A 144,179-nucleotide genomic window follows, 5' to 3' on the forward strand; every position below is an offset into this window, starting at 1 on the left:
TATGTTTAGGACATAATGATCTTGGTATGTGTTTAGATTTATCTACCACAGAGCCCCCCTTACTAAGGTTCCTGGTCTAAACAAAGCTGGGTACCAAGTTGAATACTAGGCTTCTCTTGGAGTTCTTGAAGTATCTGCAGAGCTGTGTCAGGGGAAGTCACCATTATCTTTGATGTTCTTATATTGATTAATTTTTCAGAAGTAGATTCTCCTGGAAGTTATATGGCCTCCTATAAAAGGAGACCATGATTACAAACAGAAGAATCATCTTACCTATAGTTTTCTATCATTTCAATTAAGAAAGCATTTATAAACTAATATGATGTTTTTTATAACTATTGCATTTGATCCTATAATTAGTACAGTTTAGCTTTAACATTTAAAAACAAAGAGATGATTTTATGTGTACAGAAGAATTACAAAAATTATGCAAAGAACTCATATATATATTTAAATATGCTTTTCACATAGCGCATAGCTTACCCTGAGGCCAACATTTCACTTAGGAAATGGTGAAACCCAGAAAATTTCATTTAGGAAGAAATGGTGAAACCCAGAAAATTAATGGTTTGATGATATTAATGAAACTACAGAATTTATCTAGATCCTTCCATTTCTTGAAACAGAGTCTTGCTAGGTTGCTAAGTTATCCAGGATAGATTCCAATTTGTTGCCCTAGTGCTTCAGCCTCCAGGAACGCTGGGATTACAGACATGTGCCACCATAGCTAGCTCTCTATTTGATTTATATTTTTGTTTCCAGGATTCAGTCTGAGGCCGTACACTGCACAGAGCTGTACTGTCTCCTTAGTATCTTACAATTCGAGCTGATTCCTCAGTTTTTCTTTGGTTTTTATGATCTCTACACTACTGAAGAGTAAATTGTTTTGTAGAATTTTCCTTCATTTGAATTTGTTATTTTTTTCCTTGATCATATTAAATTTATCCACTACTACAATCCAATATTATTACTACTTATTTACTTTTTCAAATTGTCCTTATTTTGACTGATTTTGTTCAGATTGTGTCTTGTGAAGTTTCAACACATCCTGACCTTTGATTTTTTTTTTAATCACTTATTTCCTAACATCACAACCTATCCTGGATCATTTTATATTTTGCTTCAACCAGCCTTGGAAGAAACCAGCTTTATTAAGAATTGTAGTTTTTATTACTAAAAAATAATATTTAGAAATGAAACATTACTGCTGGTGATACTGCTAGGTGATTTTAGTAGGTAGAACTGAGAAACATTATGTATCCTAACTCATGCCTACAAACATCTATGTTTGTTTCTTTCTATATTTTTAGGTATTAAAACTCATGAGTACTTTATAGTATATTCCATTTCTAATTTAGTACCACATGGGTTATTTTTGCCCCACCTTTCCCTTATTTGTAATTTCTTTTGACAGAGAGAAACCCAGATGTCCTTATCTGCCATATATTTACTTCTTAACTCCAATTTAATATGAAAATAAAGAAGTTTCAGAGTTGCTACCTCCCGATTTATATACGGATGTCTCTCTAAAGCCTTAGGTGCTTACAGGTGGCGCTCTGGGAATGTGAGTGGATAATGGAGTCTACGTCCCTGACTTGCTGTTAGGAGATGGGAGGTGGTGGAAATAGATGAGTCTTTGAGGGTGTGATGCTGAGGGTTGTATCTCCATCCAGCTCCCCCACTGACTGACTGCTTCCCAGCTGGGGTGGCCTGAGATGATATACAGTTTACCACTGTGTGGAGTTAGAATAATGAACATTAAGTAGTTACAAGTTGACTATATGGTGACTTCTACCAAAGTGACAAATCAGTTTTAATTTTTAAGTGGAAGACATTCAATGGTAACATTCAGGATGCAAGCACAGAAAAAAGGGTTTCCATGTCATTTTTCCTGAATGATTTTCTCTATGTGTGTAAAGAAGTATTGTTTAAAAATCAAACAGTGAAAGAATTCCATCATACCTTTTTTAGGTAACATATAGTGACTATCAATTTTATGTGTCAATTTTGTTAGGCGTAGGTGTGCCCAAAAAGCTAGAAAAACATTTCTTAGTGTATCTTTTTGGAGATTAACATCTGAATCAGTATATGCATAAAGCAGATCTACCCTCACTACTATGGGCATCATGCAATCTGTTAAGGACCTAAACAGAAAAAAATTTTAAAAGGCAGAGGAAGGGAAAAGTCTTTTTTTCCCATTAGTTATCCAACTGCTCTGGTTCTCAGACATTGGAAATCTAGAACATTCAAACTCTAGGATTTAACCTCTGTGTCCTCTCTACTAACCCTTATGGTTTTAGGCCTTTGGCCTTGTGACTAGAAGTTCTATCTTTTGGCTCCTTTAGTTTTCAACCCTTTGGATTCTGAATTAAATCACATCTTTCTTGTGTCTCTGGCTTACAGGCAGCATATTGTCAGTCTCCATAATGGCACTAACCAATTTGCATATAATAAGGTTCCTCTTAGTATATCCACATATATGTATTCCTATTGGCTCTACTTCTCAAATGATAAGAAGTGGAAGTAACTACATAATTCCACATCTTCAGGAATGAACCACTTTTAACTTGTTGGGTAATTTTTCAGGGATTCCTTAAATTAAAGATGACAAAGTTATACATATAGATACAATCACATCCTAATACTTCCTTATTGACTATTTTTAAAATATTGTAATACATCATCTATGTTTTTTAAAGTAATATTTAGGGTTCTCCTAATTTTCTTGATAGTGTAACATTCTATTACGTAATTACACTGTTATGCATATAATTAATTTATTTTTGATATTAGTGTAGGTAAGGGCTCAATGATACTGTTAAAAGTAAAAAAACACTGTTCTATGTACAATTACTCATTCTTCAGTATTTTCCTAGTATAAGTTTCTAGATGCAGAACTACAAAATTAAAAGATGGCATTTCTTTTTAATTTGTAGTATTACCTATATCAATTTTTTGTTTTTTATTGGTTATACAGATTCATAGATTTCATATTGGCAGAGTTGTACATGTTCACAAGTAATAATTTTGTGTTTTGAAAGTAAGTTTTTTTACCAATATTATCAGACATTTAAAAATATTTTTTATAAAAATTATTTTTTTATAAATTGAATTTTATCAAATACTAAAGTGCTATTAGTTTTTGTTGTATGAGTTTGGTCCCAAAATTCCAACTAATAAAAATTGCTTTAGAGTGATTTCTTATATTTAGTGGGTATGTTGAATGTGATTAATTTGTATAACTCACATATTGATTCCACAGTGCTATTAGTGCTTAACATCAATACACAAAAGAAATGAAAAAACCCAACTTTGTAAGATGTGCATATAATCTTCCTTCCCTATGATTAATTTATGTTAATATTATGAATAATGCATTTCCATATCTGAACTCTGACTACTTGGTTTTTCTTACTTGGATTAAATACATGTTTGTTTATTTGTTTGCTAAATCAAGAAAAATGTAAGTTTTTCCTTCTGTTTACTGTTTTCTGATATCCAACTATACTTCTATACCTAATATTACTCTTGGTATGTTTCAATTTTATGCATGACCCCAACAGTCTCCTAACTGTTTTGTGACTATAGTTTTACACTAACCTAAATGGTCACCTGATTACAACTAGAGAAACCTTCTAAATAAAAGAGTTCTTGGTATTTTGTTTTGCTATGGCAACAGAAACATGAAAATGACACATAGTATTTGATTTGGAGGCAGACTTATTTTTGACAACAGGCACTGATTGTGATCATTCCCAAAATATCAAGTCCTGATCACCAGGAGTCTAGGGATTATATGGGATAAGGAAGCAGGAAGTACAGAGACAGAATGGCTTGTTCATTGGTTTACACTTGTGTATCACAGTGACCATCTATGCATCACAGTGGTCAGCTGTATCTAAGAGACAAAAGTAAAGGAACTGAAACTATTACCTTGGCAACTGAAAAATGGGCAGATGGGGGCATCTCCCACTATAGTTTAAAATGCATTAGTATCTTCCCTTTTCCTTAAAGCTCAGAACTCTGTAATAAGACATTTGAAACTCTAGATTCTAGTCACTGTTTCTCTCTCAGCTTTATACAGAACTTTTCTGTTCCCATACTGAACATTCTAAACATTCCAAAATATTAGTAGGACTCTATATACTGCACTTCTTTGTTTCTTGTATATGTGGTGTAAGGTCTGAAATTATGCCTCTATTAATGGTTTCTTGACATCTAGTAAAATCAAGAGGATTTTATTTGAATACCCTAAACCCAAAAGAGTTGGCTCAGAGTTTCAAAGTTTCAAGTCCACAATTGTTGTCTTTCTCAGCTCTAGTAAACATGTTGTGTCCTTAGCAAGCAACAGTCCTGTCTTGGGGACTTGATACCATGCCTGCTTATTGCTAAGTTCCCTGGCTCCAGGTCTGCGGCAGCCTGCAAAATCTCACTTTGAGAGAGTCACCTTGTTAAGTAGGAAGCAGTGGTCATCCTGTCTACTTACTCCTTATACAGCCTGACCCATCCAGCCCCTAGTTGCTGTTTATTCCCAAGCACCACCTTCCCACGTGGCCTTACACAATGCATGATGTTGCCTCCCATCAGCTGTGAGTATACGTGACTAACAAATATTATCTTTCTGGTACAGAGTATCATGTTTTCAGCTATCCCAGAATAGGAATACCTTCCTTACCAACAGGATAGAGAAAAAAGAGGTGAATAAAGCATGAATTTACTATAATTTATGTTTTGGAAGGTAATTATTTATCTCACTAAAATTTCTAATTCACAAATGTGATTTAGTACAGTGAGTGAAATGCCTTGCCTCTTTTAATAACTCAACCTTTGCACCTTAGTTAAATTTTAGGTTTTTTTGTGCCTTGACTGTCATACTGCTTCCACCTGGGAAGACTTTATCAGAGGAGGGGAGTGTGGCCATCCCCTCACTTCAGCCCAGTTGATCTTTCTTGACATCACTCTGTCGTGAGCCTGCTGTGTAAACTAGGTGATTTGGTGATGGGTAGGAGGCATGCAAAATATTTAACCCGACAGAAGCAAATGTAACTTGGTGTTTGGGGTTCCCTGAGTATTCATTATTTTTTCTGGAATTTTTTTGTAGTTTCCTCTGTTGGGAGCCGCGGCCGAGCCCGGTCGCCTTACTTGGCGGACGTGAGGCCTGTAGGAAAGAGCAAAGCCTGAGCTAGATTACCCCTCCCATCAAGTGTGCTAAGATGGCGCTTATCTCCTGCTTCCTGCTTGGTAAACAACCCGCCCTGTAAGATCTCCTGCTTCACAACCCGCCCTGTAAGATAGTCTGCCTAGTAACAACTGATGTTAGCCAATCAGCCCGCATCGCGCGCTTTGAACTGATTGGCCACTGTAACCCTATAAAAGTGAGTGCCTCTCCCGCCACGAAAAAAGAAGCAGAAGAAGCACGCAAGGAGCCGCGGAGAGCGGACCGGTAGAGGCTTCGGGACAGACTGTAGGGAGAAGCACGCAAGGAGCCGCGGAGAGCGGACCGGTAGAGGCTTCGGGACAGACTGTAGAGAAAGAAGCACGCAAGGAGCCGCGGGGAGCGGACCAACAGAGGCTTCGGCCGGGAGGATTCCCGGGGCAGGCTGTACGGAGAAGGAAAATAAAAGAAAAGGTTGTCCACTGCCAGACTTTGTTGTGTGTCCTTCCTGCCGGCCGGGAGTGACACCAACATTCCTCCAATACGTCATTCCTGCTAAGCAAATATCTGAGGTAATCAACTTACAAAAAGAAAAGGGTTATTTTAGCCCAGAGTTTCAAAATTTCAAGTTCATGATTGTTTGTCTCTGCTTTGGGCATGTAGCAGGGTAACCTTGTGCAGGCAGTATGTGGGGAAGTAAAACTGCTTACCTTACGGCCAGAGGGTGAAAGAGAGGAAGACAGGAAGGAAGGAAGGAAGTTTCCCATCATGCCCTTCAGGGGCAAAGTCCCAAAGTTCCGAGGACACCACAAGGTTCTGCCTCTTACAGGTTCTAACATTTCCTAATATTCCACCCCACAGATTTAGTCTTTAATGCAGGAGCTATCAACGGACATCTAAGACCCAAACTATAGCATTTCTTTTTTAAAAAATGAAAATTATACATATTTCTCTATTTACCTACATTTCTCGCTGTCTCTAAACAACTTGTTTATGAGAGGCTTTCAGTTCTTTTTGCTAAAAGCTCCTTGACCCTAACTGCAAAACCTCTTGAAAAGTAGCATTCCCCTGAAATTACCCATCATGTTCCCTCCTCCAAATCCCACATCACAGCATCAGAATCATATTAGAAACATATATCAGTGATTTATCACTGATAGAATATATAGTTCTCTTGTCATTCTGCAAATCTGGCTTTAGATGTCCACTTTTGAATTTCTCAGGCATGAGCAAATTTCTGATATTATTTATGTTTTATAAACTTAAATAGCCAAACATCAAATTCTTTGAGCAAAACCTTGGACAATTCTTCACAAGCCATGAACTTAAAAAGCATCTTGTGACTTACCCAAAGCATAGGATAGGTAAAATGCCAAGGTGTTTGGCTAACTTATCCTTAAGAAATTCTCTCTCTTTCTAGGTTTCTTCAACTGCTGTGTCTTTAAATTAAGTAAGAAATTAATGAATGAAAAGTTTTCTTCACTAGTTATTTTGTAGTCCTATATAGAGGATTTAGCAAGATACTTTGAAATGGAAGGCAGATGGCACATATGGCTCTGTTTTCTTTTAGTGCCTGACATAAAACAGACACAGATGAAGTTCTATTTGAACAGCCTGTTATGTTTTCATCTAAATTTTATTTTATACAACATTATGTTTTCTACAGTTTTTAGTAAAGGAAATTAATTGCTAATTGGCTTGATACATAAACCAAAGATTTTGCAAAATTCTCTAATAATTGGTTTAAAAATATGTTGAATGTATGTTTGCTAAGCCCGTTAATACTCTTACTGGAAATAGTAAGGTTTTATATTGGATTATGTGTCCCACAATCATTTTAAAATAAATTACTATTTTAATAATATTTTTGATGGGTCTTTAAAATGTTTGGTTCTTGTTAGCCATTTTACTTTCTACACTTTAGGGACAATAACAAAGAAAACTTTCTCTCCTTTATCATAAAATGACACTGTCACTTGAATGTAAGACTTTCACATATGATTTCTCTGTGATTTTCAAAATAGCTCATGAAAGTCACTAGGAGTTCTGAAAACATCTCTCAAGCCTTGGGGTTGTAAGCAAAAACTATGTATAAATTTAAAAATTGTTATAGTGCAGCTTCATCGTAGAAAGATGGTCATAAAAATGAGATAATTAACCTGTGCTCACCTTGTGAGCCAAAAGTGCACACAGTGATTTTCATCTCATGGGGAAGCCTTGGCATGGCACTTGGAGATGGGTAGGGCACCATCCAGTGTCCCCCATCACTGGAGGCCCACAGGAAGTTCCCTCCAGGCCTATTTGGGCCCTGCCAAGTGACTCTGAGTGGCTGCAAGCCACCTGTTGAGGCCTGTCTAACAACCTCTACTCAACTGGGGAAACTCCCTGCAGTAGGGATAGATATTCTGAACCCAAGAAACACCCCCCAGCCCATCACAAAAAGCCTAGGAGAAATGGACATAAAAGAAAATGTAAGCCATACACCTGAAATTCCTGAAATGATAGTGACTGAACTAAAGAAAAAACTCTAAGAAGCTTAAAAGAACTCAGATCAGAAATAATCTCCCAGATAAAAGAAGAAACCATAACATGTAATAAAAGAAACGCATCTAAAGAATACATAGTTAAAAAGTTAGAACAATGCAAAAATACAGAAACCTTGAATGAACAATATAAGAAACAAAGAGAATGCATGAAACAGATTCAAAGAGACATACAGGAAATCAAAAATTTCATCAAAAGTTGGCAAAGTCACCTCAATGAAACTGAAGATAGGCTTTCAGAACTCAAAGACAACATTCCAGCTAGTGAACAGAAAAGAACTTTTAAAAATAACGAGGAATCAGGAAATAACAAGAGCTGCAAGAGCATAAGATTGGTAAGTGAAACAAAGAAGGTGACAACGAAATGATATCAAAAGGCTGTTTACAAAAGTAATAGCTGAAAATTTCCCAAATATGAAAATGAAAACTGAGATACAGATAAGTGAAGCATATAGAACTCCAAATAGCCATAACCAAAATAAAACTACACCCATGTATGGGAAATTTTCAGCTATTACTTTTGTAAATAGTCTTTTTATATCATTTGTGTTGTCATCTTTTTCATTTACACCTATCAGTCTTACATTGTTTTTCTTTGTATCATCTTGCAACTGTTGAATGGTTGTTTCCTGGTTCCTTCTTATTTTTTACAGATCTTTCCTTTCTTGTTCACTAGCTGCAATCCTGTCTTTGAGGTCTCAGAGTCTATGTTAACATTTATTCAGATGGTTTTGCCAACTTTTGCTGGAATTTTTGATTTTTGGATATCTCTGAATCTTTCATGTATTCTATTTCTTTCTTATATTGTTCATTCAAGGTTCCTATCTTTTTGCAGTGCTCCTCAATTTTTAACTATGTCTTCTTCTGATGTATTCAGAATTTCTTTTATCACATTTATCATTTCTTCTTTTATCCAGCAGATTATTTCTTATCCGAGTTCCTTTACAGCTGCATGGAATTGCTTCTTTACTTCAGTTGTTATCATTTCAGAAATTTCAGATGTATGGCTTACACTTCGTTCTATGTCCATCTCTCCTAGGCTTTTTTGGGATGGGCTTCAAGTTTGAGATTACATTTTGCTCTTTCATTTTGTCATTTCCTGTATTCCCCTTGGGAAGCTGAATATGAGTTCTCAGTTGCTTTCTGGGTTGGGATGTCTGTCTGTACAGCAGGGAGTTTCCCAAGTTGAAGGGGTGTCATTAGGCAGGGTTTTTCAGGTTCCTAGTGGCACTCAGAGGCTCCTCAAATAGGGGAGTATGCTTGGCAGACCTTCAGCACACCCCATATGGTACTCCAGAGCTACCTGGCTGCTTGAGGTTGCTGGACAGGATTACTAGGTTCTGAGTGGTGTACCAAGGCTAAACTGCTAGATGGAGTATGTTATGCAGCCTTCAACTCATGCCACACAGCATGCCAAAGCTCCTCAGCTGTGTGGGGTCACTGGGTGGGGCCCTAACTTGTTCCGAGTGAGGTGGTGAGGTTGCACGGCTAGGTGGATTTTGCTGCTTAGGACTTTTGCTTGTGCTTCTTGGCACAGGAGCCATGTGTATATTTTAATATTAAAACATAATTTAAAAATTTTAAAACATTCAAAGTTGGATTATATGTTTATATTTTGCATGTAAATAAGTACAATGAACAGAAAAACTCAAAGAACAATAGTGACAATATGTACCCTTGTGACTTTGCACAGTTATTAATGATGAACCTCAATTTTAGACTCAAGGTCCTTCCCTAGTGAATAAAGCAAATAAAGATACAAAAGCAACATCTAAATATGTTTTATATACAACATAAAACAGGGCCTTTTCAGTATTTTTAGCCTAAGGAAAAAATTTCAAGTATCTTTGCAAAAATAAAAAAGGTTCTGAGATATTTCTCATTGCCTGATACAATCTATGTAAGCATGAGGTTCATGAAGTTGATATTTATTGCCACATCCTAATGAAAACAAAATGATTCTATATGAGTTCAAAACAATACAGTCCATCTATATGTTCTCTGAGTATTTGGTTTGATATAGCATGTGCTTTATGCCAGAAATCACAGATCCATAAGAATTGGGATATGAGAGTATACCTTCCAAATAGGACTCCATGAATATCATTTATTCATTCTTTAACTTAAGCTTTCATTGATTTACTCATTTGACAAACAAATTAAGATTCATAGCATGGTTGGCACTATGTTGAAGGTTACCATACATGGACATTTAGAAAGGGCCCTCCTCTATCAGGACTTTATAAACAGTGGGGAGAACAAACATAAATTTTTGTTAATAATGAATAATGAGTGCTGCATTGTAGGATGACATTGTAGGAAACCACTGAGGTCAGTATGGCTGATGGAAGAAGAATGGATGTTGGGCACTGGCAGAGACAAAGCCCTAGATTATAAAAATGTTCCTTAGGCTTACGAAAGTGAAGTAGTATGGTATGATACATGATGTGTGTGTGTGTGTGTGTGTGTGTGTGTGTGTGTGTGTGTATTTCCAATGGATGCAGAACAGGTAGGTATTAGTGCTTCATTAAGTGCACGGTCTCTATCAAAGATTGCATATTGAAGACAACATGTGTCTTATCAGAATTTTATTTATTTATTTATTTATTAAATATATATGTTTAAATACTTCTGTTCATTAAGTACTTTTTATTTTAAAAAGCAAAACAAAATAAAGGATAGAAATGTTACAGAAATGTTCAAAAAAAGAAAATGGAATTAGCACTTGTTAATATATTGCACATTGTTATCTCAAAATATATATAAATTTATGTGTATGTACGCTAGATAACTATACTACTAATGTCTCTTAATTCATGAAAAAGAACAGTTTGTGTTGTCATTGTTTGACTGATCATTTTTGTATTTGGATTTTATTGTCTTTTAATAAAATAGTTTCAAACATTTCAGAAAAGCCACAAAACCACTGTATCTTTAATTGTAAGTGCAAAGCACTTATAATTAAAAATGCAAGACTAATAAAATTATATTTTAAAAATACAATTTTCAGCCCAGAAAATGAATAGAAATTTTTAGAAAATTGTTTTTGTAGAATCATAATTTTTAAAGTTTTTTTTAAAAGTCTCACAGGACACTTATGTTAATTTATAGAGCAAAATAAATGGAAACAGAAGCAGTGTTACCTGAAATATGAATCAGGACTTCTGATTATGGAACCAAAATTCTAAGAAACATCTAAAAGAATATTTTCTTGGTACCACTGCCTTAAACTATTTCTTCTGCCTTTTAGGCCCATCTCTGACTTGAAACACTTCACCGTTTAGTGCAAAAGGCAGGTGGGGTCCTATCTGTAAAGCCTTGGGTTTACCATTGTCTTGAAATGATCATATGTTAGTGAGACATTACATTGAAAATTTAATGATTATTTCACAAATTTCAAGTTTAGTTTATGCTACATGCTTTATAACTGTAATCAACTAACTTCATGTATATACATATACATACATATACACATATCTATACATATACATGTATACAAATATATGCATACACACATATGTATAATTTTGTTGTTATTGGCCTCTATTGCACTTTTTTATCTTGAAGAAAAATCTGTCATGAACATTATGTATTATTTAATAGAATTTATTCAATTTCTTTGGCACTATTTCCTTAGCCTCATTTAGGAGCATTTCCTTAATAATGAACTATAAAGAAGAGTTAATGAAATATACCAGCAACCCCTAATTTGCTAATTCCAAGTAGCTTTAAAAAGGTTTCAAAGTCCTTATCTTAGATCCAGCTACTTGGGAGACCATAGCAGGTGGATCACTTGAGCTCATAAATTCAAGCTCAGTCTGGGGAATATATGGAGACACGTCTCAAGAAAATAAAAAAGGAGCAAAGCACTTATAATTAAAAATGCAAGACTAATAAAATTATATTTTAAAAATACAATTTTCAGCCCAGAAAATGAATAGAAATTTTTAGAAAATTGTTTTTGTAGAATCATAATTTTTAAAGTTTTTTTTAAAAAGAAATTAGTAGTCTTTAAGGAATACCACGTAAAAAAATTCAAATTGTCCTGACTGGACAAGAAATTACACGGTCACTCCTAAATGGTCTCACTTAGGTCAGCAAGCTCCACCAGTAGATGGCAGTACGGAGACACTGAGAATACTAGCGGTGGGGAGACCCACTCAGGGCAGGGTTTCCTACTGGAGGAGTAGGAAGAATAGCGGTTTAGGACCGTTTATCTGCCTCCCGCAGACTTGTATACAGTCAAAATTAGGCTAAATGATTTATGCAAACTTCCAATAAATTCGAAATGTAAGATATCTTTATAATTTGTTCTGTCAGCTAAACTTGTCCTGTATTCCTTGAAGTGAAACTACAAACTAAAAACAATTAATGATTTAATTTTATTTATACACTGAGACTAGTAGTGCAAAAGGATAATTATAAATGATAAAAAAATAGCATCATTGAGTTAAACTCAAAATTTGCTGAGTAGGGTTGAAACTTTGAAGTGAATACAGTAGAAAAATGTTTAGTTATTGCTAGATTTAGTGTGAATATTAAACTGTACATAATTCAGTTCTAGGAAGAATCATAAAGAGTGCGATATTTATGATTTGCAATTGAGTTACCAAGCGAATTTGACTAGCTATGAATATTTTTGTACTCAAATATTAAGAATTCCAAATGTTATGAATTTTATTGGTGAGTACAGACAGAAGTATTTCAGACTTTATGGAAACATGAGCTGAGGTTTACTGGGAAGATGAATGAGTGGCCAGTGTCAGTGCCTCCGGCATCTGCCTGTTTCTGTGCTGTCGGGGAGAAGATACCCATGCTCCCAGCACGGTCCTTTACTTATTAGAAGTGGGAGGGAGAGTAAAGGATAGAGTACAATAAAATGTATTTGAGGAGAGATATCTAAAATATCTTAAGATTGATTGTGAGCTTGAAAAATAGTTTCCTAGGGCAAAATGGTAATTGTCTATCATTTGTAATGTTTCAGAAAGTTGGAGGAAATAAAGATCTTCTTCAGAACCGAAAGAATGAAATGATACAGAATGAAAGACAGACAGGAAATATTGTCCCAAAAGCCTGAATCCAGGTGGAAATCAAAAGCATAGTAAGATAAAGGAGGGACCCAATTCAGAACAGTAGCTCTAAGGTGAAGCTAATAGCAAGTTCACTGGAGATGCAGCTAGGAAAGTACTTCCTTTTTATGATGTAGGAGTCAGAAATAAACAACTAAACTAAACTCCCCAACTCCGAAGTGTCCGATTGGGAGCTCTTTTCAGGACGAGTATGCCTGTTTCTTAGTCTGAGCTTTCATAGCTAACTGTATCCAAAGAACAGACTCCTGGCTTCACTCTGTTCCCGCAGCTTTCCAGTCCTTCTCTCTACGGTAACCTGACTCTTGAATGCCCTCTCACCCAGACGTCCTGTATTTCCTCTTTAAAAATGAACACACACTTCTTTTTATTTTTTTCTTTTGAGACAGGGTCTCACTCTGTCATTCAGACTGGTCTTGAACTCACTGTGTAGCTCAGGCCCCCAGGTGCTGGGATTACAGACATGAGTTTCCATGCCCACCTTAAAGCATTGTATTTTGATTAGAACTTTTAACAGATCATTTCTTTAAGTGTTAAACCCTTAGAAGTATTTTATTATCCAAAGGGCAAGACAATTTTGCTGATAAGTGTTCACAGATTAATTACTGTATAATTATGATTGCAAAATTATTAAATTAAATACATAATTATTAATCCAGGTCATATAGAATAACTAATTAATTTATGGGAATTATTACTTCACATAAGTACTCAGTCTTAAAGTCATTAATCTAAAAAGGACAACAGAAGGAGACAACAATGGGGGAGAAATTTCTTGATGATTTCAACCTTTTCACATAGCATCCTGTTAGACTCCAGTTTGGTTTTCTTCAGCTATATCTGATTTTTTTTAAGCTAATGTAAACTGAAATGTTTGCAATGAATAGACTGAAAGATGGAAGGTTTTTTTGCTCTGTTTGTATAAGAACTAGGAAAACCACAATGGATGGGAGAAGGATCATTTCACTTTGAACCAGGGCTGGGTGAGACTAGGCTGCCTTTGGAACTCAGGATTCTTATCTTTTGAGCTTTTCTTTGGGAGCAGGATCATTTCATTATATGTGACATTGACAAAAGGATCTAATATAATGTCTACATAAAATAAATACTGAATAAAACTTATTTATCTTGCTATTGAATTACAAATGCCTTTAAAAGAATTTCCTAGTTATAGATATAAACTTTTTTTATAGATATAAACTTTGAAGTGAAATTTAACATATTTTATAAGCCATTAACTATGGGATAGAGTCCAAGGATTCAGGGGAGCATAAATAAGATGTATATAAATAATGTTTATTTCTTGGTTTATCTCAAATACCTGTACCTATGTTTTACAGCAGAATAGAAAGTCAGCTTATTGGAAGCTTTGATGTCCGTTAAAATTGAAGTTCCGTTGTAAACATTAATAATATAGCACCATTTTCAGAAATGATTAAATATAAAAAGTGTGCTTAAATAACCACTTTGATTTTTTTGTAATATTTGACAAGAATTTCAGCAAGTTATAAAATTTAAATATCCCTTTTAAACTAGTTAGTAGAAAATTGTTAGGATTTGCCAGTCTGGGCTATTATTTTATGATGCAATATATATGATACTTAAGTATCTACTTTTTTAAAAATAGATATTTCTTATATTAAAATGAAGTATCAAAATGCTTATAGCCTTGTAAATACAAAAATAAAATGCTCTCCAGCACTCAACTATTCTTCTTAATGATTTCACTGCATTTTCCCCCTTTGTGCAGTAGATGTCACCAAAAAGCCTAAAATGGCTAAATAACAGGTGATCTTAAACAAATAGATGTGTTTACATATGTATTATTTGAATCCAGTTGTAGAAAAAGGCCAGAGAAGAAAAATAGGCTTTTGTGTGTGTGTTGCATGAAATTATCTATTGAATACAACATTTCCTCTTTCACTTTCTAAGATTCTGAAAAGAAAATATATTGCACTTGTTTTAATTGATTTTTTTTCACACTTTGAAATTCTCTCTGTGGACTTGATATATAGTCTGCAGGCTCTAAAATTTAGTTATATCATCCAATAATGGTAACCAGCTAATTCCTAGAAACTTCTGAGATTCTCAGGTAGAAGGAATTATTCACAACGCACACCTGATTACAATGTGTTCTGAATTATTGTTTTTTTTTTTTCCTTTTGATTAGGATCAACAGACTCCCCCTGGACTATCAGTAATACCAGCAACATTGTGCTCAGATAATTATGTCTAATGGTCAGTTAGGATTTCTGTGAGAAGCACAGAGAGAGGACTAATTCTCCCAGTGCTTTGCTTTCTCATCTTTAAAAAAAAAAAACCTTAGAGTCCAAACTTGCACTGATGATTTGACCACAAGACTAGAGCTGTAACATACATCATCTCTCCTTGGGCAAAAGAAGAAAGTACAGGAGCAATCTCTCAATCCTGGAAAACCAGTCAGGGAAGAGAACAAACTCACTCTCCACCACTTGAACCTTGGAAAACCTAGGATAAATGGAGCTATCAATCAATTAAGAGGCCCTTGTGGAGGTGTGATGGGCCTATTCACAAAACTTTAGATCATAGTCATTTCCCCACTGGTTTGGGATTTAAAACTTTGTGTCTGTTACTGGAACCATTAGTTCAAATGCCTCTGGAATTCAGGTAAGTCATATAAATGTATGGATCAGTCTAGAGTTGTATCCCACACAAACTTCTATAAGCACTTTGCTTACAGCACTCTGCAGATTTAGAACTGAGTCCTTGGTTTTTGACCTTACAATAATTGACTTTAGTTTTTAAAAAAGAAAAGGTCAGTCTGATCTTATATCTAATGAAATTCTCGGCAGCAATTTCTACACATAATCATTTGGGTAACATCACAAAGCAGAGAGGGAAGTATTGTGGTATTGGTTTTACTTTCTCATCACTGAGAACTACAAGATGGTTTTAATTAGAACATTTCTGGTTCTGGGTTTAGTGCCTGGATCTGTTCCAGACCTTAGTTTCATTGTTCTAGAATTCTAAAACATTATCAACTGGTTTAATTAAACATTCTCTCAAATTTGAACTGTATAAGATAATAGCCCTGACCAAATACTTTACTGAACATTATTTCACAGCACATTTATAATCTAAGAACATGTTAAAAATAATTAAAGTTCAGCCCAAAAAAACTGACATTCAAATATCATGAATTATTACTAAAATCTAGGAGAGACCTGAACAATGCTTGCCCCTACCATTTTTGCTTCAAATAAGGTACAAAATGTAACTAAAAATTATACATATGCAGATTACAATAAAAATTAGATATAGTATTCACAGTATTTCCACTCAGAAGTTATTTCTTTTTCATACTTATCTTCTATTTTTGAAGCTATGCAATTTGACAGTAAGTTTTCCCTTAATGTGTAGTATACATTGTTACAGAATCCTCACAATGATGAGTTAATTACAGCCAATAGTACTACTTAAGTCAACAGGCCAAGATTTAATTAATCACTTCTTGTTGCTAAATAGATGAAAATTTTTGCTGCATTACCCAGTTCTGCAATAAATATGGGTAGATAGATAAATAGATAGATAGATAGTTAATTGACTGTGTCCACTTGAGTAAGAAACAGCCAACTACATTGGCTCAGCATAGTTCTGAGCATGGATGCCTCCTCTAGGGCAGGATTGCCGCCTGAATAGAGTGAAAGGAAAATGAAATGAAGAAGGAAGGTTCGATTGTGTTTCTTTAGAGGAGCTCCAGTTGTCACCTTCAACTTGAATATTGTATCCTGGGCCGATCCAGGGTCTGCTTCATGGGCAGACCTGTGATCCTTTAGCGTAGACCCTTCAGCCTTTTATCACAGACCTTTTGGGTCTCCCGATATGGACTCACATAGGAAACTACGGTGGACTCTAGGCCTTGCAGAGGATCCTTCAGATCTCAAGCACAGATAGACCTTTGTACCCTTCCACACCTGACACTGTGGGCAGCCATTGTAAGCCAGTCTTATAAATTCTTATATATTTGTGTAATGAACATTAAATCTGTTACTCTAGTAAGCACTGACTGCTCTTATATTTATATTTATAATTTTTTCATTCTTCCAGGTGATTTTTTAAAGAAAAAATCCCTGGAGTGATTGTAGTATTAAAGAATTAATTATAGGGCAGGGGATATAGCTCAGTGACATAAGCACCTACCTCCATTGCCGGTGGGAATAAGATGATCTCTTCTGTTTCCAAATGAATTTTAGAAATGTTTTTTTCTGTGAGATATGCTAATGGTAGTTTGATGGGGATTGCATTAAAAACTTCAGGAGTATGGTCATTTTCACTATGTTGGGTCTTCCTAACCATGATCAATGATATCTTTTCATTTTCTTATATCCTCTTGAACGTCCTTTTTGAGTACTGTAATTTTTAATGTATAGATGATTTACTTTCATTGTCAGATTGATTCATAAGTATTTCATTGTTTTGGATGCTATTATAAAGGATGTGGTTTCCCTAATTTCTCTCTCAGTGAATTTTCTCTAATTTCTCTCAGTGAATTGTTTGTCGTGTACAGGGATGCTATTGATTTTTGAATGCTGACTCTGTATCCAGTTACACTACTGAATTTGTTTATTAAATCTACACATCTTTTGGTGGAGGCTTTAGGATCTTTTATATTAAACTATCATGTGATCTTAAAATAATGATAATTTTTAACTTCTTCTTTTCCTATCCTCATTCCTCCTATTTTTTCTCTTGTAAAATTACTCTGGCTAATGTTTCCAGAAGTGTATCAAATGATAGTTATAGTGCCTTATTCCTGACTTTAGAGTGAAATCTTTCAGTTTTTGTTCATTTACAATGGTGTTCACTCTTGGTTTGTCATAGATGACTTATCAGATAGAGATAAAGACCATCTATTCCAATTTTCTGTAGGTTTTTTTTAATGGTGAATGGGTGTCAGACTCTGTCAAATGCTTTTTCTGCCTCTATTTAGATGGTTATGTGATTTTTGTCTTTGGCTCTGTTAATACAGTATATTACATTTTTTGATTTGCTTATATTGAACCATTCCTACATTCCAGGTATGAATTCTACTTGGTACTGGAGTATAATCTTCTTAATGATTTGCTGCATTCTGTTTGCCAGAATCTTATTGAGGGTATTTGCGTCTATGTACATTAGGGAGACTGGTCTCTAGCTTTCTTTTGGGGTTGAGTTCTTCTCTGATTTTGGCATCAGGATAATACTTGCGTCCAGGCATGATTTGGGAACTGTTGCTTCCCTTTAAACTTCCTTAATGAGTTTTGACATTTTTGGCATTAGTTCTTCTGTAAATTGCTTGTAGAATTAACAGTGAATCCATCAAGACCTGGGCTTTTTTTTTTTTTTGTCAGTAAGATTTAATTACTCTTTTAATTTCTTTGACTGATATTGAGTTATTTAGAATTTTTATGTCTTCTTGATTCAGCTTTGGTAATCCGTATGTGTCTAGAAATCTGTATATTTCTTCTGTATTTTCTGTCTTATTATATACAGATTCTTGAAGTAAGTATTGATGATCTTTGGATTTCCTCAGGATCTGTTGTTATTTCTCTCTTTTCTTTCCTAATTGCTTGAAATTTAGTCTTTTCTTTCCTTTTTTTTTTGATGAACGCAGCTAATAGTTCATTAATTTTTTAAATCTAAGAACACATTCTTCAATTCATTGATTCTTTGTATTGTTTTCTTAATCTCCATTGCATTAATTTCTGCTCTGATCTTTATAATTTCTTCCTCCTTCACATGAGCATTAGGTTTATTTTGGTCTTCTTTTTGTAGAAGTATGTTTCAACATTAGGGTGTTTATTTGAATGTATTCCACCTTCCCAATTCATAGCTATAAATTTGTATCATAGCACAACTTTCACTGTCTTATAAGTTCCTATATGTTGTATTGGCATTATCATTTAATTGTAAATGCTGTTTAATTTCTTCTTTAATTTTCTCCATGACCCATTGGCTGTACAAGTAGATGCTGTTTCATTTTCATCTGTCTATGTAGCTTTTTTCCCACTGACTTCCAATTTCATTGCACTATGATCAAATATGCATTCTAGTCAAATATGCATGGAATGATTTAAATTCTTCTGCATTTTCTTAAGCATATTTTATGTGCTACTGTGTGTTTTATTTTGGAGAATGTGCTGTGAGGGGGTGAGTAGAATGTATATTCTGATGTGGGCTGGAACATTCTGTAGACATCTACTAAAGCTATTTGTTCACATATTTGGTTTAATTTTGATATTTTGGTATTGATTTTGTGTCTAGTTGGTCTGTCTCACTGTGAGAATGGGGTGCTAAGGTCCCCCATTTCAATTATGTTATTGTGTATTTGAGTTTTCAGATGTGTTAATATTTCTTTTATGTAGTTGTGTTCACCAGTATTTGGTACATGTATTTATGATTATTATTTTTTCTTCTTAAAGTTTTCCCTCAACAAGTATGTAGTATGTTTCTTTGTCTCTTTTGATCACTTTTTACTTGAAGTTCACATTGTTTGCAATGAAATATCTAACATTTGCTTTTTCCTGGGTTCCTGTGGCATAGAGTATTGTTTTCCATTCTTTGATTTTCAGTCTATGAATTTCTTTTTGAGTTAAATGTGTTTCTTGAATGCAGCATGTTGTGGATTTTGTTTCTTGATCCGTGTTGCCAGTCTGTTTCTTCTAGCTAGTGAGTTGAAACCATTTACATTAATGGTTATAACTGACATGTATTGCTTATCTTTTTCATGTTATTTTCCTGTTGTTGGTTCCCTATCTTTTCCTTTGTTGAGTTGCTCTGCTTGATAGCTCTTTTCTATCGGTGTTCTTGTGTTCTTTCTCTGTTTAATATATTCTTCAGAGCATTCTGAAGAACTGAGTTAATGGTCGTGAATTTCTTAAGCTCCTCTTTATCATGGAAGTATCTGATTTCTCCATTGATTTTGAAAGATAGTTTTGTGGGGTACATCAGTCTGGGTTGTAGGTTGTTTTGTTTTAGGGCTTGAAACACCTCACTTCAACTTCTCCTTGATTTCAGGGTTCATGTCAAGAAGACTTCTGTGATTCTGATGGGCTTTCCTTTACAGATAACTTGTTTATTTCCTCGTGTCAATTTTAATATTCAGTTCTTTTGTTGAGTATATGGAATGTTGATTATTATATGCCTTGATGAATACTTATTTTGATAATGGCTATTTGCAGTTCTATATGCTTCATTTATTTGTGTGTTAAATTTTTATCCATGCTTGAGAAATTTTTTGCCATTATTTCTGTGAAGTTTTTAAAATGGTATTTATGCTGTCTCCAAGTTTCTCACTGACTCCAGTCAGTCTTCTGTTGGTGTTCTTTGCTGCATCTTGTAGCTGTTGGATTGATTTTTCATGGTCTTGTACTATTTTTAGTTAACTTTCCTTTTATGGTCCCTAGCCATAATCCTGTCTTCTACACCTGATATTTTATCCTCATCTTCATTTAAGGTGTTGCATATACTTTCAATGGGGTTTTTAATCTCTTAGATTTCTGTTTGGATCTGTTTTTATGGATTTCATTTATTTCCTATGTTGTAAATTCATGTTTTCCATCATTTTCCTGAACTCATTTATTTTTTAATATCTGTGTCTGCTTTAATAGCTTTCATTTAATCTTAATTTCTTTTGAAACTTAGAGATTATTATTTTTTTTCCTGTAGCCTCTTTTATTTGCTTTTTAACTCCTGTTACTATCACTTCAGAAAGTTCCAGTATTTGGCTTCCAGTATCCTCTATCTCATTTTACTCTGGACTTGTCTTGGCTGGGCTGTGTGTCTGCGGTTACACTTTGCTCCTGTACCTTGTTGTTTCCTATTTTTTTATTGTATTTTGTCTGCTGTGTTGGTGCTTGTAGATTTCTGTGGTAGACAGTTTATCCTTAGTATAATGGTTTCGCTAAGAAATATCTGTTCTTTAGGAATGTCTTCTAGTTGTACATAGTTCTTGGACTTTGTATCTGTTACAAGAACCCACCTTCTTGATGTATTGAGGATGAGAAGTTGCTATTTGTTTGGCTTAGCACCCATTCCTTTATAGGGATATGGTGATGGTTATGACCCCACACAATCACAGTGTATTCACAAAAAGGAGAAAAACTGATTATAACAGTTATGACTCCCTGGATATATTAATACAGTTAGTAATTACAAGAGTCTCAAGCACAGCCAGGCTATTGACACACTGTGGTAGCTTGTGATAACTATTAACTTGATACTTTAACCACAAAATCAAGTCTTACAGTTATATTATAAAATCCAGCATATACTAAAGACTCATATGCAATTATTTTTCCTTATTGCAGTGATTTTACACTGATATGTGTGGAGGTTTAAGAGGGATAGGAGACAAGATAGAGAGATGAATGAGGTCAAATATAGCAGGAGCAAGGCTGGAGGTCAAAGGGTATCACTCAAGTTTGGGAAACTGAGGACACAGGCACTAAAGCATAGAAGAGAAATCAAAGGAATGGTAAAGTGAACCAGAAAGAGAAGAAACAATTTGCAACCTTAGAGTACCATAAAATCAAGTGAGATAGTTGAAGAGAGGAAGAATATAAATGTAAGAAAATAAAACGGAAGGTAAAAAAAAACTCTAAATCATGAAAGAGAAAAAAGAGAGAAAAAACAAAATACAAAAGTAACTATAAAAACCAAAACAAGACAGAAAAACAAAAAAAGATAAGTTAAAAAAATAAAAAGTGTTAAAATTCCTCTGGTGGCTACAGTTTTGTGTCAGGTCCAAGTCAGACACCAGAAATGTGTTGTGTGCTGCAGCCAAGTTTGCCCTGGGCTTTGTGCTGGGTATGGGGCTGATATTGGCCTCTGGAGGTGAAGGTTGGGACTGGTCTTCTGTTGTTCTCTGACCCTTTGATAAAAATGGCAGCCCTACCTGCCCACTTCTATCCCATTTGCCCCTGTGTGGAAGCACAATGCTGGTTCACCTAACTAGTCAGCTGCTGGCTTGCATTCTCACTGCTGCTTCAGACTTTTCCACTAAGCTGGCCCCACTTATCCACTGTGCGTTCTCCTGCAGGGACCTTGCTGGGTTGTTGGGTCCCACCTGGACTGGCCAAGTGCCTCTTTTCATTTTTAAATAAATGTTAAATGTTGAAGTTCTTCATTGTCTCATCCAATTCTTTGATCAGGACAAGAGCCTGGAACAACTGGACACTGTGGCATCTGACAACACTTTGGTATAACATGCTTTAAAGATTTATTTTCAAATTTCTTTAATTTTTCAGTCTTTATACTTACAATCAGGTTTTCTCAACACTACATGTACTCACATTTTTTCATTTGACTTTTATCTTTCTTGAAAACATTTTGTTAGCTTTCCCCATTTTATTTTAGGTGTGAGATTTTTATTATAAAAAAAGAATAGCTTAATGCATAGAGAGATCTGTTCATCTTTTCTTTTGTGGTGTCGCTTCTCTTCAAGATTGTAAATGAGTCCAGATACCTCCAATGTATTCTGCTTATTTGTTTATATAGTTCTTCCTGACATTCAAGCTGTGGGTAACTTTCCTAATAGCTATTAATCTATTATTTTTATAGGGAAAGCATGTGATAAAATTTAAATTTAAAAGTTCTCATTACTTTTAATAATTGCACTAAATCTACTGGAAGTTAAGGTAGGTAGAAGTCTTGGAGACACTGGGGTAGGCAGAGAATTCATGAACAAAATGCAAACTGCATGGGAAACACTTCAAAGAATCAACAAATGGGATCTCATATTATTGAAAAGTTTCTGCAGTTCAAAAAAAAGACCAACAGAGTGAAAAGAAAACCCACAGAATGGGAAAGAATTATAGCCAGAAACCCCTCAGACAAAGGACTTATATCCATACGTATAAAGAACTAGAAAACATCAAGCTCCCCAAATTTAAAGACCCTCTCCAAAAATGGGCATCTGTGATGAACACACGGTTCTCAGAGGAAGATATACAAATGGCAAATAAATACATGAAGAAATGTTCACCATCACTGGTCATTTGAGAAATGCAAATTAAAACAGCATTTAGATTTCACTTCACTCAGGAAAGAATAGCTGCCATCAAGAAATCAACTGATAACAAATGTTGGTGAGGCTGCTGGGTGGGGGGGGAGGATGAAACATTGCTCCATTTTTGGTGGGAGTGTAGACTGGTGCCGCCACTATGGAAATTACTAAGGAGATTTCTCAGAAGACTAGGATTGGAAGTTTCATTCAACTCAGCTATTCCCTTCCTGTGTATTTTCCCAGAAAACCTGAAAAGGTCATGTCACAGTGATATGAGTGTACCTGTGTTCATAACAGCTAAATCTTGGAAACAACCAAAATGCCCATCAACCATAGAGTGAGTGAAAAAGTTGTAGTATTTTTATACATTGGAATATTACTCAGCTATAAAAAGGATGATTTTGAGGCCTTCATATTGAAATGGAGGCAACTTGAGACTATCTTTATAAGTGAAATAAGTAAGAATCATATTTATAAATATCACATTGTGTCTTTAGTGTAAAAAGTTAAAAGAACTGTAGGAGTAATAAAACTCAACATGTGTAATTGCTGTTGTAAAAATAGACGAAAAGAAAGTGCTCTAAAGGATATAACTGCATGTATATTTAAATGTGTAAGATACGTGACCATATTACTAGTTTTTTGGATCATTGAGCAGAACTGCTTGCAATCTCACTGTTTGAATGTCCACTTTGTATGCTTTAATTTTGTACTTGAACAACTATTTCTAAGATGACAGCATATAATTTATCAGCTAGTGATTTCTTAGTGTTTATTTATTTATTCATTTGAATTCTGTATTGTTGCTACCCTTTTTGTGTTTTCCTTTTTTTCTCTTTAAATAAAATTGTAAAATTTTAACAGTTCCAACAATTATACTGTTATTACTCTCTTAACTGATTTCATTGGTAGTAGCTAAAAATGAAATATCTCTTAATAATTGGAGATAGAGTAAAACTTATTAAAGAGGAGAGAGAGAAAAAAACAAGAAAGAAAAAAATATTGAGAAAAAGAGAAAAAATATTGCAATTCAGCATGGACAATGTATCTAAAAGTATACTTTGACTTAGTACAATTGTCTTACATGTTTTAGATGTTCTTTGGTCTGGCTTTCCATCTGTATATATGATAGTTAATTTTATAAGGCTTACAAATGAATCTGACGCTGGAAAAAATAAAAGGTGTGGAATAAAGACAAAAACAATTGAAATGTGTTATGTACATGTATGTACCAATTCCCTACAGTGAATTCAATCATTAGGTACTGCAAATATGTATTAATAAAAGTTTAAAAATGTATCTAAGTGCTTCTAAGTTATATGAGTTTTAGACTATAACTTTTTCCCTCTTGCAGCTTTATATACCAAGAAACCAATTCTAATTTTTTCCCCTAAGGTAACAAAACTAAACATTGTTTTACAAAGAGCAGTCTGTCTTAACCAGACAATTGGTTGCAGTGCTTGGAGTATTATCTAATTGGTTGTTAAAACATTAACATTTGATTTCAAGTTAATTTGCTCTTTTTTTCAACAAGTCTACTGAAGCTACATGATTTGTGAATTTGTGTAAACACAGGTAATTTTAGAATCTTTTTTGATTAAGAAAGAATGATATTCTTTTTTGATGAAAAAATGATATTCTTTCTTCATGTAAGAATTTGATAAGAGGAGATCCTACCAATTTCATAAATATGAAATGTTTCTACTATTTCATGCAGAATTCAGTTTAAGAAACATTTTGTGCAGATCTTCTTTACATGTCAGATACAATTTTTTTCTTTTTGTCTCTCTTGTAACATTTAATGATCTCCACATCAAGAGGTAAAAGAACACCAGCATGGAATACATATACTTCTCATTAGCCCCTCTATCCACACTATTAGCACCACTGCCTATTTCACGTTAGACCATCTGTGATATAGTCTAAGCCTGAGACTGCATGAGAGAGTACTTACTGTCATGGTCAATATAAGCCATTATTGCTCATATCTAGATTGCAAATAAATCCCTTACCCATTAATTCCTAACAAAGCACCAGAGAAAGATAATTTTCAAAAAATATCCACATTTAGTTTTTCCCACTGAGTTTGGGTGTGAACAGAAAAAAAAAAAAAACAGAAAAAACTGAAACTTATAGTATTAGCAATAATCACATCACAAACATTTTACACTCAGTGATGACCTAATTTCTGTGTTAAAAGGTATTCTAAGGGCTCTCCTCTCAAGGTATACCAGGTAGAAACTGTTGTGAGAAAGAAAAAAACCAGAGCTATCAAAGGAAACTACGTAAAGGTGTGTGGAAGGGGCTGGAAACAGGGAAACATGATGACATAAATGATGTGTAATTGAACAGGAAGCCTCTGGGAACAGAACATGGATTCCCAGGCTGTAACCTCTGATGCATTAACTACTAAGGGTGGAGATAGCTCTTTTTTTCTCTGTCCTCCTTTGGCAACCCCATCCTATTCTCTACTCCTACTGCACGGACCAAGTTGCACAATGACAGCAGGAAGGCAGTAGTATGTCTCCAAGAGTGAGAATGGTCAATAATGCAGTTAGAAATCCCTTAACAGGAGGCCATGTTCACAACTCAATGGAAGAGCACCAAACCCTTGCCAACCTGAGAAAGGCCAGGAAAATCAGTCTCTTTCTTTTGTTTACAGTCCAGTTTGATTAGCACAGCTGTGACTCCTTTAGTTTTTCCAGCTAAATCCTTTTCATATTTCCTCTTTTCAAAAATTTTTAAGTAAACTTTAATTTTTATTGGTGCATATTTGCAATATATGATGATTATATATTCCTGTGAGACACTGGGAACTATATAACACATCTGAATTCTTAGCAGTGCCTAATAAATATGCCTGTGCCTTTCACAGATACTAAAATCTTTTTTCCTTATGGTGGAAGTTGATGAATCTAGGATGAGGGTCTCCATGCTCTTTTGGGGGAGCCTCCTTGGGCCCCCATCTTGTCACATGTCAATTTTATATTTTCCATATTAATTGAGCAAAAAACTCCTTGGCTGCTTGATAACAAGTGGAGAAACTTCAAGTGTCTGGAGACCAATTTTAATATAGTTTATGTAGGAAATCTTAGTAAAAAGACATTATTTTATAAAGATTCTTCAAAATTTATTTCCTTGAATTTATAAGTGAAATTGTTACTGATGTGAAAGTACTACAAAACAGGTGACTCACAGCTTAGTGGAATTGTTGAACCTTTTAAAATGTCATGCAGAAAAAATGTTCAGGGTTAAGGGTGAAGTGACAGATGTTTTATGCTGGCAGCTTTGTTTGATTATCATTTTGTTTTGTTTTGTGAGTAAAACGTGCATTTACCAAACTTCTGATTCTTAAAAATGTCATAATTCCAGTATTTTCCTTCAAAAGCTGAAATCATTTTTATTCTTATTTCCACTCTTGAAGAAATCCTGCTAAAATACAAAATTCACTTTAAAACAGCAGTTGGTAATGTCTGCAAAATTCTTTGTGAAAAATTCTGCATATTTTCATTTAGTTTATCTCATTGAAAATAAAGTTTGTGTTACTTTCTTCTTTATTGGGAGTATTTTTTGATTATGTCTAATTTGAAGATACACAGTCAAATAACTATTGTTATTTTCTGGTTATAAATTTTTAGTTTTTTTCATAAACTATTAAAATTCTGAATACAGAGGAATAAAGATCATTTTCTTCTAGGTTTTATTAGACAACAAATTCAAGGAGAAGCCAAGTGCTTTTTTTTTTCTTTAACAGTTACACATTTAGCATCTCAAAACACTAACTAATAAGTGTATTTTTAATTTAGAGAATCTTTTCCAAGGAACATTGTTTAGGACATAGGTAGAATAAATAATTCTTTTTTAGTTGTTGTTTTTTTCCATTACAGTGTTTTAGTTTTAGCACTAATCTTTGCTTATAGCCCAACTCCATATTCCTTCAAGCAATTAAGCAAGATAACATACAAGCAGACTTTCCGTGCTTAAAAAGAATCATGTTTTGCTTTGCTTAACTGCATATGCATGAAAATTTCTTCATTTCCCCTGTTTTCATTGGCCTTCTAGGTTATTATCCAGCTCCTACATATAGCTGGAAAAAAATCTTCTGTACTGCTAGTTATAATCTGAATCTCTTCTACAGTTTTTTCCTTGGATCATTATACTGCCCCAAATTCATCTTCGTGTAACCACTTTATATCTCCTTTGTCGATTTCTCTCTTTGCAATAGTTAATTTTATGCCAGCTTCATTGGGCCACGGTGTGTCCATTATTTTTATGTGCCTCTGTATGAGTGTTTCTGGCAGAGACTAGAGCCTAAATTGGTGGATTGAGTAAATCTAATTGTCCAGCCAGTGGTAGACATCATTCGATCTATATAAAGCCTGAATTGAACAGAAAGGTTAGGGAAGGGTGAATTAATTCTTTGCCTTGGAACAGACCTACCACCCCAGAGCTCCACTGGCTCTCTGCTTTTCCTTGCAACCACACAGATAGCCAATTTTTGGACTCTAGACTATGGAATATCTTTGCCCCCATGACTGTGTGACCCAATACATGGTTTTATATTTTGGGCTTTGTTCTGTTTCTCCAGAGGACCCCAATTAGTAGTATTCTATTCTTGTCAAAGAATAACAATTTTCTTTTATTCCTACCATGGGACCAATTTCTGTTGATTTTGAAGGGCCTAGATTCTTTACAAGCTCTACTGAGTGATCTTCAGCCATCCCATTTTGAGAGACTAAATTATTTTCAACAATGTAAGCTCCATTTTGAGAGTGTATTCTCAATACTTTGAGCACATGCTTTGTATGAAATATTAGACTAGGCTGAGACAAAAGACTTTATGGAGATGTCATGTATACTGAGCATTTAAAATGAATAGAAATTGAAGATTTGGGAAAGGAAGTTCCTTGGGCAAAGTAACAAGGTAAAGTCATGCCATGGGAAGGGCTGCTGGCTGGTATGTTAGGGGAATAGCCAATAAACTAGACGAACTGAAGTACACAAATTATGAAGGAGAATTATGAGTAAAAATAGTGAATGTTAGTTTAGGGAAGGTTGTGGTGTACGTGTGTATGTTTTACAGAAATCTCAAACTTACCAATTTTCAAAAAATTGCAGGTTTAGTTTAAAGATCTTCTATTTTTCCATCATTTGAGAACAACTTGCTAACTTTGTATCCCTTTACTCCAAGTACTTTAGCATTTTTCTTTTACAAAAGGACGTATTCCTGTGCAACTAACTAAACATGAAGCAAATATACAAATATAGAAATGAGTGCTGCCGACTAATCCTTACACCTTATTCAGTTTTTTCAAGTTATTGCAGCACTATGCTACATAATGAAAGGATGCTGCTTTTAGAACCACTTGCTTTGGGGGTACTTCTGTGTACTTCAGATATATGTTCCGCATCCTTCAAACTACCCAGAGTAATTGTCTCTTTCATCTGTGAGAAGTAGTGCTCACAAGTTATGTAGACAGAAGTCTTGGTAATAAGTTGTATGCAGTGTACTAGGAATGAAATATTGACTCAGCCCTGAGAGGATTCTTTGGTCTCAAGTCATTTTAGCATTGCACTCCTAGTAACTTACAAAGATTCTCCATGCAATCAGTTTCTTTTTTCATATAAGAATTTTTACCTGATGAATTTTATAGGAAACCACAAGGTCTTGACTAGATATCAAAGTGAGGACGAATATGAGTGCTATCAGCCTCTCTTTTTTAAAGGGAGGTGATGAAACTTCTGTCAGGAGCCTGTGAAGGTGAACTCGGTGATGTCTCCACATGAACGAACGTGTCAAAATCTCATAGTGACGAAGCAAGGCCTCTTTCCCCCAACTTGTTTTCATTAAAACCTTTTAGATTTATCTGAGGCAAAGATATATAATTTTAAGCCACTTGGGTTGTAACTTCTATTTGAACAGATGTATGCAGTGGAAATACAACTATGGAATTATTTGGGAGGAAAGAGTGGAATGCTCTTTGTTACATTTAAGCTCCCTCGTCCAGTTGCCACAAATGCACGCACGGCTCACTGTTCATTTTGACTGTGATTGATCCATGCTTCATCCTCAAATAGGCGAGGCAGTGCAGAAAGTAATGACTTCCTTCCCACCATAGAACCTGCATTCACAGTGCAATCTCACAAGCACTTTTGTCAGGACCGGTCATACTATGAAGTGTGGTGAGACTTGAGATCATTCAAAGCTTTTGTTTTCATTGGGCAAATGTTGCATCCAGTAAGTTGGAAAGTGATGAATCCTTAGGAAAGAAACAGATTTTCCACATGACATGTTAGAAAATTAAAATAATTCCCAACATAACTGAAAATCATAACTCTTTACATTTGAATTTTGTTTGAGTGGAGTTCAATAACTTTCAAGGTTATATGTGACTCCATGTGTGGTTATAGCTAGTTATGTTATTATTATAGAATTTTTCTTAACCATATACATTTCTGTTCTTTCATCTGATTCTACTGGAAAAGGTACCCAGAGGCCTCAAAAGTTTCACATTATAGTATAATTTTATCAGATTGTGTGACTGTCTCCTCTCAAGGCTTCATTAGTAAGAAAGTGGCTAATTTGAAGTTGCTACAAAACATCCTACTGATTTCATTCCCTACTGGTATGGTTATATCTTGTTAAGATAAGAAGAAAAAAAAATGGAAAATTATCCATGACCCAAAGCCCTGTGACATTAGTGAAAAAGAAATGCTCCCAAAGGGACTTTCATGATTAAATTCCAAGGTTTGCACATATGTGCTAAAATAACACTGAATTAATTTACTATTCAAAGCATAACTACTTTTGAAATACAAGTATATGTGAAATATCATCTTCTGCAGACATTTGTGAAACGTGTAAAGATTAATGCAGGAAAGAATAATGAGAATATTCCCTCTTTCTCTAAATTGTAAGTGGAATTGTTGTATAATTGGGATTTGTAAAAGGAAGGTTGAAGAGCAGGATTTCCTGTGTGTTTGCAGGTCTCTTCTGTACGAATGATGTTGTTCCATCCTTCTAAACAAGTGTACACTGTTCCCAACCTTTGACACATTTTAGTGGAATATTAGGTCATAACCCCAGCAATGGAATGCAATGTTTGTTGTTTCATTTGGCTTAAAGGAAATTTGTCACTTATTGTCCTCTTTCTGGATGAAACTTACAGCATAATGTGCAATTTCTGGTAAAAGTGCTAACAAGGTATTTTCCTGGACATTTAGCAACAATTTGATTTTGTAGTGCATACTACATTTTGGTACTAAATTCTTTCATCTTAGTTACTTTTCTCTCATTGATAAGACAAAATGCCAGACATACAAAGTTAAAGGAGGAAAGGTGTATATGTTCACAGTTCGTAGAGGCTTCTGTCTATAGTTGGATGTCCCCTAGGCTGTGTGGCCTGGCAGACAGGCTCCACAGCTCATGGTGGGCCAGAAGGCAGTAAAGCAAGCACGGGGAGACCACAGCTCTCTCTCTCCCTGACATTTTACCCAGGGTACCTGGGGCAGGTGGCACTCACACCCTTAATCCTGGTGTCCCTAGTACTAGCACTGCACCATGAATCATTGATTTTATTTGAATTTCATTTAAGCCATTGAATACTCTTCCCCACATTATGAAAAATAGCAAAAGAAACAGATGCCTTAAATCTCATCTTATGTAGCTTACATCGTACATTTTGTGTGCATTCTGCTCCACCAAAAGAACATTACATAGTTTACAAATGGTATCTCTGACCAATGAAGACATATTTCTTCCATGAATTATTGAATATTCTCAGCCTAAGGTTTAGTCAGAACAAATCAAATCTTCTCTACATCAGATTTACATTTGCTGGGAAGTGAAGATAATAGCTGTTAAATCTTCTTCAGAAACTTACATTGTTGTTCAGATGAGAAAATATTATAAAAACTAATGTTTAAGTGGTGAAGCAATATATAAATTGCTATGGTTTTTATTATTACTAATGTTCATATTTATAATTGAATAATATCCTTTTATAAAAAATGGAATCTATGCAAAATGATTCAGCGTCTGACATTATATTGTCACAAATGCAATGCTGCCCCATACTCGTATCCCTGTCATGATCTGTGACAGGGACGGTCATTCGGTCATTGCTTAGGATGAGATGCAGCGAGTGGCAAAATAAGGGGCCTCCTAGTACTGAAAAGACAGCTGACGAGTGCCTAGTTCTTCAGGTAACATTCCTTTGTCAACAAGTAGTAGCATTAGGTGCATCTTTCACGTCTTAAGGAAATATGGTCTTTAGGTCTTTAGAAAGTATAGGACGCCAAATTTTCTTTTGGAAAAGCCATTATTATTCCAGAGAAAGCCCAGGAACCTTATGTTATTCCATTTTTCTTTACTTTCTCCCGCTCAGAGGAAAATTTGTTAAATGAATTCTAAGCAAGCTAAATAGACTTTTAACTTTTCTTTTACATTTTGATAGTTCTATTAACAACCAACTTTGAAAGGGTTGAGACTTTTTTGGTTTTAAAGCTATTTAATGAAAATGATACCTAAAAATCAACTTTGCAACATTTGAACATATATTTACATTGGCAGAAGCAGATAATCCAGGACTATAAAGTACTTATTCATCTTTAGTAAATTAAATCTTCTATATAATTTGCTTATAATTTTAGAACATTTATTTATTATATATCCCCAGGATGTATATTGAAGAAAATACAGGGAATTATAAGATAAATATATACCGTGCTCTGGATCTTGAGGGAATTATATTTAATTTTAGTATTTTTTAGAGTTGATAATTGGCAGTGGTAAATAGAGGGAGGATCATGCAAAGTAATCTGTGGTGAACTGTTTAATTATTGTTAAAGGAAACAAGAGCTAGATAGTAATTAAAATAGTAAAAATATTTTATTTAGGGACTACTGCAATACATAAAGGAGACCTTAATATCGAACTGGGCTAATTTCAGATTCAACATGGACAAGTGGAATTTATAGCTAAGAGCAGAATATCATACAGTGGATAGAAAATTACTAAGAGAAATAGGGCAAATGAGGACTTTGGTTAAATTGACTTGAAAGGACTGGAGATTGTTGGGGGAGAAAGAGTCACATCGGCTGTTGAGGGGGATCACATAGAGGATTTGTGAAAAACTGGTTCAGCAGGACTATTGCTGAAACTGAACCATGAGAAAACAATAGACATCAGTTGAGTAGAGTTCAGAGGTAAGTGAACGTTGGCCAAGAAAGGTATCTGGATTTATATTTTATTTGTGACTAATACTAGAATAACCACCTATGCAGAGTCTATTTTGATCTAAGTATAGCTGAAACTTGAGTTTGGTGAGCTTCCTTACTCTTAGTAATTGGCTTTTCTGTTCTATCTCTGTTTCTGATTTTCATTTGAGTCTTTAAATGACCAGAATGGATCTTGATAAAATATCAAATCAATAGTATTGTAGTAATACTTTGTTCTCTTTCTTTCTTCCTTTTCATCTTCTTGCTCTTCTTTTTTATCAGAGATCTTTCAAAAGTGTTATACTCCCAAAACTGGAAAGTAGGACATTGAAATCTTTCATAGAATGAAGTTAAGACTTAGAATTTAATAAAAAGATAGTTCTAGCTATTTTCAAAATCACACAGGAAAGTACAAAATGTTATGCTGAGATTTTGTTTTCTACAAACCTTCCTGAAAATTGCTTATATTATGTTATCAAATACAAATTGTGCCACTGCATAATAAATACAAAGTAACATTGACAGAATTTTCCTCTTTCCTACTATAAAGTGACAAGTTTTATACTTGTGCCTTTTGGTAGGATAACTTAGACACTGTTCGCTCCAATGGGACAGTGTACGTATTTGTGCTTTTAATATTCGATTTATTGCTTGTTTACATGCTTATGGGAAATGAGATTTTGTCACTTTTAATCCTCTTTATATTATAGTTTCCTTGCAACGAGAAAAGATTTCTTATGGATTTGGTAATGGTGAATGGTAAGACTGAGTTGAAGTAAAAGTTGGAAGAAATCAGTTCCTAGGACATTCTTGAATTTATTGTTTAGGTAGAAAAATAACTAAGCTTTAAATTTTATATGTGTGTATGTACATACAATGTTATTATGACAATGAAGACTTTTTCCTGGGACTTTTATGAAATATTCAAAATTAATCTTACTTTACACAGTACAAATTTCTAAACAGGAACAAGGGACATTAAGTTTTTCACATATTTAAAGAAAAGTAAATAATAATATTATATTATAATACTATAATATTACTTGCTTGGGAAAAAACAGGGTCTTAGCCTTTTGTGGTCAGGAAATCTACTCTGACATGCTTTAAAAAGATGTATCTACTAATAAAAGGCACATTAAACCATGTTGAAATTGTTACTTCAGAACTGAAAATACATATTAAAGAAATAAATCATTTACTTTAGAGATCATTATTTTAGTGCCTATCAAATGGAGACTCTGATTTATATCACAGAAATGGTATTTTGTTCAGCACTTTTCTGTTTCTTCGTTATATAATTCAATTGACTAAATTATATACTAAATGCCACCATAAACTTATAAAACTCATATTACCTTGAACATGAATTATTACTTACGTAATACATGCCTTATATTTCTACCAGGTTTAAAATTTTCTAATTTTTTTGTTGTGTTACTGAAATAGTAATATTTAGATGTTTAAATATCTTAATGATATTAATAAACAATGAATCCAATTACCATGAAAATGGCACAATAAATCACACATTATATTAGGAGAAAATTTTCTAAGTTTGAGTTCCTAAGGAGAAAGTGCATGTCTGGTTTACCCATGCTTATTCTTAAATATTTTGGTAGAGTTCTTAATATAAGAAAAGGACCAAAGCTAGGCACGTGGTACATACCTGGCATTCCATTTACTTGAGAGACTGAGGCAAGAGAATGGCAAGTTCAAGACCAGACCAGGGAACTCAGGGAGACAACATCTCAATATGAAAAATATAAAGAGTTGGAGATATAGCTCAGTGATAGAGCTCGCGCCTAGGACACATAAGGCCTGGAGTTTGATCTCTGGCACTTCAAAGCAAAGAGGGAAAAAGGCAAAGGCTGAAACTAGTTGTCAAAGAAATAGATTTTTATTTAATAAAAGGTATAATTAGGCCTCTATTTGTTCTAAAACGACAAGCCTTTCCATACTAAGGCCATGCAAAAACATATAACTCAAGCAAGCAAAAAAGCAAAGCATGCCAAAAAGAAAAGCAAGAAAGGATTTTAGATTACAAAGTCTTTATGCATACATGGCTTTACAAATCATTCTAACTTGGGTGATACTGTTACTTCAGCACTGAAAACACATATTAAAGAAATAAATCATTCCCTTTAAGGATCACTAGTGTGTATCAGATAATTAAGTTGATATTTTAGTGGCCATGAAAAGCTTTTTGGATGTTTTGTAAACAAAATCATGTGTGTAGATTCTAATAGTTCTCGGGTAGAATCATTATCCACATTGATGTTTAGTTTTCTTCTAAAGTCCAATCAATGTTTGTCTTTTCATTTTAAGAATAACACTTTTGAGTATAGAATTTAGAAAATAATTAATATAGGTGTGTGCTTGAACTAGTAGAGATACACTAATATTTTAAGGGAAAATACCAGGAAGTTAAACCAAGTGAACTTGCTTTTCAAGACACTTTGCATTGCCTTTTTACTGAACAACCCATTTAGATTTAATTTATACTGGCTCTGCTGTGGCATACCAAGCAGTCATTATGTCTCCAGAGCATGAAGCAAATGAAATAAGACCTGTTTGCAGTTAGTTATTATGTGCATTGAGGTAGTTTTTTCCTTTTAAAGCTAATTAACATGAAAAATAATTTGACCATTTAAAATGAAATGAGAATTAGATGGGAATGGTGTTTCCTCAGTGAGGAATGCATTGGAAATTTTGGCTATCAAAAGAAAACAGGGCAAGGGTCTGGGGATTTAGCTCAGCAACCTAAGTACCTCCCTGGCTAGTACGAGGTCATGAGTTCAAACTCCAGTACCGAAAAAAAAAAAAGGATTCCCAGAAAACAGGATAAGTATTAACCACATGCAGTTCTCAGATTTTTCTAGCTTTGAAAAAAGGAGCCTATTTTCAGGAAAAATTTGAACTAAGTGGTGATACTGAAAATGATCCATACTCCATACAAATTCTGCCTAATTCTCTACTTCATTGTGTGGCAATTATTACATTATTTTCCTAGCAAGTGTGGTGAAAATTGCACTGAAGAGAAAGTGAAGCATGTAATAGAAACAACGAGATGTAAGGATGCATCTTGTTGAAGACTTTCACAGGTGGGTCTTGAAAAGGACCTTAGCTGTGTTGCTTCCTTGGAAATGCTGAGATTGACACATTTATGGAAGTTTTATTTGTATGAGTTCTTCACTTTGAGACTTATGGATTCCTCCTAATATTTTCAAGACACAATTTGTCAGCCTCTGAGCTTTAAGGCAACTTCACATTCATCTGAAGTAAGATCACTGCTCAAGAATTTCACCTTTTTCCACAGAAAGAAGTAAAATGGAGGATGAAGACCCTTTGGAAAGATCAGAGTGTTGTATTGATGGGCACACACATCAAGAGTGCCCAATGTTCACATCAGATTGTGAGGGCCCATCTCAGATGTTCAAAGTTGGTAGGTCTAGGCCAAGAATCTGTGCCCCAGGTGGGTCTGATGCAAGATACTTTTGTTTTACTCTTGGAGAGCTTGTGATCTAGAAACAAGGGTAAGGTGGTGTCATGGTTTATGTCAGTGGACCCTCAGGAGCCTCATGAATCATGGTTTATTTCAGTGGACCCTCACAAGCCTCATTTGTGAATGGTTCATTGTCTGGCATTCATATTGGTGGTATGAGTGCTACACCCACCCATGGGTGGAGCCAGCATACAGTGTAAGGACCAGGAAGAAGGCTTGGCTCTCTCTTTTGCTGTTGGTGTTTGCTGTGTGCAGTGGCCATGAACAGCTGCTCCCCAGACATGCCATTCTATCTTGCAGCCAGCTGAGTATGGACTGAAACGTGTAAAGACTATAAGAAATAAACTTTTCCTTCCCTAATTTTGGGTGTCAGGTATTATGTCTTAGCAACAAGAGAAAAGTAACTAAGACTGGTGGTCAAAATAAACTTGAATAGTGTCCAATCTTAATATAGATTTATAAGCTTTCGGTTGGTTAGCTTTCTGTTGCTATAAATAAATATCTGTGATAAAAACTTATAGAGAAGAGATTTGTTTGGGGTCATAGTTTTAAAGTCTCAGCCCACAGTCCGTTGGCCCCATTGCTTTTGGGACCATGGACAAGCAACATATAATATTGGCAAAGGGAGGCAGACAAAAGCCTGTTTGCCTCATGGTTGGGACAAGGAAAAATATAAAGAGAGTGATCAGGGTACCATAATGTTCTTCGAGGTCATGTTACCCCATGACATTAGACTTCCTGTTGTGCTCCATTTCTTAAGATTCTGCTGACTTTGATAATACAAGAGCTGGGACCAAACCTTTAACCTGTGAGCCTCAGAGGAACATCCCAATTCCAAACAATAGCATATATGATGACAATAAAGCTCTCCTCTGAATTTTCTGGATATCTTTAAAACAACAGTGTAATGACAAGGCACTGGTGACAGAGAAACTAAGGCTATAAGACTTCCTTTGGAGCTAAAGCAAAGCAGTCAGAGAGAAAGAATGGGAGACAATTTAAATGAACAAGAAGAATAGGGGTATGTCAGATGGACTAGGGAGCTAGGAATGAATGTTAGATGGTCTTGGAGCAAAATCTTTAAAGTTTTTAAATGACTGCCTAGTGGTCTCAGGATTGATATGGCCTGGAGAAAATTATCCTTATCAGCACTTAAATGACAATATTCTTTTGTTTTAGGAAAAGGAAGTATACTTATATAGGAAGATTCCTATATAGCCACAATGAAATGGAGCTGTATAAAATTCTATGCATTATATTGTCCATAGGTTGTTTGGCCTCTCTCCAAAGTAAAGCTAATTCACACAATTTAAACATTACCTGCATATCATGTATCACACTGCTGTTTTTACTTTAACAATATAATGTCATGTGTTTTGTAACACTGAATTGACTTGCTGTTTACTTTTTGCAGTACACTATTTAGTTTGAAATAGTGCAGATTTACAGAAAAGTTGCAGAGACAGTATAAAGAGTTCCACATGCCTTTCATCCAGGTTCTCTCGTTTTTGTTTTTTTTCTTTTTTTTAAACCAGGATACCTTTTTCAAAACTAAGAAATCAACATTGGTTCCTGCGGTTACCTCGAACTCTAAGATTTCATTATTTTCCACTGTGCTTTTTCCTAGTCTGGAATCCATTTAGGATTCCACATAGTATTTAGCTGTCCTGTCCCCTTAATTTTCTTCTGATATGTGATAGTTTCTCATCTTTTCTTGTTTTCATGATTGATATCAATTAAATTTAAAACTATTTATGTTAACCTTGATTATTTGGTCAAGGTGGTGCTTCCTAGGTTTTTCTACCTTAAATTTATAATTTTTCCCTTTATCAATTCTTCAAAATCAAGTCACTAAATTCATTCTATATTAAAAATATAGGAAATTGAGCTCTATCTTCTAGTAACTATTTTAATTTATGTAACTATATAAATTATTTGGAATTGTCTTGTAAGATTTCTCTGTTGCTTTCATTTGTTATTTGGTCTCATTTACCTATAAGCATATGCTCTCAAGAATATTTGCACTGCATGTTTGGAGGCAATGGTACATTTAAAAGTGTTTTTACCGTAAGTATAGCCAGGTCTTAGGAAAAACAGGCAAATGAACAAATGAGATAAGACACTTTAAATAATCTTGAAATGAACAAATATTTATAAAGGAAAGAATTTGTACCAAAAAACTCAAAATGATTAATAGATTATTTCCATGGAAGAAGTTTATTATTTCCATCATCAAATTACAGGGCATTCATAAAAGAAAGATTCTCTAGCTTCCTGAAATGCAATTCTAGGAATATTAGTAATCACACATTTCATGAATTAAAACTACCAAATACTATCTCCTTAAAGATGTCATGTTCTTGTCAAAAAAAATCTCAGGCATAGTGAAAAGAAAACCCACAAACTGAGAAGAAAAATCTTAGTGAACTGTCCCTCAGACAAAGGACTTCTGTCTAAAACATATAAAGAATTACAAAAAATCAGACCCCCCAAATTCAAAGACCCAGTCCAGAAATGAGCATCTGAGATGAATACACAGTTCGCAGATGAAGAAATGCAAATGGCAAATAAATACATAAAAAAAGTTCATCATCATTACTAATTAGAGAAATGCAAATTAAAACAACACTGTGAGATTTCATCTCACTCCAGAAAGAATGGCCAGGATCAAGAAAACTACCAACAACAAATGTTGAAGAGGCTGTGGAGAAAAAGGAACACTCGGTGTAACCACTGTGGAGGTCAGTCTGAAGATTCCTCAAAAAGCTGGGACTGGAATCCCATTTGACCCTTCAAATTCCACTTCTAGGCATATTCCCAGAAGAACTGAAAACATCATACCACAGTGATATATATGCACCCATGTTTTTAGCAGCACAATTTATAATAGCTAGATCTTGGAAACAACCTTAGTGTCCATCAATTAAGGAATGGATAAAAAAGTTGTATTTTTATACATGCAGTACTACTCAGCTATAAAGAATGATCACATTGAGATATTTATAAGTAAATGGACGCAACTTGAGGCCATATTCATAAGCGAAATAAATCAAACTCACATGTATAATTACCATGTAGTCTCCATAATGTAAGAAATGGTAAGAGTACGTAAAATTTTATTGTAATCATGATTCCACATTACATTGCTTTGAAGCCTTATAATGTTTTCATTCATTGGTTGGAATGGCTTCATTCTGTTTTGTTTGATTTTATTATGTGTGATGGTATGAACAGATATTTTGAAGAAAACAAAACATTATGACAGCCATTGGTGATTTAATATCATCTTGTTTTGAACTCCTACCATGCTTTTATTCTTCTGTGTCCATTGGTTCTATCATGTTGTATCTTACTGGATTTTAATATGTGTGATAGTATAAACAATTTTTTATGGAAAAGGAGATAAAAAAGTTGTCGTGTTCTGTCACGGTTTTTCAGTTATCTAGCTTATATTTCATGTTCTCTAATATTCTTTTAATTAATTAATTCTGTTAATCTAGATTTTAATTATAGCCAAAAGTAGGTGGTTATACTAGACTGCAAATTCTGTTTCAAATTGCTGGCAACCACAAACACAAAATGCTGATTATTATTACTTTGGTGCTAGTAATTTGGGTTTAATACTTAGTGACATGGACTGAACTTTAGAATATCACTGAGGACCTGTGTCAGTAAAATGAAAAGAAAAACAAGCCCTCAGAGTTCCCCCAAGAGAAGTGGTTTCCAAACCAGCTTGGGGACTTTATAAAGTCCTGCTGTTTGGGCTGCTTGCCAGGTCTAGTGTGCCTCATCTCAGACACATTCTTCTCAGTCTTCATTAGTGATTAAAAGGTGCACTCTGTGTCATAAAATGATAATTTCCAAATTTCAGTAAGCTTTAAATATCTAGACAGCTGTTTAACAGTTTAGCCTGGGGCCAAATCCAGCCTTGATGGTCGCTGAGTAGGTGTGGCCTCCTCATACTTGCTCTTTTTAAATGTTGTCAAGGGCTTGGATTCTTTGCATGATGCTTTGACTGTAGGGACAGTAAATGCTCGTGATGCCAATAGGTACTGGGGCAGCAGGGAGGTCTAGATTTGTACTTGGAGTTGGCCAAAGCTCTATGCAATACCTTGATTTTCTCAGGGAGCCTGGGACCTCCTCGTTCCATTTATGTCGGTCACTTTTGCACTTTTTTTATTTATCTAGATACTTCATCCTTTAACAATTTGCTCCTGCATTACCTATTCTCAGAATTGGTTCATTCCTTTAAGCGCCTCCTCTCTCTATTTCTGTGTTCCCATAATAATTGCCATAGCACTCTTATCTCACTGTTTACAAACCTTAGTATTCTTATCTATATGTTCTATAAGTTGTTAAATTCCTTGAGATGACCAACTGTGACTTGATAATTCCTTTATTTCAGTTCCTGCAATTCCTTAACATTCTTATCTTTAAGTCTAATTGACAAAAAATATTAATAATTACATCATTGTGAAACATTCTGTCTCAAGGAGAAATATAATATGCTATGGAATTATAGATATTTTTGTTCATCACTAAATTTAATTTATGCATGACATTTCTCCACTTTCCCTGCAATTAGCATGAATAATTCAGAGGAGGTAATATCCTGTCTAGCTGTGAATAAGAAGTTCACATGCAGTTGACTCAATTTTCCAAACTATTGGAGAGGAACAAAAACAGATAATCCAAAAATCGCTTACATTTGTGTTTAGAATACATTTCAGTATTTCCTTTGGCGAATGTTCTAAGAACTCCCAATATTTCATACAAAAGATGGGAGACATGTCTATTTGACATTATTCTTCAGAATGCTAAAAGCTGCCCTCCTGATTAGCTTTTCCACACTCTCCTCAGAAGCCTACTTTTCCAAAGATTCCTCTGGGAACAAGAGGAAATTATTTATGAGAAAATAAAATAAAAAGTAAAATGAACAAAAAGGAAATTGATATTTGTCGTGTGCTGTGCTTTAATCTAGAGTACCTTCCCCTCAAATATAGTGTTCACCTCTGTCTTTCTTGTGCAAAATAATATTCTGGTTATTATAATAAAGGAGTGAAGCAAATAAAATAAACTGTAGTATCCTTAGTATCTTGATTCACTATAAAACAATTGAGGTGACTTCTAGGAATAACTGAGCAGATTTATATTTTCTTCATCATAATTATTTATTCATTTTTAGTAAAATGTTGTAAGGGAAAGATTAAGAAGTTCTAAAAATTAGAAATTTATCTATCCTGAACAAAAATATTCTTTGTAGGGAAACCTTCTAGAGCTTATAAAACCCAGATGAAAATTAGTCCACATATTTTCTATTAACAAACATAAAAATATTCTTAGGGATAGGTAAATGTATCACGTTCATCAGCTTTCTTCCTTTTTATATGAAGTGATCTTTTCCTTAACAATGACAAAGTTTTCACTACAGTAATTAAAGTGTTCATGTTAAACCTTGACTGTCAGTGTGGAGTCCCTGGTCACTCTCTCCTTTCTCCACTGGGCAAACAAATAGCAAATTTTCTTCTCTTTCTGACTGTGATGGGTCCAGAGATAAAAACTTAAGGCAAATCATTCCACTCAGAGTAAAAACTAAAACTTGTGGTCAGTAGCTGGGGTGGCAAACACTTTCCTTTTTTTTTTTTTTTTAAGGAAAGAGGAATAAAAGGGATGATATAGAATTTCAAAACAAGACGATAGAGATTAACAATGGTTAATATATTACATATTGTTATCTTCAAAGTAGATGCTCAGATTATGAGATATAGGCATGAAAAACCTACCAAACAATGTAAGGTCTTTTCTATGAACTAATATAGATCAGGAGCATAATTGTCTTATCTGACACATATAAATATATAAAAATATATAATATTTTAAAAATACAATATATATATAAATAATATATTATATCTTTGTAATATTTATATAAATATATATTTATATGCATATAAATATATTATATATTTGCAATATGTTATATATTTGTAATATATTATATTTGTAATATATATTTATATATATATACAAATTGTACATATATAATATATGTAATATATATTAATAACATATATATTACATATATAATATATAGTAATATAATATATAACATATATACATGTATGTATATATACAAATTGTATATCATAATATATGTAATATAACATATAAAAATACAATATATAACATTAATATAATATATATGAATATATATGTAAATATTCTTTACTCTTCTTTTTTTCTCCTTCCTCATTCCAGCTGCTCTTTCCTTTTGATAGTTTCTTCCCATTTCACTTTCAAAATATCTATTGAACATTTTTCATCTTATTTACTCTTTCAATTTTTTTACACTAGGGAAGCAATACAGTGTTTACACGTATAAGTCTGGTTTATTTCACTTCTGAGTATGGTCTTAAGTTGCATCCATTTACCTAAAAAAGCCTTGAGTTTATCATTGTTTATAGCCAAGTAATACTCCATTGTATAAAAATACCACATTTTTTAATACATTCCTTGGTTGATGGGCATTGCGTGTTCAAGACTTACCTACTACACAATGTACTGTTATAAATGTTTTTAATTCTTTTAGGAAAATTCACAGAAGGGGAATACCTGGATGAAATGGGACCTCTAATTTTAATTTTATAGACTCTCTACACTGATTTTCCATGTTGTGCCAGTTTACAGTCTTATCAACAGTGGAGAAGGGTCTCTCTTCTCCCCACAGTCTCTCTGGCATTTGTTATTGGTTGATTTCTTGATGATAGCCATTGTTTATGGTGTGACACAGAATTTCAATGTTGTTTTACTTTGCATTGCTTGAACGACCAATGCTGTTGAACACTTTTTCATATATTTATTTGCTGTTTGTATTTTCTTCATGTGAGAACTTCATATTCATCTCAAATTCCCATTTGGGGGGTGGGTCTTTGAATTTGGGGGGGGTCTATTTTTTTCAGTTCTTTATATGTTCTAGATATCAGTCCTTTGAGGGACAAATGGCTAAAATTTTGCTGATTGTCTTGGGTTGTCATTTCACTCTGTTGGTGATTTTTTTTGATATGCAAATCTTTTTAATAAAGAGCGATCCCATTTGTTGTTTCTTTGAAATACTTCTCATGCAGTTTGAGTTTTGTCCAGGAACTCTCTGCCCTTTCTTATGTCTTCAAGATTTCTACCTATTTGTCTTACAATAGATTTAGTATTTATGTTTTAATATTTAGATCTTTGATATATTTTTATTTTTGTTTAGTGCATGGTGATAGACACAGGTCTAGCTTTAATGTTTGCATATGGAAAGCCAGTTTTTCTAGCACTATTTATTAAAGAGACTATCTTTCTTCCAGTGAACATGTTTGGCTCCTTTGTTGAAGATAAGGTTGCTGAGTGTGTTTGTACCTTTTAATCTATTCCACTGATTGGTCTGTTTTTTATTTTGTTTTGTTTTTGTTTTGCTTTTTTTAAAAAAACAGTACCATGTTGATTTTATCATAGTAGCTTTGTAGTATAATTTCAAAATTGTGAAACCTCCTGCCTTACCTTTGTTGCCCAAGATTGACTTTGTTATTTTAGGTCTTTTCTGTTTCCAAATGAATTTTAGGAATATTTTCTCTAGATCTGTGAAGTATGCTAATGGTGTTTTGGTTGGGATTGCATCAAATCTGTACAAGATTTTTGGGTCACAGTGTTGGTTCTTCCTATTTATGTGCAAGTGATATCTTTCCATGTTCTGATATCCTCTTTGATTTCTTTTTTCAGAATGTTGTAAATTTTTTTTTTTTTTTTTTTTTTTTTGTGCCAGGGATCAAACTCATGACCTTGCACTTGGCTGGTAGGTGCTTACACTGTTGAACTACATCTTCAGCCCTGTAACTTTCAATATATACATTTTTAATTTCTTTTGTTAGATTTATTCCTAAATATTTCAATTTTTTAGATGTTATTGTTGATTGTGTGTGTGTGTGTGTGTGTGTGTGTGTGTGTGCATGTGTGTGTGCATGTGTGTGTACTGGGAATCCAACTGGGGACCTTGACTTGCCAGGTAGGTGCTGGTTACAGTCCCAGCCCAACACCCTCCTTTAGGATTGGGGGAAAAGCCTTCACAATTCCAGTGTCAACTAGTGGTCATCTTGTGGCCAAAAGAAGAGCTCATCTTTGCAAAAGGCAGAGGGTTTTGGGAGCTATGATTTAGTCTTCAAATCAAGCTATATCTAAAGCTTTCTCTGGATGTCTTAGCTACCTTGACTAGCATTTTTATTACATACAACAATTTGAATTGACTTTTCTGTAGTCCGTAACTGGAAGACTCTTAACAGACATCAGGCCCTATGTTTGCTATATTTATTTGTCCGATGTGAGAGCAAGAATTTGGATATTCTTCTTTGTGACAGAAACACAGCAACAAAAACATTCACAGCTGCACAGTGAGACAGGAAAGAATTTTCATTTGTTGTATTATGTGTTGGACCCAGGCCTTGTACATGAATCTAGCTTTCTTGTTGGATTTTATATTCCTTTCCTGAGCATAATAAAAATGAGAAAGTATCTCTTAAAATTTGGGTGATCTATTGGAAAGAAAGTATGAGGAAGGAGCATAAATAAATCACATTCACAGATAAGTAGCATTATCAGTATTAGCAGGGTACCTAAGCCTATTCTGTGGTAGGGCATTACACACTTCCCTGTCAGCCTGGAAGAGCTCACGTGTTTCCAAGAGAGAATGGAATGTCATCTGCATGTGAAAGAATGGAGAGGAGTTAAAGGTGAGGAGATGTGTTTTGCAGGAAAAACAGCATCTGCAAAGTCATCAGATAGTTTCTGTAGGATGAATGTGAGGAAGATCAGATTTGGAACCATGACAGACAGACTCTATTTAAGCCTACTGAAGATCTGGCTTTTTTTCTGTGTGTAATAAAAACAAGCAAACAAACAAACAAAAAAAACCTTCATAATTTCAACCTGGTTAAAACTGAGTTTTACTAAAATCTCATTGGGGACAGGAAGAGAATAAACCAAATCAGCTCTGTTAATACTGCTGTGGTAACTTTTAAAGTCATTGGTATTCGTGTAGATAAGAAATGGCAAGATTCGGGCCAGGGATACAGCTCAGTGTCATGGCACCTGCCCGGCAAGTTTGAGGTCCTGAATTCGGTACCCAGTACCAAAAAAAAAAAACCCGAAACAAAACAAAACAAAAAAACTTCAAGAAATGCCAAGATTCTGCATTAAAGTAATGGTTAAAGCATAGGCGTGTGTTGAGACTTGTTTATGAGATACACTCTGCCTACTTTTGTGATGGTTGAGGTAGAAGAAATCACTTTCTCAGAGTAGGTGGGTATATTGGAAACCTGTCAACCTGTAGTGGAAATGAAAGAGAGACCTAATATCATGTGATAATTTTGGACTTTAGGCTGGAATTGAGTAGTATTTACTACCTTTCTGCTCTTAGTTATTAATTTATTTTGAGGCCAGGTCTCACCATGTTGTGCAGGCTGACTTTGAACTCACTGTGTTCAGACTGACCTTGAACTTGCAGTAATTATCCTGCCTCAGCCTTCCCAGTGCTGGGATGACAGGCATGTATCACCATATACAGCATAGTTACTTTGCCCAAGTCTCAGTTTCCTTGTCAGTAAGACAGATATAATCAAAACAAAAGATGAATAGTCACGTATCTTACTTGTAGGGTTTTAGTGACAATGAAATGAGATAGGGTATGAAAATATTTTAACATTGATTCTGGTCTCTAACAAGCAATTAAGAGTTTTTAGGATTTGTAACACCCAGCTGAGATATGACATATGGGGGAGCTGGAGTGCAAGGAGTAACACATTTGGTTTGCACGTGGAAAATCTGATTTTCCAATTCAGTATCTGGGATGTAAAAGAAGGAATAGGTGACAGGTAGATCACACGAAATTGATGACATGTGTGCATGATACTATCAGAGAGGGTGCATGGCCATCAAAGGAGCAGAGAGTGCTGGGAGTGAGAAGCAATGGCCTGACAGTGGGTGGGAATCAGTGTAACTCTTGTTTTCTTTTTTAGTTTTACTAGTGCATGTTAGTAATAAAGAATCAGAAGGTTCATGTTGGTAAAATGGTACCTGCGATTAACGTACCTCCATCTTTTTCTATCTCCTTACCCACCCGTCCTTATTTTCCCTGCTGCTTCTGTTCCCCTCCCTATATTCAAAAGTATACGTATTGGCTTGCTGTCATCTCAGGAAAGATGGTTTTAGAAGAACTTTAGTTACAGGGAAACATTCTAGACAGAGTCATACAGTACACTGAGACCATTAAATTTAGATAGCTGGAAGAAGTGGTTTTCTTCAGGAGTGAGACACATTATGGAATCAGTAAGAAGGAATCAAATAAGACCCTGAGTGTGAGGGGGAAGGAGACTGCAAACACTGCTCACATGGTACCGCCTTGGAACTCCATTGCTTTGAAATCCATCAAATTTGGTACTGAATGCCTTTGGACATGAAAATTTTGTCCTTGTGCTTATTTTTTGTTTGGTACTTATTGCCCAGTTAGAATCTGTCAGTGTCAAGTGCCTGGTGACTCATTACCCTTTCCAGTCAAAATAATTTGCTCAGGACTTGTCATTTTTGGTTGTAGTTGTGTTGTGCCTCATGGAACCAATTAATGAGAAGTACTATGGTGACACTGTAACCTACTTAGCATCAGCCGCATCCCTACTGAGTAACACAAATGTGACATTTTTGGTCACAGGAGTACAATAAGCCTAAACCAGTGTTTCCAAACCTCTCTGCAGCTGGCTAATGAGTTCTGTAAAGGGCTGCCCCAGCTGGAAAGCACAAGCGCTTCCCCTTCCCCATTTCCTTTTGCTTCCTGAAATGCAAATGAAGGGAAGACGTTACAGCAACCAACTGGGGACTTTAAAAAGGTCAAGAGAATCTCACATACTTCAGTACCAATATTCTTGACGTCCAGAATCACTGACATCAACTGTTTACTTTTATTATGGGAAAAACATTTAAATTCCTATTGTTGGAACTATTTTTATAGCAGCTGAATGTAACTGTAAACTGACAAAGTATCAAGGGTGGTCTATGATCCATGGTTAGGAGGAATATACATATATATTCCTAATCAAAGGTACAGCTTACAACTTCCCAACTTCCTTTATGCTGATTTACTATTCTTGCCTCAATAGGGAACAGAGAAATCCTTTCACTGTCAGATACTCAGCTGAAACGCCCCAAATATCTCATTATTAATCTTTTTCCCTATTCTTTTTAATTATTTCTTTCTATGTTTCTCCCCTTACTCCATTTTTCTCCCTTATTCCAATAAGATGCCTTTTTAATCATCAAACTCTGATTCACTGAACGAAAAGTGGTTGAAGAATGAACTTCCAGCAGGTGGGAAGATATTTAAAAAGCTATCTTCAAACATTGTATAGGAAATATAATGAAGTAACATATCTTTTAACCAGGCAAACTGTTTTGGACTTGTAAGAAAATGGAAAGATTGTCACCACCAGTGAATCTGTCCACTGATAAGTTTTTAACTGACTTCTTGTTGGGGGTTGGGGTCTAGGAGGGAGAGGTGGCTCGCTGGGTGTGACCTGAAAGACTTTGTTTTTGCTTTTTCTACTTCTCCGTCTTTCTCTCTCCTGCTCTTCCTCTATTTCCTGCCACCTTGCCATGAGCTATTTTTCTTCTATGGCCCTCTGTCGTGTTGCCCTTCCTTGAAGAGAAGTGAGTATGGACTAAAACCCGTACTGTGAGACAAAGCAAATCTCTCCTCATTTAAATTATGGGTGTCCTGTGTTGGGCCTCACTGATAAGAAAGTAACTAAAAGAATTTGGTACCAGAAATGGGATCACAGTTGTGATGCTACCTAAACATATAACCTATGAGCTTTTGGAAGTAGTTTGTAGGAGGAATTTGGGGAGCTTTGGAGACGTTAGCTGAAGTAACCCTAGAAGGCTGTGAGTCCCAGCTTAATGGGAAATTCTGTTCAGAGCCCAGAACACCAGGATTCGAGAAGAAATGCGTATTAAAAAAACAAGGCTCATGAGGTTTCAGTTAGGAATAAGGACTCTACTGTCAGTTGGCCTCCAGATCATGTAGGTTTTACTCAAGCAGAGCAATTTTGCTACATTTTTTTTCCTGTTCTGAGACTGAGATCAAAGGAGATGGAATAATTAATCTGGCAAAGGAAATTTCAAGGCACCCAAAAGTTCAAGGTGTGGCCTGAGTACTGTAGGGAGCTTTTAGTGAGCTGAATAATTTAAAAGTTTTGAGTTTTGGCAGGATGGAATTTCCTGTAATATTGGAAGCTGCAAGGATAGAGCAGAAAAATCTTTGTTGTTAAAAAAAAAATAGCATTGAAAAGAAGCCTAGTGATTTACTACAAGACAATAGGAATGATGGCTTGAAGGAACCATTAGAACCTGCAGGGCCACACACTTCACAGGTTCAGATGCACAAATAAAATAGAGCCCCAGAGAACCCTGTTAGAGAAGGAGAATGGAAATTTAGGCATTGATTACCCGGAATTTAGTTTATACGCATAGCCATCCAGGCATTCAGAGGCAATTTGGTCACCATTCAAGGTGCTCTAGCTGCTACATAAGCTGACAGCAGGTTTGGGCGTCATGCGCATGGTCCTGGTTTTATAGACATGCAGAATGGAAAAGTAGTGGAGTCAGGGAGGCTTCAACCTATATTTCAGAAGAAGACTCGGGAAATTAGACAGTGTGCTTCAGAGAAGGCACTGTGTGACGCCATGAGTGTGAATTGGAAGTCCAGTGGAGGCCCAAGAAACTGGTGAAGCCAGGAGCACGGAACATCTGAGGAGAGCTTTAAAGCAGTGAGCAAAGCCGGCCTGAGAAAAAGCCATGGAGGCAACAAATCTGTCCATTCCCCTAGGGGCAGGCCACCCAAACCCTCTGGAATTCCTACTTCACCAAGACATTTTTGAAATAGCTGAATATGGAACTAAAGGATTTAGTGTTTACCCTTCTGGACTTTGGCCTTGCTTTGGGCCCACTTCTTTCTATCCCCCATTTTCCCCCTTGTCAAATGGAATGTTTAGCTGGTGACTTTGTACATCAGCAGTGCTTAACTTTCTTTTGATTTTTACAGAGGCTCACAGCCTCTGTGTGCCTTAAATCTCAGAGGAGACCTTGGACTTGGATTTTTTGGGAATGCAGAAAGTCTTAAGACTTTGGCAACTCTTAGAGGTGAACATTACACTTTAAATAAAGGTATACACAGGAGTCTTCTGGAGAACAGGGACAGACTGTTATAGCTATGTAGATATCAATATATCCCTCCAGTGTACCACAGCCATAGAAGTGATTGGATCATGGAGGTGTGATAATCATCAGTGGAGAGGTTACAGCTCTCTTTAGCTGTTCTGTGCTTCCCTACTTCTTTCATTCCCTGCCTCCTGCCACCACGCCATGAGTTGTTTCCCTTCTGACGTATCCCTCTATCATGCTGCTATGCCTGGACCAGTCAACCATGAACCAAATGCTCTACAAATGAGGAGCCATAATAAAGTTTTCCTCCTTCAAGTTGTGGGTGTTGGATATTGTGTGCCAGTGATGAGAAAGTAATTATTAAAGTGACCATCAGAGGGAGACTGCAAGGAACAAGGGGGCCCTTCATGCATAAACACACAAATACCATACACCACACACAGGACTCACAAACCCTGCCCTATAGTGAGCACAGATGAGGCATTATCATTTGAGACACTTAAACCAAAGTTATATTTTGGTAAGGTACCATTCGGTCTATAGAGCTAAGTATTTCAAAGCTTGAAAGGAACTTTGATTGGCACAAGAATTCACTGACATGATTGAATTAATATTGTTGAATAAATACCTGATTATTTTCCCAAGTAGCTAAAATAACTGCACTTCTATGTAATCCCAAATAGCACAAGGCATTTCTTCTTACTAAAATGCTGTAAAAACTAAGAGCCAGATTTCTTTTTTCCTCCAACAGAGATGGTTCCCTTCTTTCTCTGTCCAGGTTCTGTGGATCCAGTGTTGATCCAAACTATCCTCCACAGAACAGCTTTCAAATGTAACAACATGTTAGTCTTATTTATCAAAAATGTTCAGCTTATGGATTTGAAATTGTTGGGGTTTCACTTTAGTGACTTGCAATCCCCAAAGTAGGATTAATTGACAATTTTTGTCCATTTAATTTGGTTTAAGTGTCTCACATGATAATTGACACACTTGGTACATATTAAATGTGATACTACTTTTATTTTGCTAGTGGTGTGTTGCCTAGGAGTATGTTTATTACAAAGTCCCAGTATGTTGGGAAGCTTTCCATTGGTGTGACGAAATACCTAAGGAAATCAACTTGAAAGAAAAAGGCTTCCTTTGGCTCAGTTTCAGAGTTTCCACTGCAGGGTTGCTTGGCTGTGCTGTTCTGAGGACTGCAGTGAAAAAGTGAGTCACAGCGGGGAGCGCAGGATGGAGGAGGATGTTCACTGTATGGAGCCTGGGAAACAAAGAGAGAGGAAACAGAGTTAAGGCTGGCACATGCCTGCCTACCTAACTCCCTTCTACAAGTCCTGCTTCTTAACAATTCTAACCCCTCCTAGGATCATCAAGACTGATTGATGTTCAAACTTTCAACTCAAGAGTTTTTAGGGAAACTTCCAAACCACACTACCTAGCAAACAAAAAGGTATGCTGAACACTAGGAGAAAGTATTTTCTGTGCATGCCTGCTGTGCCCCAGGAGCTATTCTTAACAGAGTATATTCAGGAGCTTTCTTTATGTCTCAGTTTGATTGAAATGACTTTGGGTCTGATATTATAATGGAACCTTAGCAATACCATAATGGAACTCTGGGAAGCTTAGCAAGGCGTAAGCAATAAGCATATAAATTTGTGTCCCTTGACTCCAGTCATCAAGAAAAAGCAAATTAAAACCACAGTGGGATACTATTACATACTCAAAACAAAGGGACAAAACCAAAAAGACTGAAAATGTTGTAAAAACATGAGTCAGCCTTTAAGAAGAAGAAAATTATTATTATAAAGTTAAACAGCTTACCTTGTACTGTAAAAATCTTGCTCTTTTATATTTACTTTAAAAACTTAAAGCTTGTGTTACACCAGAACTGCATGTAAATGTTCACTACAGCTTTAATTATAATGCCACAAATCAGAAACGACACAGACATCCAGCAACAGGTGACTGGATGTACCAGTCGTAGCAGTTCCACAGAGGGACATCACTCTCAGTAGCGGCTGGGCGCTGGAGATGGGCTGATTCAGGGTCATTCCTGAGAGACACAGCACTCGTTCAGTGGGAGACACAGACTATGGTTGGCCAAAACTTCTCAGAATTCGCACTGCACTCTGGCTATCTTTTCATTGCCTCCTACTTCCTCTTTGTGTTTCAGGTGTCAAATCCATGCTCCTCTCCAGTCTCCAGATCCTCTCACGTTCTCCCCCGTCAGCTTCTTTCATCATTTCTCCTAATTAGCTTTCATGCCTCATGCTACATGACATCTGCTTTCATGTCAGCATATACAAGTTGGCACGAGGTTTTCCTGTGGCTGATGGTGAGAACAAGAAGGAACTTTTTAGTGTCATAAAAAAACGCTTTATATCTTTTTCACTGTGGTGGTAACATGAGCGTATTCAGTAAAGCTCCCCAGTAGTGCCATGGTTTACTGGTCGAAGCAGGTGCCAGTTAGGCAATGTGTTATGTATGGATTGCAAAGTCTAAAGAGATACAGAATTTTTTTGATATTTGTAAGAAACACATCCTTCACTTAGTATTTGCACTTAGTAATGTTTAGGAAATCACAAATCTCCTCCTCAGACAAACTTATCCTAGTAAGTCACACTATGGTTGGGCATAAAATGGTTAAAAAATAAAGACCCAGCTGGGACAGCATTTGAAAAAGACAGAGCACTTGCCACAAAGTAATGGCTTTTTTAAAAAAGGATAAATTGTTTTTGAGGTAATTTTTAATCTGAAAATTCCTTTTTTACGCCATAGATCTGAAATGATTCCTGAGAGGCAAGGAGAAATAATGAGCTGAGGCAGGGCTCAGCGTACTTTACTAAGCACAAATGCTGCGGGGAATCAGCAGTTCTAGAAATTACCAGTGTGTTTCACTTTTCCATCCTGTTGTCTTTCTCCCTTGGTTCTGACTTCCTTTTGAGTGATCTGTTTCTGGAGTAGCTACCTCATTACCAGCAAGCAACATATTTATACTGAAATATTACTAAATGAATAAAATCTTTCCATCATATCCCTGCTTCTCATGCACAAGCTTTCAAAATATATCTTGTTCCTTTGTTTCCAGACTAAGCTGAACACACCTATGAGGCTAAGAACTTTTCACTGACCTTACTTTGTTTCTTGCTATCCACTTATTTATACTGCTAAATTTAGCCTTTATTTGAAGCTAAGGTGCCAGAACAAAAGAAGCTCCTTCTCATACGAGTAAGGTCACAGACTGTGTACTTTGCAAGATCCAGAGTGCAGGATGTTTCATGTAGCAGCTAAATGAACTGTTATGTTGCTCAAATCTGAATGCAATCTCTCCAAGGGGACTTAACCATTCCTGAAAATATAGAAATGTTAAAATCTACCTGACACAGAAGTTTTTATGAAACATGTTTTAAGAACTTTACAGAACCATATGTGAAGAAAATATCAATTCATTTACAAACTTTCAATTGTAGACTACTTAATGGTCTATAGAAAATCTGTAAAAAGAGTGGAGGGAATTTAAATGTACATCTTTCACTTATTTTCCCCTAGAAAAAATATTTTACATTATGATGATGCATATGTTGTGAATAAGTAAAAAAAAATTGGAACATCAGTTGCCATTACTGCCTTCCAGTGCCCCACCCAGAAGCCACAACTTGGGAAGCAGATGCCCTATCCACCACTCACTACTGCAGGCAGGCAGGCCCTGCTCATGAGGAGGGAGGAACCAAGATCCCTGTCTCCAGCCTATGGGTTCTCCACAGCACAGGGGAACAAAGTTGAAAACCAACAGACTGACCTGATCAAAGAAGAGACCACTAGATAGGAGGACAGTTTTGCTTCAAGACTGAAGTGATACCTTTCCACAGAGGTTGGTAGAGAGGTAGCTTCGGGTAGGCTTGGAGAGAGCTAAATAGTAATCTCCAGGGATCCCCTATGAGGCTCAGGCTTGGGTCATAAGGATCATGGGAACTGTATTCTGTTGCGGTAAGTCAGATTCAGTGGAAGGTATCTTTAGAGGGGGTGATCCGGAAGAGGACATTTAATATAGTGTAGTGATGGCAACGTTTTAGAATTTTCAGTGATGCAAAGAGCCTGCTGTGGCATGTATGCCATGTTTGCCACCACTGATCTGGTGATATGTTTAGTGATATCTGACGCTGCTGCCAACATCCAGGAAAAATCACTGCTCTGAATTACTATAGGCCTACATAAAAGGGGCATAGTCATCTTCACTAAAATAAAAATCTTTTTTGTTTTGGTAAAGGATTGTTCGTTTGTGGTTCCTGAGGTTTATTAATTCCAATTCTGTTATTGTTGTCATTGAATTTACTACTACAGACAAGGCAACATAATAGTGGCCAGGAAGTGATTTTCCCTGTATGTCAACACCTGGATTCCCTTGGGGCTGGTACAGGATCATAGACAATACTGTGGCTCACTCCCAAAGAATGGAACACTGGGCCAAAGAATTTGCAAATCCCAGTACAAAAAAACAAGCACAGAAACATAAACATAACAAAATGCCACCCAAGACCTTACAACTCTCCCCAAATCAGAACGAGGTCATGGTGGGGAGCCAAATCACAAGTGGGTTTGAAAAAGATACTAATGGACGTAAAGCTGCTCAATAAGGTAGTTGGTGGATTTAAGGAAGATATAATCACATAATGACTATAATGAAACAAATGATCAGTAAGTCTAGAGAAGACACTAGTAAACAGCTGTTGGAGTTAAGAGATGAAGAACAGCATAGAAAAGAATGGAAGTCTATAGGAATGTTCCAAATATAAATCCAGGAGATTAAAAAAAATGAAGTAGCAGAACTGACAAATGTGAAGACAGTGTCAGATTAGAGGAAAAGACTATGGTCAATGATCAATTAGTGGGTGAAATCTTAAAACAGCAATGGGGCATAAAAATGGACTCAGCTGCTCCTAGAGACTGAAAGAGAACTGCTGTTCAAGTGTATAATTAGGAATAATTGGAATTAGTGAAAAAAATCAGAAGACAGGACAAAAGGCACACAAGTCATAGCAAAAACTTTCCAAGCATGAAAAAATAAAACAGTGTAAGAGTTCCACAAACACACACACACACACACACACACACACACACACGCACGCACTTCACATCACATCACATAATAATTAAAATGCCAGAAACACAAGAACAGAATCTTAAAAGCTGCTAGAAAAAAGCAATAAATCATCTATAAAGAAAAACTTATTTAAAAAAAAGGAAAAACCTATCAGAATTACAACAGATTTCTCAACACAAACTTTAAAGCCAAGCATTGTATGGAATGAAGAGTTTCAAGTTCTTAAAGAAAGCAACTTCTAACTCAGACAATTATATCCTGCAAAATTATCTTTCAAAATTCATGGAAAAGTAAGATACTTCCATGACAAAAATGATCTAAAGAAACCCATTAACCATCCAAATAATATTCCAAAAAATTCTCAAGGATGACATAGTGGACAATGAAATTAACAGTGTCCAAAGGTTCAGTGAAATGAACATCCTGGGGAGGGCTAGCAATTAAGTAGAAGAGAAGGAAAGCAAAACAACAGGAAATTAATACACTAGCAGAAGTCGATACTTATCAATTATATACTATCAATGTGAATGGACTTAACTTGCCAATCAAAAGACATAGACTAACAGAATGAATTAAGAAACTAAGTCCAACAAGAAGCAAACCCTCTCTATAAATCAGTGCCATGCACAAGCCACTGGAGGTGCAGCCAGATGCCAGCCTTTTCCCATGAGTCAGCACCCTATGGACTGTGGGGGAAGAGAACAAAAAGTCACCAAGAAACAGGCCCTATCTGAAAATCAGTGCTATGCATGGGCCTCTTGGAGGAGAGCCAGATGCCAGCCTTTTCCCGTGAGTCAGAGCCATTTGAGTACTGCAGGCAAGGAGAATCAGAAAGCAAAAAAAAAAAAAAAAAAGAATCAAGCACTCCTTGCGAGTCAGTGTCATGTGTGGCTTGGAGGGAGAGCCAGATGCCAGCCCCTTCTGGTGTGCAGTCTGGGAAAAAAGAAGTGCCAATCCTTCCTTCCCCACTGTAAGCAACCAGCTGACCCAAAGTAACACAGGCTGAGATGATGGCTATTGAACTGGAATACAGTTTAATGCTTGTACTGTTTAGCAGGTCTAAAGCCAGTGGTCTAATCATCTATTCAGAGGATGGCAGTATGCAGTGTAACATCTATGGGGGATCTCCTAAGGGTCGGGCTATTGCTGATACCCTATTGTTTTGAAGTCTTGTATCATTTTCATTGTTTTGTTGGGTTGTATTTGTTTCATTTTATTTGGTTTGTTGGATTTTGTTACATCCAATGGCATGGACAGCTATTTCAAAGATAGCAAGATATATTATGGTAGCCATTTTGGATTTACTATTATCTTGTTTTTAAGTCTTTTATTGCATTCATTGGTTCTATTTTGTTCTATTTTATTTGATGTTTACTATGTCTGAAGGTATCTGCAGCTATTTTGAAGACAGCAGGTGGCATTATGGTAACCATTGTTGATTTCCTATTGTTTTGAAGTCCTTAGTCACTTACACTGGTTTGCTTTGATTGGTTTTGTTCTGTTTTGTTTTGCTTGGTTTCATTCTCTTCTAAAAATATATATTATATATGCATATATGCACATTATATATATAATGGATTCATTTAATTAGATGCTTAATAAAACTGCATTTGTAGTCCCAATAAAAAGTTATAAATTTGAAGTGAAAACAAAGAAACACAGTCCAACAGTATGCTGTGACAAGAAATATATTTGACATAAAAAGAAATTCAGAAGCGAAAAAAATCTCCATGCAATGAGAACCTGAAAACAGGTAGGAGTAGCCATCTTCATAAAAAATGGATTTCAAGCCAAAGGTAATCAAAAGAGTCAAAGAAAGACATTACATGGTAATGGAACTATTCAACATGAAGAGCTAAAAGTTACAAACACATATGCATCAAGCCACAGTGTACCCAACTTCATAAAACAAACACTAATGGACATAAAATATCATGTAAATGTCAAAACAATTATGGGTCAGACCTCAATACCCCACTACCCCAAATAAACTGATTGACTAAAAAAATTAGCAAAGATATATCAGAGCTGAACCAAACCTTCAAGCAAATAGACTTAATCAATATATATGGAATATTCCACCCCAAAACAATAGACATTCTTTTAGGCTGCACATTGCTCTTTCTCTAAAATAGACTACATACTAGTGAATAAAACATGTCTAACCAAATGAAAAATAATCAAAAATTTACCATGCATGTTATGAGAATATGATTCAATGAAACTAGAAAACAATAGCAAAATAAACCACAGAAATATGCAAATATATGGAAATTAAACAATACACTCTTGAATAATCAGTGAGTCATAACTAAGGGCAAAATAAGAAGGTTTCTATATTAAATAATTCCAGTATAATATACCAGAACATTTGGAAATCAGTCCTACCTAACGTAAGTTTATAGCAGGAAATGCCCAGGTGAGAAAAACAGAATGAACTCAACTAAAAATAAAATTAATGATGTATCACAAAGTCTTAGAAAAACAAGAGTAATCCACACCCACAGCTTGTACAGGAAGGAAGTTACAAAGATCAGAGTAGAAATTAATGAAACAGATCCTAGAAAAATACCAAAAAATTCAATGAATTGAAGAGCTGTTTCTTTGAAAAACTTGGACAAAAACTTCACCAATCTTACAAAAAGAAAGAAAGAAGGAAGGAAGGAAGGAAGGAAGGAAGGAAGGAAGGAAGGAAAGAAAGAAAGAAAGAAAGAAAGAAAGAAAGAAAGAAGAAAGAAAGAAAGAAAGAAAGAAAGAAGCAAAAACACAAATTACTGCAATTAGAAACAAAAAGGTAAAATTACAATTATGTACACTGTCCAAATCCAGAAAAATACTAGCTACTACTTCACAAACATATATGCCAAACAACTGTAGAACCCAGAAGAAATGGAGATTATTTCTAGATACATATGAATGGCCAGCACTGACCCAAGAAGACTTTAAAATCTTGAACAATAGAGTAAGAGGCAATGAAATTGAAGCAATGATTTAAAAATCTACCAACTAAGAAAAAAACAGAACCTGGTGGATTCACAGCTGAATCCCAAAAGCGCTCCAGGGAAGACATAACACCAGTATTTCTCAAGCTTTTTAATGACATTGAGAAGGAAGAAGTACTTTCAAAATCCTTTTCAGAAGCTAGCATTATTTGGACCTCAAAGCCAGACAAGGATCCAAGAAAAAGAAGACTTTAGTCTAATTTCTCTCAGGAACATAAGTGCAAAAATTCTTAACAAGTTACTGGCAAAATCTGTGTGACAAATTATCAAAAATTATATACCATGACCCAGTATGCTTCATCCCAAGGATACAAAGACGGTTCAACAGATGCAAACTGAGAAATGCAATTTATTACATAAACAGAAGAAAAGACACAAATCACATGATCCTCTCAACATATGCGGAAAAAACCTTTGACAACATCCAACATTCATTAATGATAAAAAAAAAAAAACCTTCACGGAAATAAATACAGGTCTTTATCTCAACATGATAAATACATTTATCCCAAAACTACTGCCAACATCATATTAAATGGAAAATGTTAAAAGCATTCCTTTTAAAATTAAAAAAAAAAAAAAAACAAGTCAAGGATGCCCATGATAACCACTTCTATTCTACACTCAAAACATTAGCCAGAATAATCAAGCAAGACAAAGAAATACAGAGGATACATATAGGAAAGGACAAAGTCAAAATATTATTTGCAGATGACATGATCCTTTACTTACAAGATCTAAAAAGTTCCACCAAAAGACTGCTAGGAATGATAAACAAATTTACCAGTGTATCAAGATATAATATAAATATCCAAAACTCAATAATTTTACTACATGCTAACAATGAGTTCATTGAAAAAGCAATTAGGAAAATAATGCCATTCACAACAACATAAAAAATTAAATACTTAGGTATTAACCTAAGTAAGGAAGTGAAACACTTCTACAGTGAAATTTACATTAATCTGAAAAAGAAAATCAGAAAATGAAAAAAGATCCCTTGTTGGGGATCTGGATAGCAGAATGAACACAATCAAAATGGACGTACTCCCAAAATTGATGTACAGATTTAACACAACCCCAATCAAAATACTAATGTCATTTTGCACAGTTAGAAAAAAAATCCTAAAATTAATATGAAATCAAAAGAGACCAAGGCTACCAAAAGAAATCCTGGCTAATAATAGAAAAGCAGGTGGCATCACAATTTCAGACTTGAAGTTGCAGTATAAGGCCATGGTAATTAAAACAGCATGGTACTGGCATAAATACAGGCATGTGGCTCAGTGACAGAAGAAAAGAAGCAGAAACAACCCCAGGCAATACAGTTATTTGATCTTTGACAAAAGTAAGAAACACACACTGGAAGAAAATTTCTTTAATAAATGATGCTGGGAAAACTGAATATTCACATGCAGAATATTGCATCTAAACCAATATAGCTCATCATTTAGTAAATTAAAATTGAAATGAATCAAAATCTAAATGATAAAGCATAAACAATCTACTGGAAGATAACATAGGCACAATTCTTGAAGACATAGGCATAGGAAAGGACTTTCTGAACAGAACCCCAATGTCACAAGAAATAATACTGTGAATCAACACATGGGATCACATAAGATTAAAAACTTCTGCATAGCAAGGGAAACAACCAACAGAGTGAAAAGATAATCTATAAAATGGGATAAAATTACCATCTATTCCAAAGATAGAGGACTAACACAAGAATATATTAAAAAATCAAGAAAATATAAGACCCCCCAAAATAAAAGAATTATTCAAAAATCATCAACCAGGGACTGGAGATTTAATGTGGCATAAGTGCCTGCCCAGCAAGTGCAAGTTTGTAAGTTAAATCCCTGATACAAGAAAAAAAATCAACGAAAATAAATAGCCATTTTTGAGACATACAGATGACCAATAAATACATGAAAAACATTCTCATTCTCATTGGCCATAAGAGGGATGTAAATTAAAACTATTACCAGACACTACTTTACTCTAGGAAAGAATGGTTATCTTCCAAAAATCTAGTAATAACAAATGATGATGAGCATGTAGAAGAGAAATAACTCTACTACATTGTTGATGGGAATGCAAACTAGTTGTAGCCAATATGGAGATCAGTTTGAAAATTCCTAAAAAAAACTAAAACTAGAAATTCCATTTGATTTAGCTATCCCCCTTCTAATATCTTCCCAAAAGAGTTAAAAATCATTGTACTAATAGGGATCATACAAATCCATATTTATAGAAGCACTATTTATAGCAGCTAGATCTTGCAAACAGCATGTATGTCCATTAACAGATGAATGGATGTGAAAACTATGGTACTTATAAACAGTGGAGTATTATGCTTCCATTACAGAAAGTTGAGACATTCATAGGTAAGTGGCTACAGTTTGAGAACATAATGTGAAGTGAAATAAATCAGACACAGAAGCTCAAAATCATATGGATTTTCTTCTATGAGAAACATCATACACACTATATATGGAGTCAGCCAGTAATGTGTATACAACTCAGAAAAAGAAAAACTCATACAAGTATTTTAATATTAAATTTACTGAGACATCATGAAATTAATACAAGTTACTTTTGGTTTCTACAATCATGAGAGATACTCAAAGTGGTGGTCATTAGCTGCCAGACATTTATAACATGGTGAGCTGCTAGTTGGATAACCTTGGTCATTGAGGTTACTGCACATGCGTTTTCAATTTCTTCTCTAAGGCTTGGCAGGGTAGTGAATTTTCTGCGATATACAACATCTTCTAGAGAAACCCATTTAGGGGTAACACTACTAGCTGAAAAAGCATCACACTATTTTTTCTTTTCTTGGAGTGTGTATACACCTTTTGGAAGACTCTGTATAGATACATATATATTCATATTAGATGTATCAGATATAGAAATACGTATATATACAAATAAAATAGAAAAGATAGATAGGAACTAAGAAGTTTCAATTTCTTCTACAAATTACATATACTTAAGTTTCAAAAATATTTCAAAATATATACTAACTTGTTTCATTTGGACTGAAAGTTTATCTTAGTGCATTGAAAAGTTTGCATTACTTTTATCTACTTTTGAAGACCTACAATGTCTCCAATGTTTTGGTTTTGTCGGTTTTATTCTTTACTGTTTTGTTCAATTGTATTATAACTAACGATATAGGCAATTCTATTAGAGATAGTGGGAGGCATTATGGTAACCATTGTTGATCACCTTGTATTATGTTTTTACATTATCTATTATGTCCACCCTTTTGACTTGACCGATTCTGTTCTGTTATGTCACATTTGATTTTACTCTCTTCCAAAAAAGTAATAAGAACCGTGGGAGCAATGAAACCCAAAATGTGTAATAGTCATGGTACAAAAGAGAGGAAAAGAAAGTGCTCCAAACCATATAACTGCATGTATATTTAAGTGTATAAGATAGAAAATGATATCACAGAGTTTTATTGGATCAATGAACAGAACTGTTTGCAGTATCATTGATGGAATGTCCACTTTACAAGCTTTAATTTTGTGACTTGAACAATTATTTCTAAGATGACAATATGTAATCCATTAACTAGTGATTTCCTACTGTTCATTTTTTTTCTGTAAATCTGTATAACTTGTACCCTTTCCCTGCTTTTTTTTTCTTTTCTCCTTAAATAAAATTAAAAAATAAATAAATAAATAAATTTAAAAAAAAAGAAAAAAAAAAAGAAAAGTTTGCATTACTATGTTTCTTTTTTGTTATAATCTTTTAGTTTGTGCTTTGTACTCTGATTAATCACTTTGAAGATAATGATACACATTGTAGTGACTATTATTCTTTTATAATTTGGTTATAAAATTTCATTTTATTTTTCATAATTTCACAAAAGAAAAAAATGAAAACAAAATTGGTGCAATAATTTTTATTGAACTCCCAAATATTTTTGGATTTAATTAATTTTCTCCTAATATTTTATTTCTGTTCCAGAATTCCCTCCAGGACACCATGTTACATTTAATAATTTTGTTTCTTTAGTGACTCCAAATTTCCTTTCTTTAATGATCTGGTCAGTTTTGAGGAATATAATTTAGAATACCCCTCAATGTGGCTTATTTTAATATTGATCTCTTGGTTTACCTGCGGTGTTGGGATTTTGGGAGAAAAACTGTGCCTATGAATTCTCATCCATACTACCAACTTTACAATTTATTAGCATAATTTATTAATGGTGATGCTGTTCTTAATCACCTGGACTAAGATATTGTTTGCAAGCTTCCTCCACGGTAAATATATGTACTTTTCCTGTGTTCCAGGCCCTTGCCTTTGGAAACAAGTTACTGGGTGCAGCCTATACTGAAAATTGAGACATGATAAGATCCACCTCTTGGTGGAGGTAATTACTACATAAATTATTTGAAATTAATCTCTAAGAAAGATTAATCTACTCTCCTACTTGCCTTATGCACGAAGGCTTTTTTGTTTATATATGAACTTAAGATACTTGTTTTATAGTTTGCATTATTATTCAATGCTATCATTTTATTTTGTTGCTTAAATTGCTCCAGCTTTGGCTGCTGGGAGCCATTTCAGGTTGGCTCCCTGATGGGACTCAGCCTCTGGTCACTTCCTCACCTCGTAGACCACAATATGCTCCTCATTCATCTTCTGTATTCCTGACTCCAGCTCTAGAATTTGCCATTTCTCTAAATTCCTTGCTCTTTTTTTTGTGTGCAATGGAGTTAGCACTCATCATGTGAGCATACAATAATATTTTTCCTTTTAACAGCAAAATTATAGAAGTTCCAGAAACTACTAAGGAACCATTACATGGCTGCATGCCTGAAATTTGGCTTATGGAAGAATTTTGCTTCACATATTTGGTATATTTGTTGCTGTTTTTGTTCTATATTATTTTCTTTAAGTTCTGGTCCCTATTTTATTTACTTTCAAATTTTATAAGCTTTTGGGAAAGTAGGTCATGATTGAAATAGTTTTGACAGCAAAATCAGTGAGTTTTAGAAGCAAACGTGTCCTTGGACTTAGCTTCTCCTGACAGTGGTGAGTTAAGTTATGCAGACCTTGCTGTGTTGAAAAGGCCTGCCATGCAGATCCAGGTAGCTGGTGAATTCATTATATCTGGAGTTTGGCTCCTGTTTTTATGCTGTCTAATCAGCACACAGAGAACTGATCCAACTTTCAGGAGTGGGATCATCAGAGTCAAGGTTTAGAAACTGACACACCTCCACACTTATGATTTATTCATCTAGTGTGAAAAATGCAATCACAAGCAAACGAGAATGCTTGTATCAGTGGAATCTTTTGTATTAAATTGTGATACTCAGCAAGGAAAATTATAGTCAGCAGCTTGCCTGATGAGCACAGATCCAAACAGCAGGAGATACACAGTTCCCATGTTGCAAGGCACATTGTCAAGACATTGTCTCCCAAAGGCCACCTGCACCTCTAGGAGCAGAAGAGGCTGGCAGAGCTTAGCTTGTGCTGGCTGCTTGTGTCTCCTTGGCCCCCTAGGTTGACAATTCCCTCCTCTTTTCACCAATAGTAACTCTGCACGTGACATAGTGCAGGTGAAGTAAAGCACATAGGTATTTAAATGCAAATATTCCAGTCCTTGGTTATACCTTGGCTGAATGTAACTGACTGATAACGATGATTCAAGATATGGTGTTTACAAAATCTTAATATGTCTTTAATAATACAATGAAAAACAAAGCAAAAGAACCCACATAGGGAATTATTCCTATGTAAAGCTTAGGTACAAATATTGTGTATGAATTTTACTAGTCTAACCCAGACACAGCAAAATTTTCCTTTATACCAAATTCTACCCTTCTCCTTCTGCGCTCTACCCACCCAACCACAGGAGATGCACTTTCTTGCCTTTTTTTTTTTTATTTTTGAGTTGAACTTAGGTAGAATTTTTTGTTGTTCCTACCTAACTGTGAAATGTGTGATCTGGGCCAAGTGTTTTAACTTCCCATATCTATGAGATGAAGAAAAATAATACTACTTCAGAAGGTTGATGTACAAATTGGATGTGACAAAATATACTAATGTCTTCCAACATTCACTGGCAAACTGTCAGCATTCATAGTGATTAGCAGCAGTCAGATACTAAAAAATATCCCCAAACAGCAGCTTAAAACTTTATTCAATATTTCAGTTATTGCAAGATGATCTTACTCTTCATGCTACCCTAATACAGTGGTGTGGGTAAGCAGCATTTTCCCGATGAATAAAAAAAATATTCAAATGGAGGCTGAATCCCCTACCTCAATCACCAGGGTTGAATACAGACAGTGGTTATTCAATGGTAAGCTCTTAAGAGAAAGCTGACAAAAAAACCAAGAACACTTTCGCATGAGCATTTATTCTTCCTCAATGAGAGTGTCTGTTAGGAGTTGCCATGTGTGATTACGTTCATTAAGTTAGTTTTGTGTTTGAAGAAAGATGTCATTTTCATAAATTAGTAAATATTTGTGCATAGTGCCATTTTAGCCCCATCACTTGGATTTTACAAACTACCTTTTTTTGTAGGCTGCTCTCCTTGGACACTGAATGGTCTATGGAACGAAAGAGACTATAGTTGACAATAGCATTTCTCTATTGCTGCATCATAAACCCTAGACCACGATGAAGAAAGCTTTGACAGAATGTCATCACTTGGGCAATTGTATGCCTGGTAATCTGTCACTTGGGTTCTTTGGAGCCCCACAGAGAAAGCTGTTAGGCATCATGTTAACATGCATTGGAGATGTTCATCAAAGATTGTGCTTCAAATCTACATGCTTCTCTCAGTGGATTTTTAACTTTCTCTGTTTCATTAGCCCACTAATGGTTGTTAGAATTATTTGTGTTTTCTTCCTGTCTGGCAGACTCATCTGAGCCTAAAATGAGAGGTGTCGGAACACAGCTGTGTCTTACAATTAACGAAATTACTTATGCTCAGTTTTTTAGGGGACACAGTTACTTGTTTTCAGTCTCAAATTTAACTTCATCCTTCAGTTGGACTTACTTCATCCATTTCCCTGGTATGTTTTGAATCCTGAGTCCTAGATGGCATCTAAGTTGTCAGAGTCTACTCTGTCCCTTTTCCTCATTTGCTTTTATCAGAGGACCCTGATTTTTTACTCTATGATATTTTCTATCTTATTTAGCTGTTTGGATAGAAATTATGCATATTTTAAGCTTTATCTACTTTAACTTCTAAAATTTAACTTTGTCATCTCATTTATAAAGTCTTCTCTCTATGACTTGGTTTTTACCGTGTTATCTTGGAACATAACCTAAAAACTCATAATCTTGGTGGAAACAGCCACTCTTCCATGTGGCTTGTTCTCAGCAGAAGAGCAATGGAAAAATAATGTTTTACATATAATGTACCTGGTATGGGTGATGGTTCTTTATTTTGAAGGACTATGAGTTCTTTTTTTTCTTTAATGGGAAGAAAAATTAGAACCAATATTATTGATGTTTTTTTTCTTAGAATTTTTTGTGAAAAGTTACCACTAGTAAGCAAAATAAGTTTATTATTTTATTTAAACAAACACATTGTCTTCAATTTTTTCTTTTGCATGTTTCCTCAAATCATGTAAGCAAATTAGAAAATGTTCTATAGTAGTTATGATTTTAGTTTTGGTAACTTCAAAGCATTAAAAAGTGAAATAGGAAAATGTATATCATTAAATCAATCAAATGTAGTACTAGGGTTACCCTTATAAAATTACACTCATTCACTCTCATTAAGCAATTTATACCATGCCAATTTTCATGACGTGTTCTAATTAGCAGTTATTATGGATATGAGATTTCATACTTATAAAATAACATGAATAGTTTGTAGTGCAAAGTCTTTCTCAGCTTTTAAATATTTAGTATAAATTTTACTTAAAAAATCTCGATGCATCTATTTTGCCCACTAATGACTTACAGTATGAAATGTGTAGAATATGGATAGCATACAGACATTAAATGCACACATGTATAAGAAGAAATGAGAAAGTAAATATGTTAGGTGATAATAGGTGCGCAAAAAAGCAGGACAAGGATATAATGGGGGCAGGGAGAAAGCCAGAATATGGCCTTATTTTAGAAAAATAATGTTCGAAAACAGTGATGTGTGTACATATATCTAATTGCCGTGAGAGAATAAGCTCTGCGGATCTTTAAAGGAAAAGGACTCCTATTTGTTTCCAAAAAGTGTTCTCTCCAAAACAAATTACTATCCTTAAAATCAAATGGTCAAATTCTCAGCATCCAATTGAGTAAGAAGTCTATTAGTCTGCTTTCAGAGCAAGAAAGACTCAGTGAAGCTCTTTCTGAACCATCTGTAACGTTTTGATTTATATGTGTCCAGCTGCATTAACTTTCAAACAAAAACATAGGATAGCTTACTTGACAACTTTGATACTCTGCTCAGTAAAGAAAGTTGTCTGTAAAGTTATTGGCTTAAACTGTTGCATATCATCAATAGTATTTTATTAACAGATTTTAGCTTTGATGACTATGTTATAGCCTCATGTAACTACAATAATCAAATGTACATGAAATATCTGGTCCGTTTGACATTGCGTATGTCAACTGCATTGCTTCAATACTTCCTGCACTGAAGCCAAGTAACCAGGAAATTGATGAAAATAATTGAGATATGGTGCATTTAATATTTCATTAAGGTTTTGCATGGAAAAGTGCTCAGGAGCCATAGATTTATTAATCCATTGATTCATAACTCATTAAATATTTATGCATTATAGGAAAGGCACTGACCTCAGTGTGAAACACTGGAATTCTGGTATAAGCACTGCTATTATTGAGTTATGCGATCTGATGAAAACAGCAGACTCTCTCACAAGTTCAGCAATGTGTACTGAGATCAGACTCTACCCATCTCTATGCTTGCTATAGGACATAGACATAAATGAGACAATATTTGGGAGGAGACAGGCAAATAATCCAAGCACTGGGTGGTGTATGCATGTGAAAAGTATATAGAAGGCAATGAATAATATATAAATGAATTAGTGATCAATTTTCCAGGAGAAGCTGGGTGAGAAAATATTTCAGCAAGCAAATATTTAAGAACAAATAGAAGTCAGGCAAAAAGTGAGAGGAGGTTTCATTAAGCTCATTTAAGAATGATGTAAGATTACACGGTTTTCAGAATATTCTTTTTGAACTTTTGGAGGAAAATAAAGTGTAAATAATATTAAACCATTTAAGTGATCTTAAGATGCTTTGGGAATGTTGAAAATCATAAATCTCATTAAATCGATATTTTAAAATTCTTTCAGAGATTTTAAAAAATCTTACTTTTGGGCTGGGGCTTTAGCTCAGTGGTATAAGCATCTGCCTGCCAAGCACAAGGTCATGAGTTTGACCCCCAGTACCAAAAACATTAAATAAATAAATAAATAAATAAATATTAAAAATAATAAAAATCTTACTTTTACATCTCCAAATAAAGGTGTTTCAGTAGTAGAAATCTCTTTACATAAAGTAGCCCAACTTCTATTTAATCATATTTGATCCATAGTCCAGAATAATGACTCAATTTTTATCTTAAACCCATAAGATGTTCATATATGGATGTTTGAAATCAGTATGTGAAAGAAAGCTCATTTAATGTATATATTTATATTTCTCATACCTTGTGGATTTTTACAATACCTGGCACTTTAATTAACATTTATGGTTCCCTTATTCTTGTGTGGTTCATTTTCTCAAAGATTGCTGTTTCTATTGTGTGAGAAACACTGAAGACATTTAAAAATATAAATCTACCTTACCAGCATCCTCACTGCCTGCCAAATTATCTGCTAAAGCATTTGAATTGCACCAAGATTTTAATAAAAGATTATCCCGCATTTTCTTTTATCCTACAGAAGGTTGGATTCCCCTGGGACAAGACCTTGTATACTACTAAAACTATTCAACCAAATGGATTTCTTAGTTGGCTGAACTCAAAGGCACTTACACAGATCAATGGAAGAGTCATTGCTTTATCCAGTGACTGTATCAAACAGCTATTGTTAGAATATAAAGGTCTCAGTCAATCAGGACTTGAGTGTTTCAAAATTTTAATTTCTCTTTAAAAGTCACTTAGAACAGACAAGAACAGAGTTGATCTTGTTCAATAGGAGATGAAGCTGGCTATGAAGCTAAAAGGACTTTCATTTCATTGAAATACAAGAGGAAGAATAGCAGAGATCTCAGAATAATAGACTTTTTGTGTAAGAAGGATCCTTAGAAATAGGAAAACAAATATTACTGCATATATGAGGAAACTGAAACACAGTAAGATTAAGTGTCTTGCAGAAGCCAGACAGGCGTTTTTCTATAAATGGGTTAGAAAGTGAAGGATTTAATTTTAGATGTTTGACATTATCTCCCAAAGAGTTTATAAAAATACATGCAGAGCTACACTGATAACACTGAAATATTCTGAACCCTTGGACATAAGTATACTACAATTTCTATAATATTATTGCCTTTGTAATTTAAATATAAGCCACCATTTCTCAATATTCACTGCTGGGAAATTCTAGGAGCAAATTTTAATTATTTTGGTTATCAGCCACTTGAAATTAAATTGATGCTGTCTAAAAGGATGCGAGTTTTGGAGGAAATATACACATAAAAATATGGAAAACACTACTAAGTGAAGTGGAGCTAAAATGTCTTTGGGACTGCAGAAGATAAGATCAAAATAGATCAACAACATAATAGAGTTGAAAAGCAAGTTAGACTAAAATAATGATACACAGCCCAGTACTACATGAGAACGCTGAGTAATCTTTCATAGCTACAGGGTAAAAGCAGTGAGGGAGGCTGTTTTCATGGGTACTCATCTATAGTAATGGGAGAGGGAGCTGGTTGCTGGGGGTACAGGTTACTTGTCTACCACAGCCCCAGCTGCTCTGTAGGCAAAGACATGGAGGGAAAGGATGATGGCAGAAACAGTAACTCAAAGTCTCTTTTTTTGTGATAAACAGGCAGTATTTTTCTTAGCTTTGTTTTGTGGATGATAGAATCAAACAAATGTCTAATGACATGGTCTCAGACATCATTTTATAGATCTCTGTGATGGTACTGTACTAATTGGGGTTTGTTTCTCAATCCCAGATGAATGAAATAAAACAGATTTAACAGTTTAAAATCTATGCTAAAACCTCCCCCAAAGCCTAAATAAATAAATAAATGACAAAATAGTTAAGAGAGTTGTTAGTGTTATCTGGCGCAATAGAAAAGTGAAAAGTAAAAAAAAAAGAACAGATTTATTGAGGACGTGGAAAGGAGCACACCACCTATGGGTGTTGGGCTGTCTCCTTCAACTGGATACAGAGAAGCAGAGGGTAATATGACTTCTGATTGGAAGTGGCACATGGAGTGGACATTGATGGTGTGTGAGGAGCTGACTGAAATTTTCTTTTTGTGCAAACAGGAAGGAGAGTTGCAATTAGGGCTGAAGAAGAAAGAAAAAGTAGTAAGTGCTCCCACTTTAACCTTCCGCCATGCTAGATCACCGCCATAATTATATAGCAATTTATACTAGGGCAAGAGCCTTTCATTCAAGTCTTTGTATTGTTAGGAAAAGGATGAAGACTGTCTCTTACTACTTCCTGCTGGACAGGAGTATCGTTCTGAGGTCTAGGGTGTTGACAGGATGACGGTTGATGCCCATGTGGAAGCCGGTACCAGGTGTGTTAACCAGGACAAGGAATTAATGATTGGTGAACACTTGCATCCTAGATTGGAGAAATAAAAACACAAGATGCTATGAGGAGGCAGATCATTATCATAATTAAAGGACCAGGAAAGGTTAAAGGAAAAGTGCCCTTGATCCGAATGTGTCATTCCATCAGGGCCTTGGTGAGGAAGAGTCTGAAAAATAAATGTGGAGTTGGGAGGGGTGGAGTTACAGGAGGCAGTTATTCCCCCATCTGAAAGGTTTAATGTAAAAGTGTAGGTAGGACTTGTTCCAGGAGTTGAGCTGGAGAGAATGGGAAGCATGAGAAATGTAAGGCCTGGCAGTTGAATCATGTTTGGGAAATTATAGATTAAGGATGGGGAAGGCTGTGTCTTGGTCACTATAAGTAAGGTGAGATCCTAGACCCAGAGGGGTCTCATGTTTAGAATGTAAGGGATCAGGTACCAAGTAGTGTCGGTGTCGCTCCCGGCCGGCAGGAAGAACACACGACAAGATCTGGCAGTGGCTGGGCTTTCTTTATTTTCCTTCTCCGTACAGTCTGCCCCGGGATTCTTCCCGGCCGAAGCCTCTACCGGTCCGCTCCCCGCGGCTCCTTTCGTGCTTCTTTTCTACAGTCTGTCCTGAAGCCTCTACCGGTCCGCTCTCCGCGGCTCCTTCCGTGCTTCTTCTCTACAGTCTGTCCCGAAGCCTCTACTGGTCCGCTCTCCGCAGCTCCTTCCGTGCTTCTTCTCTCGTGGTGGGAGAGGCACTCACTTTTATAGGGTTACAGTGGCCAATCAGTTCAAAGCGCGCGATGCGGGCTGATTGGCTAACATCAGTTGTTGCTAGGCAGACTATCTTACAGAGCGGGTTGTTTACCAAGCAGGAAGCAGGAGATAAGCGCCATCTTAGCACACTCGATGGGAGGGGTAATCTAGCTCAGGCTTTGCTCTTTCTTACAGGCCTCACGTCCGCCAAGTAAGGCGACCGGGCTCGGCCGCGGCTCCCAACATCTCCCCCTATTTTATTTTACAAGAACGAGCGCATCGCAGCCCGTCCTGGATCGAGCGTAGAGGCCTACACCCTGTATCTGAGGCCCACCGCAGGCCTTTGGGTTGGAACCCGGGCGGCCGTCCCAGGGTCCACCAAGGCCTTGAGGCCCTCGTCCTTTTTTCCAGGGCCAGGGATAGGTCAGACGGAACCTGGGTGCACATAGGCATACGCTCACGTCTCTCCTTATGATCCCCTTTGGAGAGGCATCTAGATTCGGGGCGGAATCTAGCGATCCAGCGGCTTTCGTGCGCCATGGGGTAGGGCCTGGCTTAGGTTGAGTCGTGCTGGGGAGGCACGCTCTTACCCGTCATTGACTCACCCACCCTGCTACATGTTGTTGTCTAGGGAGGAGAATGTGGGAAGCCTGTCACTTTTAAACGCGGTCGTAGGCCATGCGAGCGAGCCATGCGTATGCCTGGGGGTCGTTTTGCCCGTTCTGGACCGCTGCCAGAGCAGCATGGGCAACCGTGCGGACCTGACGACGTGCCGCCGCAAGGCGTCCATTAATAAACGATGTGACCCATCTGAGCAAGAATGGTCCTATAAGTAAAAGCAGAAGCAGGGAGCAGATAGCACTCCCAGTGTAGAGGGCAGCCCTTTTTTGGCTCATCTTGACTTTACGTCTACGGCTGGTCCCTGGTGGTGCAAGTCTGGTCTTCGGCCGATGGACTTGTCGCACGTGTCAGTCTCTCTGGGACCCACAGTGGTTCTCGTCCCGGTTCCTGCGGAAAAACACAAACCGCACCTCGGTTCCAGCTGATTACCGGATCCGGGCCCATCCATTGTCCTGTTAGGACATCTTTCCATTTCACCCATCCCTTATTGCTAGGAGATGGACTAGAATGCTCCATAGCTGGTGAGCGGTTATTATTGTTTAAATTTAAAAAATTGTATGTGAACAGTGCCATAGATAACCGTGCCTTTGGAGGCAGGCCTTGGCTTACTCCCCCTCTTTGTTTATATAAAACTTCTTTGAGGCTTTTGTGAGCTCTCTCAATAATTCCTTGACCTTGAGGATTGTATGGGATTTGAGGCTTTTGTGAGCTCTCTCAATAATTCCTTGACCTTGAGGATTGTATGGGATATGAGGCTTTTGTGAGCTCTCTCAATAATTCCTTGACCTTGAGGATTGTATGGGATATGAGGCTTTTGTGAGCTCTCTCAATAATTCCTTGACCTTGAGGATTGTATGGGATACCATGCTTTAATTGTCTGCCATTGATCTTAAGCAAAAGCATGGGCCTCTTGTCAAGAGTCATGTGGAGTACTGGAACCTCTTATGGAGGCTGGGGAGCAGCAGGAGCTGTGCTATCCTGTCCCCCTCATTAATTACCATAGTACCTACAAGAGTTTGAACCATAATCTTAATATTTCCTGTATAATCTGAGTCTATGACCCCAGGGATCACGGTGAGACCCCGAAGGGCCGTGGAGGACCTTCCAATTACTAGGCCAACTGTATTTTCAGGCAGCGGTCCCTTGAAGGTGGTTTCGACCACCTGAACACCCATGTCGGGCGCTAATATGAGTCTGGAGGCGACACAGAGGTCCACGCCTGCTGACCCAGGGGTAGCCCTTGTGGAAGGCTGCCACCCTGTGTTGTTCTGTCTCGGGGGTGGGGGCCCGCCGACGAGGAGGGCCCCCTCTGGCCGTTTTTTGGCTCGTTAACATCTCGGCCACAAATACGATTTCCTTGAGCATCATAGACTGATCTGCAATCCTCTGCCTTATGTGGGCCCTTTCTGCATCTCCCGCAGACGCCATACGATCCCTCGTTTTTGGGGCGAGGCCTGGCGCTTGTGTTATTCGAGCAGTCGCGTTTGATATGCCCTGGGTCCCCACAGCTGAAGCACCTCTTGGCCTTGCGCTCTTTCCTCGGCCCTCGAGGGCCCTTTTGTTGTACTGCCGCGGCTAGGAGGGCCGCAACTCCTGAATGGGAAAGTGGCCCCCCTATTTCTCTGCATATTCTGATCCAGGCGTTAAGGTCCTTATTCTTATGTGGGGCTATTGCTGCTTTACATTCTTTTGTACACTGTTCAAAAATTAACTGCCTGATGAGCGGACGAGCCACATCCTGGTCAGAAAATATTTTATCGGCAGCATCCTGCATCCTGGCCACAAAGTCAACGAATGGCTCCGTGGTGCCTTGAACTATTTTTGAAAGACATAGGGAGGCTGTTCCAGCACCACTTACCTGCTTCCAGGCGCGAAGCCCTATGGCATTAATTTGTTCATAAACAGCGCCGGGGAACTGGGTCTGATCATCTGCGTGTTGGCCTTCTCCCATAAGCATATCCTTATTCCATCCCCTGTTTCCTCGACGGGCATTTCTCTCAGCCTGTTCGGCGGAGAACTCCGCGTACCAGGCTCGCCAGTCTAGGTAACTACCCGAGGGCAGGCAGGCTTTTGCCAACTGGACCCAATCCGCGGGGAAGGGGCCCGGAAGACAGGTTCTCCAGCATGGCAATGGTATAAGGTGCGGTGGGTCCGAAGGTTGTAACAGCACTCTTAAGTTCTCTGATCTGTTTTATCTCAAAGGGTTCCCACACATTACGTCCCTGGCCTAGGGCCATTTGTACAGGATATATCCCATAGGGGCCGCTATCTATCCCTGGGAACGGGTGGTCTTCATTAGACACACGACCCCCACGCCACAGCTGTCTGTGGAAATAACGTCCTGCCGGCGGTGGAGCATCATAAGATGGCGGCCACGGTTGGGTAGAAAATGGCGGCCTAGGCATTACTTCCTGTACTGGCTGAAGAGGGGGGAAGTCCCAGGCGGCGGCCTCACGGCGAGGGACCGCTTCCGGGAATGAGTTCCAGGGCGGAGCAGAAGGTTCTGTCTCCCTCTCCTGCCAGGGGGCGCTCAGAAGCTCTCTGCTTTTTCGTAAGCCTAGTTGAGCGGAGCGCAGTTCTCGGCGCAACGCGGCGAAAGAGCCGTGTGCCTCCCTATCACTTGGCTTAGCCTCCCGGCAGTCGGCCCTTCTGGCCTCCCCGTCATTCAAGTCTCCCTCTTCCTCGGAGTCTGACGACTCCGAGGCTTGAGCCCTGTCTTCCTCTTCTGTACCTTTGTCCTCCTTGACGGACCCCTCTCGGGAGCTCCTTGACTGTACTTCTACAAGTTCTTGAGAGCTCCCCCTGTAACTACCCTCACTCTTAGTGCCACTACTTAGCATGTTTCCCATTTTTTTTTAATATGTTACCGCGTGAGGCCCAAGGAATCCGCCACTTACGCGTGAGCCTGAGAGGAGTCTACAAACCCTGTAGGTGCGCGCCACCCAGGGCCCAGGTTTATCCTCTACTCACCTGTCCTGCAGCACCGTACTGGAGAATGCAGTCCACCGCCGCGTCTCGTGGTTGATCAGTCCCCGTACGGGCCACCAGATGTCGGTGTCGCTCCCGGCCGGCAGGAAGAACACATGACAAGATCTGGCAGTGGCTGGGCTTTCTTTATTTTCCTTCTCCGTACAGTCTGCCCCAGGATTCTTCCCGGCCGAAGCCTCTACCGGTCTGCTCCCTGCGGCTCCTTTCGTGCTTCTTTTCTACAGTCTGTCCCGAAGCCTCTACCGGTCCGCTCTCCACAGCTCCTTCCGTGCTTCTTCTCTCGTGGTGGGAGAGGCACTCACTTTTATAGGGTTACAGTGGCCAATCAGTTCAAAGCGCGCGATGCGGGCTGATTGGCTAACATCAGTTGTTGCTAGGCAGACTATCTTACAGAGCGGGTTGTTTACCAAGCAGGAAGCAGGAGATAAGCGCCATCTTAGCACACTCGATGGGAGGGGTAATCTAGCTCAGGCTTTGCTCTTTCTTACAGGCCTCACGTCCGCCAAGTAAGGCGACCGGGCTTGGCCGCGGCTCCCAACAAAGTAGGATAACAAAACATGACCTAGTCTGAAAGTTGTGGCAGTGGGGCCTTTGTGAGATGAAGATGGGTGATAGGACTTGAGATGACTACTCAAATGTTTAGATTCAGGGGAGTTAGGATTAGGAGGACACTGCTTAGCTTGAGTAATGTGGAGCCAGGATGGCAGTCCAATGACCTTGAATGCCATTGGAGTTCCAAGCAAGATCAGGTAGGGGCCATTCCATTTTAGTTGTAGTCCTGTTGAGAGATCTGAGAAATAAATGCTGCACCATTATCTGACTGGATACTCTGAGGTAGACTAAACCTTGGGATGATTTTTTTGTAACAGGACTTTTGTAACTATATCAGCAGTCTCCCTGGTTCTGGGAAAGGCTTTTATGTACCCTGAAAAAGTACAAACAAAAGTAAGAAGATATTTGAAAGTTTTGTGGCAGGGCACGTGTGCAAAAATCGATCCAGTCCTGACCAAGGGTCTGTGAAATTGATGAGTAGGAAAGGAAGGGGTGGTATGTGTCCCTGAGGAGAGGTTCTAACACAGATATGACAGGTGTGAGTAGTTGAGTTCTGAGAGTGTCTGGGTCAGTCTACATAAATGCAAAGAAATCTTGACAATCAGGGTATAAGGAGATGGTAAAAAAAAAAGGCATCTTTAAGATCTAGGACTATGAAGTTAGTGCTAGAGGGAGAAATATGAGGGAATGTAGTACAAGTGTTTGGCACACCTGGATGAATTAGACTAACAGCATCATTGATTACCCTAAGGTCTGGTAGCAGATTATAGAACCTGTTTGGCTTGAGTATTGGGAGAATGGGAGTGCTGTAGGGTGAATGGGTAGGTTTAAGAAAACCAATGTCTAAAAGATGCTTGATTATAGGTTTAAGTCTCTATAAATGTTTGGGAGCTATAGGATATTGAGGAATGCAAGGAAAAATTGATGGACCCCTGAGACAAATTAAAACAGACATAGCATGGGTAGCATTGTTGATGTTGGAGATGTCTCAAACTATAGGATCAACAAAGGAAGAAGGGAGAGGAGGTGATGGGTTTGCAGTGCATTGTGATAGTGTTTGGAGGGCAAGAGCTTTGGGGAAGGAGAAGGAAATAGGAAGTCAAGCTTTTGGTGGAGATCCCTAACTAAAGAGGGTGTGAGGGCATGCTGGTATTACCAGAAAGCTACGGGTAAAGAAGAGAGTTTGGAACCTTCATGGAATGGGCCCAGTTTGAAGAGGCTGTGTAGGTTGGCTGTCAACAGCCTCTACAGAGACTGTGAATTTAATATAACAGCCTGAAAACTCAGGAAGAACACTATACATGGCCACCATATCTACAAGTACATAGAGTATCTTACCTGAGACCTTCAGTGAGACTTGGGCTCTAAGAAGGATACCTTAATGGGGGCTGTGGATCCCAAGCCCCATGAGTCTTCAGTAGCAGGTTAAGTAGATCAGCCAGTGACGAATGCAGTGGTGACAAGATCTCCTGTAAGGGCAAAGGATTTAGAGGATGGCTTACCCACTCTCTGGCAGCTAAGACATCACTCTTCTGATGGCCCTTGAGATTGCAGAAGAAGCATTCTCTTGCCCACTTTTGTCACACTTGAAGCATGGTCTGGGAGGGTTCAAGCGGCTCCACCTTGTCTCAGTTTACCTGTCTTAGAGCTCCAAGTATCACTGGTAAAAGATCAGATCATTATTTTTCTTCCTTTTGATTTTTAATCTCTGTTGTTGAAAACATGAAAAGCCATATTAAAAAGTTCTCCCAGGGGCTGGGGAGTTAGCTCAGCGGCATAAGCACCTGCCTTGCAAGCAGGCAGTCGTGAGTTTGATCCCTAGTACTGATAAAAAGTTAAAAGTTAAGAAAAAAAAAAAAGAGCAAAAAGTTCTCCCTGTGGGGTTTGAGGGCCAAGTTTAGCCTTTTTTCTTGGTCTCTGGCCCATAGTGGTAGGTATCTTTCTCCTCCAAGGTCACAAGATTTCTTGTCTGTGTTGGATTCTTTGAAGCCCTACCCCTGTCTTACTGACTATAATATTTTTTAACTAACTTACCTGCCTGTAACATTTTTCTTCTTCTGAAGTAACCCAAACTGCCATGAGGAGTAATGGGTGATGATCAATCTAGCTTCCTCAGCTGAAGAGGGTTGAAGTTGTTGAACAGTAGAGCTTTTAACTAGTGGCCCTCAGTAGATAGCAGGCATTTTCATCTTGGGTAGTTATACAGCTTAAATCTAGAGAAGAAAAGGGCAAAGAATCAAATAAGTATGCAGGAACCAAATAATAGAATCAACAGGATATTTATGAGTATAGTTTTAGTAATGGCTTTCCATAAGGAGGATAAAAATAAGGTCCAGGGAATTATAGAAACTGATATGTCATTGATTTGTCATATAAATTTAGTTTTTACAATTGTGTAAGTATTTCCTGTGCTGTTAGAATATCTAATGCCACCTGATTTTGGAGGATGGCCTGTTTTATTAATTTTGCCTTTTTACTTAGGAGAGAGATTGTCATTTAAGGCCTGTTGAGTATAGTTAATTATGGCTGCAATATGCATCATATAATTTTTTTGGAAAAGACCTGGTGGATCCCAGTAAAAGGAATTTATAATTATCCTTAAATGTGAGTTGTTGAACATCCAGAAGAAATGATTGACAACAGTATAGTTGTAATAGAGGCAGTAAGCTTAACATAGAACATTAATGGAACCGCTATTTTCTGTTAACCATGGATGTTTTAACATTTGAGATGACATTTTGCAACATATGTTGTTTAGTAGATTGTCATTGAAGAAATTTGTGACATTGTTTGGACTGCTCAGTATTTAAGCATCTCAGTACAATGGCACATATATAGCATATACATTGCATAAATTTTTATTTAAGTTATCATTTGATTGGTGACCTTATTTTGGTTTGACTGAATCTCTTGCAGGAGCACAAGAAAAAAACAGATGTGTGGATCTGAAAGAAAATGTTTATCATCATAAACAATCCCAATTTTATGTTTGAAGGCGTGACTATACCATAAGATCAGCAACAATGATTTGTCTTAGCCATATGAACTTTAATTGGGGTGTCTCCCATAAGGCTATGGGGATTATTTGGGCCTCTAATTAATGAATAAGAACTGGTTAAAGTTACCAGGTGGCCACTTTCTTGTTCATCAGTTGAAGTCTTTTCCAATCTCTCCTCATCCTAAGGGATTTTGTTTAACCAGTTTTAGCATCATTTTGACCAGCTGGAAACCAAGGTGGAAGCGTGCCTTTTAAATCTATAACCCAAATAAACCTTGATTAAATGATCTAAAAATGCAAAAGAAGTTAAAGAGCAAAGATTGTTGAGCTCTAATAAAAAAGAGCAGCTGTTTATGATGCAGACAAATGGACAAATATGGGCAGATGATCTGCACAGTACAAACAGACTGGACAAACACAGCAGATATACCGACTGTCAAACATCTTACAAAATCAGAGTGCACTCAAATGTATTTGGCCAATTTGAACTACAATAAAGAAACTACTGGGAACCATTTTGTAAGTTAATTAAGGAGATTTCTTGAAATAAGAATAGCAGAAAAGGAACTTAATTTGTGATTACTCTGAGATAGGTTGGTGAGAGGATATAGGAACATGAATATGAACTAATCCCTCAGAACCAGCCTGTTCCTGAAGGGGGAATAGGAATGGAAGCTGAAACGGCTGTGGAGTGGGAGGTGTAGATGGTCACCAAGCAGGCAACAACCCAGCAGGCATTTGTGGACAGTTATTGGGTACTCAACCACAAGATGACCACGTGTCATCATGTGACAAGGGAGCACAAGATGGTGACTGGTTACCATGAGACCCATAACAACATGGCCACTGCCAGTTACAGGGTGAGGGAACACAAGATGGCAACTGGTGGTCATGTGACCTGCAACAAGATGGGATCCTAAGATGGCAGCCATTTACTCTGTGACTTGTTATAAGATGGCAACTCGTTGTCACATGGCAGAGGAGAGTGAGATGGCAGCTGTCCTCCATATGAGCTGCAGCAAGATGGCTGCTGAGGAACATGTGGTATGGAATTGCAAGATGGCGTTTGAATACCAGGTGGCCTGATAGCTCACTGAAATGCTCAAGACCAAGTATAGTGAGTAGGCAGGGAAGATAGCAATGCATAAGAAGGGGATAAGGAAGAAGAGGGCCCATCAGATGGGATAAATGGCTTGGGTTGAAGAGTCTGAGATTGGACAGAGGAAGTAAAGGAAGAGTTAGAGACTTCTGGGAGTGAGGAAAGGGAAGAGAATGAAACGGGGCTCAGAGACCTCTGGTTGAAAAGGCCAAGGGATCTGGACTTTCTGGAAATGGGGGAGGAACAGTAAAGACAGGAGATACATCACCTAAGGGGTGCAGTGAGGAGGAAAGGAGAGGTCCTGGTGGAGCAGAGTGAGCCAGAAGTACTGAGGCCACTGTACAAGACAGCATGAGAGAAGGACACATCCTCAAAGTGAAAAAAGCCTAAAAATAAATGGGTTTCTGCCAACTTGCTGCTGTTGTGTCAAAAGTATAAATAAAAGATCAGCTTTTTGGTTCTTATAGCCTTCTTGAGACCAAGAGCAACAAGGTGATGAACCAGGCATCCCAGAGGTATGTTTTTTGGGGGACAGGAAATGGTCCCCATGACAAAATTATAAGTGAACTAAGAAAACAACTTTGCCTTGGGATGTAGGAACTTTAGCTCTCCCCCCAAGAACATGGAAGCTGTCCTGGATCACACATGTCACAAGAAGTCATCATCTGTTTTGAAAGTGTGACACAGAAAGTCCTAACACCCGTTCTCATCAGCTGTCACTGAGAGTGTGGGGCAGGGTCCCAGAGAACAAGAAGGTAACAGTTTTGCTTTCGGTTGTCCTGCCCAAAGAACATGAAAACTGCTGTCTCTGTCCAGGAAAGGCAGTGGATAGGTTTTCTGACACAAACTTTAGGAATTTTAGGAACAGAAACAGAAAGCCTCAGATAGCAGCTCACCTGTGAATGAGGAAGATTGGTGTTGCAGGCAATTGGCGGTGGCAAATAAACAGGTCCCAGAGGAAGGAAAGGTGGTTTGATGCAGGGAAGCTCATATGAGGAGTGACTTCCAGAAGCTAGGGCTCTGCCATCTGATTCTCACTTTTTTTTTTTTTTTTTTTTTGGTACCGGAGATTGAACTCACAATCTCGCATTTACCAAGAAGGCACTTACATCTCTGAGCTAAATCCTTGGCCCTGCCATCCAATTCTCAAGGCACCAAAATGTTAGAGTTATGTGGCACAATAGAAAAGTGAAAAGTAAAAAAAAGAACAGGTTTACTGAGGACATGGAAAGGAGCACACAGCCCATGGCGGTTGGACTTCAACTGGATACAGATAGGCAGGTTATATGACTTCTGATTGGAAGTGGCCCATAGGGTAGACATTGATGGTGTGTGAGAAACTGTTTGAAATTTTCTTTGTGTACAATTAGAGCTGAAGAAGAAGAAGAAGGAAGTGGCAAGCATTCCCGCTTTGGCCTTCTGCCATGTTAGACCACCGCCATAATTATACAGTAATTTATACTAGGGCAAGAACCTTTCAAGAGCTGACTCAACCAAATGAGTAAAACAATTAAATATATTACTTAATTATTCACCAAGAAGGGCGTTGTTCATGTGGTCATATATAGGGCACATTGTTGCCTACATCAGACATTTGACATCGTACTTTGTATGCATAGTCTGAACTGCGGCTCTTTCAGTTTGCACTTTCTCATGATGGTAACAATCTTTAAAAGTGAAGTTTTGTTTTAGGTAACAGTCATATAGAAGAATGAAACTCCCAACCTACTAGATATCCAGTATGAGTTCATGATGTCTAAAGTGGAAGAATAAATTTTAGGATCAATGGGGGCTAAGAGCAGAATATATTTATTGAGAGAAAGAGAGCTTCTGTCTGAGAGAGAGGTAAAAGGGGCCCTGAGTGGGTTGCCAAAGACTCTGTCTTTTTAGGGACTTTTATAGAGCAAGACCACGAGGTGAGACTAGTCCAAAGTGGAGAAAACTGAGAACTCACAAGGCAAATGGGCATAAGGTAGGACAGAACTATAGTCAACCAATAAGATTAATTTTTCAGGTAAAATTGACCGAAACAGGAGCGAATGTGGAAGCCAGTCATGTAGCAAGCCACCATTCTTAGGGAACAGAGACGCTTCTTGTAGGGGTTTGGGATGGTGGCTCCTGGCTTCCTCAAGGTGATTCATATTTATTTAGAATATCAATTCTAAATATTTGTATTTAAGATGATATTTCTATTTAAGATGAGGTTGCATTTGTTTTGTCTTCTGTCTTGAGATCTGGCCAACAGTTGGAGTTATCTGTCTCCTCCAACATCACAAGACTACTGGTCCTCTGTGATGGCTCCCTTGAGGGATTAGCCCTGTATGACTGACTATCGTATTTCTATCCAACTTAGCTGCCTATAACAACAGGTTCCCTATAATTCCTTTATGTTGAGGTATTAATATTCTCATCACTATATTCTGTCCAAGAATATAAATGATGATGAATGAGACTGATACTCATTGCATATGGCTCTATAAAAATAAAAATATAATTTTATTTCTGTTGTTAACTAACTTCTACCAGTCCTTCCTTAGTTATAATGTCTCGTAAAATATTTAGAGTTGTTTTTTGTTTAAAGAAACTGCAATATGTTGTTAAATTTACAAATCCAAATATTAGAAGATGACTTCCTCATGAAAAGATTTAATTTCAGTTCACCAATCCAAATAGTTCTCTATCACTCTGGGAAGTCAGGAGTCAGCATCCCAACCCCTTACACTGTTTTTAAATATCCCACTTACTATACTTGATTCCCCATTTGTTCCTGATTTGATCAGTTTTACCTGAGCAAATAGTCTTATTGTTTGACCACAGTTCTGTTTTGCTTTATGGCCACCTTGCGAGTTTCCATTTTTCCCCACCTTGGATCCATATAACCTCATGACTTTACTCTATAAAGGTCCCTAGAAAAGACAGGGTCCTTGGCAACCCACTCAGGACCAACTCTGTCTCTCAATCAGAAGCTTTCTTTCTCTCAATAAATATATTCTGCTCTCAACCTCCGTTATTCCTAAAATTCATTCTTCAATTTTAGAGAACACAAACTCATACCAGACGTATAGAAAGTCAAGAGTTTCATTCCTCTGTCTCATAACCATCACAGGACACTGTTCTGGAATGGGTGGTGATGGATGTCAGCCAATATGAAATTCACCAAGTCATCATAACAGTGGTACAGCATGGTGAAGGAGCCACAAACAATTTATCAACTTCCTGTTTCTTCTCCCTTCAGTGCAAAAATAAACTTCCTGACTCTTCTTTTGCTCATGCCAAGGCTCTTCCAAATCAGCTGTTAATATGTCACCTGGCCTGTCTTCCAAACTCCACCCCAGCCAAGACCTGATAGAAGCCCAATCAGTGCTCTGTTCTGGTCTGAGAGGAGCTTGCACTCTTCTGCAACCCTGCCATACCTGTAATAAAGGCCTCTTTATCTCTCTCTGTTTATCTCTCATCTGCTCTGAAAAACCTAATAGTGCATCTTCTTCCATGCTTCAGTTTATAGCACTCCCAGTATTTTACCTGGAGAGTAGCCATATAAACAGGAAGAAGAGGAATCTGTCCTCCTCTGCTTGGGTAAACTATCAACTTCCTACAGCATTTCACAGTTGTGGGTGCATTTCCTTGTACTTAAGAAAGAAGTTGAAATAAATCTACACTGGCATATGGCAATTGTTTCTTTCAGGGACACATGACATTAGACTATGGTTAGTGTTCCTCAGCGAGATTCTGCCAAATCTGTGTGTGGGTCTATCTAGCTGATAGTTTGTATACAGTTTATACATTTTTCAAAAAAAAGAGGAAGATATGTAACATTTATGAATTTCCAGGAGAAGCTGTTTGAAAATAGTATGTGCCTACTTTTCAGGATTTCTATTGGGAATTAGAATGAAATTGGCATGTATCCAATGAGGTAGCAGGGTGACTAATGATTCTTGATTTCTACTTAGCAGTCACTACGTAAAAGATTAAGGTGCTCCATCCTGCCCTCAGTGATGGATCCTGTGCTCTGAAGGTGAGGAGAGCCCTGCCAGCTATGACTTCTGGGGTTTCAGACCATCCAAGTGAGTTACACCCCTGGCGGTAGTCAAGTCATAGCTGGACACTGCTTAGAATACTTTCACATGGGGACAAATGAGCATTAAGAATTTAAAGAGATTTCTATCTCTGTAATGTCTACTATAATTTAAAAATCTGTGTAATTTATATCAAAGGGAAAAGTTCCTAAAGATCCTCTTCACCAAGAAAATAGAGTGGTTATAATTTTTTAAGGTTTTATTTTATCTTATTTATCTATTTTGAGTAGAGGATAATTGGACATTAGCTACTTATCCCATGATCCTTACCTGCCTTATTTTTTTTTAAAGGGGATTTTCTTTGATCTTTTTTTTTTCTTTTTACTATTTTCTTTTTTTGCACCTGGAATCAAACTCAGGGTCTCCTGCTCGCCAGGCAGGCACTGTGCCGCTGAGCTACCTCCCCGGCCCCTGACCTGTCTTCCTGAGTAGGTTCCCTCTGTAGTTATCACTGGAATATCCATAGAGGATCCTGCTCTCCCAAACTGCCTTCCACCGAGCTGGTGTATCAAATGCTCAGTCTGACCAGACGTGGCACTCCATTCCTACAACTACAACATTCATCACGTGTCCTGTGACCTAAGCTAGGACAATTCAATTTCTCCTTCAGGGTTTTATATGATGAAGAATGAAAGAGAAATCTTTTCTCTGGATCACTAAATTGGAAAAATGTAAACCCAGAATAGACAATAAAGCCATGATTGCCTTTTGCTATACCAACTGGTAGATAAAATTGGCCAAAATATGGCCAATAAACTCAACCTGAAGAAGGGAGTAGAGGCGAGAATGCAGTCACTGTTATTTTAGGTTTTTCATTATCCTCTTGAGTCTCCCAGCTATCTCAGTAGCCTTGCAACCAGGAAATAAATTATAATCTGTCTCTCTCTCTCTCTCTCATCTATTATATGTGGATTGCTTAAACTATGATAAAATTTGAAGTATTGCAGTTATTAGTAATAAGCAAGTCTAGAACAAGAACCAGCATATCTTTAGGTAAAGGGCCAGGTAGTAAAAATATTTCCATATTTTCACCTTTGAAGGCCATACAGATTATCTCAAACACTCATTGTACCTTTAAACAGAGAAGTAGCCACAGATAATAAACAAGTGAATACATTCGGCTGTATTCCTCTTAAAAAATAAAATCCAATCTAAGTTTTCAGGTTGTGCAAAAACAGGCCATTGGCTACTTGACTATAGGCCATGGATTATGGACTCCTCAGTCTAAGGTGTGACCCTGGGTGTTAATGAAGAAAGGTGAAAGGTAAGCCTTTAGAGGTGAGCACAGTTTAAAATCTACCTAGGTAAAAGTTTCACTAAATCATTTACAGAGTTGTTAACTTCTCATGAACCATGACAAGGATCTATAAGAATAAGCATCTGAAGCCAAGATTGACAATGAGTACAGGGAATGACCAAATGCACGGTAGATACTTGTGGAAAAGGTGATGCAAAGACTACATGCATTGAAGAAGGCTTTTTATTTATTTGCATTTTCAAGGAAATAATTTAATTTAATGTGGAAACTATGATGGAAAACAAAAGGTATGCTAATCTACCTCCTCCTAACATTCTTTTGGAAGAGAGAAAAGAAATGTTTTCCTTGTGATACTTGTAGGACACGTAATGTTCCTAAGAAGCAGAAAACCTCCAAATGGTTCAGGTAAGCAAGAACGTTACAAAAAATTTCAGAGAATCTGAGAATACAAACCTTTTTTGCAGATGCAATCCTAGAGAACACAGTGGATGCATCATTGGGTGTAGCACTGTGTGAAGGCCCTGGGCTCAGTCTTTAGTAGCACTTACGCACACAGACACACACATACACACACAACTCACATAATACACATATACACATTGATACACACAGTGCAACAGTCACAGAAACACACATGTGCACACTCAGATACACACATAGACACAGATGCACACACAAACAGGTGCATACACACAGACACACATGGACACATACAGAAACTCACGCACAGACACACATGTGTACACAGACATATGCATACATATACAGAGAGAGAGAGACAGAGACACAAAGACAGAGACAGGAGGGATGGAGAGACAGAGAGACAGAATGGAAAGAAGAAAGATTGGAGCGAGGAAGGGAAAGAAAACTAGAAAGAATGGAAGGAAGAAAAGAAAAGAAAAAAGGAAAGACAAAGTAAAGAAGAAAGAAAGAAGGCAAAGCATCAGAAAAATAGTAATCAGGGAAAATTCAATAAGCAATACCCTGGCTGTAGGCTTCGCAGGTGACTGTAATGCGTCCTTGTGATACCTGTAGGACAAGTAATGTCCTTAAGGGGCAGAAAACCTCCAAATGGTTCAGGTAAGCAAGAACATTACAAAAAATTGCAGGGGCCCTCATGCTGCTCACAAGCTTGTGCAGGTGTTCAGGTGCTGGCGTGACCCCTTAACAAGCATTGTTTCTGGACATTCTGGTTATAGACATTTATGTTTCATTATTTGAAATTAAAAGATTTGGTTGTTCTAAATTGCTACATGCTTTTTCTTTCTTGGTTTTTTTATTTGCTTCTTACATTTCCTGGAAGATAAAGAGCCAGGAATGATCAAACAAGTGACAAGTTGAAAACTCAAATCTCATTGACTGTTGTTAAAGTGAGACTGGGGCCCACTTGGAAAGGTGCCAAAGGCTGAGGAAAAAAATATTTAGGAGAGTCTATTGTTTCTGCAAGGAAATAAATGGCATAAAGAAAGCCTACCTTCTAGACAAGGTTGAATAAAATGTCAGTATATAAAGTCCCATGTTCAGTCAGCCTCATCATATGTACAATTTAGTCAGCAGTGAGCCCGAGGGCCCTTCTAAGTATGGAACAATTTCCTTGTTCTGTCAAAGTAGGAATGTAATAACTCAGTGCTTTCAATTTAGGTTTGCTCCTTTGGTCGAGTGTTCAGTAAAATTCTAGCTGCAGGCTATTTTTGGAAAATTCTATAGTTAGTACAAAATTACTTTAACCTGAATGACACTTTCCCACTTTTAGAGTCACTTTACCCAGGTTTTTCGATTAGCCACATGTACTGTGTGATGGAAAAGAAATTTCCTCTTCATAGATAGGAAAATATGAAGGCAAGTTTTAGGAATTTTCATGTTGATTAGCTTTTCCTCTTTGGAAGAATTTCTCTAAATCTGGAGTCTTTATGGTAAGTACTAATAGTACCTATAAATTTCTACAGAAAAGTGGCTAAGTATTTGGAAAAGAGTCAATTTTATTCATTTATTTGTCTTTCTCCTCAATCTTGTAGGAAAAATGTTGTCTACTTTTGAATAATAAGGTAATTGAACTCGTGACAAGTATTCTTTATTGCCCATAGTTCTTGAGGTCAGCAATCTGGCAGCCTGGGGATGTAGCTATTTCTGGGCCTGGTGGAGGCAGATGGTCACCTTAGGCTCCACTGTTCTGGAGGCTCACTTACATTGTTGCTGCCAGGCCTCAGATCCCTGCTCCTCGCCAGACAGAGCTTCCCTCAGGCTGCAGGACAATCTTTCTAACAGCAATGGCTTCCCTCAGGGGTGAAGAGGCATAGAAACAGTGAGAGCCCAGGGAGGAGGCTGCAGGCTGACACAGCCTCGTTTGGAAAATGGCACCTGTTCATCTCTGCAGGTCACATTGGTCATACAGACCAGCCCTGGTGCACCATGGCAGGGGACCCTCAGCAGTGTCAGTACCAGGGAGGTATTGGGGACCTTTACAGAATGGCTAGTATTGTTGTTAACTTAATGTTCTGTTACCACATAATCACTTATTTTGAAAACTATAGATGAGGGGACCAGAGGAAAAGTTTATAGTTTCACTGTCCAGAAACGTTTCCTAGCACGGAGTTGATCTGGCTCCCCATCCAAGCAGGAGCCCTGCATATGTTGCTCACATGGTGCATATGCAACTGGATTTTTCTTAGGACCTCAAGTTAACTAATTCCTTCTATTGCAGGCAATTGTTTCACTGTAGTATTTTTACTTTGGTTCTAGTAATGAAATAGCTTCCTTTCTTCCTGAGTACAGATACTCACTTGCACCTAGGTATATTTTGCTACTGTAATTCCCAAACTTGTACTGCCCTGCCTTCCTGAAAGGACTGACACATTTTTCTGGCTTCATTGTTTTTGTAAACAGGAACATACAAAGTACCTTTGCCATTTAGGTTTTTCTTTTTTTTGTTTGTTTTTTTTTTCATTTTGTGAACAATGTAGAATAGATGTGCCCTAGATTTGGGGAAACTGGGGGTAGAGGTTGAGAGGAGAGAAAAACCAGAATTGGATTAAAAGTGATGAGACAGTGCTGAAATATATCCACAACTCAGATGAAAGCCAGAACACACAGACACACTTCCTTCCTTTAGGGAAGAACCATGCTGTCCCCCTGGTCTGGAATGTTGTTTCTTTGAAAACTCCATCAGAGATGTCGTTAGGTGGCAGCTGAGCGGAAGAGAAGACAGGACAACATCGCAGCTCTTATTCCTGTCTTCCGTGTGCTGACCTTCAGCAAATCCCAGGCCTCAGGCACCGGGAGCAGGGTTAGGGTGGGAGGTGTGAAGGAGAAGTCGGAGAATGTCACAACATCTCCATGAATATTTTGTTTTTTGCTTCACCTTTACTAAAAGCCTGTTTTTCTTTACCAAAAGAATACTGTACCACTATACTCTTTGACACAGATATTAATATTGGTGTTGAATATCTACAGCCACATTTGTTAAACAGAATACTATTATAAGTACTTTAAGTGTTGCCTCTTATTTCATTTAATCAACATAACAGATACTGTTTTTGCCTCCCTTCTATTGATGAGGCAAGTTGGCACAAGACATTAAGTGCTTTGTCCAGAGACACTAATGCAGCTCTTATTCTTGTCACAATCTGTCTAGATACTGTGCTAAATATACTACTTTTAATCTTTATATGACACTGTAAGGAAGGTGTTATCTTCTACATTTTAGGGATGGGGAAACTGAGGCTCAGAGAAATTACTTTGGCAAAGATTTCCTGGCTAATGTGGTCAGACCTTATCCTCAAATCAAAATTCATCTGTCTCACAATTCTGTTCTAGGAAATATTATGTAACACGCGATAGCGGAAAAATACCCTTATTCTCTTCCCAACAAGAGTTCTCTTTGTGTGCTTTGGTACTACATGTGTTTTCTTTCAGTGTTTTGAATTACTCTCTTGTTGTTTCCAACTCTTAAAATGTTAAAAAAAAAAAAAAACAATGTGAGAAAAAAAAAAAAACAATGGGTTTTGGATACAAAAGTCCCCTCCTCCATACTTAATGCATATGAATTATGCTTCCCAAAATTTAAGTATGGTATTCCCAATGACTAGAAGCTTACAGCATAGCCATATTTGGAAGCAGGGTCTTTAAAAAGGTAATTAAGTTTAAAAGAAAGTGTTCAGACATTTTCTTGTTATGTCTGACCAGCATTCTTACATGAAAAGGAAAATCTGAACTCAGATATGTATGTATACATAGGAAAGACCGCATGAGAGCTTATAAAACCAGATAAAGCACAAGCAGAGATTTATGCATGTGTGTGGGTAGGTGGGGTTATATGAAGAGAATGCTAGTTTTAGGCCAAGGAATTTTCAGCAGGCATGGTGTGTGCTCCCCAAGGAAGATGTATATACTTTTCAATTCATAGGACAATAAATGAATCTAGAAAGACTAATGAACCTACAACTGGATGAAAAACCTTCATGCTCTTTTAAAAAGAAATTGCTTTTAACAAAGTGAGATTTTCTTGTGGAATTAACATAGACTATTTTAGGAGTAACAAAAATGCAAGTTATAGTTTGTTCCCTTTATGAGCTTCCAAAATAAAAGGCCAGTGTATGATTCTTCTTTGACTTGGTCAGTGTACTTTTACTCTCCATTATTTTTGGCAGATATTTACCTGCCTAATTTTATAAGTCACTTAACAGTAATAATAATAATAACAAGCACCTGACCACTTCGTAAACCACTACTTCCCAACAAAATTTAGACCTCAATTCCCATTTTAAAATGTTCAACATTTCATACTACTTGGCTGCTACAGTTGAACATGTTATCCTATTCTAGTCAATTGTATATAACTAGAAATCTGGTGACAATTTCCAAGAATCTGCTTTTTTCCTGATTTTGTAAAAATAAATTTTTATTACCACTAGCAGAAACTAACCTGTTTGTAATACTAGAGCAGAAATCAAGGGGGGACTTTTCTCCTCACTGGTTTCCCTTAGCAGCTGTCCTAGCCCTTGGCTTGCCTCTAATTATCTTGTTAACTATAAAGTCAACCCTATTTAATTAAGCCACTTTAATAAATTATTCTCTCACATTTGCCAGACATCTTTCTAGTCAGTATGTGGGTTGTTTCCTAGTTTGGAGCTTTGTTGAAACATTCTATATGAGTATCACAGCAGTAGACTGTGACACTCTGTTGGGTTTCCAGTTGTATTAGTGCTGTAAATAAATCCTTTCTGTTTTTTCAGATTTCTACTTGGATAACGAATAATGATCTAGAATATGAGTATAATTCAGAAGACTTTAGAAAAAACTACATGTATTCCAATGCTTGAAAACAGGGAAAAGTAACCACTGGATTTATTATTTTGAATTGACTTTCAAATGCACATTTCTTTGCTCAGATTTCTTCGCTATACTTTTTCTCCAAACTTCTTACTGCTTGTGTTCATGTCCTCATGTATCCAGAGTAATAAATACATCATTTTAGGGCAAATAGCATATATAAAGAACATACTTGGTATAAAAATATTACTTACAAATTGAACTGGAAAAACTTTAAATAGAGCAGACTATTTGTATTTTAGATCATTTCTTTAACTGAGATAATTGCTTGATTTTCTTAAGATTTATCTCAGTCATTTTGAGTTTCTGATTTAGATTTAGTATATTTTTTTATCAATGTATGGAAAAGATCTGGGTGTTATTGTGAGGTAACCATTGCTATTTCTGAACTGGCATTTGGATGTTATTGGCTTAACAGTAAATTCTGATGTACAGATATATTTCTCTCTCAAATCAGAATTTTCCCTTAATGCAAACACACACAAATAAATGTGCACATACACATAAACACACACCTATATTGTACATTCTTTGGATTAGTGAATATGAACTGAATTCAGTGGTTCAAAAATCTAATTTTATATTCTATATGCACAATAATTGGAGAGCTTTAATACAATGGAGAAATAACATTTCCATATTGAAATGACACAAAATGACTTTAAAAGTTTCACAAAGTCTCCATTAATGAAAAAAAATGGCAGTGAAGTCTCTTTGTAATTGTGTGTAATTTTTCAGCATTTTTGCTGAATGACGTATTTACATAAGAATTCATTATTATTGATATATTTGATGTTCTCCAGCATCAGGAAACCCTTGCCCTGAACCCAAATCACAGGAAGGATTAGAGATCCATTCCATTTTCCATTCTTCATCTTGGCTCAGATAATCTCAAGCATGGAAGTAAACAGCTCTTCTAGAACAAAAACAATGACCTGATTCTCAGAGTACGCTCTGTGGTTAGTTATTAATTTCACAGTTTCTTTTTCAAAACATATAGACTTTGAGTCACGACCAAGAGTAGGTTGATAAAGGGAAAATATATAAGTATTATGTGTTTTAAAGTTTTAAGTTGGATTTTTAAATGTATAGACTATAGGAAAGTTAAACACTTTTGGTCAGTCTAACCATAACTGTAAAGTTGGAAAACGTTTTTTCTACCATCTTCATACTTTTCTATTTTCTGCTTCTACTCTGTGTTCTCACCTCTTTCCTTCTGCCACTATTATCACTACGGAAATATCCTGTTTTTCTTCCCGCTGCAGTACACAGAATGTGCAGAATATAGCACAGAATGTGCAGTGACTAAAGAGCCAACCCTGTAAGCAGACCCTCTCTCTTTAAGTCTTAGTCCTTAACTAATTATTTTAGGTGATTCATGATCTATCTAAGTGTTCTTTTCCTAGTATTTAAGGTGGGATGAGTAATATTTCCTTTACAAAGTTTTAAGGATTCCCCTCAAATGCTTATAAAGTATTTGACGAATTGTACCTCTGACTCTTTATTTTTTTTTTCCTTTGATACCAGGGATTGAACTCACGACCTCATGCTTGCCAGGCAGGCACTTTTGTTGCTGAGCTAAATCTCCAGCTGTACCTCTCACTCTTAAGATGATTCACACCCAGGATGTTTCCTCAGAACCACACTCTTATTTCACAATGATTTCCATCACTTCCTCTTATTGGCACTCCTATTTTCTATGTGGCTTTGTGTTAGATTTGTGTTAAATAAGAAAAGGATTACACACATGAACTTAAATATGAGTTACTTATAACAATGTGCTGCTAGATTAATAATATAGCCAGATTGATGACGGAAATAAATTGTCAATCTTTTTAAAATCCTCTCAGTGTTTCTGTGGAACTACCGTTTCCATTCCTTACTGATGTCTTGGAAGAAATCGCACAGCTTGCTCATCACTGTCAGTTATTTAGCGTGAGCCTGGCTATCTTATATCCAGTTTAAAGCCACTCATCAGCAAGACTTTTGGCTCAGAAGAGCTGGAGCTGGCAAGTGGCAAGGACTAAACGGGTTCTTCCTCAACCCACTTAGCTGCAGCTCTTTTTGCTTTGTGTGCTGAGGACAGACATGAGAAAGGAAGAAAAGGTCAAATGATTAATTTATGTGGCCGATTTTTTCCTTTCTCAAATTTGACAGTTTTCCAAGTGATGAGGTCTAAGGAAAAGGTGACCAAATGCTGCTTCTCTCATGAGACACCTGTGTGAATTCTTCAACAGCCCTTGCAACAGCCTCTCAGCTATGCAGTTTTCTGCAATGAAAGTCTATTCTGCCTTAAACTCTTCCATCCTCTAAATCTTTAGGGGTAATTCAAGAGCAATGCAGCTTTCTAAGGTGATTTAAATGAGGGTTTGTAGCAAGTTTTGCTACTGTTCCCCAGCTTATATCACTTGGGTAGGCCGTGTCTAATCTATGCCCACATTTGAAAAATGATAGAATCAAAACATGGAAAAAACTGGAAAATTTGGAATCAACAGAAACTGAGCTCTTTTTACCCAAGCAAACCAGAGCCTAAAGGCCCAAATACTCCCAGCATTTCTTACTAAACCTACTCTGAAAATAGAGAGATTCTCTAATGCAGAAGGAGAATTCACCCTTGGAATCTGGGGATGTGGTTAGACTTGTGTTGCAGGGAAGATGACACTCACATTTACCATCTGACAACAACGTTGTGAAATGAGAATTTGATAAAAGGAGAAATGTGGAAAACTCACATATATATGGAGACTAAGCAAAATGTTCCTGAATGATACATGGGTCAAAGGAAAATTTAAAGGAAAAATTTAAAAATATCTGAAGATAAATGAAAATGGATGCACAACGTACCTGATGGATAGAGTAAAAGCAGTTCTAAGAGGTAAAATTTATAGCAATAAATATTTGCATACAAAACCAAAGGTAGAAAATTAATCAAAATAATACTGCACCTCCAAATTAGGTTAAACTGAAAGCAATTAATGAAAGGAAATATATAACAAATATTACAGCAGAAATAAGTGAAACAGTCTAAGAAAGCTCAGAGAAAGATAAAACTAACACTTGGTTTTCTGAAAGAATAAACAAAATTGTGAGTTTTAGCTAGACTAAGTGGCAAAGAGAAAACACTCAAGTATGAAGAATGAAAAGAGAAACATCATAATTAGTATCATGAATAGTTACATGCCACTAAATTGGATATTCTAGAAGAAATGGATAAATTCCTAGACATGCACTGTCTACTAAGAGAAAATAATAAACAAATGTAATTAGAGAACATATCAGTAATGATTAAAGGATTTGAATCACTGATAAAAACTTTCCTGTGGGAAAAATATCTCGGACCTAATATCTTTGCTAATGAATTTTACTACTCATTTAAAGAACAAATACCAGTTCTTCTCAAATGTTTCCAAAATATTGAAGAAAAAACACTCCCAAACTTATATTAGGACCATCTATCTACCAAAGGCAGATAAAGACATACTAATAAAATTAGCAGTCAGTATCCTTGATGAACAGATATAAAAAAATCCTCGAATACAAGCAACATGAATTCAGTAGTATATTAACACTAATCTTTCATCATAATGAAGTAGGACTTATCCCAGGGTTTCCAGGACAGTTTAATATCTCAATAGATACAGAAAAGGCATTAGGCAAAACACAACATCATTGGGCTGGGGATTTAGCTCAGCAGCATAAGTGCCTGCATGGCAAGAGCAAGGTTGTGAGTTCGATTCCCAGTACTTCAAAAAAACCCAACCAATCAAACAAACAAACAAAAAAACCAAAAAATAACAACAACAAAAAGAATTCAACATCACTTCATATTAAAAGCTCCAGATGAATTAAGAGTAAAAGGAATATGTCTCAACATAGTCATATACAACAAAACCAAAGCTTAGCATTGTAACAAATGATAAAATTTGAAAACATTGCCTCTAAATTCAGAACAATAAAGACGTGTACCACCTATCCAGAACAAGTATTTGAGATGAAGAAACAAAACTCATCCAAATAGGAAAAGAAGAAATTAAACCATCCCTATTTTCAGATGTCAGGACTTTATATACAGAAAACCTTTTTTCCGGATGGCTATGAAAGTCACTATGTAGTCCAAGCTGGCCTCAAACTCACAGCGATACTTCTGCTTCACCCTCTAGAATACTGGGGTGACAGGTGTGTGCTACCATGCCATGCTCAGAAAATTTTAAAGACTCCACAAAACAACTAATAAATTCTGTAAAGCTGGAAACTATAAAAATTTGCATATGAAATTTAGTGTTTCTATAATCAAGCTGAGGCAAGAGGATTCTAAGTTTAAGCGAAGCCTAGGTAATCAGTGAGACTCTGTCTCCAAAATCTTTAAAACAATGAAAAATTAATATAAAGGCCTGGGGTTGTAACTCAGTGTGAAGACCCTGGGATAAATTTCCAATACCACACTAATATACAAAATAAATAAACAAATAAATAAAACTTATCCAATGAAAGAAATCTGAAATCAATACCATTTAGAATTGCTATAAAAAATAAAACTACTTAGGAGATGAAAGATCTGTGCACTGAAATTGAAAACTTTGATGAAGAAATTGAAAAGCCACAAATAAAAGAAAAAGTATCTCATACTCATGGGTTAGAAAAATTAATATTATGAAAATGCGTATGTAACTGAGAGCAAGTTACAGATTCAGTACAATCCCTCTGAATATTCTAATGACATTTTTCACATTAATAAAAATTCTAACATTTAAATGAATGTACCCAAGCCTCTGAATATCCAAAGCACTATGAACAAAAGGAGCAAAGCAGGAGGCATCATATCACCTGACTTGAAATATACTTTAGTAATCAAAACAGGATGGTACTGACGTAAAAACAGACGCAGAGACAAAAGAAATAGGATGTGGAGCCTGACAGTAAACCCACACATTTAGGTTCGCAAGTTGCCAAGAACACACAGTGGAGAAAATCATCTCTTAAATGACTGTTACATGGATACTGAACTGTCACATACAGGGTAAAATTACATCATTATCTTACCCCATATAAAGATTAACTCAAAATACATTAGACTCTTAATCAAAATACCTAAAACTGAGGTCTGTGAGAAGAAAACACAGAGGGAAATTGTTATGAAATTGGTCTTGAAAATGAAATTGTGGACATATGTTTCCAAAAGCACAGGCAACAAAGCAAAATTCAGCACATAGAATTATATCCAAATAAAATGTCTCTGCAAAGCAAAGGAAAGAACAGAGTGAAAAGACAATCTACAGAATGGGAGAAAATATTTGCAAACCTTAAATGTGAAAAGCAGTTAATATGAAAAATATATAAAACTTAATTCAGATCAAGAAAATCAATTCAATTTAAAAATAGACAAAGGTCTAAATAGATATCACAAGACATATAAATGACCAACTGATATACAAAAAATTGTTTAGCATTACTAATCATTGGGAAATGCAAATAAAATCCACAATCAGCTATATCGTCTCATGTCTGTTAGAAGGATAATGGTATGAAAAACATAAGTATTGGTGAAAATATGGGGAAAAAAGAATCCGTTCATGTTTGGTGGAAACGTAAGTAATGGCAACCATTATGGAAAGCAGTAGGAAGGTTCCTCAAAAAGTAAAAGTAAAACTATTGTATAAACCAGAAATCCTACAACTCTGTGTGTACACGTAAAAGGAAATGCCAAAATATGTACTCCCATGTTCAGTATAAGATTATTCATGACCATAACTACAACCTTGAATAACTACATCAATGGATAAAAAGAAATATGACACATGTACATAATAGAATACTAGTCATCCTTTAAAATGTAGGAAATCTGAAATCCTGCTATCTGCGCTACATGGGTAAACCTGGACATTAAGGCTGTGAAGTAAGGCAAGCCCAGAGAGACAAATACATGATCTCACTTGTATGTGGAATCTAAGAAAGCTGAACTCTCAGAAGCACAGAGTAGAACAGGAGATACGAGAGGTTGGGTTTTTAGAAGGTAGTGGTCAAAGGATGCACAATTTCAGCTAGAAAAGAAGTAAATGCAAGAGACCTATTGAAGAAAATTGTGGCTATAGTTGATAGGAGTGTATTGTGCTCCTGAAAATCACTAAGGTAGTAAATTTTAAGTGTTCTTAGATAGCAGTGATAAATTGATGAGGTCATTCAAGTGTTAAATTAGCCATTATACAGTATACATATTTTACTTCTTACTGTTTCATTTTGATACAATATAAATAGACATCAATACAGAAAATATTAAAAATGTTCCTCATACTTCTACAAAAAATAAAGCAAAACTTCATGACAAGATAATTAGAGAATAATAGATAGTACACTGTGTGTCATAATCTTAAAAAATAGCCAAAATGTTACATAAATTAAAAAGTGATTCTCTTCCCACAAAAAGAAATGGAAAATAGCACAAAACTTTATTTTCAAAGAACTAAGAGAAACTAGCAGTATAAATGAAATAAATTAGCATACGTGTTGAAATATTTTTGAAACTATATATGAGACCATATACAATGTTAATGTTATTTGGTGATTAAAATATAAATAAATAAAACTGTGATAGTTAGGCTCTACTGTTTGCCAGCTAGTCACAATCAGAAGAATCATTTTAGATAACTGTCTTGTTTCAGGAAGTTTTCTTTTCCCAATATTTTTCTGTTTCCTGTTTTAACTGGCAAATTCTCTGTGTCTGTATTGTTGTCTACTATTCTTTGTGCTTCGTATTATTTATTTCCTTCTGGTGTTCTCTTCCCTTTCTCTTTCCTGTGGCTCATGACATATTGTCCAGCTATCTCTCATTCACAACTGGCCTAAGCCACTGCCTCAGCGTGTCCCCGCTTTTAGTAAGTGGGCGAGTCAGGACTTGGGCTGCAATTCCCTCCCACAGCAGCATTGGGCCTAGGGGACAGAGTTTCTGTGTGTTTCATGAGTGCTTCTCAGTATGTTATTTCACTTTTGGTTACATTTGGTGGGTACCTGAATATTTACCTTAGCCAAACCATTTATTTGAAATGAATAGCATCTCGTTGTCAATTATAATAAGAATAAAGCTATATATAAATTATGCAGTCCACACAAGGCAGAAAATGTCATTATGGTAAAGAGTTCAGTGACAAAACTCCTTCTTAAAAGCTCTAAAATCACTAAGCCTATTGTAAATGATTTAAAAAATAGAGAAGCTTATAATAACTCCAGAAAAGGTTAATTATGAGAACAATTCTTATTAGTGTTTTTTAGAAGTACCTGAAGGTTCATAATAGGAAAAGTTTTCTAGGAACATTGTATAATTTTTGAATATAAAAATATAACTTTTCAGAGTAGAAGCACTCTGGTCTCTAAACAAAGATTTAAAAAAAATCTTTATGCAATTCACTGGATATCTCCTCTGTGTATACTCTCTCCTCTTGAATAAACATTTACCTCAATACTAAAGGAGTGAATACCAAAATCAATAATTAGCTAAAGTGGTTATTTTCATATAAAAGAAAGCATATCAAACAAAAACAAATCTGAAATATATTTAAAATATTTTACTCATTAAAATATGTTACAATGTTAGTAATTACATTCAAGTTTGACATTATGCTGCAAAGACATTTTGTAGCATTAGCACCTAGAAAGTTGCTCCTAGAGCAATTACATTACATATTCATGAAATTAAATGGACATTCATTTTCAGATGCCACTGGAAGAGCAGAAATTTTGTTTTCTTTTTTTACAATCTAGAATAAAACTCATGTAAAAATGTGACTAATTTATTAAACTTTCCCATCTCTGTAATTCTCTCTGATGGAGGTTTCCTCTTAGCTCCTAGACTGTATGATGAATGTAAGGTGTAGATGATGCAGCCCTGGAAACCCATGCCTCTGTCTACTTGAAAGAAGATGCTTTCTAAATATTTTCAGGATCAATCTTGTAATTTTGGCTCTCATTTTTTATTTATTTATTTATTTTTTTGTACCAGGGCTCAAACTCACAGCCTCATTTTTGCCAGGCAGGTGTTTAAGCCACTGAGCTAAATCTCAGCCCTCTCACTTTGATCGTTACCTCTTTCTTGATTATTTTTCTCTCACTCTTGAGACACCTGGCAACCAAAATTAGCAGAGAGGTTTGTTTAGCTTACAGATTTGGGAGATTTCAGTCCATACTTAGCTAGCTCCAAGGCAAGGTGGCATGACTGAGAGGTGGGCATTCATGGCAGCCACAAGCAACAAGAGTAAAAGGGCAAAAGAGGGAAAAGGATGCCTCCTTCCCTCCCTTCCACTGTATGCTGGTCATCCACCCCTGGGTGGGTGCAGCACTCACACCGCCAACCCAACAGGAGACAATGAACTAATTACAAATGCTAGATTCAGCTGCTTCCATGACTTCATGAGGCTTGGAAGTCATCTGAACACAAACCATAATCTTTCATCCCTGGCCCCCCAAAGACTCATGTATATCCTTTATACAAAAAACATTTAGTCCATCCCCAAGAGTTGCCGAAGTCCTAACAGGTTCCACATGGCTGAAAGTTCAAGTCCCAAGTCTCTTCAGAGATCTATGGTAAACTCTTAACTATAACCCCCTGTACAAATGAAAACAAAGTTAACACTTGCAACATACAATGGCACAAGATAAACATTACTGTTCCAAAGGGGATACAAAGGATTGGAACCAAAAGAAGCCCAGAATCCAGCAGGACAAATGTTGTCTTGGAGTTCCACACTCATCATGTTAAGCAACTTGGTTATGAGTTCCAAAAGACTCAAACGACTCCACCCCAATGGCACTTCTAGGGGTTTTAGCTCACAGGGTTTCTCTCTTAGGCCCACTCTGCTCAATCCTTGCAACTTTCCTTAGACAATTCATGTTCCTGGCTTTTTTAAACTCTTGAGTTCTCCATTGTACCTTTGGCTTCACACTCATAGTGTCACACACAGCCGTCTCAGAGGCACACTGCCTGGCCTCCCAGGCCTTCTGAAATCAAGGTGGAAGCTTCCCTAACCTCAGAACTCACGCATTGTCCTTATACCTAAAACCGGTGCCATGTGGATGCTGCCAAGGTCTGTTGCCAGCTGGAGGAGTAGCTAGGCTTTTCTCTCTCTTGGCTGTAGGGATCAAATGCCTGGATCATTGAGCACTCTGAACCTGATTGTGAGGAACCTTCTTTCTATGTTGCCACCTTTGTGGAACCTGGTAGTGCTGTCACCATGTTGGAACTTCCTGTGGCCTCTGCTATCATTCTGAAACATGGCGCTCTGCAGCTTCCTCCTCTAAGCAAAGTCTTTCACTTTTGCACTTTTGAAGCTGCCCAGGGTGGAGACCCCACTGCTTCCTGAGATGCCCCCAGGCCACCTTTTTTATTTATTTGTTCCTTTTCAGCAATTGAGGTCTCAGCTCTATCTCTGTAGTCCACAGGTTTTTGATCAAACTCTTTTCTCTTGATTTGCAACATAAATCTGGCTAAAAGTCCCCAACAACAGCCATGCAATTCCTGAACATTTGACTGAGCTAAATCCTGGCCCTCTCACTTTGATCGCTACCTCTTTCTTGATTACTTTTCTCTCACTCTTGAGACACCTGGCAACCAAAGATTAATCAGTCTACCACCTTTAATATTAGTCTCAGGCAAAGTCTCTGGACATGAGCAAAATGCAGATAAACTTTGTGTCAAGTCTTAACACACATCATGTGAGGTCTAACCACCAATGCAGTCCTTCTTCTCAGCAGAAACCTCCCAAGTCTCGTCTTTACTGGCAGACTTTCTATCAGTCTTCTGGTCTCCTGAGCTCTGACCAGAATCTCCCATGCAGAACATCCTAAGCTGTTCCAGGGCTACTCTTTCAGATAATATCTCCAAACCTTTCCAAACTCTTCTGACAAGCCATTCCCAAAGGCGCTTGAACCAGATGGTCAGGTACAGTCACAGTGACAACTCCAATTCACTGGTACCAAATTCTGTCTTGGTTACTATTTTTTGTTGTTGAGGTAAAATACCTGGTGCCCAAAGGAAAACAAGGAAATGTTTATTTATATTATAGTTTTAGAGGTTTCAGTCCATAGTCAGCTGGCTTTAAGGCAGGGTGGTGTGGCTGAGGGGCAACTGTTCATGGTAACCACTAATAATAAGAACAAAAATGCAAAGGAGGCAAGGGAGGGAAAAGCATGCCTCCTTTCCTCCCTTACCTTGTATGCCAGCTCCTCACTCCTGGGTGGGTACAGCACTCACACTGCCAATCTCAGCACTAAACAATGAACCAATCACAAATGCTAGATTCAAACACTTCCTTGACTACATGAGACTTGGGGTACCCATCTAAACATAAACCATAATAACATCTAATATTTTCACACAAATTTGCTGCTTCATTCCATTACTTGAGAAAAACATTTTCCTTAAATCTTGGAGTGCAACTTTTGCAATGGAGAAATAGAATTGATTTTTAGTGCTAATTTTTTGGTGCCATGTATATTGTCTGTTTCTGATTGGCATGATGATTGTACTAGGTTACATTCCCACCAAAAATGTATAAATGTTTCTCCTTTTCTTCCACATTTTCCCAGCATTTATTTCTTTTATAATAGCTACTCTTACAGATATGAGATGATATTTCCTTGTGGTTTTAGTCTGTGTTTCCCTGATAATTAGTGTTGTTGGGCATTTTTCATATGCTTTTTTATCATTTGTTCAGAAAATGTCTAAGGAAATCCTTTACTTATTTTTCTAATTTGAATCCTTTTTTAAGGCTGTTCAATTACTTTACTTCCTTATATTTTGACCATTAACCCTTTATCAGATATATATCTTGTATGATAATTAATTGTGATTGTTTGCTTGATTGGGTTGAGAAATATCTAAGGAAATTAATAAAGCACACTTTGGGGTATACCCAAAAGGGTGACCAACTGACATGTTGGACAGCCAACTGAGGGTAGAAGTACATCCAATATTTGGGGTAACACCCAATAATCTGGGGGCCTAAATGAAACAAAAATGTAATGAAGATAAGCCTCCAGAGTGTATAAGCTCAATTCTTCCAGAAGAATTAAATTTTTGTTGTTTCCATGTCTCCCAGAAATAAAACTTCGACTTCTTCAACCTTCCAACTCCAGTGATTAAGGAGTTTTCAGGCTTTTCTCTTGACCTGACAGGTGACATAACTGGTTCTATTTGTTTGGGGCTTCCAGCTTCTTGTAATGAGAATCTACTGATTTCTCTGATTCTCTAGAATGTGGGAGGGAATCATGGGACTACCCAACTTCTGATTGTTTAAGTAATTTAATAAATTACTTAAAAGAATTCTGAAAAGCAGTTTGTAAATATTTTTTCTATTGTGTAGGATGTCTCTTCACTCTGATTGTTTAACAAGAGTGATTTATTATTACCTATTTGCAGTGTTATGATGAAACATAGGACTTCGTACTTGACTGATAAGTGTGCTACATCTGAACAACACTTCAGCTCTACTACTAAAATTTTGTTGTGTTGGTTCCAAATTAATCAAGATACCAACTGAGTAGCATGTTACTAGGGCACTGAACATACATTTTTTAAAGAAAAATCAAGTAGCAAACAAACCTAAACAACAACAAAAGCAAAATCACAATAGCAACAACAACTAAAAAGTAACAATGTAGGTTTTCAAAGCAAGACGATAGGAATTTAGCAGTGGTTGTTTACTGCATATTATTACCCTCAAAATAGTTGCTTAGATTGCCAAACACAGTAATAAAACAAAATAGAGCAAAACATTGGCTGTCAAAAATAAGACAGAAGGAAATCCCCACACTTGTCATGATGCACACTGTCATCTTCCAAATAGATACCCAGATCTCCAGCCCCAGGCTTGCAAAGTCAATCAAACAATACACATCAAGCTGTCCCTTTCAATCTCATCTTGAGGTCCTTTGAATCAGTCAGTTGCTTAGGGCCAAGGTGTGGGGGATGCTCTTCTGGTCTCCCAGCCCATGCACTGGCTGGCCCATGGGAAAGCATGTTTCGTCTTCTTGCTGAGCTTCTTCCCACTCCCCCATGATGGACTCTGGCTCATGGGAAGGCTGGACATACATTTTAATGGTATGGTTTTGCTAAAAATCTTCCAGTAAAAGAGATGATAACATTCGCTCTCTACAACAGTATATTTTCAGGTATTATAGAGTAATAATTGCTAACCCAGGAACCACTGATATAAAGTTAAAAAAATACTTAAATCTCTTTGTGAAAAGTTTTCTCTTAAGTGTGTTAAAGCAAAAAGATTTATCATGCAACTTTGTTAATATTGTTGCTCACAGCAGAAAATGGAGGTATAAAACTCAGTTATGAAGTTGTCTACTAGGACTTCTATCAGAATCATCATGTATTTCCTGAACACAAATGTAGTCATAGGCATCATTTAAAAGTTACTGTGGATAGTCTCAACTCAGAAGCTAGAGAATCTTAAAAGAGCATATGTTATCCCTTCTCTTAGTGAATCAGTCACCCTTCAACAGAACTGTCCAATTAAATGAGCTGATATTCTGAATGTTACTTGTGTCTAGGCTTCAGGTTTGGAAAAGAAGTACAGGGTCATCATTAGTGAACATCATCTACCATACTATGAGCCTTGTTAGCTTTTCCTATCAGTGTAACTGACATTTCAAACAGGCAGCATGACGGTATTGGTGACAGTTTGGAAACAGGATGGTAAAACTCAAGAGACTAAATCAACTGACATGCTGATAATTACTGGTTGAAGTGTGGTCCTTCTTTGTAGATGAAATAATGCCAGAGGCATAGGAGAATTTCTTCAGACCTTCTACTGTCCTTGGAAAAGAAAATACACATATAAAATCCTATTCAACATGAAGGTTGTTCCTAATCTCACACTGAGGAAGGAAAGGGCTATTTGAAGTTTGCTCTAAAGAATGAAGATGGGTACTTCCATTTCAAGGCTATAATTGTGGACTTTATAAATGAAAACTTTCAAAAGCAAATGCCCTAAGAGGAGAAATGATGAATTTCTTCTTTTATTTTATTTGCCTGTACATTACTCACATGTTACATTTCTGGGCAACTCCATCCCATGATACTACAGTTCTTGATATTTGAAGTGTCATGATACTCCTAATGTAAAAGAAAAAGTAACCTTTACTTGATAGAAGTGGTATATTTACATCCATTCTTGAGCAAATTCACACTGATCAAGCACTAATAGGAATTTAAATACTGTTTACAACAAATACTACTTCATATTAGTTTATATAAAATGAGGGACATTCAAGTGTATAATGGGTAACAGTCTATAATTATGTTACATTCCTTAACATAATCCAGTATCCATTCCCCCATCATGGCATAATATTTATTAAGTATAATATCTTTTAGTGAGCCAAATACTATTTTAAAAAGTACCTGGCAACTGAATTATTGCACCTGATTGATTAGTAAGTATTGAGTCTCAGCGCATTGTTGATCTCTTCTTGATTCTAACTTACACCGAATTTGATAGATTTTCTAACATCTGAGACTATGGTAAAGAGGGTTTGTAATGGTCAAGCATAGTGGCAAAACATTATAGAGGATTTGTTTTATTAGAGGTCAACATTTTATTTGACATTTATAGCAATAACTTTGGCTTTTCAAATAGGTTAATATCCAGGATCTTTTGCCTAACAATGTAAGAACGTGAGTAGTAGACATTAAAAGATTTCCTTTTCAAATTAATACATTTTTAAAGAAGGCATTTGATTGTTAAAGAAGTGTATCCATTAAAGCTTACTCTCCACGTACATTTTTATTGCTAGACATCTAATCATAGGTGATACTTGCTCTTTCAGTGAAATTAATGTAAGGTATTTTAAAGTATAGAGAGACCAGTAGCCTCTGACTCAATAGAATTCCAGTATTTGGCCTGTTTAATGTGGAATTATCCCTTCCCTCCCACCAATGAAGTTATTCGAGGTTTGTACCAAGGGTTTTAATAGTGGCAATATTGTGGAGCATTATTTTCCTTGGCTCCATTAGCAGTTATCACAATTATCAGCCGCCAGACTCCCAAGTGGGTTAGGGGTTTTTGGGAAAGTTCTGTCACATAACAGCCTGACACTGTTTCAAGATCTCAATGTGTATGTAGAAATAAATAACTCTTAGAATGCAATATTTACCTCAGACTGGAATAACGAAGAAAAATTAATTGCAGAAAATGCCTAAAATATTAAGCAAAATTAATTTAATACAGACAAATAGGGGGTTACAAAATGATTGGAGAGATTAAAAGGTGGGGATCTAAACTCACCACAGTAATTCTCTCAGTACCAAAGATCCCAAGTTATGAAAGGAATTGTTATCTCTGCTATAATTAGAAGGTAGGAAATTTAAGACTCTTTCTCTGGAACTACAAAGTTGAAAAACATATTAATTGCCATTGATTACTAAATGATTAGGAAGTTATTGCTTGTAACACTTCTCTTATTTTGGATCATGCATGTAGGTACCCTATGGGTTCCCACAGGTGTGGGACACCATTATTTACGGCAAGTCCAAGACAGTACAAGGGGATAGGTGAGGAGAAGTACTGACAGGACACAGTAGCCTGACTATGAATGCTGAAGTAATGACCATAGCAAATATTGAGCTAAGATGAAGTGAGGTAAAGCCCAGGGAGAAATTAATGAGGAATTCACATTCCAGTATCCCCCAAAGCCACTTTGGTAATAAAGGTTGATCTCTGAATGCCTGTATGGTCACTGGGAAAGGTTTTTAGTGTGCAGCAACCTAATTTTTCAAACTTTATTTTTCTAAATCAAGATAGTTGAATATAACAAAAAAGAATGGACATTTTACTGGTATGATTTAAAGAATCTTAACACATACAAATCCTTAATTCCTCTCTTGGTTACTATAAAATAGCCATTTATATTACCCACTTTCCCATGCTGGGAGAAAATATCCAACACCTGTGACTTGAAGGAGGAGAGGTTGGCTCACGGTTCAAAGATTTCAGACTGTAATTGACTGGCTCCAAGGCAAAAATAGTGTGGTTGAAGGATACAGTAGAGGAAAGCTGCTCAGCCCATGGAGTCAGGAGGCAGAAAGAACGGAGGAGTCGGAACATCAGCATACCTTCCCAAGGTCACGATCTACCACTTCTGACCCACCTCTTCTGACCCACCTCTTCTGACCAGGCTCTTCTGACCAGGCTCTACCTCATAATAGCACATTCAGCTATAAACTCATAAATGGTAAATCCATGGACAAGCAGAGTGCCTAAAATCCACCTATGACTGCAGAAGACTCTGGGGAGACATTGTAGTTCTAAATCATGACATTCTGCTCCTGGCCTCCAAAGGCTCATGTCCATCTGACTACAGATTACATTTAGTCTGTCTTATAAGTTGCCAAAATCTTAAAGTTTCATACTGCTCCCAATAGTGGCACAAGCTAGGGACCACGACCTTAATAACATGAAACTTTGGAAGACATTTAAGACCCAAATTATCGCAATTTTGAGCTCTCTAAATCTCATTCACTAAATAACATCATGCTAAAACACAATCCTAATTCTTCATTTGTAACATAATGTGTAATATTCACGAACTGGAGCATCCGTTCTCTTTACCCAGGGCACTCTTTCTTGGCATTCAGACCATATAGGAAACAAAATTACAAACAAAGAATTATGAAATGTTGTGAAGTAGTTTAAATGAATTATTAAGACCTGAAAAAATACTTCCATATGCCAAAATCAAAGGCACAAAATAAGAACATAAACTTTCTCCTAGGAAATTGAAAAGTCTTCTGTACTAATATATTTCCTTACTTTGAAGATATTTGAATAAATATGTTACCAAATTTATTTTATTTCATTGAATGCTTTCCAAGATTCATACATCCTCGACAGTGTTCTCGGTTGATATATTCTTTTTTCAGGAAAGTCATAACATTAACAAAGTTCAAAATTGTTTTAGAAACAGTATTTTTTTCAGTGGAAGGATATGGGAATTTTAATGGAAAGAACATATAATTTTTAGAAGAAGGATTTAGAAATTGGGGCAAATGCAGACTAAAACTCAAAGAACATTTACCTAATGAATGATTTTCAGCTAGTTATTTAACTCTTAAGAATCAATTACTTTCTAAATTCAAATATACCTTTTACGATTTAATAATAATTAGGTAACACATGATAAATATGTGGCATACACTAGGTATTTTTTACCTCATGGCCATAATTACTAGAGTTTGGGGATTTTTCTCAGCATTATGTGAATCACTTCCTCTTCAAATAATCTCTGAAAATAACTAATTCTCTTCAGTAAATATGGGCTAGTTTAATTCATAGAGAGCTAAGTAGGGTAGCTTTATTTTTCTAAATTCTGGGAACATATCACTGTAGGCCTTCATGCATAATAAGAGACAATATTTTCACAAACCTGTAAATATAAACATACCTTATTTTCTTAGCTTGATAAAATATTGAACATGAGCATGGAAAATAAATCCACCTGGCTGTCCACTGTACATTAGCACATTATCATGTCTTTTTATGCATATTTTGTATTCATTGAAACTGCTTTTGAATGTAGAATTCTCTTAGATTTGAAAAATGTATATTCCCATGTGCACTCAAATAAAGATATATTTTCCTCATGCCCAAAGTTTCCTTTATGCCATTTTCCAGATAATTCTCCTATCCCAAGTGATAACTACTTTTTGAAATGAATTTGTCTTTCCTTTTCTTGAACCTCCCATATAGAACTATGAAGACTGTACTCTTTGTGTCTAGCTTCTTTTATTAACATAATATTTTTGAGATTTTTGTGTGTATCAATAATTTGGTTTTTATCACTGAATAGTAAGTAGTCCACGCTGGCTCATTTAATCTCTATTCATATCTTTTATACATCCTTCCACTGATAGGTATTTGAGGCGTCAATTTCAGGAATATTGTGAATATGTTATAGTCACTCATGTAGAAGTCCTTTTGTGAACCTTTCTAAAATTTCTCTTTGGTATACAAATAAGAGTTGAACTACTGATTCACGTGGTAGATGTACACTTTTTTAATAAGTCATTATTAATAAGTAAATTATTCTGGTTTATAATAAGACCTGGGAAAGACAGTTCCAGGGATTAAAAGATGCAATATTAGATCACCATATGTCTAGACTATGTGAGAACAGGACAACTTTATCTTTCCTTTAGTCTCATTTTGAATTTTTACCAATAGTCACATACTTTGTTTCTGTGTTTGTTATAAATTTCAAAACTTGTGTTTTAAAAATTAAGTAAACTTCTGGAATTTATTGAAACATAATCCAGATCTTTTAACTCATTCCTTCAAAAGTGTTTTTTGCGAAAGTGTTTTGAAGAATTGTGATACCATTATTGAAATCATGGCTTTGAACACTCATAAAGAAACCTCTCACATTAGAAAGCAATCCCAATTTTTCCTTTTAACTTTCCTCTCAGCCTCCCCATAACATAGATAACCACTAATCTATTTTTTGTCTCTATTGATGTGTATATTCTTGATATTTTATATAAATAGAACCATCTAGTATGTTCACTATGGTCTTTTAGACTTCTTTAATTTTGCATAATGTGTTTAAATCTTCATTCATTTTACTGCACCTGTCAGGATTTCCTGTGATAATTCTCCTATCCCAGTGATATTAATTTTTCCAAATTATGAACACAAGGTGTATTTCCATTTTTGTTACTCTTTTCCTCACTAGCTTTTTATAATTTTATTATGGTGGTCTTTCACTTCTTTCATTCAATGTATTTCTGGAGTTTGTTTTGCTTTGTATTTATGAATGTTAAAAAGGAGACTGGTTTCTTGGTTGTTGTCTCAGAAATTCCATTAGTGGTTTACAAAAAAGAAATTTTGTGTTATTATGTGTTTCATTTTTGTAAGAATCATTTGGGTTTATGTACTGTACTGAGTAACCACTTTGAAGATGATATTTAACTTTTAATGTAGCATTTTTAACCTTTATTTCATGGCTGGTCTGCTTTTCTTAGAAAGTCTGTGTTTCTTCATTTCTGAAGGATATAATTGATATCCATGAGATTGCTTAAGGTAATTTTATTTGCCTATGAAGACAAGAGAATGAGAGTTAGAAATCTGGAAAATATCAATATTTGAGATTCATAGAGAAAGAGTAATGAAGAAAAAAGATGGATTAACTAGGGAGATTGGAGAATATTCAAAGTTTATTTGGCTTTGTGTTTCGCTTCATTTAGTGAATACATTTATTGATCTCCTTAACAGCTTGGGTTCAAAATCAGAATCTGAGATGAAAGTATGAATTTAACACATATTTTAGAATTGAGAATAAGGAGCAGAAATCAGGCATCAGTGGAATAAACAAGGATATATTACTGAGGTGGCTAACTGATGTTTAAACTTCCTATGAAGAACCTTTTGACTGTTTCTCTGGACTGCTCATTCTGAAGATTAAAAGGGAAAAACATTTTTTTACAGAACTCTGTGTTCTATTACTTAAAAGTAGCCACACAGGTGCCCATAATTATGGAGTAGATATGCTTGAATGAGAAAGCATTCAATATTTCACCTGGGAAATCTGTCCATTAGAAAGGGCTTAGGTAGAGATCAAGAAATAGGTATTATAGACCAGAAACATTATTGCAAATTAAACGTACATCAAGTTGGCCTCTTGCATGGAGGTGTTCACCCCACCACAGTGGCAGGAGTACAAAAGAGAACTGAAAAAGTGGTACAGAGAACAGTGTTCAAGATAGTTCTTGGATTGTTCAGATTATCCATTTTCTTTTACCTCGATGGAATCTGCTCGGTATAGGGAAATTCCAGGTTAACAAATGTGTGACACTAGCCAATGTGGGACTGACAGATTACAGATGCGGGCAACGGATGGAACCTCGTGACTGGCGTGAAGGTGAGATTTAAAAGGCCTAAAGGGCATGAAGTGGGACAAAGTGTTCTCCAGTACATGCTCCAATGTGTATGTTAATTCCACGGCAAGCAGGAGAAGATGGACCATACCCTCATGTATCTTGCATCCTGGTGGGTGATAGAGACCAAAAACATAAAGCAATTGCAATAAGTACTCAGATGGAGAGGACAATTTAACATTTTAAATGACTTGAAATTATTTTAAGGAAAGCAGAAAGCTGGCATTATAAAGAAACATAGAAAACATTCCATTATGATTTTTTGATGAGCATTAGAAGTATAACTGGTTTTATTATAATAAAGACCATTTTCCTTACTCTCTGCTTCTTTCGTTTCCTTTGTGGTTTCCACACACTTTGGCAACTAGGCAAGCTTTTGTCATGTTTTGAATCAGCATTTCAATTATGAGTCCAGCAGAGGGCTCTTCAAAAGATTTGCTTGAAACCGAAGTTAAAGTTATTAATTGTATGAGTAGCTCTGAACACTTTGTCTTTCTTGTAAAGCATTTTCCCCCTTCTAAATAAAAGAGGAAAAAAGCAATTTAAGATAACAAAAGGATGAGCGTTCATCTCATGTAACTGTTAGCTTCCATTCATTCAGTGTCTCCAGTGGAACTCTGGGTTGGAACAAAATTCTCTGCCTCTTTCTGTTCTACAGAGGATTTAATCTCAGCTTGTTTGCTACTTATATCTTGATGACTTTACAATTCTGGATTCATCAACCACTGATGCAATATTTCTTTTAAGTTGTTTTGTCTCAATCTTATTTGTAATCATTTGAATCACAGTAACAGCAGACTGTGAATCTGGTTTATCTCACTTGATGACCCTTATCAGCAAGCATATTTAATTATAACCCTCCCTGTGTTGATTATAGTACTTTGCTAATTTAAAATTCCACCTAGTCAATTAATGTAGCTTGTAGCATCTAGAAAATCATGAGCGCTTGGCTACAATTTTAATTACAGCATATATTTTGCAGTTCTCTGTCATCCATCTCTAAGGACATTCTCCTTTGTGTAAAGTGTCATGCAATTGGACTCCTTCCTTTGGCTGAACGCTGCCTTCTTGTAGCATAATGAATACCTTTTGTGACAGCATCCCTTTTTCAGTCATATTGGTGAGAACGATGAGCTGTACTAAGAGGTATTTTGCAAAAAGCAGGCGCAGGAGCAAATGTGCCATTTATTAAATGCTGGTATGACATGTAGCATTTTTGAAACACTGAAAGACCCTAGTGTCTAACAAGTTAACATAAAAGCATATAGTTTTATGAAAGAAGAAAATACTCATTCTAAAAGTGAAAAAATATAAGCTATATTATGCATATATATGTAGTAGTTTCCAAAATTTTTTACATTTAAAATGTTAAGGGTTTTTTTTTAATCATAACAGTTGGGTCATTAAGCAAAAATAATGTCAGTAATTGCAAAACCTACAACACTAAAGGATATCTGAGATTTTTAAAATTTTAGAGTCTGAGGTTTTATATTATTATGATTCAATAACGTATAATTTACAGTGTCTTATAAACAAAAAACGTGATTTATTTCCAAATTTCATTTCTTAGTGATGACTATATGTAAAAGACGTATAATATATTTTAGCATTTTTCTCATTATAAAAATATAGCCTACACAAAACCTTCATAATGAAAGTCTTTACTTCAGGGATTACATGGATATGAGGTGGTTAATTTATATAGGTGAAGAAATACTCAGCACTCATATTTTTGTGGGCAAACTAGGAAATACTTTGGCTGTTGTAATAGATAAACATAGGACTGGGGCCTTCTGTTTTCAGGGATATATCTCTAGATATGTTCCCATTCTTCAAGTTACCATTTTCTTTCGGTCTATTTAGAAATATAAACACAAATTCATTGGTTTTTTTATATTAAAGAGAATAAAACCAAACAAAACAGAATAAAGCCAATCAGAACAATGAGAGTGATATAAGACTTCAAAACAAGATAATAGGAAATTAACATTGGCTACCATAATATATCTTTTTATCCTCAAAATAACTGCCCGTATTAGACATAATAAAACCAAACAAAACATAACAGAATAAAACCAAACCTAACCAACCAATGAAAATGATATAGGATATAAATCAAGATAATAGGAAATTAACAATAGCTACTGTAATACCTCTTGTTATCTTCAAAATAGCTGTACAGACGCAGACATGGGCATGTCAATAAACCAAACAATACATGAAGAACTAAGTTGCTTCTCTTTTTTTGTCTTTTTCCTTTTTATCGGTACTGGGGATCAAACTCACGACTGCCTACTTGCAAGGCAAGCGCTTATGCCGCTGAGCTAAATCCCCAGCCCCCTAAGTTGCTTCTTTAATTCAGTTATTATCTTTTCACAAGTGTCAGGTGTGTGACTTCTAATTTCTACTGTACCTGTGTCTGCTAGACTTGTTCTGCTGGAGGTCTGAGATTATATTTTGCTCCTTCATTGTGATATTTTCCTGTGTTCCTCCTAATCAACCATTGCTTCACTCTGGGTACTTCCTGCATTGGCTGCCAGTCCCTCAGTGTAGAGGATTGGACTGGGCAACTGGGTTTCTCCGATCTGGGTTCCTGGAGTGGTGGAGAGGCACAGCATGCTGGTTCACTGATGCTCCTCTGATGGTGGCGGGGCCTCAAGGTGTAGCTTCTTTTCTGGGTTGGTGCTGGACTTGCCAAATCTCTCTGAGAAGCTGGTGAGTGGTCTGAGATCAAACACAATTCATTATTATTTTCCCACAGTATTCACCTGCTGAACTGCCTTTGTAAGTAAGGGTTTAATGCCTTAGGGAAGCAAAAATAGAAAAGAGCTGGTATTGACTCAAAAAACTAAATAATCAACACTATAAATTACAAATGGATATACTTAAAACCAGAATGCCTGAAACCAAATTCATTTATCAGGAGCAGCACATTTTTTTATGGATAAATCATGAATTTCCTTTTGGATATGTTGAGCTTAATGGTGTAAATTACGGTTTATAATTAGATGTCCCCCTAAGGCCTCAGGCCATCATAGATGGGGCTTTGGGAAGGTGATTAAATTACAGGGGCCATAGCAGACTTGTTGTGTGGAGGTGGGTCACTGTGGGTGTAACCCAGAAGGATCTATTTCACTCCCACCTCCTCCCTTGACTCTCTCTTTGCTTCCCCAGTGCCAAGGAGCCCTTAGATGAGCAGCCTCGCATCTCCCACCCTGAATCTTCCAGGCCATGATGAATATTGTGTCTTGCAATGAAGAAGGTGACTGAGACAAGGACTTAACTTTCCCCTGCAATTAATAGACTGGAATATAAAGAGAACCTGCTCTCCAGTTCTTGCTGCTCCTAAGCACGCCAAGCCCTTTCCTCTGCCTGGAGTTCTCTTCCTCTCCCAACAAGGTTCTAGATGCTCCTTGAAGTGTGTTCAGATGGCACCTCCTCATGGTCATTTCCCCTGCAAACTGAGTCTATCTTACAGTGTGTTTCTTTCACACTGTCGAGTTTCCACATTGTCCATTTCATTATAGTGTAATTTTCTATCACATGCTGTCCCATTCACAATATTATGTCTCATTGGCAGGTACTATTTCTGATCATCCATTGATTTCCAATGTTAGCCCACTGCCTGGCACACAACATGGATGCTTATTAAACGTTTGAGGAATTAACCGATAAATGTAGACTATTTTCTTTACTTATTATTTATAACTCTTAAAACGTTAAAAATTGATTTGTTAGTTCGAGATTCACACATGTGGATTATTGTAATTATATATTATTCATTTCACCACTAAATAATGATCCATTGCCTAGTTATACCAAAGTCTCTCTGTTTTAGTGTCAATTGATCTTTGAGTTCTTTAAGTTTTTTTGCTAGTGAAAATAATGCTTATGTTGCATATGTGTGAAATTGTCGTTAGGCACATAACTAGGAAGAAATTGTTGAGTTATGAGACATTTTTAAGTTTAGTGAATGTTAAATTATTTTCAAAGTTCTGTGAGTTTTTACTTCTGTTCTTACTATATATTATTCTATGCATCACTTAAATTATAGACACATGTTGTAAGGAATTCTGCATATTTTATATTATCATTTGAAATTTGATAAGCTTATTTGTTATTGTCATATCTTTTTGGTTCCTGTAACTGTTTAAAATGAGTTTGAATATCCTGTGGGTTTAAAAGTTGCTTATATGTAGGGTGCTATGTATGTCCAAATATACAAAGGATTGGGGTGGCTAACATGTGAAGACAGATCAAATAATTTTTTAAAATTTAAAGCTAGGTTTTTAGGCGAATACAAATTTGAAATTGTTGTTCTTCGCTGCTGTTCTTTCTGAAAATCATGCTAATGTAGTCCAGGTCATTGCTTTTTTCATCAAACCTTTTCAATTTTCTGCTCCGCTTCTGCTTTCCTCTTTTGTTTTTAGAAAAACACATTGAAATCTGTTTGAAATTTGAATGGGATAGGAGAGTCAGAATGAAGAAAACCTCATGGATGAATGAAAGAAAAATACCATTCAAGGATACCAAAGAATCAAGTAGGATAACCAGAAACTGATCAGATCTAGCCGTGATCAGAGGTTGGTACAATGAATAAATAAAGTGGTACAGATCATCATTCAAAGTATAAAATTTGGTCAAAGTTTTACTTCTAGACTTCCCAATTTCCCAGAAAAAGTTAATTTGGTGAAAATGTGTGCTCTTTGGTCATGCATTCTACGATAGCATTTCATTAAGCTTTATCAAATAGCTAAGGAAAAGGCAAAGAGGAATATAAGATGATTGAGAAGAATTGGTTTTAGGGTTTTTTTTTTTTTGTCAGCCACAAGCTAAGCAAAGATTATCAGAATAAAAATTTAAAAATACTATGATTTATATGTAGTATGTCAAATAGAATGGGATTTACCCAACTTCAGTAATAATAAAAGTGATACTAAGGTAAACATGCACTTACCAATTATGTGTAATCAGATGACAATTTGAAAAACAGTTCTGCTTATACTTCTAGGGTTTTTTTCTCAAAATTCTTGCATATAATTAATTGGTCTGCTCATTTGGGAACACATATTCCAGTTTAAGGACTTGTTGAACTGTCTAACAATTCAAACAAAGTAATTACAATTCCCAGAGATCTGAGTATTAAAAGTTTATTAATTCATCTCCTCACCTTGCTTTAAAAATAGTGAAATCATCTTGCAACTTTATAGATGAGTTAACATTTCATGTAGTGATGGAAGTTTTAGTCCACGTAGCAAAGACTTGGCATCTTTAAAATTACTGGCTTTTGACCTCATAGCATTAGCAATCTACTCATTATGAAGTTTGCACTCTATATGGATAAGGTTTGAAATACTGATAGTTGCAAGAGGAGCACAGATGTGTGATAATAACACAGATGTAACTGATTCTCCAAAGGAGAAGGGGTCCCAATTCAAGTAAAATTGGTTCTGTGAGGTTTTTTCCTAGTTACAATGACAAAACCATTCAAAAACAAAGCTCAACAAAGTGGACCAAGTGTACTAATCTAGAGTACAATGTTACCTGGCTTTGCAGAGATTTGAGCTTATGTGGCCATTCAGAGGCAGAATTAGAAATTTCTGAGGGAAGAATGCACTTGTATGACTTTTGGGGCTTTGGTTAATATCTCTGAAGAATTTTTATGAGAATTTTTGTTTGTTTTCTTGTTTTTAGACAGGGTTTCACTTTGTAGTGCAGAGTGGCCTTGAACACACTTACGTAGCCCACCTGATCGTGAACTCAAAGTGATCTAGTAGCTGCTACTTTCAAATCATGAAAGTAAACCTTGGATTTTGAAAACAAATGATCTCTCAAAGTTGCTATTTTCTATACACTTTAAATTTATGGGCTTAGCTGGTAAAGAAATAATTCACACAATATTATCTACGAATGTAGAGCATGGCTTAGAAGTCCACAATTAGCAGTAAACTAAAGGATTGGGACAGTCCAGTGCTAGCAGTATCATTAAAATAAACCAGAAGATTACATTGATCAAATAAGAAAATTGCACTTAAAACACTAAATCTATGTGCTTTCATGCAAATTATTACTATAGAAAGCTATGTGATCATTCCTTCAATTAACTACCACCACCAAAATGATTTTAGCACCAAATACAGCTTGTTTAAAAGACTGTTTCCCTATCTTATTTTATTTTATTCATTTTGATCTCAAACTCTAAAACTCTGATAGATCTTTGGACCCTTAGAGGATACCTTTCAAAAATAACTGACAACACATCTTTGGATGCAGATTGGTAATGGCATTGGTGTATACCAATGTCTTTTCACACAGGTCTTTAAAAATCTAGGCTCTTATTCTTCCATCATCACTGTTATGTAACATTTTTATGTTTGAGCTACAACAATAAGCTATAAAATGGAAATAAATCAAAGTTAAGGAGAGGAAATAGAAATTATCATTCTTCTATAATATTCTGATTGCACAAATGAAGAATTTGAGTAACGGGAAGAGTAATTGATGAGGACAAGCTTGACTAACCCACTGGTGAAAAAGCAGTGTTAATAGAGTCCATGTGAAAATGGTAGTGAGACATTTTGTGAGGTTTAAACAAACAAATAGAGATGATTGTCTGCGAATGCAAATTAATAAGTACTCTTTTGAAGGCCTATGCAATCAAGGAGACACTGTTAGGCTCTAAGGAGTCTGAGAGCCTATGTGGGCCCTTCTTTCCTGCTTGTGTGGTGCTTGCATTCCACTAGGGTTTCAGATTTTTAACTAAAATTAACTAGCACTGTGATAGATACATCCAGAAAATAAAGTGAAATAGGGTGTTAAAAGCCTGAGATGAAGTGTTATTGACAGCCTGTAGACACACACACACACACACACACACACACACACACACACACACACATATATGTATGTATAAATTTTTTTTTTTACTAATAGAGGTTTGATTGTTGTCTTTTCCAGAATCATCTGAACCACATGCATTAAGTAGGATGAAGGCTGTGGGACTGATATCACACACTTGGATCTTGGCATCATGGTGTATGTAATCTGCCAATGGCCACATGCTATGTTCAGGTGACACTTCATAACACATAGTACAAATTCCCACTCCATTTCAACTGCTGATGATCCCTGTGCAAAACCTGCACTCATCTGAGAAACAAGATAAACAGATAGCAATCTTTGACTACTCAGTGAGGTCAGATGTTTAGACAGTTGAGCATAGGCATACTGGCCAAGTCTGAATAAATCCAGCAAAAGTCTATATATCATGGCAACAAAGCATTCCTTCAGCTCCTTATGCAGAAATAGAAATGCTATTAATGGGAGGAGGGATGCCAAGATTTAGGCATATACCAGATAAAGTTAAAAACTTTACAGAATTAATAATGAATATCATCATGCCAAAAAGTAGCTAGGCCAGAAACAGTAGCATCTATTTGACAACAAAATTTTAGTATCAGCTTTCTCACAAAAACCCTCCAGAAAAATGAGAAACCAGATATTTATGAACTTGATTTGTTTAAATATGTGGATAGCTAAATTTTACGAAACTAGCTGACTGGTTTAGGGAAGTCACTAGATGGCAGTACCAACTAGCTAGAAGGATCCTGCTGTTCCTCCAAAGGTGCTTTACCCTTGGTGAATGCTGCCCTTGGCATGAGGAGACAATCTAAAGAGCGAATGATGTTAAGGCCTCCAAATTATGGAATTGCTAGAAATGTCCAAATTTGCCTGGAATTATTCTTTGCAGAAAGAATATTTTTGTTTATTCAATGTGTCATATAGTTCGTTGGAAGGTTTCAAAAACACTTTTTTCACTTAGTTTTCAGACCAGATTTGAGATTTAGAAAACACTTGACTATCTTCATTGTACCAAAATTTTAGAGAGTCTTGTTAGGAAGTAGATGGGATTTTGGGTGTCACTGGGATGCAGTGGAAGGGTGGGATTCTCTGTGGTTATGGGTAGGTGCAGTGTTATCACACACGCCCTGTGGTGTGCAGGGAAATCCCATGTGATGAATGAGACCCACACTGAGAGTGACTATTTGCTTCTTCTCAGACACATGTGTATATAAACTGAAAACCTTTTGTTGTTATTCCAATTACAGCATAAATCCACTTTATACATAAAATATGCATGCAGTCTTAATACACTCCAAATTTTTAGGAATTTCACTGCCATATTAGTCCAATGTACTTTACTCCTTGTTTGCTTTTAAACTCTTGCAAATGTTTCATTTTCAAGTGATCATGACAGATGCAAAATCATAGTTTCTCATTGGACAATGCAAACCATCTGTATCAGTTACCCTGCTGCTGACCAATTCATGATGATTCTCTGTACAGACTAGCATTCAAACTCTTAATATATCTTCTAATGTTCACATCAAAGTAGATACTATTTCACTAGCCACCTAATTTAAAATTTTTTTCTTTAGATTATAATTATGACATGACTTCCATTTCCTGAAAGTATGGACAGTTTATTCTATCTACAAATTAAATTCCAAGATAGCAAATGTACCTTAGAAAATATTTGTTCTAAAAGGGGATTTAGAATTCAAAAGAGTTGAGAACTGCTATGTTAGATGTAATAGTTAGGTGACACCATGATGTAATTCTACACTCTACCTCTTGGTGACCTTGTAGCTATAGCAGAACCACTGGTAAGGTTCTGGTAATGTAGACTAAGGTCTCTGTAGCCTCCTTGAGAAAAATCAACTGCTCTGTCTTTTCTTTTGCTCTTGCATTTGATATATGATCTGAATTTCATTGTGGAAGGGCTATTTAAATATTTTTATGACCTAGAAGAATAATCTATAGTTTTTAAAAATGCAACCCTTGTTTAATTGAGGAGTATCTGTTCTATGTCTCTTTGCATGTGAGCCATCTCTGGTCCATTGGACAGCTACATTTGCCTACTAGGAACCAAGTAGCACTTTAGATGCAAACAATGAAAAGGTGAAAGGGAGGTCCTTGAGCAGCTCGTGATCTTGCCAAGAAAAGAGGCACAAGAATCTGACAGTAACACAGTGTGATAAGTGCAATATTAATAGTTTGAGCAAAATGGGAAGGAACTGAAAGGCCTGAGCTATTAACTCTGCCTTGAGGGGGAAGCTCTGCTGAGTTGCCAACATAAAAGAGATGGGGAAAAAAAGTCAATGCTCTGATTTTTCTGAGGGCCTTTTATTCTGCCTTCAAGAAATATAGGGAAAGTGCTCAGAAAACAACCACTGTAAGATTTCTTAAAACGTTTAGCAACATAGGGAATGAGTATCACCCATTTTGACCTTTCCCCCAAGATAATTAAATACACCTTAGAAGCTATATTAGCTGTAAATGAAACCTTATAACTTAAAATCCTTAGTAGCCTCTCTGAGAGATGACATCTGCGTCATATTCTTTATATTGAGCCAAATAGATATTGCCTGCACAACTGGGTTCAGATCTAAGAGCTTAGATTAGTATATGCTGATGAATATTTAAAAGCAGCTTTGTGATAAAAGAAATCCTTGATTAATAGTTTTATTCAATTTTTGTGGAGTAAACATCGCCCTGCCAATCCATTTTATTCCACCAAATGATGCCATGAAAAGCAAGGTCAAGGGGGCGTTGTACACAACCAGCTTTCACGAATCAATACAAGCAGATATGGGAGGAACTTCTGAGCCCAAATGATTTATTCCATCAGCAGTGCTAATTCAGGCTGTCCCAAGGTTAAGCCTTTGTCACTACCAGGGTGTATTATGAAAATCATTAGATGCCAACAGTTAGTTTGCTTAGAATCTATTAAGGTGGTATAAGGTGATGTGCTCAGCACTTTACCAATATTGTTTTGTATCCCTTTGCCATCCGTGAAAAGGAGATATGACTGAATCTACTTTACAGATGAGAATCTCAAGTTCACAGGCATTAAGTGATATTTCTTGATGCAGAGATGAGTGTGTAAAAATGAAATAAGAAATTTGAACTATTACATTAGAATAAATCAAAATGTTCATGCTTTGTTCCAGGTCACTGAGCTATTAGAATGAGAATTACTTTTTAAATGATTTAAATCATTAGAAGTAAGAATGTTTACTGTATAGCCCTCTTAAACTCTAGGTCCATACATTTCTTTAGCCAGTTTTACTCTTTCTTGGAATTTGAGAAGTGTTTCCTAAATACCAAATTTTTTGGGGGGTAGGGGGGGGAATATGTTATCTTTACTTGAAACATTTTGAAAAGTTTAATTATTGATTTTTATCTCATAATATTGGTTATGGTTGTAATGTAGTTTTGTCCCTTGTAACATAATATTTATTCATTAAATGAGTATAAATTAAAATGAAATACAACTGAATATAATTACTTCATCAGTTAACCTCCCCTTGTTTGACAAAAAGCTATAAAATTTTATTCAGTTTGTTATTAAAATTCTATGAAGTATAATGATGAAATTTTGAATGAGTATAAAAAGAGAAAATTAAAATATGGTGGTCACTTCTTTCATTGTGTCTTTTTAAGCAGCTAGTATTTGAGGGAGAAATTCTCTCCCCCCCCCCCCTTTTGCAGGACGCTTTAGCTCTTGGCTTTTGACTCTACTTTTATTTTTTACAGTTTAAATCCTTCAAGGAGACTGTGGTAGGTATTGAAGGTCAAGAAGGAACAGTCATTTCCCAAAGCAAATTGAAGGAAGGAGAGACCGTCTCCTTAAGGAGGAGGGATGTTCTGAGACTGGTTAATACAGCTGTGTGCCTCACTCTGTTTCAGTATCCCGAGGAGATGGGAAGCCTGGGAGGGGAACCACAGTATGGTTGTCCAAGATATACTGGTTTTACATAGCGGTGTGAGCAGTGAGACAGCAGTGTGATGAACATCTCCATGGAAATTATCACAGACGCTTTATTCTTGGAAGGTTTCTCACAGTGCCTTGCTAATAGGTAAGACCAGAAGAATCTTTACACTGAAATAAGTCAGATTTGAAGTCAGATTGATTAGTCAAAAATAAGTATATCAAACACTTTCTTACAGAGATTATTGAGGTTTCCTCACACTGCAAGTTCATACTTTTATTTATCATACATTGGAAAAAGTATTGTTATATAAAAGATCTTTAAAAAAATACCTGTGAGTTCCAGATTTTACTCATTCCTAAGCTGTCTCTACAGTTTGTTATTCCTAAATGGTCCAAGTCAGGTCTTAGAAGAGATCTCAAGTCTTACCAATACCAGACTTGTTTCAAAATTCCTTGCAGTTTCAGCCATCATGGCTAAAGACCTCTCAAAAGAAGTAGCTTCACTCTGGAAGGAACACGACCTCCTCAGCCTCTTCTCATTGAATGAATACACACTCACTTTGGTCAGATGAGGTACCATACTTCCCTGAAAATAAGAATGGGTCTTACATTAATTCTTGTTCCCAAAAAATGCAGTAAGGTTTAACTTAAGTGATGTCTTAATTTTTCATGTACAACAAATTGCATTTATTCATTATTCATGTACAAAAATTTGCATTTCTTCAAACATAGACATGTCATCTTCTTGTAGAACATCATCATAACTCTCCAAACTCTGAATTCCAGCGTGAATTTCTTGGGACTCCATTCCCTTTAGAACAACTGGCCCCAGTTTCTCATGTACAGCAATCCTAAATGAGCTCTTCCTAAATGAGCACTTCTCGTCCATGCAACCTGCTTGTTACCCTGGCTAAACAGCTGTCAGTAATTTTACCACATGAATTCTTCATCCAAGTCGTGTATTTGCAGGCAACGCTCCACAAAGTTTCCATTACTTGAAGTCTTTATTCAGTACAAACATTATCCATGAGTTGTGCCCATATTCTGGGGTCATTTGGCATTAATTCTAGAGTTCATCTGTTTACACAGGCATTTACCTCTGGTGCAAAAACTCATGCTTGGATATTTATAAAAACTTGTAATTTATATTGTCATTTGTTTGAAGTATTAATGTCAAGAATCTTATTTATTTACATTTAATACCATTGTTTTATAATTCAGTACATCTGTAGTGTGTTGACATGGGCATAATAAATGCCTTTGTCTGACTGACTATCTTAACTGGGGTTTATTTTGATGGGAAGGCCATATTATTATGAACATCCAAAAAGTCATACTAGGCCTTATTTTCCAGTTAGGTCTTATTTTGGGAGACATATGTTAAAAATGTGATTTTGACTGATGCCTTGACAAGACCCAAAGAACAAAAAAAAAAAAAAAAAAAAAAAAGAGAGAGAGAGCGAGGCAACGAGAAAAATGAAACAATATTAGTAAGAATCACATGTAAGCTTTGTGCTTTTAAATCCACACAATATGTATCCTTTGAACTTTGTGGTATACAAGGTCCTCTTAGTATATTTTCCTTTGTTCCTATTGTATCTTTATGAAAGGTGACTAGGAGATTTGTGAACTTCCTCCTGGGTTGCAATGGCCAATAGTATTTGACCCTTTCCTTTAGTGAGTAGGCAGGTGCAATCCGAAGTCAGACATGGTGTTTTATTTATATGTATACTGTAGTCACGAACAGATTTCTAGATATGCAAGTGTTAAAACTTTGCTAGGTGAATGAATGAACCATGGATTTAGTTTTCTATTAAGTATTCATGATAGGAAGTCAAGATCATGAGCTTGAATTTTGTCAGGGGATCAATAATTTGTATATTTGGTGGTAAGAAATAACCTAATATACTTGCAAAGACACCAGGAAAACCAATTCAACCATATACTTTTTCTCAGAAACTTGAGTGAAGAGTGGACTTATAGTGTTCAAGCCCTTTCTTGCCACTTGCTAATTTAGTGATTATGAGCATTTTGGACCTCAATTTCTCCTGTAAGAAAGTAGTGATGTTAATATTATTATTAAAAATGAAAATAGAGTCTAAAAATATGCTAGAAACTATAAAAATTATGCTAAGGTGACATTATCGCAAATATTATAATGCTTTTCTTTCCACTGTTGAAATAAAAGATCTGTAACATACACTTATTTGCTTAGATTTCATTATTTATTTGAGCTCTATTTAGATACATGCACACAACCACATGCATACACATCCAGAGATACAAACACACAGCATTCATAGATCTAAAAACATTAAATTAAATTTCTCTCCATATGGCTCATAACATCTGGTGATTAACAGTTAAATAAAATTAATGAGCTCTTCCACTTTTATTTGTCATGTAATCACCCTTTGGAAATAATAGCTTTGTGTACAAGATATGTGTTTTCTAATTCCCATCAGTTCCAAGTTTGCCTTGCTGACCTGGCTTTGAACTGAGCTTCTTGTAGATAAGAGGAAAGTGTTTAGCTTGCTGCCAAAAAGATAACCTTTCCTTACACATCTCTATCCAAGATTCATCAGCCCCTGCTGTGCTTGCTGTCATCCAGAGGACTGTCTGCTTTAATGCTTTCTTCTGTCTGTTTCTTTCTTCTTTGGGTGTTTGAGTGTGTGTGTGTGTGTGTGTGTGTTACATGTGACGAGCTTGTTCTACAGTGCATACTAATGACATTCTTAACCATGGGATATTTTATTGCAGTAGCATCATGTTCAAATTGAGAAATAATTTATACTCCACCATGCCCTGGCAACATCCACTGCTACTATTATGGAAATAGTGTAGAAATGGATGTTTTCTTGTGACATATTACTTAATAAATTATAACTATTATGCTATCACATCTGACAGTGGCACATAAGTGACAAAATTAATAACCATTTGCAATATCAGGTGGCTTATGGTTCAGCATGAATATTTATTATGACTTAATATGGGTTCTTAATATCTAGTATTAGAGGCTGTTTATGTCATTACTAGTAGAATTAGAGGTGCTTTGGTGATTTTTAACATTTAAAAGTCGTACAGTTTAATAGCAGCACTAGATCTTTGAATTCTAAATGACTGATTTTAGAGATCCATAGGTTTCAAGAGGTGAGTAAAAATTCATTGCAATTACATTAAACTACAAAGAAAATGAATCCTTAGAAATCATTTCCCTACTTATCACAGCAGATAAATAAGAACATTTTCACACTTACTGATCCAAATGAAATTATTACATAGTAAAAATTCTTTCTCTTAATGCAAGAGATAAAAATTTTATATGCAAACTATTTTCTATAGTTTAAAAACCCTTTCTTTAGTGTTTAACCAGTGTTGTTGAACGATTAGCAGCATCCAAAAATTCATTTTAAAATTCTTTTACTTACTTACCCAGTAAGAAAACATTGGCCCTCATAAGATAAGCAACTTTTATAAGAAAATGTAATTATGTTGATGATTGCAGCCTGAGATTCAGCTTTCTGGACTCCAATCATATGTGCTATGCTCCATTCATACTCTTTGTGATATTTTCATATTAAAAAAGAAATAAGCTGTCAATATTACAAATCTCTTAGATATGGGATTTTGACCAGTTTATGAGTGGTTTGTTTTTTTCATGGGTAGCTTATTAACGATAGCAAAATTGTGTGAAACACTTTATAAAGACTACATGTTCAATATATTCCTAAATTTTACACCCATTCTATAATGTAGCTATCAATTTTTTGATTGGGAAAATTTAGCTTATAGCAATTTAATACATTGTTTATGTACAGAAAACAAGTAAATAGCGGTGTTGCACTCATTACCAGTAAGAAAACATTTTGTTCATTGGTTGACTTTGCTGTCGGTAGGACTTCCTTCCCTCTGGTCCAGAAAGGACTTTTTTTGGAGTAGTTGTAGCAACACAAGCCGCAGAAGAGCTGATGTCACTTCCCCCCACCACAAGGTGTCCTCTCTTGATTATTCTCGTCTATTTCCAATAGTTTGCTTGGTTTTCATCCTCTTGTTTATTTCTGAAACAATTTACCAACATAATATATATTTTTGGGAGGGTACTGGGTATTGAACTCACAACCTTATACTTGCCAAGCAGGTGCTTATGCCACTGAGCTAAATTCCCAGCCCCCAACATATATATTTTAATTCTTAAAAGCATCCTCACGAAAGGCTGACAATGCCCTTCAGCCATTTAAACTATTATTTAAAGTGTGAAAAGTTTGAACTGTTATGCATTAACTGTAAAGGTATAATATGAAGCTTACAAAAGATGTTTAAACTATGAAAATAAGTTTTTACAATTATTGAAATTTTTTCTTACATATAGTTTTACCAGAATAATATGCAATTACTTCTGCTATCTTCACTCTCTTCTTGGTGTCTTTCTTCCCCATATTTAAATATTTCTTCCTCTAGAGAGCTGAAGGGAGAAAATGGACATTCAAATGGAACCATGTCTATTTCATGTTCTTGCTTTGAAAATTGTCTTTGAAAATTGGCTGTGTGTTTTTCTAGAAATAGATATAATTGGATACTTCTCTAAGTTAAGATGAAAGCACATCTACGTATTTTGTAAGAACAAAGATGATAAATTGTAGTAAAAAGTTTCTGCTCATGGGAAAGTAATAGTAAAAGTCACAAAATTCTAAGTTCTTCACATTTGGTGAATGTTATTTATTTGTGGTTTTAAGATGGGATCCTCAAAAAGAGTCTCAGTTGGATGTATTTTCCATACTCTCATTGCCATTTTATAACTCCCTGTCTTTATTACATTTAAGCCACATGCTGTGATATAACATTTTTAGTTTTTTAAAAGCTAGTGTTTCTTCAAATTTTTTTCTATTTCACCTTCATGCTTCACATTCTTAGGCTCTGACCTACTAGGACACGATTTTTCCACTTGATTGAAAACTTTTGGCCAACGTTCTCCTTTTCTTCTAATTCCCAGGTCTTTATACTTAAAATGTTTTTGAGTAAGTTATAGAGAAATGGAAACCATAAAAATGTGTTTGTTATTATTCTTGTAACAAATTTAATGAATCATTTCTATATTTAGATTATGTAAAATCAGGGAATTAAAACTATGACTCTACTTGAATAAAGGAATTGGTACTAGACAGCACCAAAGGCATATTTTATATATATACAGCTGGCTAAACGTGGTCATTACTTTGGTAATAGACAAAGACAGTTCAAAGACTGGTTCTTAGAATGCTCAGACTGTTGTGAATTACAAAGAATTTAAACATATCCAAGAAAATTAGCATGTCATTAAATAAATACATTAAAAACAAGTGAAGAAGGAAAACTCCTCAAGGAACTATAGATCACAAAGGAGATGACTGCCAATATCCTCTTCCAAACTTTCCCTCTGAATGTTGCTTAAATTGTTCTGAGGTTGTAAAATGACATCTCGGGTTCTGGGATGAGGAGAGTTGATACACAAAGGAAGAAGGACCATGTTTAAGAAACAAGGAGATCATTAAAGAAAATACTGGAGGACCATATATTTTGCCCAGTGTTACCTCTGTTTGGGAGTTGCTTTTGATTCTGCAAGTTAAATAGGACAAAGAAAGTTTCCAAAAGATGAGAATCAGGAAGGTGAAAAATTGGTTTTACTTCTATGGTTTAAACTTGAATTTTAGGCACAGAGAAGAAGAATGAGGAAATAATTAAGATTTAAAACCCCTTTCATGATTACAAATATGTATGTATAAAATATGTATATCCTGATATGTATGTGACAGCCAAGTATTAAAAAATGATCCTCAGCAATGTGGGGCAATATTAAACCCACAAATAAAAAGGGATCCCCAGCACATTTTCTCCGTGGTGCGCTTTTCAGCATCATCTGGAAGATAGAACACCAAAAAAGAAGATATGAAAAGAAAGGATGGGATATATGTGCAGAGCCCTCAAAACTATCATGTGACTCAAACCCCAGTGTTTGTGGAAACTGCATGACTCTACTCAGCCATCTTTTGAAATGAATAACTTCGTGTAAAGAGCAACAAGAATATCCAGGGTTCAAAGGAAATACAGGTGATTTGAACCCACATCTACCTTCAGCCTAAGTTCTTGTGCTACCTCTCTGCTCAGGAAAACCACATCTCCATTTGAACATTTTCTTGCAGAGGAAATCCCCAACTTTCCCAAACTACCAAGTCGAGTTCTTTTTATGTGAAAAGTTCCTTCTTGGGCTATACTACTTTTTGTCTCTGTACCTATTTCTATTGAAGTACTTATATCCATACAGAATGCCCTTTCTAAGTTTTTCTTTTCCTTTCCAAGACTGAGTACTCTTAGCTCTTACATTTGTGCCTAAAGTTTTCATATTTATACTTCCTCATCTCTGGATGCTTAGTCGAACATAAAGTTCACATTAAGAGGAATTTTTTTTAAAGGCTGAACTGCTAAAACACATTAAGTGAAATAATGATGCTTATCGCCTCAAAATTGGCCTATAATTTCAAAATGACATTAGATGACAAATAATCATGGAAGATTATAGCTAAGGTAGGCAGGAATATACTGTACCGTCAATTGTACTATGTGAGTCACATTATAGATAATAAGATCAGAATGAGGGAGTTGAAGAGTCAATGGGACAGATCAGCAGGTAGAACACAGGATTCCAGAGTAAACAGAAGGGAGGGAATCGGTGTAGGTTTCTGCTTGGTGAGGAGGTGAGTGATTCAGTGATGATTTTAAAAGTTGTCCTCGTAGCATTAAACAGGTACAAAGAATGTATGTATTTGTGCTTGTATTTGTATTTATATTTATACTTTACCTGACATTTTTCACAAATAAATTTTTATACTAAATTCAATTATACTAAATGTATTTTAGGTAAATTATATATACTTGTTTCAGAAATTCAAACAATGTACAAATTACCTGAAATTGTTCTACTATGAAAAAATTACATTTGCCATCTCATGATCATTTCCTTTAGAACATTTCTTTATATACAAAGATACACTTGTATATCTATGTTACAAAATTTAAGTCATAACAAATGTACTATTTTTTAAAAACTTTAAATCTATTTAAACTTCTCCATTTCCTCTTTTCTTTGCTTCCCTCATCTCTAGGTTATCCATGTTACACAGTAGGTTTCATGTGACTTTTTCTACATATACTATATCTTCATGGCTGTAAAATTATACATATATGTGAGATTCTACTTAGCTACTGTTTATTTTACACAAATAGAATTATGTTGTATAGAAGCTTCTGTAAATTGATGTTTCACTGGAAATTCTGCTGGTTCATTTGGCCACAAGTTATGCAGCCCTTCCCCACGGAATGTCACTCTTTGTTTCAGTCTGCTACCACAGTGGAACCTAGAGTAATTTCCATGTGCTTTTTACCTTACTTAGTGATGCTTTTATTTCTATGGAACAACTTCTCAAGAGTGGAATTACTGGAGTTTAAGATATGAGCATTTTAAATTTTTAACAGAAACTGGCAGATGGCTTTCCCAAGAGCTTACAAAAATTCATGTTTCCACCCTCTTTCCTACAACCCTGCCAGCAGTGGGTGTTATTACAATTTTTTCTAGCTGTCTGATAGATAACCTGATATTATTTTAACTTGAATTTTCTTAACTACTAGTAGCTATTTATATTATTGATCTTTTTGAAATCATATGCCTGAATATTGGGGTTTATGTTTTAAAAATTCCATATATTTTTATGTCATCAGGAATAAATGCAATATGTGAAAGATAATAACACTTTTAAATATACTCTGTATAAAGAACACCTTCCACAAAACTTTGACATTTAATTCTGAAGCAATTAGACAGTCAGCTCCATGTCTAGTCTGTCAAGATCTCAGGAGCACAGATGGACAGCGATAAGGGACTTCACCCACTGGGATAAGGCTGAAGCTCATCTAGCATCTGCTTTGAGTGATATGCCTAGTTTTAAAAGTAACAAGCAGTTGGATCCAAGAATGCAAATATAAAAGGAAACAATTTTATATATGGTAGGTGAATGTTATTGGCTGCTCCATAATATAACAATATATCATAATTTTTTTTTTTTAATCAGGGATCAAACTCATGACCTCGTCCCTGCCAGGCAGGCACTTAAGCCACTGATCTAAATCCCCTACATGAGAGAGAAATGTTCCAACAAGACTGGCATGGAAGGCCAGGATGTAGGAGCTACAGTGAGAATGGATATACTCTCGTGTAGGGCTAAAATTTGTGCTACAGCTTCTTCTGAAGGCCCCACCGCCCAGGCATCTCATTCTGCTTTGGAGCAGTTGGATGGTATTTTAAGTGAGGAGGCAGAAATAAAGCAACAGTGAAAGTAAATTGAATGAATTCTCAAAAACAACACAAACAGTGTAAGACAATCCTGTTACAGGTTTTGATGCAAATTTAAAAACATGTCTTCATATAGATCCCTTCAGCAAAAGCTGAAATAAGCAAGGCCTTTAAGAAATTTTCTGACTAATCATTGAGTTTCCTTATTCTGCTACAAGGATGCCTCTAGAGTTCTATGAGAACTACAGGCTTAAAAATAAAAGCAAAAACTTAAGAGAAATGAACATTGCAATGGCCATTGTTATACATTACAAGAAATACACAACCTACTTATTTCAAAAGCTCATAATAAAAGTAAGCAGTTGTAAGGAAAATACCACCATCACCACCACCAATGGCAAAATAAGCAACAAAAATCAACCTTTGTTGAGGGTAGATTGAATATTAGAGTTATTATATTACTACAATGTCAAATAAAATGTGCTAAAATAGAACACATGAATATGAAAATACAAAACAAAGAAAGTTTCTAGAAGAAGATATCCTTTAAGGATCTGACACATTGGATTTAGTAAGACTTCAAATCAATTGTTAAAGAACAATTAAGTAATTAAGGGAAGACATCATAACTGTGTCCCACAAACTGCAAAATATCAACAAGCATAAAGAGCTGGGGATTTAAAAATATGTAAAGAAATAGACATTAAACTCTCCAAACTTGATGCAAAACATTAAGCAGCTCAGTGAACTCTAACAGGGTAATATTAAAGGAGTCACACCAAGAAACAAAATTTCAAGTTGATGAAAGTCAACAGCTGAAAGAGGATTTTGAGAGGAGCAAGTGAAAAAGAATTGAAAACACATGAAGAACCTGGATATGATTAAGAGCTGAGTGGTCATTAGAAACCACCGAGCACACAAAGACAGTGGATGGCAGCTTCAAAGTGCTGAAGCAGAAAACTTTCATCCAAGAACTCTATGCCCAGAAAAACTCTTCCAAAAACAAAACAGCAATGAAGACCATCCCATGCTAAGAAAAATAATTTTCCTATACTTGGAGAAGCACTGAACCTAGTTCTTCAGTCTGAAATAAAAGGGCTTTAGACAGTAACTTGAGGGAAGATCAGTAAGGTAACTATAGATGCATATATATTTTTAAAATATGCATGAAAAATAAATACATTTGTGTACATAGAGAAAGAACAGTGGATAGAAGTATAAAGAGAGAGCACAATAGATATGTTATTTTCTGCCCTTTCTACAGTCATTTTGTATTTTTAACAGCACGCTGACATCTTTCTATAGAGTTACAGTTTTCCAACTAGATAGTTGACTGAACATATAATCAAGTGGTCTGTCCTCCTTTAGGCTGGTGGATACTCCTGCCTTGGAATTTGTGTCTTAAGCAAAGTGTAAAGACTGAAACTACTCGGAGCTCATATATCCTAAAAGCAGCACCCTCACTGGTTTCTGAAGTGTGACTTTACAGGTCCTGCTCCCTGACTCTCTATGGTTGTTTGGACTCCACATCCAAGATCACATCCAAGATTCTATCACATCCAGGATTCTTAATAGCCTTCCAGTCAATTTTCTTGAGCTACCATTATCTGATTTGGTTTCTGTTCTTTGCAAGGAAAAGACCCCTAGTGGGTTAGGCTGTACAGAAAGAGATACTGAGGTGGAGTTTCAATGGCTTTTTTTAGAGGATTTTTTAGAATAAACACCTGTGGAAGGGACGGGAGAAACTAAACAGTGCAAGACCTGACGATACCCCTTGAGCACCTCTGGAACATACAATGCCTGCCAGGTTGCTCTTATTTGACTCACACAGCCAGATTATTATTTTTCCGACCTTGAGTGATTACCAGTTATGGGGTATAAGCAACTTCTAAAGCGCATGCCCTTGGAGAGAAGGATTTCTAGAGCTCCTAAGGGATCGGACAGCAGGGAGTCATCTTCTGAGCCCTGAAGCAGCAAGTCCTGTGTGGAGAAGAAACTGCATGGTGCATTGCAAAATCCTGTATTCTACCCTTTCCCCAGTCAGATACGCTTCTTCATTGCTCATTCTTCCAGAATTCTGACTGGCTTCTCTTTTTGAGGGAAATTAGAGAAAAGAAGGGGAGGGTTTTAGGGAAAGCTATAGACCTTAACACTGAAACTGGTCTAGGAAGCACAGGTAGTTATGCATATTATTTTTCTCTACCGCTGTTCATTTGAAATTCTTCTCGTTCTTGGCTTTCACCTCTGCTTAGCTTAGTGGCTGTGCCTTATTTTGATATCACAGTTTATCATGACTTGGGTTCTAAGTCCCTAACCTTCATGTCCTACTGGGGTCAGGATTGATACATTTACCCATTTACTACTGCAATTTCACAAGAGAGTAGTACTGAGAGACACCCAGGAAAGTCACCTAGACACCATGTAAAATTCTCCCTGTCAGTCCTCTTGACCAATTCTAGTGCCAGGACGGTGACTCCCTCTTCACTCTCCAAGTACCTGGGCAGCAGCCATCACTGATTGTTTAACAGGACTTTTCCTGTGGCCAGTAGAGAAAGTGTGTTCCCTTTCAGGACAGGAACAATGATCCTGCAGATCCTACAGACTGCGAATGAGAAGTGGGAAACTTCCTTAGAGGAATGTGAGTTGAGGAAGTGTTGTGTGGTATTTTCCATTTATATATTCCTGTGTTTAATATAAACTATCAACTTTGAGGAAAAAAATGCCAGGTTACGTTCTTATCAATAGCTTATTATTTTCATACCCAAATGGGATTTTTGTGCACTTGTTTTTAATGATTTAATTTAAAATAGTAAATCTAAAAACATAGTGTTAGTTACGAAGATGAGAGAAAGATTAGGTTCAAAAAATAATTGGGATTTTGAGTATTTTATTTTATACCTTACACAAATTTTGGAGGCATACTACTTTGTCTCTTTTGAATACATACATATATTATGAGTAAGGAAAAGTCTGTAAATTAATTAAATTTGCATTTTTTATTAGGTAAGTCAGTAGATAATTGAAAACAGTATGTGTGCATATGTCATACAGACAGAAAGAAAAAAATAATAAAATTAAGGGAATAGAAAATGCTAATGCCTACCACAAAGTTAACTCTACTAGTTCCTAACTTAAGTTTTCATTCCAATTTTCTGGTGAAGAAATTGGTGCTGAGAGAAAGAAAGCTTGGCTAACTTGGTTAAGGCCTTTTTTCCCAAGTGCAATTAGAGGTTAAAGTAGGACTGGTTCCGTCCTAGATAAATAAAACACAGTAGCAGTTGCCTCTTGGGCTAAGAGCCTGCCCAACCGGTTTTCTAGAGTTCTCTCAACAAGATCGGGAAGTGGTCATGGAGAAAGTTTTCTTGAGAGGAGTAAGTGGTAGGTTTGGGAGTACAGTTGAGGACTCTACTCAGGAAAGCTACATGGAGGGCCAAAGTAGCAAAGCATCTGAGGGGTTGAGTAATCACTGTCAGTGGGCCAAATAGTGCTGTCACAAGACTTGCCAAGTTTTGATCCCTGGTGACAATATTAAACAGACTCTAATTTTCGCTTCCTCTTGGACAAAACCACAGAAGCTGGGAATGAATGCTGATAAGCTACAGCTCACAGAGCTGATCCTAAAGCTCTTCCTTTGGAACACAATTCAAAACTCACACAACAGATACTTCTAAATTGATTAAGAGTTTGACAGTGTCTTAGCTACTTTTTTCTCTCATTATTGAGACAAAATGTCTGATGCCCAAAATTAGAGAAGGGAAGGTTAATTTCTTACAGGTTGGAGGTTTCAGTCCACACTCAGTTGGCTCCAAGAGGCAGGGTGGCATGATAGGGCCACCATTCATGGGCACCACAAACAGCAAGCACAAACAGCAAAAGAGCGAAAGACAAACCTTCTTCCTTCTGTTGCACTGAATGCTGGCTCCACCCACGGGCAGGTGTAGCATTCACATCACCAATCCCAGTGCTACCCAATAAACCTACCAGGAACGCTAGATTCAGTTGCATCCATGATTGCATGAGATTGGGGGCCATCTGACATAACCTATATCAGGTCATTACAATATACTACAGACTAAGGACATAGTACTCTACCCACCCCTCTGTCAGCAATTTTAATGAACTGACTAAACTGTAAAATCAGAGAGCACAATCTCCATAAAACTGTCTGCATTTCAGACACCTTGGCAAATACAAGGATCCTCAAGGCCACCATTAATTGTAAGTATCTGCCATGAACCAAAGGTCTCCGTGGATTACTTCAGCTTTGGTAATACACTAGAGTGACTCACAGAACTCAAGAAAGTGCCGTAATTTTTATCACAGTTTTATTATAAGAAAAATGATACAAATTAGAGCCAGCCAAAGGAAGAAATTCAAATGGCAGACTTTGGGATAAGAGATTTCCAAATTCAAAGGTTCCACATCCTCAGGCACACATTACCCTCCTGGCATCACTAATAATTCTTTGGCAATCAGGAAAGGGACCCTACTTGAGTGTCCAAAGATTTTACTGAAGTTTTGTTGTATAGTCAGGGTTGACTGACTCATTGTTTATATAGCAGAAAAAAAAAATCTCAAAATCCCTCCCTGAGGAGGTCGGGCTAACATTAGTGGACTCAGCACCCCAGTTATCTAAGGATGACTATAGCTGTGTCTGAGTTATCCTGAGCTATCTGTTTAGCATAAATTATCAGGTGTCTTACAGAGTCCCTATAAGAATGTAAAAAACAATTCCACTACTTGGAAAATTCCAAGAGATTAGAAGCTATCTCTGAAGTACCAGGCAAAATCTTACTTTGCTGGTATGATTAATTCTTTACCATGCAGGTGTTTTCATTATTTTAAAGGCTCTGTGTTCTTATGGAAATGATGCTGTTCTTTGAAATGTAACTATAGGTGCTTAAAATTCAAGGACAGGAAAAGAACTGACCCAGTGATAGAATCTGGAAAGTCTTCAGGAAAAAAGTTTAGTTACTTATGATCATACATTTTGGAGTTCAGTCCCCATTACGCCTGTTACCCAAGAAAGCAATGTATTTTGAACCTGAGTTTGAATATATGAAAGACCAAGTTCTTCCCAATATGCCATATGGGGAAGGTTTATATTTTTCTATAAAAATGTACTTATATCTTAAATTCAAGAATGGACAAAATTACATGTGTTTTATCTTATATTTTATCCAGAATATAATATGCTTTCCAATACATTCATAATTGTATATAATCTTTAACCTGTTGTAGGGCAATGTCATTATGAAAAATTTATAGGAGTTCATTATGGTATAGATTTAAAATAATTCATCCAAATACTCAGGTGTTAGAGATAGACTTTCAGATGGTGTTTATACCAATAGTGGATTAATTTATTATGGAATTCATAGCTAAATATACTATTAAAAGGTAGAGCCCAATTAGAAGTCAGTGAGACCCAGTTGGATCAGTGAGAGTATGATCTGGAAGAGTATAGTCTTTCCCCAGTTTCTCCTGTTTCTCTCTCTCTCTGTTCATCCTGTTCTTTGGCTACTGTGGATTAAGTAGCCTTCATCCACTTATTTTCACCATGCTCTTTCTATTTTGGAGCTATTCTACCATGAACTAAACCTACTGAAACTATGAGCCAAAACAAACATTTTCTCCTTATGTTGCAGATATTGGTATTTGTCTCAGTAATGGGAAGGCAATTAATGTAGAGTTTCTCATGCTAAAATTTGAAGTAGGGAGAAAAGTTGAATTAATACAATGCTTCAACATACTTTAAAAGCTTCTTATGAAAATAAATTTTAAAACACAAATAGTATTAAAACTACAAGAGATAATACTCAGCTATGTACTTTTTATGAACTAAATATCACCATTGGCATAAAAATTGACAAGTCAGAAAGCCAACATGAAAAACACACAACATGAAACAGTGCTAATGAGTTATAAGATAGTAAACTCATTTCATTGTATAAAAAAATGATCATAGACTGTTGCCATGGGAGGAGTACCCATGGACTGCATGTGTGTCGTAGGAATGAAGTAGAAAAAATTGCTTCCATTTGACATTTTCATATCGTGTTTCAAGAAAAGAAATATGATACTAATTTCCATTTATATTGCAATAATTCATAAATGATTTTTAAAATGAATTTGGCAAGTAATTATCAAATTTCATGATTCCTCCTCTGGGATAAGATTTTGTTATTTCAAAGTGGATGTTGTTACAAATCTACATTCATATTATAAAAGGAAAGGGACAAGAATTCTCTATAAAAGTCTTATTGATTTGTCTAAGAATGGTACATTTAGTGGTATAATGCTATACCTTTAACTTTGTGATCCATGAAGGATTTTTATTTCAAAGAAAATTCCCAGGCTTTTAGATTTTAATCTTGCATCTTTACAGCAAGATTCAGCCTGTAGCTTCCTTTTCCATTTCTCACCTTCTCTACCATTTTCCTTGTTTTTGCTCCCAGGTCCGTGACCATAAGCTCTCCTTAAGCCTTTGAATCTCTGTCCAGATCTCTATTTTTCTGATGTCCCCGCTCAAGAGCTAACAAGATAACTCTTGTGGATGAACCTCCCTGCTCTACGATATTATCTGTTCTCGGAGTATAACCTTACTGATAAAAATAGATAAAAAATGCTCACTCATTCCATTCTAAAGAGGTACCTGTTTGAATTTTAGCAAGGACAGTACTGGAACTAGTAATATAAATGCTTGCTGGCTTCAAGGAGCAGAGTAGAGTTCTGAGATAAAGCAGTCACTTATCTCAGCAAAACTGACTTGTATCCCACTGATCTGAGTAGCTTTATGAGGCAGAAGAGGCAGAGTTTAAAAGATTGGTCACTCCTTGAGCTTATATTCCACCCTCACTAACTATGTGACACCATGAAAATTTGTTAAGCTTACTCTGCTTAACAATGCAACCTACCCATAGGATTATATTAAGCATTAAGGGAGATAATATATGTAAAGTGTTCCTATTGGTGTCTTCCCAACACAGTAAATGCTCAGTAAAGGTAAGCTCTTATTATTCCTATATATGCTTCATCTTGAAGCACTTGGGAATACTGATGAAGACAACAGAATTCATTCTTACCTTTAAAGTTCAAGAAATACATTTGTGGATTTGGTTCCATTAGGAAAGATTCAACAATTAGATTGGAGCAGCTAAAGCAGCAAGTGACTTGTGTTTTTCAGCCTGGTAGCCAGGAGTGTGGCTTCAGGTTTTCTTATTAGCTGCTGCGTAATATGATGGGGCTGCCTGCTTATTTGGATGTGTGGAGTATGCTTATGAACGTGAAGGGAATAATACTGTTTTCTACACTCTGAAAGGCAAAATTAGCTTTTGTGCTGGAGTTTGCATTATAAAGAAGAGTACCACTGCTCACTCTGGATCTTATTCCCAGCATATGTTAAATGGGCAATTAGATGTCTCTATCTGTATTTCCAGTGCAATTTTTAATGCATATTCTTTTCTTTAAACCATTCATATTGTGGTAATTAGTACATTAAACCTATCACATAAATAATGTTTATTTGCAGGCAAACGTACTGTGGTGACAGAACTATAATAAAAGTAATTGATCTTAACTAGTTTAGCATTGGGTATTGTTTTATTTCTAATATAATGCTGGCAAGCTAGCTAATTAAATTTCCAGGTCTTGTTGGATTTCCTTTAACAGAATCAATATATAGTGTCCTGAAAGACAATTTTCTTATAAATTTGATGATGCAAAAATGATTTAAAATGCATGAGAAAAGAGAAAAATCTTTTCAACGCTTTCACATTTTTTCCTTAGGGGCATTACCCTCAAAATGAGTAGAACAAAATTTTATTTGATATTGTTATTGAGTAATTTTGTGGCCCCATTGGTGAACAGAATGCCTAGCCCTTGTAAGTCACATAAAAAATGTCTGTTGATTATGGTGAAGTTTCACCACTCAATAGCTATTTTCAGGTTGGGTGACTGATACTGCCTTGATACTGCTGAAATTCCTAACAATAGAGCCCAGAGTGCAGCTTGACTCTCTTGGGAACTGTGGTTATTAGTGAAAGCAAAATATTTCAGTTGCAAAATATTTCATCTAGTTTCAGAAAAATTGGAGTAAGTCACAGTTCATTGCTCTTCAAGGAGTGCAGGCTCTTACTATACATTCAGGGACACTGAACTACCACTGGAAGGAGGATCACAGTGTTTCAAAGGAATATTAAAATGTAATACATTGTGCTATATGGCAGGAATGGAGACACTTCTCTTATTTCTTCCTTATGTAAGCATGTACAAAGAGAAGAAAATGTAAATAAATCCAAAAAACAGTATCTTTTAAATAAAATATTTCTAATAACAGGCAGAATGCCCCACACATAATAAATACAAGATAAACATTTTGGCACTATGTTCCAATGGTTACTCTGTGAAAATTCTAATTGTTATAAGCAAATGAAATATATTTTACAAATCTAGTCAGACAAACACTTTGAAATTTTTATCAGATTTTCCCACTCATTTAACAGAAGAAAAATTTTAACTCTGGTTTCATTTTAGCACTTGTTAAATGCCAGTATTTTTTTGTTTCAGAATGGGGAAGTTTCATTGGTTATAAGCAGAAATGGACACAGAGACAATCAAGTACTGTGTCCCACAAACCAGGGTCCAAGGAGGTCCCTGTAGGGCAGAAATGGGGACTTCAGCATAGGCAGTCAGGTTTTGGATGTTGGCTGAAAAAAAAAAAAAAAAAAAAAAAAAAGAATTCAAGAGGCATCAGCAAGAGCCACAGGTGAAAGAAGATAGTGTACCTCTACAGAAGACAGGTGGGGCACTGGAGAATGAGACCCCTATGGTCTGTAATTGTGGTCTTGGAGGTATCCTTAAGATGGATATTTTATCAAATCCTTCCTAATTTACCTGGTATCCAGGTAAATGGATGTGTGTTTTTAATGTTGAAATCAGGTTATTGCATTGTCCCTTAGTGGGTTAAAGCCAAACCTAACTTTATCAATTAAGTGAAATGTAAACTGTTTATGTGCACTGGAAGATTAGGATACAGCAACTGTATCATGGACTGATCAGGCCCCTCATCTCCCAAACAAGTAGATAGCAAAGGCTTAAATAAGAGACAAGTGGTATCGTTTTAGGGCTCCAGGAAGATCAAAACCCTCTTGCAGAATCTGAGATTTTATGAGGGCTCAGACAAAGAATCCAGGGTGGTCTGTATTTATTTGGTTTTCAAAAAAAGGGAACGGATACCTAGGAAAATGCAGGAACTGAGCAGGACCTTGGTAGTCACTTCAGATACTTAATCCAAGTAGCAAATTATGTTAAGTTAGAAGAACTATCTTATCTCCAGTTTGACAGTCACAGCAGGAGTGAGACATCGGGAGTGAGATGCCTGCAGCTACAATCTTTATCTAGTTAACTGAGGTTGAAGTAAGTCCTCAGCTGTGGCCTTATCTGTCCTTTGAGGCAGCACTGGCATCACAGCCACTGTAGGCCTCAGCTGGGGCCAGTGATTCATAGAGGTTCACTTACTAAGAATCCGCTGCCCATCTGCAGACAAAGGGCCTAAGCCTGGGACAGATTCGCAAGAAATCCTGCTGAGAGCTGCTTTACACTGGTCTCCATCACACCTGTTTAAATACTATTTTTTTTTTTTTTTTTTTTTTGAAAATGGAAGTCTTTGTTGTGACTTTCAGAATTTACAAACTTGTAGTATCTGTAGAATTCTTAAGAATTGGTTCCTGGAAGCAGAAAAAACAGGCCTATGGAAAAAAATATGGGTAAATTTGGATAACTTTGATCATGCCTTAAAGCTGTAATTTCCGTGTCTCTTTTGTCCTATTTTTAGTTCTTCTAGCTTACCTCATTTATTTTTAAATTTTTATTAGAATTTCTTCAATGAAACTGTTTTGTCTTCACTAAAGATTAGTCCTCCTAGAAATGACTTCTACTGCCTAATTATCCACTTTAACTTCCAATAATTCTCTTCTTTTTTTCTGAATTAAAGCATTTTTTTACATACTAGACAATTTTTATATGACAACTGCATCTATTTTCACTTTTGTTTTACTTGGCGATTCTCAGGAACTGCAGCATCTCACTGAAGAGGGTGGAGCCCCTTAGGAGGCCCTTGTGAGTCAGTGAGGGTTCCCACACCAGGCTTGCCTTGTTCCTGTGTTTCTGTGCTGGCTTCTGGGACTTCTGCCTCTGTGCTCCCTAAAGCAAGAGTGTTCACTACTCAAAAGGTCAAAGAGAGGCCTCCTCTCACCACTGCCAGAAAATGCTTCTCTTCTGTGCTTTCAGCTCTGGTTTCCCTGAAGCCTTTGTGCACTGTTTCCACTTGACCAAAACCACAGGGAGTTCAATTATTAAAGAATTACTCCCCTCTGAGAGTTCTTAAAGAAAAGCACTCCATTCTGAGATGTGATAGCAAATGTGATGTTTCCCATTCATTCTATAAGATACTAAACATTATCAGATTGCGTTCTCTGTAGTGCAAGGTTTGGAGTGGATTTCTTTTCAGCTACAGAATAGGCAGGGCAAATGCTATTTTTGTTTTATTTCCAAAAAGTTTTAAATTTCACACTGATGTCACTCACCACCCAGAACATCCTCCATCCATTCCTGTGGCCTAACTTTTGTACATGGTTACTGGGATTTCAAAACAGATAAATGGAGAGTACGTCTTGTGATGTACTACACAATTTTGTAAGATCAATATTCATTGAAACAAATATGCTTTTAAATTATACTTGGGAATCCTTATTTTGATAACACAGGTATTTCTAGCCTAATAGGATTTTGAAAAACAGGTAACATTGTATGTCACATTTAGTCATGACATTAATCCTGAAGGTAGATGTGTGTCATACTTTATAGAGGATCAAAGGCTCTTGTGCACCAAAGAACTTGCCCAATATCACACAATGGAAAAAAAAAAAAAAGATCTGGTGCTTGGAACCAGGTTTCCCAGTTTGTTTGCATTTCACTTATGCTAACAAGATTTCTGTGGAGGAAAGCTTAATCTATTCCATCAAGTTCAGATGTTCCAAAGCCAAATTCTTGGATAATGCTTTTAAATTTGAAAACATAAGAATACAAAATCTTGGTACAAAATCTTGAAAAGTAAAATTATAGTTGAGGACACAAAGAATAAAGTTGATTTTGCTTTCAGAATATTTCAAAGAAATTGGACTGAATAATGAATGAGAAATAGTTCTTTAATATTTTTAAGGAAATACCACCATATTTGTAATGTTCTAGTTTAGTGGAGAGTATACACACACACACACACACACACACACACACACACACACACACACCTGGAGGGACACATCACCCACAGTATTAAATTGCAATATCTCTAATGTCCTATCACCAGAAGTTGTAAGTGTAAAGCCTATCTTAAGCCTATCTGGATAGTCACTTAGCCCCATCACTTAATAAATGCATGACTTTGAGAATATTTACAGGTGCTGTAGCATGTTTGTCTTCTGCGTAAAAAAGAGATAATATCTAACACATATGAAGTTTACTATATCAGATAACATTCATGTGTTTTTAAGCAACAGAAATTCTAGATTTAAAAAAGAAGCTAAGTTTAACCCTATTTAATCAAACACTCCAAGAAAGTATCTAACTTGAACATCACTGTTCTTGAACTTCACAGAAGACTCCAGGGTCATCAGAACCTGTTTCCAGGATCTGGTTCTTTTCTGTTTCAGCTTCAAAATCACACATAGAATGGGCCTCTCATGAATACTCACCACACAAATGTTAAACTCTAACTTCTCACGTCCAGTAGAGAACATGTGAATCTTTGCCCTGGAGTTCAAAAGCGGTTACTGAGGCTCATTCTTTTTTTTACTATTTTTCTTTATTTAATTAGCACATGTTAGCAGGGCATCATGTCTGCATACCCTGTGTGGAGTTGGTGTGTATACACAGCACATCTCCACCCTCCTTTCCATCCCCTTTCCCTGCTTTCCCTTCCCATCCACCTGTCTCTTGAACCTCTTGTAGTGTTGATATAGGGGAATGAAACTCCCAACCTATTATGTCCACATGTTCTCTAAAATGAAAGAATGAATTTTAGGAACAATGGAGGTTAAGAGTAGAATATATTTATTGAAAGAAAGAAAGCTTTTGTGTGAAGAGAGACAGAAGGGGTCCCGAGCGGGTTGCCAGGGCCTCTGTCTTTTCCAGGGACTTTTATCAAGTAAAATCATGGGGTGAGATGGGTTCAAGGTGGGGAAAGATGGGAACTCACAAGGCAGTTGGGCATAAGGTGGGACATAATTATAGTTAGCCAATAAGATTATTGGTTCAGGTAAAATTGATTAAGTCGGAGACAAGTCAGGTAGAAGCAAGTCAGGTAGAAAAAATGGCATTCTTAGAGGTGCCTCTTCCCTAGGGAGTTGGAATGGCAACTCCTGGCTTCCTCAGGGTGATAGGGAACTATTTAGAATATCAGTCCTTAGGATGTGGATGTATTTGTTTGATCCTTTGTCTTGAGGCCTGGCCCACAGCAGGAGATGTCTGTCTCCCCCACAGTTGCAGGGTATCTGGGCTTATGCACTGGCTCCTTTGAGGACCTAGCCCTGTCTCACTGCCTATAATATTTCTAACTCAGCTGCCTGCAACAGTGTTTTGTACTTTGCTTTCTTATTAACGTTGTGTGTGTGAAGTTCATAGCTGTACAGAACACATCTCAGTTCCTCTCTGCATCTCGTACCCCGCTTCACCATCCCATCTGCTTCTTGCCCCCAACTTCCATCTCTTGATCTTCTTCCTCTCTGACAACAATCTATCTCCCTACTTCCTATTATCTATCTTTCACCCCTTATTTTTAGTTTGGGGTTCTCATATAAGAGAAACCATGTGATATTTAAACGTGTGTGTCTGATTTATTTCACTTAATATTATGGTCTCAAGATGCATCCATTTTAATACAAATGACTCAAATTTATCTTTTTATGGCAGAGTAGTAACCTATTGTGTATAAATACATTTTCTTAATGTATTCATCAATTAATAGTCATAAAGGCCATGTCCAAGATTTAGCTAAGATTAATTGTGCTGCTGTAAACACAGATATGCATGTATCATTGTAACATGATGTCTTTAACTATTCAGGAAAATACCAAGAATATTTTGGTCAAACATAATTTCTAGTTTCAGGTTTTTGAGGAATCTTCACATTAATTTCCATATTGGTTGTCCTAGCTTGCATTCCCACCAACAGCTTAGAAGGGTTCCTTTTTATCTATAGCCTCTCCAGCATTTGTTAATATTTGATTTCCTGATGACCATTCTTTGAGGTAAGATGAGATCTCAGTGTCTTATTGAACTAGATATTCATCCCCATATAGTTACTATTGTAATCCCAAATATCGAGTTCAGTCATTCCAAGTATTGTAACCCTACTTCTAGTTTTCCTCACAATCCAAAAAGTTATATTTGTAATCCCATTAAGACATTATTGGAATTCCAGCAAGTTAATTCCAATCTATCACCACCAATAAAACCCACAGCTAGAGTAAAGACATTGAGACACATTCCAAGTTAAGGGCAGCCAGAGAGTCCTAAATCCAATCCTCGTGAGGACATGCAGACAAAGGCCTTGCTTGATCCTAGGCCTCTCCTTGAATTATTATCTTGTGAAGAAAGGGAGTGGCTCAGGAATGAGTGACAGTGAGGATAGCAGGAATTTCATGAGTAACTTGAACTGGTTAGCCAGGTGCAAGAATGGCATCTCTGTAAATTGCAGAGATAAAGATATGCTTAGGATGAGTTTACATAATCTAATTAAGGTAGCAATGGAAGCTGTCCATTTGGTTTCTGATATGCAAACTCTTGTGCTCTGGGGAGTCATAGCCTCTTTATCCTGAGGTTCTTAACCATTTGACATTCCCAGAGCTATTGGCTCTAACATCTCCAGTGCTCATATCTTGTACATACTCTGTAGGAGAACACTATGCAAGGAAACAGGACTGTCTATTGGCTCTAGGGATTATATGCTAGCACCTTGGCTAGCCTTACTTGCAATGCTTAGAGCCAATTGAAGAGAGAAGGAATGCCCTAGCCAGCTTTTTACATATCAGTTTAAGGAAATGAGTCTCCAAATAATCAAAGTCACAGTAATTGTTCTGCATTCAAAGGGAGTCACTGGAGTTGTCTCCCACAGTTACTGTGGTGAATTGATGATGTCCTTGAACAGTTTTTAGCTGTTACCTTCTTCAGAGAACACTGGGCTGAATACATACACTTTGCAGTTGTTATCAAATAGAGGATATGTCTACTCATAGAATTGGATATGATCACCAAGGGACTAAAGAGAGGAAGAAAGGAAGTTCAGGATGTGAGCACTGTAATATCTTAAAATTAAGAAATGGAGCAAGAAAAGGGAACTAACAAAGGAAACTAAGAAGGAGTATCCAACGAAGTAAGAGTAGGTTATTCTGAAAGTCAAGTTAATAATTTATTTCTAGGAGGAAAGAATGGCTGACTGAATAAAACATTAATGATGTGTACAGGAAGGGCAGGGAGGGTAACTGAGGAACAAGGAGGGAATCAGTGCTGACTTTCACATTAATGATTTTGGTGGAGCAGTGGGAACTGGAAAGTGATTTCAGTGGGCTTATTGGAGAAAAGATAGGAAGAGAAAAAGGAGGAGAGCAGGAGAAAATGGAGGGACAGGAGGATGAAGAAGAGGCGGAAAGAAATAAAAGAGACCAGGGCAAATCTTTCTAAGAATTTGTGGCAAAAAAGGAGACAAAGAAATGGGGAGGGTAGCTGAAAAAGAAAGCAGAATTGTGAAAAGTTTCTTCTAAAATAAGAGAAATAACACTGAATTTCAATGGTGATAAGAATGATGCATTAGGAATGAAAGCTTTTGCTGAAAGAGACAGAGATGAACTGCTGGAGTAAAGCACACAAGAAGGTGAGAAGAAGGGGATCTATGGAGAGGAGGGCTTTGGCTGGGAGCATGGGAACTTCAGCTGCCGAAGACCAGGTGCAGGTAGTGATGCTTCAGGCAGTGATTAGACAAAGGCGTGGGACTCAATGGAAGTCTTCCTAGGATTGCTACACTTTATTGGTGAATCAAGAAAAATCATAGCCAGGCAGGTGTGCAAACCTGTAATCACAGAAAGAAAAATCGTGAGTTCAGAGTCAGCCTGGGCTAGAAAGTGAGTTCAAGGCCAGCCTGAACCACATAGTGGAACTCTGACTCAAAGGGAAGAGGAAGAGGAAGAGGAAGGGGGAGAGGAAGGAGAAGGAGAAGGAGGAGGAGGAGGAGGAGAAGAAAAAGAAGAAGAAGAACCAATAACTGACAGTAATTATGGGGCAAAGAGGTATGAGGGTTTTCAAGAAGAGGAGAAACCGTGAAAAATATGTATGTGAAGTTATTGGATGCGGGATTGGTAGCTATTATTGAGCTGCATTTTAAGGGCCTACTGGCAATTTATTTCATGAATTTCAAATGAGGCCAGCTAGCTTGATTGCCTTTTTTTTTTCTCCAGCTACAGTTAACATTTTGAGCATGGGCATGGAGTTGGCAAAGAGATTTAACCAGGGTCATGGAATTATCACAAGAGATGGAGTGGGAAAGAACAAGAGGGTCAAGAGAGGGAAGGATCTGATGGTACTTGCTTGGCTTGAACTTCCATCCTCCTTATCAGAATAGCTCAGCAGGCTCCTAAATGACATGTTCATCTTAATCCTGCTCCTCTCAAATTCCCTCTTGGCACTGCAGCCAGAAGAATTTTTCCAAAAAACATATTGGACGTCATCTTGGCATACAAATTCTTCAATAGTCACCCATCCCTTTCCTGACGAAGTCCAGAATTCCTTAATATGGTTTGCATGGATCTATGATCCAGTTATTGCCCTCTTACAAGCCTCATTCCATCCCATTCCCCTTTGCACACTTGAGCTTAACTAAAATGAATGGACTTCATCTCTAGCTCTTTCCTGGCCTCTGGAATGAGCTCTCATTTCCATGCCCTTCTTCCAGGACAACCTCATCCTTCCTTCAGGACTCAGCTAAAGAGTGATGCCCCTGGGGGTCTCCTCTGCCATCCCCAGCACAGTCCTCCTCTGCTCTAGTCTGTGCTTGCTCGTGGAATTCCCTTTCAAGAATGTTTTTGCCCAGTTCCAAATGAATAACAAACTCGGAATCCTATTACTCTAGATCCTGGGTTAACGTTTTCATTTTATAGGAGACTCAGCACTATAGAAAAGTAGTGAGAGTGGCCATCTCACTTTCCTTCCTTCCACTTGGCCCTCCTGACAATCTCTATCCCCTTAATGGCTGCAGGTCCTTTACATGCATGCACACTCATACATGCACACGTGCATGCATTCACAGCACACAGACCTCAATCTCTGAAACAAAGACTTCTTAACTGTTCTCAAAAAACTTCTGATCTCAAGAGGAGACTTCTGATCTCAACAATGAATGGGTAGGTATTAAATCATGGAGGAGGTACAGTACTACAGATAAATATTTGTTTATGATTTCTAGTTCTAGTTGATTATCAGTTGTTTTCACATTCATTGATTGTAGTGATCAAACTTAGATTAAAGGTCTTTACACACAAAATACTTTTTTGGTTTCCTTTATGTTTTCTATAATTTCATCTTATACTATAATTTTAGTAAAACTATGATAGGATGCACTCATCTACCATTCTTATTTCCTGTTAAAAATGGATCCATGGGCTGGGGGTTTGGCTCACCCTGGCAAGTGCAAGGTCCTGAGTTCTATCCCCAGTACCAAAATAAATAAATAAATAAATAATAACAAAACAAAACAAAAAAAGACACATGGCCATCCCTCACAAGGAACAGAACGCATTTTCTGAATCAGATTGCCCCTAACCCTATCCAAAATTATAAAAACTAATTTTGAAGGATGTTCTTCAATTTAAATCAGAACATAAGGAAAAACTAATAATACCTAACACTGAACCATGTGATCTCTAACGTACATCACTGTTCCTATCTAATGTGATGGACTCAGCCATGTCCTAATTAGTATTACCATCTCATAGATAAAGTTACCAAAGCACAGGTACTTTAAAACATACTTCAAAGTCACATAGCCAAAATATCATGAAGCTGAAATTTTACCTCAAGCAGTTCAATTTATCAAAATTACTATAAATTCTCACTAATCTCCTTCAGGTCCCAGATCACAGATAAAAATTTTCTTTTCTTTTTGAAATAAGGGATTGAACTCAGGGCTTTTGCACCAAGCCACATTCCTAACTCATTTAAAAAAAAATTTTTTTTTTTTTTTTTTTTTTAATTTTGAGACGGTCTTGCTGAATTGTCTTACATTGCTATACTTTCTAGGTTAGGCTTGAACTTGCAATTTTCTTGCCTCAGCCTTCCGCAATGCCGGGATTACAGGTATATACCTCCTTACCTGGCTGCAAAACATAATTTCAGACTATGTTTTTTGTTTGTTTGCTTTTAAATTTACTGTTTTTTTAGGCAGGAGGATTGCCATTGGTAAGGAAGTTTGTATCCTGCATACAGGTTCTTCCTGTTCTTGTGGTATGTCCTACTCATATACAGTATTTGCTTCTACTTATACTATACATGAATCAGGTTAGAGACATTTTCTTCATCTTTTTATACAACATTCACATACTTACCACCTATTGATAGTAAACTAGTTACAATGCTCCTTATTGCATTCTCTGAAGCTAATAATTAATGAGATTCAAAAATCAGATTTTTTTCTGGAAGAATCAAATAAATGAATCAAAAGAACTGAAAACCTCATTAATCTGGATGAAACACAATTGTGTATTTCCCTAAATAAAACTGTCACTCATTTGAAACCCTTTCTGTGTTAGTCTGTTCGGCAGTGAAGAATGCTAGGGCAATTTGTTTCC

The sequence above is a fragment of the Cavia porcellus genome, unplaced genomic scaffold (assembly GCF_034190915.1).
Source record: "Cavia porcellus strain 051 isolate PalLab524CR breed Dunkin Hartley unplaced genomic scaffold, mCavPor4.1 scaffold_4, whole genome shotgun sequence".
Taxonomy (NCBI): domain Eukaryota; kingdom Metazoa; phylum Chordata; class Mammalia; order Rodentia; family Caviidae; genus Cavia; species Cavia porcellus.